Source organism: Sylvia atricapilla, chromosome 1, assembly GCF_009819655.1.
Source record: "Sylvia atricapilla isolate bSylAtr1 chromosome 1, bSylAtr1.pri, whole genome shotgun sequence".
NCBI classification, from domain to species: domain Eukaryota; kingdom Metazoa; phylum Chordata; class Aves; order Passeriformes; family Sylviidae; genus Sylvia; species Sylvia atricapilla.
The window spans coordinates 8,011,940-8,156,118 of NC_089140.1; the positions used below are offsets into that span (position 1 = coordinate 8,011,940).

Here is a 144,179-nt window from a genome sequence, read left to right on the forward strand (position 1 = left end):
AGCTTGAAAAGCCTTGCTACCTATGGAGAAATGCTAACGTCTTGGCTCCCTGTTGCTCCAGTCCCTGGCATCTGGGGGCCGTCTCAGTCACTGCTCAGCCTGCCGCCCCAAATCCTGCTGCTGGCAGAGGCAGCAGGGTGGGACCCCTCAAAACTGCTGCGCCTGCATCACCCACAGCTTTGTCAAGGGATTCAGGGAGAGGGATATGGCTGCGTCTGAAGTCACGGCGATCATCAGGGAGGACTTATTTCAATATGTTCTTGAAACTATCTGATGTCAAGTTATGTGTCTCAGGGGGACGCGAGTTCCGTGTAGTTTGTTGTGCCATCTGTTAAGAAAGGCAGCCACTCGTCTCTCCGCTCCGTGACCACAGATGGGGAGTTTTTCCCCCTGTGTGCATTACTGTCAATACATGCCAAAGCCTTCCTAGCTGGAGCCAGGTGGAATCACCACCACGACGAGCACGCCTGGGAAGAAGGGTGCTGCTGCACAGGCCTTCCCAAGAACCTTGGCTCACAGCGTGCAGACGAGCTGAACGAACACAGGTCCCCAAAACCCCTCTGACTTGCAGGACACTGAGCAAAAACCCCAGCAGCAGGGCTCAAGGAGGAGGTTGTGTGGCCCCATGCAACACGTGCAGCCTCAGTGCGGATTTGACCCTCCTGTTGGCTGGCTGTGGATGGTGCTTGCAACCGCAAATCTCAGAGACAGAAAAAAATCCAAAGCCTCAACTGTTGCCTCTGTGGAGCCTCTGCCTCAGCTCTCAGTGGAGACTTGGTGTGAGCTTACCTGAACACAGTGGCACTACTACCCCAGACTGCAAAGGAAACCTGCTCTGCTGACTGACCCACTGTGGGGAAAAAGCAAACACGGAATGAGCACCAGGTCCCCCAATGAACATAAGCAGCTATTGACCTCAGCACCAATAACACTCTTTTTTTCCAGGGGTGATTATCACACCTTTTAATATTGAGCTGACAGTTTTCCAGTGTAACAGGGTCCATTTCTGAGCCTTGGGCTGGAAGTTTTAAAGGGTGACTTTACACACAGGAGACTGCAACAGGAAATTTAATTGAAAATTGAAAGACTTATGGAAAGTAGATAGATGTTGGTTGGCAAGGAAGGTTTTACAGAAAGAGCCAGCCTGCTCAGATCACTCTTCACTTGTGACCCCTTTGGAACAGGTATAGAAACTGACATTATATTTATTTTCACTGGAAAGCAAATGTTTGTCCTGATTCCACAGCACTTTTCCCATCCTTGCTGCCACAAGGGTGGCAGCATCAGTGGCATTTCCCAGTGCAAGCAGCTCTGAGAAGACTCAAGTCAGTAGCAAAAGCAGCAAAGCATTTCCTTGCATATGAGGAAGCATTTCTGAGGTGGGCATGCCAGAAAGGCCTTCTGAAAATGAATCAAAAAGTGTCATTTTTTACACCAGTGTTAGAAACATCTTCCCCCCTTCATCCTCAGCAGCCAGAGGTGCTCAGCTCTTCTGCAAACCTGCTTTCACAGCTCAGACCTAGATGCTCCCTTGGGAGGCAGCATTTTGGGGTGCCAGCAGATGTTAGCATCTGTCACTTCTTATAAAAGCCAAGCAGGACTCAGTGAAAGCAGAACTCAACCAAACCTTCCACCTTGGCAAAGTCCCAAGGGCTCTTGCTGCTGACACCCACTCTGACCAGGCTCCATGCACCTGCAAAAGCAGCTGAGGTGGTCCCTGCTTCAGATGTGCCACACCAGGGATCAGGTGTGAACCCCAGGAATCATGAGGGATGTGGGGAGGGCCTGAGGTGCCACGGAGGCACCAAAGGAACAAGACTTCTCACAGTAGATTTTTCCAGACAGATGCAACTTTTGACTAATGCCCAGTTCATCTGTGCAGAGATTTTACCTTAGAAGTCTGAGTGTAGTTGAGGCTCCTTCTCACACAGCAGAAACAGGAATTAATTTACCAGGTGATGTAACTAAATTTAAAAGAAAAAAATGACACCACTTAAATAGAATATTCTGACTAGAGGAAAGGATAGCTTAATTTGCAGATCCCTTCTCTACCTCCTCCATTAATTTACTTCTACTACAAGTTCCTCCATGCCTATGAAAGAACCCTAAAGAACTCATAAAACTCTTTTCAAACAAACAGATAAGTTATGCACATATGTATTTGAGGCATGTGAATCTGTGTGTTTAAAGCAATTTCCAGAAGAGCTCTGCCTGCCATGAGCTCTCAGCAGGGTCTGCCTGCACACATTCATTCTGAGTGGCACATATTGCACCTGTATTTCTAATGGCATGACAAAGGGACAGCTGGCAGGGTCCCCTGCCCTGGGGATGCTTCAGCCATGGACCAAGCTCACCAGCATTTATGTGGGGACTCACAGTCAAAATTTTCTTCCAGGTCTCTTACAACTGGGAAGCTGCCAGTGCTACATCTGCTTTTAGATGCTGAGTTCTGTAACAAGTATTTGTACTCTAAAAAAGAAAGGCCAGGGAAGGAAAGATTAGGCAAAGCCCTTAAAACAAATGAAGTCTTTGTGTTTTAATATCTGCATTCACATCTCAGCCTCTGTCAAGCTTTTCCCACAGTGCTTTGGTGGGTGGGCAGGCCAGAGTCATGGCACCTTGGAGAGATCTGCTGGTTGAGGGAGCATGTCCTTAGACACCAGGAAGGGCAGAAACAACACAGACCTCCAAGAAGAGAAATACTTCCTCCTTTCTGCACCTGTATCATTCCCCAGATGGACACCCACTAGGGTTGCCAGATCTAAAATCTGAAAACACAAGGTGCAGCAGCCACAGCAGGTGGAGGAAGCTGTAAGGAACTATTTTTCCATCATGTCATTAAAAGAAAATACTGGAAGTGGAAAAGAAGATAGAATTAAAGTAGAGAAATAAAAAAGAGAATGGGAAGAATAAAAGCTGCAGACAGCCCAGGGTGGAAAGGAGAGGAATAGAAGCAACAGACAACAGGAAAAAAGGCCCCATCACTTTCAGTCCTAAAAACGAGTACATTTGGAGAAAAATAAGAGTGCTGCTTTTATAAAAATTTGAAAGCAAAGCCCAAACAAAAAACTCTAAATGGGTAAAAATGCTGGCCCTAATAAAAAACTCATGATCTCCTCAATTTTTTAGGCATATGACCAGCAACATGACAACTTTTATGCATCGATCCTTAGGAAACAGCTCTCCCTCCCGACCCCTGTCAAGGAGGACAAGGGATTAGCTCAGGCACTGAGGAGCTGACATAGTTAAACACTGCTGCTGGCAGATACAATCCAGTTTATAACTGAGGTTGTAAAAATACGCATGAAAGCAAATTCGTAAGAAAGAGGCTCTAATGAAGATGTATAGAAGGGCTGTAATGCCATGTAGCCTCTTGATAGCTAAGGCCCTGATCCTGCAAATTAAGCTAAGCGGCAAAGTTAATCAGATGCATAAGCATTTGCAACATCAGTGGTTTTTTTTCTTCCCCAAATGAGCTAAATTCAAAAAGCCTTGGTTTAAATTACATGAAGATATTAGCAACATCAGTTCTTTATTAGGAACAGTTTATTCATTCAGGGTGTACAGTATGGAGAAACACGCCTGGCATGGTTAGCGATGCGTGAACCTGAAGGGGAAGAAATCCCTTTGCATTCCCTTCACAGCCAAGTTGCACAACAATTCAGGCTGCTGTCTCAGCAGCCAAACGGGCATGTTTCCAAGCCTAAAAGTCAGCAATGAACCCAAGTGTTAAGGCAGTTTTGTTCTCCTTAAAGCTGACCAGATATCCTTGGAAAGCTCCCTTGGATCACCCTTCTTCCTCCCCATCTTCTTCCTGACAGTCTCTTTCTCTAAAGTATCACAACCATGATGTTCCACTCCAGATCAAGGGGTGAAAGCATCACATGGCATCAGAGTCAACAGCAAAACCTCTGGCTCATGGCAAAGCAATGGAAGTCCTGGTGATGATGGCAAAACTAAAGCAATACACTTAGGGTATGAAGAGAAGTAACACTCCAGGCCCTCCAGGTCTTCTACCTCAAAAGTAAGTGTAAAGCAAATATGTGTTTGCTAAGGTGACACTCAGGAGTCATCCTGTACTTGTCTTCATGGCAGGGAATGAAGCAAGGCAGTAAATCCTGCACACCTCAAACACATCACTGAAAACATCTCTTTTGTGTGATGCAGGACGTCTTGTTCAACAAGGGAGAAAAACTGTCAAGAAGCTGAACAGGCAAAAGAGAGGGAGAATCTTGCTCCATGAGCAGGGCATCTTCATGATCACAACATAACATGCTCAAGGCTGGGAGGCCAGGGGACCTTGCTGTCCCCTCAGCACGCCCATCAGCACCCTGGTAAGGCTTTCTGAGTTGATCAATGGAATGGTAACGGTGTCCCATCTCAGTAAATTTTTGGAGAGGATAACAAAGCCCACAACACGATGCTGTGAGGTGAGCAGGGATGACCTTCTCCACAGTCAAATGCAGGGAATGTTGGGATGGGATGTTTAAGCTAAACCTTAATATACAGCAATCCTGCCCTGTATAAAGGGTAAAACTCTGTAACACCTTTTAGAAAGGTGTTATAGGAGAAGGAAGAAATACAGCACCGTGGGAAAAGAAAAAGAGCAAGCAAACAAATGGCTTTTGATCTTCTCCAACACTTCTTAAGATCACTTTTATGCAAGTCTGTGCTGAATAGCCACAATGCATTTAGAAACCAAGAGTGCCTATATAAATTTCACTGTGCAAGACCTGAAATTTCAGGGAAGTCCCCCAAATTCAGCAGTCATTTGTAGTCATTCATGACTTAAATTTTGCAACAGGAGCAAGGGATCTAACTTTGTTTTTGAACCTCAGTCTTGTACTGAGAAGCAAGATAGCAATGACAAGAGAGAAACAGTTTTACTCACAAAAATACAATTTTTAGTTCTTCAGTCACAAATGTATGGAAAGCACTTTGAGTACATATAATTGTTCTTCCTTCCTTTTTCAGTCTTGGCTCTACTTATCTCTAGACAGTGGTCTTTCTTAGAGATGAATAATGTGTCAGATGGACTTCTGGTCTGAAATAGTACACAACTTACATGGTTGTAGGATTCCAGAATCTTTCAGGTTTGGAAGCATTGAAAAATAGAAAAGAAAAAGGAATGCAATCAGTTTTAAGTTTTGGTGGATGATGATGATGATGATGATGATGATGATGATTATTCTGGTTATTCATAATAACCAGGAAAGTATTAAGTAGTTACAGGGTGACAAGAAGAACAACAAAGGAAAAGAAAGAAATCCCCCAACCATTCATTTTATTTCCCACAAATCAAAAAGAGGGGAAATGAGTATTAAATTTATCTTAAGAGGTGAAAATAAATGCCAAAAATTATTAGCTAAAACAAAACGTTGCTTCATTTCAAATCTGCAAGAGAAAATTGGCTATTTTTAAAATGTATTAAATATGAATTAAATTAATTCCATTCATTCACGAGGTAACCTCTTCATTTCAGTTTAACCTCTCTACATCAGAGTGCCGGATGAAGGGGACATGGAGGGAAAAGAAGAGGGAGCTTCCTGGAGTGCTTTGTGCTGAGTCTATTTTGGGTTGCATAGCAGCTGGTGGGCAACTGTGGGCAGCATCCATGAGCTATAGCAACGCTTGCGGTGATGGCTGGCAGCTGTGCCAGCCCTTGGATCAGTCCCGAAGCCCAGAAAGGCAAAGACATCATGAAGCTGTTTTCCTCCCTTGTCTTGTGCTGAGCCTCCTGGGAGGCACGAGACAAAACCTGGCACTGACATCCTTCTTGATCTCTGTCAGCCTGAGCTTCCACGCCCAGACGCATCCAGCCCATATGCACTCACAGATTTGGAGCAATGTGTGTCAGAGAGCTCTTCTTACAGTCAGGACCACAACAAGCTCCACATGTACATCAGCTCTTGGAACAAATGCTGGAACAAGATCAAGCTGGAAGGCAGGACATTTAGGCCAACAAAGCCTGGCATTCAAACTTGGAAGTTTAATAGCAGCACTCCCTTAGCTTGCTGCAGAAGATCCTTTTTGCTAAATTTAGGCAGTTAATAGCATTGTTGACCTATTCTCTTTGCAGGATGCCTGGCATGGTGCAAAAGCACTTTCTGGGAAGAATCTATTCAACACAACTCCACAGCTGCTGTGCACAGTTAAGGATATACCATGAGCTGGTAGTTGTGCAGTCACTGACATTTGCTCTTGAGCTGATTTGTACTGTCAGTGTAAATATAAAGGTGAGCAGGTTCTGGGAGGTACAATGTAAAGTCAGCATTGTTGGTACCAGAGCAGGCAGCACTGGCCCATGACAGGCAGCAAATGTGCATTTCAGCACAGCTCCTGCTGGAAAGAGAGGAATGCAACCATCAGTCCCTGGCTTCTGGCTAACTAAACACAAAATACTTGTCAACACAAAAAACAACAAAATCAATCCTGTTCTTAAGCAACTGCCAAACCTGACATAGCCAAAACATCGAGCTTGTGAAAGATGCTGCAATTTCCCCCACAAATTTCTGCCAAAGAGAGCATTTGACCACAGATCTCCCCAGATTAACAAGGTCAGCATGTCCCATCAAAGAGCAGCCTCTTCTCTGCAGCTGCAGCCCAACACCTGTCAGCTTAATCAGCTGGATTTGAAACCTTCCCCACCATCTCCAGCTGGGAGCAGGCATCCCAACGAGTTCAGGCTGGACTCATTCAGAGCCCAAGGCTGACTGATAAATGTCCTTCCTTCCACTGAAGAGACATAGTACTTTGTGGTGTGTCACAGCTCTGCTCTAGGGGCTCTCTGCTAATGCCACCACCCTAGCAGGTGATAACAGTGGCCAGGAAAACCAGGGAGCCTCAGCAGCAGAGCTCCCTGCCATACCTGCCATGGAGCTCTGGCCAGGTAGTATCATGGGGGGCTGGAATTTGGGTTGCCATGGCAAAGCACCTGGGGGTGAAATGACCTCACTGGAGACTTAGTACAGGATTTCTGGATGATGTAGTAAAGCTGATTGTAATGCTAATTGTCTTACAGGACCTGAGCATCATTGCAGGATCTGTCCCCTCTCCTTCAGAATCCTGTAGATTCTCCTTGAATCCTGCTTTAAGTCATCAGCAAAAGTAGGATGTCACTAATTTCCAGTTGATTGTGTCACAGGAGTCTTGCACAAACACACGAAGAGCAGTGTTTTCTCCAGAGAGATCTAAAGCTAGGATCTGGGGGCTATTAGGAGGTTTGGGTGGCAGCTTGTGATGGCTTCAGCATTGGTTGCTGCAGTCACAGAATCACAGAATAGTCTGAATTGGAAATGACCCAGAAGGATCATCGAGTCCCACTCTTAAGCAAATGGCCCATACAGGGATCGAGTCTGTGACCTTGTTAGTTGCCATGCTCCAACCAAGGGAGAAAATCTTAATTTTGCTCAACTTTCTTATAAATTCTTATAATCCTTATAAATGCTCTCATAATAAGCATAGTCCTCTCACCTCATGGCAAAGGTGAATACCACTTCCAAAATAACCTTAAATGCAGCAGGTTGAATGTGGCTGAGCTGCCTGGAGCTTTTGCTGTACCTTATGCAACAGGACAACACTCTTGCTTCAGTCTTTTGATTGACACTGGAAGGTTGAAAACACAAAGAGGAAACTGACATTTCATTTTTTTCAGTCCTGCTTTGGAAAGACTGGAGATGAAGATTTCATCTCACCTACCTTTGCTTCCCATGAAAGCCAAATCAACGGATGCTCCCACAGCTGTTGTTCTGAAATCACACCACATGAAGAGTCAACAAGTGAAGAGCCACAAACCCAGTTCTGCTCTTGTCCCTGGGATTGCCCACGAGTGTGGAAAAGGGACACTTGCCTCCCAAGACCCAGCTGCCCCTGTTCTCCCTGGACAGCAGAATATGAAGTCATCAGTCTATACAGCAGGTGCTTCAGAGTATAGTATCCATACAACCTTCATATGGACATCTCTAGTCCTCCAGTGCCTCTCAATTCATTCACTTTTCTTGTTTTGAGAAAATGTGCAGTGAGAAAATGGTGGGGTTTATTGGGTTTTTCCTAAGAGGTAAAATTAAAGCTTGTTCCATATTGTTAAGATGATTTTTAATTGTCTGGGAGCTACTGAGAAGAAGTTTCATGGTATTTTGTAGCTTGAGCTTGAAAAGTGTTCCTGTCTTGAAATATTTTGTCTAAGCTTAGCTTCTTTGTCTAACTAGATCAGTAAACTAATGTGTGACCCAAACATAATGACTTCATTTTTAGATCAGTAAAAACTTCAAAGAAACATGTTCATGGCAGACTACAAAACTGTCCTAAAATATTCACCGAGATACTCTGCATCAGGAAGCATATACATATTCATTAGGAGTTTTTATTTATCTTCAAAACACTACAGTTCTGAAAAAACAAATCAAACAGAAGTGTAAAAAGCCTTTGTATTCAGCCAAGTCTACTTGGGAAATGATTAGTATTACTGCAGTTGTACTGAGTAGACATGGTTATTAATTAAGACATACTGGTTTGCTCTGGTGCACTCTATCCTCAGCAGAAGATCTGTCAAGTTATTGTGGTTTGTACAAAAGTTTTCTCCACATACCATTTCTCATGTTTTCTAAAATAAAAATAACTCAAGGTCTTTCATGCTTTCTCACGGCTCTATTCACTGAAAGCAACGTCAAAAATCCTACCCACCATAACCTTAATAGAGTCAATTTGAAATATATTTGCTACAATTTAAAAGTATCTTTCTGCTCTCTCAGTAAATAACCCCATAATTTGTTTTATGGGCCTCTGACTCTGGGAACAACTGCCAGCAGCCTGTGTTCTGTGGAACAACAATCTTCTGGAGATTTGTGTTTGATTCGCCACAGAAATGAAATCTAACCTCCTAAGAGGGGAACAATGACCCAATAGTCATATATGAGGCTGAGAATTAAGGCAGAGGAATTCAGTTTTGCCATAATATCAAACTTCTTGTGTGATCTTGGACAACATCCTGGTGAAGGTCTATGCTGCTCTGCCTGGGAAGCAGCATGACTGTGATGAATTGATGTATCTGGAGCTTCATGTCTGCTCCTGGGTCCTGAGCCAGGTCCAAACAAGCCATGCTGGTATCTCCACACTGATCTGCACTGTAACCCTGGGAGTATCTGTGGTCACAGACCCCAAAAGTCTAGAAAATGAGCTTTGATTCCTGTGACATTAGCTTCAGCAATTGCTGAGGTAGCTCATATGTCTCCATAGACCCTTAATTCTTCTGTAGCATTTTATTCTTAATTTTAAAATGGTAATGATAATGGTGAGTGGTGAGAGCCTGGCCACCCTCTTCTGAATGAGGATGATAACAAGAGTTCAGTGAGCTGAGTCATTCATCCTGAGGACCAGAGGCTGGCCTCTGATATCTTCTTTTTACGGCGACAGGTGTAGCCATTCTTGTAATAGAAGGACTCATTTGCTTTTCAAATAATGGTCCTGTGCTGAGTAGTGTGACCTGAGATTATGCTGACTGAATAAATGGCCTCTGAATATGTCACAATAACACAGTACTGATGTCTAACAGAAGGAAATCTGTATTTTCCCTAAACCAAACTGCAAAAAAATATAAGCAAATTTGATCCAGACTTCAATAAAAGACAGTGCACAAGATATTTCTTCTGTCTCTTGAGCTAATTTTGGCAGTAGCTGCTCAAAGTAGAACTGCACACTGATACCTAATCTTCCTCAAGTTCAGACCAAAGTGATGCTCTTATGAGATCTTTGTGTTTCTTTTTCCTACAGAGATTAGGATCTGTCTTCTCTTAGCTTTTGTGTCTCTACCTCAAAGAACTCACAGACTAAACATACAAAACAATAAAAACAATATATTGAAAACACATTAACGAGGATCATAAAGGAAGAGGGGCAGCTATTAGAAGTGAAATGGCCACTGTCACAGCACACCAACTCCACAGAAAGCAAGTTGCATGGTTTGTGTCCTACAGTAGGCACAGCCACTTGCACATTGCATGAAGGTGCTCTGAGATAAGCACAGCAACTCTTCCACCCCTCACACACTCAATACACAATCCAAGGCTGCAGACTGCACTGGCACGAGCCTCTTACTGCAACTCCTATTAACACCGGCCTTTCTTAAAAAGTATTCTACCTGGAAATTTCAGAGATAATACTTCATCTGAAAATACTATCAAATGCCTTTTGAAGGTGGTTTTTTTCATTCTTCCCTGAAAGCTGAGAATAACATTTCAGTCTCAATGGCAAATTTCAAAAGGTTAAATTGATATTCCTATCTTTTCTCTGACAAGTAGACATTACTGGATTCAGCCCAAATCCCTGTGTCCAGCAAACCCTGAATTATCATCAGCAACCTTACATGACTATCTATTGTTTAAGTTCTGACACGCTTAGCTGGAGATACATTTTCTTCTTTTTACAACTTTTATAGTTCCTCACTTTTTATTTTTCAACTCTCCTTACTCTACGAGTCCTTCAACTCTTTTTCCTTCATTCAGGTTCTCTGAAAGAGGAAGTGCCCTGCACTAGGAGGACATGCACAAAAGTGTTACACTTTCACCTTCTCTGAGTCTGCTTCTGAGCCTGGGGGTTCCCTCTGCAATACAGGTCATCTCTGAATGTGAGAGCCTTAGGGCAGATTGATGCTGTCAAATACTCCATGGAAAATCCTATGACTATTCCAATTAAGATGGGTAGTCTTCATACACTATCTAGCAGATGGAGTGAGATTTGATCTTTGAATTTACCAACAGGCTCTTGGCAAACATTAGGGGATTGCCTATGCTGAGGTATCATGAAACTCTTCTACTTCAGTGGATTTGGGGTCAGGCTGTAAAAGCAAAGCAACCATGTGGAGCCTACTACAGAGCTTCCTACAGTGAGCAGCTCGTTGGTTTCTGCAGGAGTCTTTCAGCTGAGATGTGGGTGATAAAGATTTGTACACACACACAAATCAGTGCTTTTAAATGATGAAAGCTTTTGAAATTCCTTTGGATGGTAATATTATGAAGAGTATACAACATGCACATGGAGGATGGAAAGGAAATAAAAGCAGAGGAAGGTGTCATGTCTTGAGGAAGGTCATGGAAAAGGCTGGTACTAAGACTCAACACAAAGCAGATGTTCTGGCTGTGGTTTTTGTTACAAGAAAAGACTGCCTCTCTTCTTATAGGGATCCCCACCATAATGCTGCAATAACTGCTGCAGGGATCCTGCAAACACAAGCAGCAGCCAGCCACCTTCTCCAGAACATAAACTTCGAGAAATTTTGGCAGGTATCAAATGATCTCTTCCACAGAACTCAGCACCAGCATACAGTTGTGGCACATGCAACATCACAGCATTGTATCAGCAACACCTGGCAATGCCCTTTGGAAAAAAACTCTGGCATTAGATAGCACATTCAGGTGCACACAACTTAAAAACCAGTAATAACAAAGGTAATAGCTATAGAGTCACCCCAATGGACTGGCCATTTCTATCAGAACTGTTTTACATGCTGGCAATGTTTTTCCTTCAATTCCTGTTTAAAGATTAAAGAATTTTATCTTCATTATTATCCCACATTATACAAGGTATTCTAATCACTGTGGGATGATGAATGTAATGTTAACAATATATAATTTACAAAACTTATGGCCATATTGACCAAAACAAGACCTGAGATTGCAACACAGTACTGTGGTTTTATTATACTGTAAGTACAGTTTCAAACATAATGGGATTTATTCATAGCATATTTACACCGCTGAAGTGAGCATAAATATGTAAATATCTAAGGCTTAAACTGGGAATTGCCTACTGCTGCTTTCAAGTCATGCTGCACTCTCTGCACTCTAAATACAGGCTGACAGCAGAACGGCAGAACTGTACTTCCAAGGAAAGTATTACAGAAGGATCAACCTTGCACATCATTACCTTACCCCTGACTTCTAATACAGAATGACAGTGGACACACAGTTGTAGCTTTCACACTACTTTAATGGAACAACTACAGAGAGAGAGCCAGAGAGCACACACTGCTGATTGGAGCAGCTCCTGCTGGAGTGTGATTTCAAGGAAGAAAAATCCCTTTTTATATGATACCACTCAAATGTACCAAGCAAAATAATTTCATGTTGACATACATGTAAATGAAGGGGTGTTGAATTTGTTCCCAGATTGTCAGGAAAGAAGGGGACAGCAGAAGTGCCTGCTTGCAACAGACAAAATCTTTTTCTGAGTGAAACAAACATGAAGTGTGTGCTGGGAAAGTTATTCTGCTGCAGTCTGTGGAGGCAGTTTCAAAGACTTGCAGGCATGAGAGGTTACACCAACGTGAAAGAAGTCCATGTGGTGTATATTTAAGTGAAGGGACCCTGTTTATAGCTTTCTCAGATGCAGAAAGCTCGATCAGTTTTCAAAGTCACAAATAAATAAGTAAAAGGACATAGCAGAATTGCTCATGGGGCAATTACTGGAAGGTAGCTGGAGCAACAGAGAAGAATACCAGCTTTGCAGCTGGAATTTCAGATCTAAGTAAATACCTGAGTGATAGTCTTCAGCCATGTACATATTTTAATTCACACCTTTCCATTCACTTACTGCCTCTGCGCCAGATAGTTTTTAAGAATGGGAATCGATAGCCCATAAAAGGTCAACAATGTCAACAATGGAAATGAAATCCCCTGGTTCCTGAACAAACAAGCTCAAAGCAGCACTATAAACTTCTGCTCACCGCTGAGGCAATTTGCCTCTCGTGTAACCTGGAGGGTATCTCTCATTATAATTGCTACTCGGTCCTGGCTTGAATTGCTCCAAGCTCTTCTAATACAATCTGATCCCTTCAGACTCTGCTTTACTGCCCTTGTTCAAGCATGAAGAATTCAAGCTGGAACAGGTGCAGAGCAGGATGATTAACAATCTGGGGAACAGGGGGTCTTTCACAAGCAGAGCTGCCAACGCTATCAATTTATGTGGTAGACAACTGCTTTGGGCAGTAACCTACTGGATTTCCAGTATGTGGCAGCTTAGGTTCTTGGATGCCTGGAAATTGAGGACAATTTCACAGAGCATACACAAAGCAACTTGAGGTGGAACGAACAGTGAGTCTGATATGTCCCTGGTCCCAGAAGGGGCACAGAGTCAATTGGTGGTTGTCACTTCTGGAGTGGCAAGGACAGATTGGTCCAAGGAGGGGTCTGTTCACATACCGCGGTAAAGGCTGACTGATGTCTGGGCTTACATGGGGATGGGAATGAAAAGCATCGGGAAGGAAGAAATGTCACTATGCTAAAAGATAGTATCAGCATGGAAGAAAAAACAGGTATGGACAAGCCAGGGATACAGTCATACTGTAAACTGGAAGATGCCAGGTAATTATGAGTGTATGGATGTTGCACCACAGCTTTTCTCTAAGGGAGCGGGAGGCAACAGCCCAGCTACTCCTGGATAGAGCTCCAGCCTTTATGAAACGATTCTATTAAAAAAGTGTCTGTAACATTAGGGATTAAATCAGCTAAATCCAAAGATCCTGTCCTGTTTTCAACCATGCAGTGGCCCTTATATGTGCCTTTCTCATAAAAAACATATGCTCCTCTCTCCTTTCTCTGGAATTTCCTTCATGTTTTTCTCTGCTGAGCATTAGCAGTAGTATTATTTTGTGTTTTCCAACGTGTTCATCTTATTCTAAGTGCCAGTTCTTCACATTAGCCTCAATTTCTTTATCTGTTTTCTGCTTTACATGTCTTTACATCATATGCAAAGGAGTAAAGAATTAGCCATCATTTAGTTTAGCTGACAACACAGTCATTAAAAGAACTGTCTTTAAATTATTCTTCCCTCATTTTTGTCTATCGCAATTTTTTCTAAACTTCACAATATAATCACAATTACAACTCTCTGAAATGGTCAATGAATGAATCTTTTTTATGGCCATGGGATCATAAAGTGACAGGAAAATGTCCTGGAAGTCAGAGGCTGAATTTCTACTTCACCTGAGAGCTGGCACATTGTGAATAAAATGACATAAAATTCTATTAATTTCACACAGTGAAGGCCACTGGTAACATTCCTCCCTACTAAACCTCCCTTACAAAAATCCATCTGAATCTTTAATACTAGGTCATGAAGGAAAAACAACCTAGAACTTCAAAAATAAGGTCTTTTCAATTAAAGATTTAAAAGCAGAAGGCACTTTATGTACCTTTTCCTTATCTTTCAGATAAAGACCTCTTGGGTAAGCTTGGTAAATCCTTATCTGCTAGATAAAGGGCCACTATGATGGGGCTTATCGCTTAATTAAATCCTAGTACTATGTACAATGAAGTCAATAATTTGTTATACAAGATAGCACTTCAACCTGTGCATTGGATAATGCATCTCTATTGGTTCCCTGCACCTCAGCCCACTGCAATGGGTCATGTTCCATAACCTGCTCCTGGGCTGCCAGGAATTCATTACAAAAAGGGTACCCAGCTTAATGTAGACAGGCTGTGATAAATAAATCTGTTGGATGAACTAGATAAATTAAAAGTTCCCAAATCAAACTGATTTGATACATAAGCCCTAATTCTATCATTCTCCCCTGTAAGGAATTTAGCCGAATGTAAAAAATTTGTGGATTTTGGACCAAATAAAATACTAGTTCTGCCAATGACTGTACTGGAAAAATAGTATAACGAAAGCTATTTGTTAGAAGGTGCTGCAAAACTTGTGGGCCAAATGTAGCTACTGAAAAAAACCATGATAAGGTCTAAATCCTGACCATCCTTGTGTTCCTTAAGGCTCACATCACTCATTGCATTTGAATCCACACATATCAGGATGAAAAGAGAAACTGATCAATAAAAGCTATAGCAACTATCACCACATATCATACTGGCAAGTTCTTCCTCAATGTAAACCCAGTTCAAATGATTCTGTTTTCTACACAAACATATTTGCATAAAGCAGTCTAATACCTGCAATGCTTCATTTCACTAATTGGCTTATTAGTAATGTGCTAGAGGGGTCTGTTCCTGAGTCTGTTTGGCAACAACACTTTTGTACATATGGAAAACCCATAAAATCAGGTGCACTGTATCTCTAAGTCTTTGAAAGACCCATTTTAGCCTAAACCCATTACCCATTAGGCCCAGCAAACATAGAAATGGCTTGGTTCTGTAATAGCGCACTGAAGCTCTCCAAGCCAGGAGTCTTTCCCTGGTAAATGTGGAAAATGTTTGACTCAAGGTCTGCTACCAGCATTAATCTTGCCCAGTACTATAGAAATAGAGACTCTATGGCTGGGATTTATTTCCCTTCACTTTGACCAAGAGAGGTCTCCCACAGCCAAGAACCACCATTCAGCCCATTTAATGTAAAGGAGTCAAGGAGGTTACACAACGAGCTTAGCTCTGACCTTTACACAATCAGAGGTAGAGAACATTTATCCTCCCCTTAGAAAGAAGCCCTGAGGAGCATCTGAGATGTACCAGTGCTACAAGGCAAGATGTCTGCCCATGAATTAAAATTCTCAGGTGCTCAGTAAGACAAAAGGTCCAGATGAGAACGTGGTTCATGCTGAAGATGATGAGAATTTTGGAGTGTGTTATCTTTACTAATTTATGCCAATCATGTGCTCAGACCTGCACTCTCAATGTTAAGCAGAGACAACTCTTGGCCACTGGGATAAACCATAAACTCACTCTAGATCATGCCACTCCAAATCACCCCCATTAGGATTATTCTGTAAATTTAGCATCTCCACACATTTACAGGGTTTATTGCTATCATATTCTGCTTTCATAAAGCTAAGGGTGCAAAAACTGCTTCCAGGAATCGCTGGTATTGACGCCAGGCTAAATATGCTCTAAGTTGCTCGAGCTGTGTGCAGGAGTTCCTGGATTTCACAGCTGGCTACTTCTAGCAAATTGTACTCCTTTCTGTGCATAGTCCCAGAGGATTTACCCATAAATGCATAGACCTAGTTCTTGCATGTCTGGCAAACTCTTCTTGTATGCTTGCCAAGTCATAAAGGGCAAGGAATCAACAGCTGATAATTTATGCCAGGAACCCACAATGATCCAAACTCACCCCTCGTGTAACTCTGGTAAAGACAGCAGAGTTCCAGGGGAGAAGTTGTTGGCTTAGCAAAGCAAATTTTCACTGACATTTGAGGAATACACAGTATCAATTAAAGCAGAGCTAATTATTGCTACTATTATTTGCATTGCAGTAGTTCCCAGAGGCCTTTAACCGGATTATAGCCTTCTGGCACCAGGAGTTCCTAGGAACATGAGCTCGTATCTGGAAGTTTGTACATAACTGCTGACATTTGGTACCTGCGCACAATGTTCAGTGGGGCTCCACAGGGCACCGTGCTCTGCTCCCAGGTATGGGTCACAGGAATCTGAGCCACAGGAGTTCCCTGTGATGCCCTGAGGTTTGCCTAGAGCCACCACATGTCCTTCTGCTCTTTTACAGCCTGGCTTGTGTCCAGAGAAAGCAAGCTCTTCCCAAAGCTCAGCATTTGGGCAAGGACAACAATGCTGTACATTGGCTCCTTGTCAGGAAGTCTTGGGAAACACTTCTAACCTTTATTTATTCTGATGTGTTTATCGTGGGATACCACTCCCTTTACCTAAGAATGGGGGATCTTAGACATTATCCACCACATTGAGTCATTCTTGAAAGGAAAGACTGCCTTACATTTGTCAACTTCACCCTGATTCACGTGCTGTCTCTGACACCAGCTGGGATCCTGGTGAAATGAAGCAAAGCTTAGTAAGATTTCCAGCACCCAGACTGAAAAAAAAAAGACAAAAAAAGGAGAGAAATAAACCACTGTAAAACATTTAACACTTGCTGTTTCTTGATTTCTTTACACTAGATTCTTAAAAAATATTGTAAACACTGGGGTCCAGAGCACTGAGTGCAGTTCTCTGTCCAGAACCCAAAGGAACCAAACCTCCCTGCAGCCAGCTGGAGCTGGTAAAAATTTATATATTTTACACTACAACAAGGTATGTGTTCTGTTGAGATTTTAATCTTTGGTGGCTGACCAGCTTTCTAAGGATTCCACATGTGACACATCAATAACACAGGTGGCACTTTGCTTGTTCAGGCCATTTCTCAACTCACAATTTCTCCTGTTCCCCACCTTTGCAGCTGCTTAAAGGGTCCCAGGGTCATATGTCTTTGAAGAAATTACAGTTGAAATAAGATGCATCAAGTTGATTGCAGACTACAGGGCAGATAAGCTACAACAAGGGGAGAAATACATAACAAGAATGCAGGAGGAAACATAAATAAAAATTACAGTGAAACCAAAATTACATAAACATGAGCATTGTCCACAGCTCTGAAACTACAGTCATGGGACTGTAACATACTCAGAAATGTTTCTGTTCAAAGTTTATCACCAATGTTGTTCATACATTTAGTTTTAATCCTCATATTGTTCTCTTTCCTTAAGTAAGATACTTATTAGTTTTTAAATCAGCAGTTTCCTAATCTGCCTCTGCCCTTGCAGGAAATTGGCTCAAAGGGAAAGCACCTTTCACTTGTGTCTCTCTTTCAAGAGGTATACTGCTGCCTCCTATGATTGCTGTCACTACCAAGAGGTCATAGATCAGGCCCAGTGACACCTACAAGAGAGCAAATTTGCTTTTGCACCCCTCGTTTGTACACTTTAAGTCCAGAATTTCCTGTCAGGTGTGACAGAACATTTGCTGCATCACAGGATGCTGCTGAAATAACCCAAGAAGTGTTTAGTGTCTGGTTTGGAGGTCCTCACCCAAAGACAGGTTTAATGTTGGATGGAAGACGGTGCCTCAGAGTGAGGTGTCACTGAGAGGCTAAGCACGAGCAGGTCATGAGCCAAACCCACGACTGGATCACCCATCTGGGCCAGCCATGCTGTGAAAACTCAGCCTACTTTTGCCAGACTAGAAAGCAAGCTCACAAAGTGCTTAAAAACTAAGTCAAAAGCATATTTTGCAAGCTCACAAAGAGGTAACTGTGGTAGAAAGTAACTCAAAAGCATATTTTGTCTCTGGAATTAGGAACCATTTGCTGTTGGTAACACTGTTCTAAACACCCTCATATTAATTCCAAATGTTTCGCGGAATTAAACTTGGAAGGTTGCTGTACTGGATTTCTGACTGATTTTTAACCATTCTAGAGTGCAAAAATAAATAACTATTTAAATATAAAAAAGATTTTTAAAAAGATTATGTCTCCTCCAGAAATAAGTTACAAATTATTTTGAAAACAAAATGTTAACATCCAAACCCACTGTAAATAAAACTGATAATGACTATTACTGTGGAAACAGGTTTACGTTAGAGAAGTTAGGACACAACAATTTTTACTGAAAGGTTTAAAAGAAGAAACATGAGGCAGGAAATGCAAAGTAACCTGCTTCAGTAATGCAGTGAGTGCAGAACCAGGATTACAGGATCTTGAGTTCTCTCCCTGTCATTTATTTAATCCCCTTGTAAGACAATCTGTTGCATTCCTGACTGCAACAGGATTTGCTTGGTAAAGATGCATAAGCAAATACATTATTTATGCAAAACTCCCAAAAGTATTTTTTAAACTGATTAGTTCACATGAAGTAATTTTTATCCATGGGTTCCAGAAGCTATATGCTAACTTACTGAAAAGACACGAGCACATTTGCATTTTACAGTACAAAGTAGGTAGTACAATGAAAAAGGTTTTTTGTTTTAATATAGAATCCAGAGCAAGTAGAGCTCCTGGAATTCGAAAATTCATAGAAAGTTCTGAGTGAAGTGGAGCAGAGTCACCATACCTGTCTCTGTCATTCTCATTTAGGTCTCTGTTGTACACTTGCTGAAGTTCAGACCCCTGGGAATGGCCACTCTTTTTTTGTATCAGAGCTCTGCAAAGTGGCTAAAGTGTTTGTACATTAGCAAAATAGTAGTTAAGTGTCTTGTTATTCCTCTTTAACATTAGACTGGTCTGTTAAGAAAATGGTAAATTGGTTTCTGTTTGGAATGTCAGTCAAAAAAAAATTGCTATTAAAATGAGCAAAGATACAGAGCATAAAATATCCATAAATGCACTCTTCTACATATCTGAATTCCACAAAGCTGTCCATTGTGAACACTGTTTATGTTTAACAATTTCCCAGCACCAAACAAAAGGGATACAGAGAATTTTGACAAGAGAGCTGCGAATTGTAACAGGCTGCAGCTGAGCCTGGCTGAGTCTTGCCCCACACAGCCTTTAAAGGGTCCAGGAAACTCCCTCCCTTGCCAGGAACCTCTTTCGTACTGCAAACCAGCTTCAGGAAAGAAATATCAATACCGAGATGCAATTGGTGAACTCCTGGTCCCCCACTGAACCCATCGTGGGTTTTTACCATTGGTACTTGTAGTTGTTCACTCATTGCCCCTATGTCAGGCAATCAGAGCTGGACTGATGGGGCACACATTAAATTATCAGCAAGCATCACCTACCGACAGCCTGCTTCCCAAATCACAGACAGAATTCAGCTGAGTTCGTAGGAATACATAAAGAATAAACCTCCAGGTGTATGCTTGTGAAGAAAAGCTGAAAAATGGGATCAAATGCAATGTAGAGACAAGTCTGCAGGGAGCACAGAACAAAGTGACATGAGAACTTCCCTATTCTCATAGCGAGGGTTTAATCAGATAATGCTGATAATTTAAATACTAACACTGTTAATTATTTCCATGAGGACTTGTTCACCTGGGAAAGTTTTGCCGTTTACTTGAACTAGTCTTGTTATAGTAGGCTCCATTAAACTGTTTTAGATGAGATTTGGTTTCCCTACAAGTAGTACAACCTAGAAGTTTGTTTTATATTCATGGCATAATTTTATGTTGCATTTAACCTGGCCTCTGCAGAAATCTGGGTTCACCTGTTAAAACTTGGAGAAGTCAGGAAGGAAACTCAAAAGGAAAACTTTTTGGTGATTGCTTTACCGTGGGATCAGTGATACAAAATACCTAACAGCCACACCGTGTCCTTTGAAAAGGAGAGGGGAGCAAGTAGCCAAGCAGCCAGGAGGGAAGTGCTTGAAGTGCCAGCAGGAGAGGATTCTCAGCTTACAGTGAACTAAACTGAGCATGCTGTAACACTGAACCCATAAAGGGAGAACTCGGGTGAGGTTTGTATGGGGAAGCAAGAACCACATGGTCTGAACTTCTTCAGGTCACTTTATACGTGGGTTAACTTCCCTGCACGCTAAGCCTCAAAAGATGGAGGACCACGTTTAACACACCCTGACCCATCCCCTTCATGCTGTATTTAATTAATGAGGGTTTTTTGTCACTTTAGAGACAGCTGAACTCGATGGTTCAAGCTGGACCTGTGACTCTTGAAGCCTCAATACAGCCCCACGTGTCCAAGTGTGGGACCATCCATTCAGGAAGGACACTGAGGTGCAGGAGAGGGTCCACAGGAAGGCAACGGAGCAGGTGAAGGACGGTCTGGAGCACAGACCTAACGAGGAGCGGCTGAGGGAGCTGCGGGTGTTCAGCCGGGAGGAGACTCAGGGGAGACCTTATCACTCTTTAAAAACCCCCTGACAAGCAGCTGTAGCCATCTCTAAAGCAAGCTGCGATAAGACAAGAAGAAATAGTCTTAAACTGCACCAGGGGAAGTTTAGGTCGGACAAAAAGCGCTGCCAGAGATTGAAATGGGCTTCCCAGGGGGGTGGAGTCCTCACTGCCCCTGGAAGCGTTTAAGGGAAGACTGGACATGGCACTCAGTGCCGTGCTGTAATTGGTATGCAGGGGTTCCGTCATGGGTTGGACTCGATGATCTCAGAGGTCTTTCCCAACCTAACCGATTCCGTGATTCAGCGCGAGCCGCGCATTTCAGAGGTGTTACGAGGAGTCACACACGTCCGCAAGAAACACCCACAGACCTCCGGCTGCGGGGGAGGGAGTCTGGCAGTTTCTCCAGGCCAGGGAAACCGGCACCGGCACCACCTCAGCCGCCCCCCTCGCAGCCGGGACGGCGAGCGCCGCCCGTGCCCCGCCCCGGCCGCCATTCCTCCCTCACGGCGCCCCCGCGCACGCGCCCCGCCGCCGCGCACGCGCGCCGCCCTCCCGCCCCGCGCACGCGCAGGGGGCGCCGGCGTGGCCAATCAGCGGCGCGCGCCGCCCGCCCGCCCCCGCCGCGGAGGAGGGACCGAGGTCCGCCGCCGTCCCAGGATGCAACGCGGCGGCGACAGCGGTGGCGGCCCGCCATGTTGTGCTAGTTTGTTGTTCTCCGGCGGCGGGAGCGGGGCCCGCCGGGCGCTGAATCCGAGCCCTTCCCGGCCCCTTGCCCGAGTTCTTCGCCGCGGCACCGGCACCCGCCGCTCCGGCGGGCGGCACCGCGGCGCTGCCGCGACCCGCCGCCGCCGCCTGGGCCGGGCGAAGAGCCATGGCTGCCGCGCTGGGAGGAGGCGCAGGTTGGTGCTCGGGGGCCGCGCCCGGGGGAGCGGGAGCGGGGCCGGCTCGGGGCGGCGCGGCCGGCGGGGTGCGGGGAGCCGCGGGCTCCTGCGGGGCCTCCCGGGGCGGAACCGCTGCCGCGGGCCGGGCTGCGAGCGGCGCGTCCCGCGTGGCCGGGGGCTGGGGGAGCAGCAGCTGCCCGGACACCGCGGTTCCCGGGAGCGCCGCTCCGGGTCCTGCGGCCGCCGTGGTGCGGCCATGGGAGGGGCTGTGGCCGCTCGGCCGGGGCAAGGCCCGCGGGGACGGCGGCCTCGCCGCGGGTGCGGAGGCCTTCGGGGGACGTGGGTGTGTTTTATTGAAAGACATTTACAAAATTGCAAGGTCATTTAGTTTGGAAAATATCTCTGAGACCGTCCAGTCTAACCCGTGACCGAGCACCACGGTATCAACTAAACCGTGGTACTAAACCAAGTGCCACGTCTAGTGTTTTCTTAAACACCCCTAGGGCTGGTGGGTATTTTTTCACGTAGTTTTTACAGGTACGGGTGTGTGGCTTGAGGAGCACGTCTCTAATCTGCGGTGTAGTTACAATTTGTTTCGTAGACTTGTCCAGAAGTAGAAGATCTCCCTTGAAAAGTGTGAAATGAAGTTAGTGCTTGACTCCAAGACTCTCAAGTGTTTGTTCCATTGTGCTTCTGCATGACTACGGACACCTCTACACGCGGCATTTTAATAGACAACTCAAAACCCTCTGTGCTTCTGGTGAAGCGAACCATAAAATGACAATACTTGTTTGGGTGATTAAAAGAAAGATTTTCAGGGGTCTCTCCGGAGTGTTCAGGAGAGGTACAATTAAGAGGATTATGTGTGTTTTTGTGCTTGCTTTCATTAGGAGTAGGAGTTTTTGATAAAGAATGATCAGAGTGGTCAGTTGACCCACTTGCCTTTGTCTGTACAAAAGTTTTGGGTGATTTAGTGTCTGTAAGTTGTTGTCAAGGAGGAGAGGGGTGGCTGGTTCAGTGCTCACTCAGCTCAAGGGTCTGACTGAGCTCCGTGGTTGGTTTGATGGGTAACCAGGCACATAAACATAATGACATTTTAATGGCAAATGTTGCTATACAGAAAGGTAAATGTTACAAAGAAATTCCCGAATTTAGGAGTTGAGTTTGGGAAGAGGGCTAGGAAGGACAGCACTACTGGTAGAACAGCAAATAGTTTAATACCTCGAGCATTGTTATAATAGTATTAAATATACTGCAGTATTGGAGTCACTTTTCAAAAATCTTTGTGTGAATTTCTGCGGTTCAGATCTGGGGATCCACTTGTGATGTGGAAGTAAGGTTGCCATTCATGTACTAGGTGAAAGTTTTTGTGGTTTTAGGAGGATAGTAATTTAAAGAAAGTGTCACTTTTGGAGCTTTTTGGTCCTTGTGTTTTAAACTGCTTCAGGTTGAAAGAATGTGCTTTCTTGTACAAGGACATGTGCTGCAGCAGACAACCTTCAACAAAGTGATAAAACTGCAATTTCAGGGCTGATTTTTGTTGTTGTTTGGAGTTCCATTTGTGTCCAAGGGTGAATTGGGATCCCTTTGTTCAGAGTGGGCAGAAGCAGTTGTTTGTTCAGCATTCACACTGTGCTCATCAGTAAATGGTTGCCACTTAAACAAGATCCCTGCCCCATACAGACAGTGTTTATTTAGTCTTGGGGATCACTGTGCAGCACTTGCTGAGTGGAGGAACCCACAGGTCACACACCTATGTTCATGTGACTACTCAGGGAAAATTCTTGGTTGAGGTTGTTAATTACACTTTTAAAGCCCAGTCAAGAAAGCCTAGAATTTACAGAAATGGAATATTCACCTGTTTTTGGAAGGGGACTGCCGTCTAAAGTCAGTGGTGGTAGCATGCAAAAGAAGTTCTGAACCAAGTGGTTTTGGTAATTTAAAGTTTTAACTGGAGAGACTAATGGTAAGGATTTAGGTTTTGAATTTTAAGAGTGAGGTAAAGACTTCAAAATACAGACATAATAACACCCCACTGTTTTCTAAAAAAAAAAAAAATGATTGGTAAAATAGTACAAAATAAGCATTGGAAATATAAATTAGTGTTAATTGGATGACATTGTAGCATAACAGCTGACAAACCTAGATAGTTTTGGCTTTGAGGATGCAGATTAAAGTTTAAGTCCTCTGTAAGGGTATGTTACAGGACTGAGAATGAAACAGCATATATGGACTCATTGATCATTTATAATCTTTAAAGCTTTGGGGAAATACTGATGTGATTCTTAAGAATAAAGCATTCACAAGTACTTTTGTGACCAGATGTGTTGGTGCAGCACAGCTTTCCAAGGATGAAGGTTAAGGCTCTTTTGGTGTTAGGTTTCACAAACCAGAAAGTTAGGAAGTGATTGTCTGTGAGGTATCTGGGAGTAATTCATCACAGTTGCATAATAGTTGGGAAATTCTTTAGCTAATCAGCCTGATTCAGCCTGCTTCTAATCCTAGAATGGCTGCATGTTTAAACAAGAAAGGTGGGTGTGTGAAATGATGAGGGACCTTGAGGGCTCGTAGTTGCTCATTGATAAGGCAACGGTTCCCAAACTTTGTTCCAGTTTTCCATATGAAAACAGAATAAGAGGAAACACTGAATATTGATTGACATAATCTTTAAGGTGAGTACAGAGAGGATGGAAGCTTTCTGTCACAAGGAGCCAGGCAGAGAAGACAAAGGAAAATGACTACAAATTGCACCAGGAGAGGCTTCACTTGCTACAGGAAAGACTCTTAACAGGGAGAATAATCGATCACTGGAAAAGTTTCCTCAGGGACATAATGGAACCTCTGTTACTGGAAACTTTCTGGGTATGTTTGGATAGGGGGCTAGATAAATTATCTCATGTACACTTTCTTTTTCATGGGAGACCAGGTGGTGTTGGAGGATCCCTTCAAACCTGGACTATTATGGGATTTAGTGATCAAATAAGGTAACGACCCTTTTGTACAGACACTGAAATTTTTCTTGCTATTTACTGCAGTCGTTGTGCAGTTAGATTTCAGTTTCATTTAGGGAGAGATACTTACAGGTTGGACAACAAACCATGTCCAAAACAAAGCGAGGAGCACCTTTTTGTTATCTGCCATACTGCAGTAAGAGAAAATTATTGTAAATTTTCTTCCTTTCCGATTGGTTTGCTTCTGATGAATGTCAGTGGCCTGGAAGACTTTGGGTGGAGATGTCCTTGGGTTGTGAGTCATGACGTGGGATGGGGTGGAGGAGCTGGAGAGGGTCCCATTGACAGGTGTCCCTTCCTGCTGGAAGTCCTGTTCCTGAGTGGCAGAATGGGTGTTCCTTTACCTCTGAGGCTGTCTCAGCTTCATTTCATTTGAGCATGTATGAGGTTTGCTGTTGCACTCTCAGCAGTGTGAGGACTTTAAAAGCCTCTTGCAAAGCAGTTGATAAAACGTGGGGAAAAGCTGATAGTGCTAACACAGCTTGTGTGGTACATTTTGTGTGTTGTGGGTCACTCTCCAAGGATGTAGTAGATACTGTCCAGTGTGACAAATTGAGTTGAACTTGTTGTGCTTTGAGCTATTCAGCAGTGGCATCCAGGGACTGGAAATAGATTCTGCATTTGTGCTTAGGTGGTGCACACACAAAAACTTCCAAGTCTTAAAGGCCTATAGAGTTTACAATTGATGGAATAATAGGCTCAGGGGTGTACTAAGAACCAGTGCCCTTGTGTTGCACTTAGTATTGTACTAAGAACAATGCTACCTCATTGTGCTTGAGACAGGGAGATGTCCTTTCAACACAGCAATTTTTAATCTCTCTGCTTTTTTGACCAGGTTTCAGTCTTCTGAATGTTTTCTTTTTTCAGGTAATGTGAAGTAAACATAGCCTTAGTATCAATTGGTTTTACAAAAGCCAAACTTCACTGTACTAAATACTAAACCTCAAACTTTAGGTCATGTAGAATTTGTTGTCCATAATTAAGGATTATGACTGTCACAGGCTTGACCAAAAATCTCCAGGTTAGTGATGTGATTTGTCCTGTGTTACGTTGTAGTGCAGCCTCAGTTTTAACTAGTTATAACTTTTGGTTGGTGCAAAAGATGCTGAAGAGTTTCTGGAGAATTGCAGTTTCTCATTAGTGTCCAAATCCATTTGGCAAATAAATCATGTGGATTTTATTTAAACTCTTGGCCTTCCTTTGCTGTTTAGCATTTGTAAAACAAGGACTATGGCACTTCTGGTTTTCCAAAGCAAATATATTTTCTAGTTCCATCAGACTTTGAAAGTATTTTGAAAAAAAATTTTTTTTATTATTTTTTTATTATGATTGGTGGTTTTAGGTTTAGATGTAGTTTATTAATCAAATAAAAAAGAAGAAAAAGCCCTATTTTTTCAAGCATTGGTTAGAGAATTTCAGTTACAGGCAGCATTTAGTTAGTTCTGACCTTGCATGTTGCTAGTGACTTGCTTTGCATCCAACCGCTAAAAAAGAAAGTTGTTTTTGAGGAGATAAAAAGAATTTCTCTCCTGTAGAATTTTTCTCTGCATTTTTTTATTAGGAAGCTAATCTCTGTCAATAGAAATAATTTGGAAACAAAACATGAAATACACTAATTGAGGAATGTGTTAGGTAATTGTTAGGTTGTTATAAATACTTAGTCACCAAGTACTTACCACTTCTATGAGTAATTGTTTACCAATAGCAAGGCTGCCTGGTGTCTGTCCCTGAACAGATTAACTAAACTGTTTGAGTCTGTGTATTTGTGCATGATGTGGTACTAAGACTGAATGTGGGTTTTGGGATGCTGTAGAAAGGTTTTTTTTGTAATAAGTGGGACTGGAGTCGTAGTAGGCTTCACGAAGTTTTGGGTTTACAGCACAGACTTGGATTTAGAAATTCCTGTTGACCTCATGAGTTTTTTCCTGCCAGATGCAGTCAGGATTTGTTACCAGAAGTTTTTGTTCAACTGGTGTTCATAGTACAGCTACGTTGCCAGCCTGTGCTACAGGCACAGACATTCCTCATGAAACCTGTTATTTTGGATTGCATAGCAAGAGGTACCAAATTCACTTCACTGTTCAGCTGTTTTTACATGGTGTACTCAGGTCCTGAAAATCAAGCTTTTACGATTCCTTTGTGGTTTGTAACCTTTAACAGTGAAATACGAATAAAAATGTTTTGTAGAAATATGCTGTTACATAAAAACAATCCTGTAAAATGTTTTTAATCTGGAGTCTTGCTCTTGAAATGCTGTCAAGTTGTCATGTTTAGTGTTTTGAATGGGATACAGCAAGATGGGCTTGTTATATTCAGTATTATTTGAGGAGTAAAGAAATGGTCTTTCTTCATGTGGTAAATGACTTTTTCCCCTCTAATTTTCTGTTCTTTTTTTTTTTTTTTTTTTTCCTTTACTAGTTCCCTCACCTATCATAGAATCATATTTGGTTTATTTTTATTTTGCCCCAAAGCAGCAAGGTTTAGTTACTTCATTGAAAGACCTGTTGCGTAAAGACTATGTAGGACTTCTTTCTTTATCCATTGAGCTGTAGGCTCATTGTGGCATCTCCATCTTGTTTTGGGTAAGGAGAAGTCTTCAGTGCATTTCAGGGCCTAAAACTACAATAATAAGCTTTGTCTTCATGGAAGTGTAATGCTGAAACAAACTAGAATTTTGAAGTGTTCAAGTTCGTGAGACAGCACCTGGTTAGTGTTCCAGAAGGCTTTCAGGTGCAGGTCTGGGAGGACAAAAAATGCAGTTATCAAATGTTCCCCCTTACTCCACAAGTCTTGGCCATGTCATTGCAGTAAAATACTCCATCGTAGCAACAGTTGCTATGTGTGAGTACCTTTTTAGGCTGTTAGTACCATTTTAAGATGCTAAGAGCTCTGCAGTGTTCTGCTGATTCACCTCCTACGCTTGTGAGACTTGACTGTGCAGCTTAAGACTTCCATTTCACACAGAAAAATTAGTGAGGATTTTATTGAAGGGGTGTCCACAGAGTTAGAAACTGCCATCAGCACTGCCAGAGAAGAGATGAGGCTTCTGTTTTGTGAGTTTCTGATGTGGATGATCTGTTCTCACTGAACAGGAGAAAAGATACCAGTTCTGGCCATATATCATGGCCATATATCATAAAACTATCATATAAGCTGTATGGAACAACTTGTATCACTGCTAGTGCAGCACCAAGGTAAATATAAATAAAATAGGAACCTTTCTTTTTGTGTGGGGCACAAGTATGTTTGTGTTTATTTGACTTTACAGCTGGCCAGAGCCTTGCACGGCAGACTGGTCTAACAATCAGCCAGCATTAGTTATTCTCTGCAGCATCGTGAAAGTTCCCTGCTACTTGGAGCACAGTGGTTTTCTTAGAGCCAGGTGGTGGATTGGATTGGTTTGGTTTTTCTCTCTATGACTGGCCTGTTCTGCTTCCTTATTCAGCTGATGTTTTTTGGTATTTCCCTATGGTATTTCTCCTTTGGTTTGCTCTGGGATATTTTCTTTTGTTTGTTTTACGTACTACTTTTGCCTGGGAATTAGAGGGGGCTTAGTGCCTTTAGAGATCACCCATCAGCATCTTCTGGTTGGTACCCAGCTGATGCACAAACATCATCTTAGTGAGCTTTGCCATGGGTGCCTGGAATAGAGAAGAGAGCCAGGGCCTCCTGTCCTCAGCAGCAGTTGCTGTTTAGGGCTGTAACCAGACTGCTGGAAGAAATACAGAACTTCTTCCTTGCCATAGACAATTTAATGCTTTAAAAGCTTATATTTGTGGATTCCCACCATCCTTTTTCACCTACTATGTTCCACACAGTAATACTGAGAATTAGTTTAAAAAGAATTAAACTTTGGCTGTCGCTCTCAGTGGTTGTGTACTCTGCTGATGCTGAGTGGTTTTATTTCTGTACAAGTTAATGTTTTACTGGCATTTAACCACCCGTGACACAAACATTGATTTAGACATTTCTCAAGGAGAAGCAGCTATAAATGTTACTGCCTAGACAGGTCAAAGAAAAATAAAAGTCTGTGTGGTTTCAGAAATGGGGGGAAAATGATGCTTCATGAGGTCTGTTAGGTGTCACATCACTTTGCAGGTGCAAGGCCTGAGTCCATTTCAGAGCTGCTGTCTCACAAATAAAGCTGGCACAGAATTTATTTGTAGATGTGTGACTGTTGTCACCTCCTTTTCTAAAGGAAAGCTGCAACCTGCTCTGGGCTCTGACAGTCCTTAATATCAAAATGGCATAATTTGTAATGCTCATTGTCAGTGTCAGCTGTCACAGACCAAATAAGCATAAAAAAGAAAAGCTGTCTCCTTCTGTCCTGAAGATCTTTATATCATGTGTGCTGAGATGGGGAGAGAAGAGATGAGAACGGGGTGGTGAATGTGGAGCAGTTCTTACAAGCTGTGGTCACTACAGGCAAATGGACCAGTCATTTTTGATGATTTTGTGTACTAGAGGGCAGTGGAGGAAAAGAACTTTGCTGGATGTAATTGACCTTTGAAATTTGGTAGAAGTTGCTCATAAATATGGAATAGAATGTGAGAAATTTGGAGGTTGGAAGAGCTGGAGGGTGGAGGTCTTGATGTTGGCTGAGGGGTGAGAGTTTAGATCCACACTAGAAATTTGCCAGGAACTTGGACCATCCTTTTCTATAGTTTCTTCATTAGCAGCAGTAACAGGCTGAAACATTTTTATGGCTGTGAAACTTCAATACCTGGATTGGAAAAGTCAGCTGTGGGTTGTATCAAAAAGTGTTTCATTGTGCTATGGAGAGAAGAAGGGTTTGGTGGGGCATTTTGTGTTGTCTGGATTTAAACCTGGCTGATGTGAAGGTCCATCTCTGGAGGGATTGTGTGCCAAGAGCTCAGATCTTCGAGTGCTCTTAGTTTAGAATATAAACTAATATTATATAGTACTCTAAATTGCTAGTGCTAAAGGGGTGCCTGGCATGAAAAAGTACATCTTGGTAGCAGGCATAGCCTAAAAAGATTTTACTGTCTTCCTGATGGTGGTTATTGTCTTTAGTTGTGTTAGGCAGTATGTGGACACTTACTGTTATTTGGGTTGCTACCAAACCAGGTGCTTACCTTAAAAAAGAATCTTTGGTGGTGGTTACATCAAGTCAGTGGATTACTGTAATCCTGCTGTAAGAACAGTGTCAGTGTGCACTTATTTGTGCCCTTAAAATGTCAGTGCACTAAGACAGTCACTGCAGCGTGGTTGTGTTTTTTTTTTTTTTTTTTTTTTTTTTTTTTTTTTTGTTTTTTTTTTTTTTGTTTTTTTTTTTTTGTTTTTTTCCCCAGAGACCACAGAATTACTTAATTTAGAGTTCAAGAGGAAGATGGGAAATACTTGTGTATTTGTTTGGCTTTCCTTTGTGAGTGAAATAGGAATTAGTATGGGAGGTTGCAATATGTAGATATTTGAGCAGAGAAATGTAAAACAAGTGTTTCTACGGTTTTAGCTCATATAAATCAGTTAAAATATAAAAGATTAATTAAAATATAGACATCTCTTGGTAGTAAAGGGAAGAGCCTGATCAAGGAGAATTATTTCTACCTACTGTTTCAAAATTAAGGAATTGCCACACTTGTCTCATGTTGCATCATCATTCACACTGAGCACTCTTTCTTTCATAGCTATTTATGATTGAAATTCCTGGTTTGAATGTTCTTAATATAGTGATGTTGCTAGATCTGGATTTTCTCTTTTTAATGTTTCTACCTTCTTTTAAATTTCCATCAGTCACTAACACTGATAGTTTGATAAGATGAAGTGAGAAATAAATAGGTTTGTCATTGCGTGTGGGAAATATTCACTTAAGGATGCTGGGCTGAATTTAAAGAGCTGAAGACAAGATTTGGTTTTGGAGGTTTATTAAAGAAAATGACCAAACAAAAAACCCAGTTGAATAAAACAGTTCCTTGGCAGTGTACTTGGTAAAAGACCTGAATGCAAATAGACTGAGGAGGGTGAGTGGATTTATGGTGTCTCTGTGATCCCAGTTCAGAGTGTCAAACTGCAACGACTGGATTGCTTGGCCTCCTGTGTTTTGCAGACCATTAAACTGCAGCAGGTTTCCCTCTCTGTTGAGCATAACTTTTAATTGCCCATTTGTTTGATTCTTAGCAGAGTTCTTGAAATGTGTGAAAAGAAAGTGAATCCAGATGTGCATTCTCTGTAGGGCTGTAGTCACAGAAGGGGAGAGTGGAGATTGTCTGAACAGAGCAAATGACCTTTGCATATTCTTGTAGAGAAATGGGAGTTTTTATATTTTTAAGTAGAAAAATAGTCATTTGCAAAAAAGCTATGAAAGAGGAAATGGTGGGCTAAACCAGGGTATTTGTTGAGAGAAATATGGAGCTGCAATTGTTTCTTAGAAGGAAAGTCCATGTTTAGGTACAGATTGAACTGCTTCAGTGACTTCTGGTGGTTTTACTGCCCCAGTTGAGGTGATTGATGGTCCTTCCACCTGACTTCTCTCTTTCTGTGTCACCTTGCTGGTGCTAACCTGCCCTGCCCTGATGTTTACTCCTGTTTTCAAAGTGCCTTTGCAGCCTCTGTGGATGAGCTTGTGGCCTCCAAGGCAAGCAGAGATTTGGCAGATGATGTTACCTTCACCTCCACTGTACCTCAGTTTCATGCATTTCTGGGCAGCTGCTGTTTCTGGGATGAGCTTCATTGGCAGAATTTGCCAGTGATTTAGCTCATGCTCTGTTTTCCTTGGAGTGATCCTGGTTGCAGGAGTGAGAAGAGGCAAAGCTGTGTAGTACATTCTGGGGTTTTTTATTGTTGAATCATGGAGATGTCAGTAGATAGTGGCTGAGCATACCCAGAAGTGTGCCCAGGTCGCCTAGAAGAACACCCTGGTTTGTGTGTGTGGCCAGCAGGGAAAGGCTGTGATCATCCCTTTTTACTCCATACTGGTGAAGCTTCACCTCAAATCCTGTGTTCAGTTTGGGCCCCTCACTACAAGGAAAACACTGAGGTGCAGGAGTGTGTCTGGAGAAGGGCAGGGAAGTTGGTGCAGAGTCTGGAGCACAAGTCTGGCAGGGAGCAGCTGGGGTGGTCAGCCTGGAGAAAAGGAGGTTCAGGGGAGGCCTTTTAGCTCCCTACAACCACCTGAGAGGAGGCTGTAGCCAGGTGGGTCTGTCTCTTCCCCCAGGTAACATGGGACAGGGTGAGAGGGAATGTCCTCAAGCTATGGCAAGGGACGTTTAGATTGTATGTTTGCAAGGATTGTAAAGCTTTGGAACAGGCTTCCCAGGGAAGTGAAGTCATCATCCCTGGAAGAGTTCCAAAAATGTGTGGATATGGCACTTGAGGACATGGTTTAATGGTGAACATGATGGTGGAACCAGGTTGATTGATGGACTTGGCAATCTTACAGGTCTTTTCCAACCATAATGATTCTATAATCCTATTGTTGGTATTCATCCGTTTTCTTCACGTTAATTGAAAAGTACAAAAAGATATTTTTGCATCTTCTGAACAACCTGCATACCCCCACACCCACCCAGAAAACTCTGTGTGGTTGCTTTGGCCTTTCATTTCAGTAAGAATTATTTAATGTAGTCACCTTTTTTTATTTACAGATGATGATTTTGATCAGTTTGATAAACCTGGTGCAGAAAGGTCTTGGAGAAGAAGAGCTGGAGATGATGACTGGGACAGGTAGGTAGAATTTTTTTCCTGTTTCAGTTTTTGTATGCTGAAGTGCATTGTTCTGTTTTCCCATTCTGGCATTCTGTACTCTGACATTTAGAGCAGTGCACATTTAGATTCTAATGAAGATGTTGGTTGTTTTGCATGTGTCAACCAGGGCTAGATTGTGCCAACCATGTATTTGCCTTGAGGAATATGGAGCATTGTTAAGAGATGCCATTTAAAATTGGATTAATACATAAATACAAAGTATTTGTGGTGTGTAATTTTGCAATTAATATTTTGGTTTTGCTTTTAAATATTTAGTAGACCTAGGTGGTTTAAATAGAATTTGCTAGTACTTGTATCTGCCCAACATAATTTTTAAAATCTTTTTTAAAGATTTAGAAGTGTGTGTGCTCTGGGTTATTTTGGGGGAGAATGCACGTTCTTTTACGAGACAGGAATCAAGCTGACAGCTAAACTGGCCTACTCTTTCTGGGAGAAAACTTCACTTATTTATGTTATTTTTTTATGATTTCTTTGTAGTAATAGTCTTGTCCAGACTTTGCCAGTGTTTTTCACTCTGAAAGGGAGAAAAAATATATCCCAAGTAAATTTCTGTCTTTTCTAATAATCACTCAAGTGATTGTAGTAAACACATTTTACTGTAAGTTGTTTTCCACTGAGCTGAGCCCTTGGAGTAAATCAATTGCTCTACATTTATTGTCATTCCAGAGGCATTAGTTTCCTCTTCCTTGGTATTCTGCTGGGTTAAGTGGGTCGTTTTCATTGCTGCATGAGGCGAGTTTGTGACTGAGGAATTTGGGCAGGAGCTCTGGTGTATTTGGGGTGTTCTGCTGTTTGCTGGTGGGCAGTGTCTGCTCTCTGTCAGGCCAGGGCAGCGTTTACAGAGGTGGATGCTGAAGTTCCAAGGAGCTGCTCTTGTTTGAGCGTGTAATTAAAATAACTTGCTCAGGCTGGGTCATTCCTGTGCTGCCTCCTGTCCCCAAGATTGGCTATTCAGAAACCTTAAAATCAGTGTTGCAGGCAGAATGTTTTGTATTAAAATATTTTCTGAACTTCTGGTCTTTATTTTATTAATGAGTGGGCATTTAGCTGCTGACTGGTCACAATTGGGTTTAGCTGCCCTATTTATCACTTGAGAAAATTGGCAAGAGTCCAGCAGCTGTTGCATCAGAGGTTGGAAGCTTTTACCCAGTGGTGAACTCCTTGGGCAAAGCTGGTTCTAATGGGGCTTGACAGTAGTTTTAGAGTATTTTCACCAAGCAGAGACTTCGAAGTAAACAAGGACTTAGTTTTAGGAAAGTGTTTTAATTTGTGTTTATTATTGGCTGTATTTAATTAAAGAGAGATGGTCAAAAATTCAGTAGTGAAATTATGAGGGCAGTGGTTTCAGGAGCAGAGCAGAACATCATAGTGTTTCATCTTGCTGATCATTCCAGAAATTTTGTTTTACAGCTGTATCTAATAAAATACTTTTGCATGTGTTGGGAGTATTTTTTTGTTAATATTACTCTCCTCAAATTGCAAAGCTATCTTTGTAAGTGTTGAGTTCTGTGGGTGTCTTGGCAATGACAAATGCTGTTCATGGGTATGTTGCCTACTGTAATTGCTTGGGGCTTTTACCTGCTGGCCTAATTCGTTGTAGGACATAGTTTCTTGAAGATGGAAAAAGGGCTGGATGAACACAGGAGGTTTCTGTGTTTGAATCCTTCATGTCTTGTTTTCATCCTTGGGTTGGGGGAGAGATGAATGAGTTCTGATAGTCACACATCTTCATCAACCATCAACTCCTACTGTGTTGTCACTTGACTGAGTCCCATCCCTCAGGCACTTAGATAATTTTGAATTTTCAGATCTCAGTCCTTTCTCAAATCCTGGAGGTGTTAACTGAGAGTCGGAAGGCCCCAGTTATTTGGGAGTACAAATGTAACGTTATTCTTGGAAAAATTTTCCCATTTTTTACAAGTTATTTTCCTGAAACATTTGTGTCCTTGCTACTGCTCAGGTTTAATGAGGCGTGCTTATGAAGCTGGAGACTTAAAAGGGCCAGTCTGACGTCTTTATCATGTTAATTTGTACTTTTATCTCATTAAGTAGCCCAAAGCTCAGGTTTGGGAAAACCCTGCATTTCTGGTGCTCTCCTTCTGACAGAGTGGATTTAGTAGCTGACTTTTTGCTGAAATTCACTTGTTCAGGCCCTTCTTTGAGATTACTTATTTCTCTATGACAGCTGAAAATTTTCCACTTTTTATTGTCTGCTATTTTTTTTTCTTATTTGAGAAAGCTAAATTTATTCAGTGAGAAAAATGTTGGGTATTAGGAGTTGAGGAAGGGGAGGAAAATATCTTTCTTGTGAGAGCAGCAAACCCCAAATCATCTTAACCCAAATTTTCCTAATATTGTGGATTCGGAAAGACTTCTCTGTCTTGATGATAGCAAGGCTGAGATGCTTTTGGAGCTAGTATAGATGTTTACTTTTATTCCAGTTAATTTGATGTGGATTTGTGTGATATCAAATTGCAACCATTCATTTTTATCTAGTTTTCTCAGCTAGCCTAAGATCTGTTAGTGTCTGTTCAGAGATTTTATGTTTGTTTTCTTTGTGATTCTTTTGTTTGTTTGCTTTGTTCCTTAACAGTCAGATTTAGTCCTTGTGGTCCCTCTTTTTTTCTGTAGACAACTTCAGATTTGGCTACTTTAAAGGAGTTTGAAATAGTTCCACTTCACAGTGCAGGTGTTTCCCTATTTTGTTTATTCTAAAAGTTACTCATGGTCATTTTTCTTCTAATTTATCAATGAAAATACTGAATGACATTGAATATTTTTGAAGGGTACCCTGTGAACTACTTTTTGCTTCTTCATCTTTATCCTAGTGTTAATTTTTTGGGCTGTCAAGCAATAGGCCAGAGTTTCTGAAAAATCTAGAATCTGTTTGCAGTTAACTTAGAGATCAAATGTTAATTTTTTTCTAAATAATCCCATCAAGGATACTTTTCAGTAATGTGGTAAATAGGCCTAGGTATGTTTAGGTAATTAATTTAATCTTTCACTTTCTTTTGCGTTTCTTTCCTTAATATGAACTTCTTGCTACCTGGACTTGGTTTTTACCTTTGAATGCTGCTGTAACAAATGCTCTTGCCATCTCTTGGAATTCTCTAGTGCAGTTTTATTAGAAGCTGTCAAAGGAGGACCATAGTGCTGGGAAATATTCTCTAACATTTTTGTGCATTTGTCACATTACTGGCAGTTGAAAAGATTAGTGATTTTTTTTTTTTTTTGTTTTTAAGAGACAAAATTGGAGTAGGAATTTCTTCTACAGCTATTTCTGTTACATAGTTTCCTGTCTCTGAAAGAAAAGGCTGAAATTCGAGTCAGTTTTCTCTTTGAAATGTGTGATATGTCTTATCTCCCAGTTTTTGTTTAATATTATGTTGAGTACAAAACAATTGCTATTTGTTAATGTTCAGTCATTCCTGGAACTATTTGGTATCAGTAACAGTAGGTAAATTCTGTATACTGATGATAATTTTCCATTTAAGGCTTATTTGATGTATCATTTGTTCTTTCCTAGCCCACAAGATTTTTACAACCCTCACTCCCCCTTCCCTACTGTGTTATCTCTATAGTAATTGGCTCTGAAAGAGATTGATCCATCTGCAAAACCAACTCATTTATGTTTTGGGATTGCCTCCCCGTTTTCAAGTGTTTGCATTGTAATCTTAAGGAACTCTTACACAAATTCCTTTTCAGTTCATATAGGCTATTCTCACATGGGATGATTGGATTTTTATTTGCTACCTAAGGCATGGTGGGGTTTGTTTTTCTTTGTTTTTTTTAAGGTGTGCAGGTAGAAATAATCTCAAAATAGAGCTCATATTTCAAATCACAGGCATCTCATTTTAGTATTGGTATCCATATTCTAATACATGCCTTTGTCAGTTACAAGTGTTTATTGTAGAAGGGGAATCTGGTCATCCTTGTCACTAGATAATTCTTTCACTGAAGGGAGAATGAAATTAAGCAGTTTCTCTAAAGTTTAGCTCACCTGGAATGTAGTTCCTGGTATTGAATTATATTTAAGGGGCTGTTACACTGATGGCAGAAATGTTGTAAACCAGTATTTCTGTGCTTCCTGAATTCTTGGGGCACAAATATAAAACTGATGAAGCATCCATTTGGTTTTGTCACCCTACAAATGTGTGTTTGATCTTACCATCAACTCGAGAAGGAAGGGGAAAAAGTATTTATGAAAGATCAAGGCCTAAGCCTGGCCTTTAGGAAAGATCCACCCTCCCAGCTCCTTGCTCCATGTGTCCCACATGGGGACCTGGAGACTGAGTCTTACCCACAGGACATGCCTGTCTCATGTCCTCCCTGGGGAGCTGGAAATCAGCAATTTGGACAAAAATTAGTTTGGACAGTGTGACCAAATGGTCTTGGAGTGAAGGTTCTAGAATGGCTTTGTTTTGGCTTGCTTAGGTTTCTCTGCTGTGTTTAGTCAAGGGGATAGGGAAAGGAGAGTATATAGAAATGAAGTGACTGTGCAATGGCAGATTTATTTAATATGTCTGATCTGTTGTTTCACTGAAAATACATATATTTTATTCCGTGGCAGTTTTTTAAGGCATATGCCCTGTAAAGTTTTTGAGGTTTTTTTGCGAAGTTCAGCTTCTAAAATTTGTTACTCTTTTACAGTGAACTTGATGATGACTTGCTTGGAGAGGATTTGCTAACTGGAAAAAAGGTAAGAGATATGCATTAAAGTGAATTGTTGCAGATACTAAAATGTGAATGTTGTTCAGCTTAGCCAGTTCAAGTGTTTGGTTTGATCTCATGTATTTTACAGTCACCTCCCCAAAGCCTGACAGCCACCTTAAATCTGCCTTACTGCCAGAGCATTCTGCACCCAGGGCCTTGTTTCCTTTTGTGAAATACCTCCAAGTGTGGCTTTTTAAAATAAAACTTAGAGACTTTTTTTTCCAACCCAGCTATGTCTTCTGAATGCTAATTAGCATGATGGAGAATTTAATCCAAATGCCAGTTTTCTGGCTATTGAAAATCACTTGTCAAACTACCAGCAGTATTTACCAGAGAGGAAATAAAAAGGCAGTCAGTGTTGTCTGTGAATGTTCACGCTGTGTGCACGATCTGCTGCCTCGCTGTCTGATGAGCATGCAGAGGGTTTCTCCTTTTAAAGTGAAGGGAAAAATGTGGGAGCATCTAAAACTGGGGAACATAAACAAGTTTTCCCCATGTCTATAGAGTCTTCTTGCTGGTACCTATTTCCAGGGTGGAACTCTGCGAAACGAGCTAAATGTATCTTTGGATTTGCCAGATATCAGGAGAAGACAGGACTTCTGTCAGAGAAATCATATTGACTGGTCACTTCTTTTTGTATTTTATCTTCTAATTGAACTAATTTTGAAAGTAGTTTCTGAAGTTTTAGTTGGAGATAAATAGGTTGTTAAGAAACTCAGCTCTATTAAGAGTTGAGTTTTATTTGTTGTAGGTTTTTATAATCATCCTCTAAATGTTAGAAGTTAGCTTCTTGGAATTACTATAGCATCTGTAAGCATTTCCTATATAAATAAGAAGTTCCTTATTCTCATGTGCTGGTTTAAAGAGAATAAAATTCCAGGATAATGATTTCAGATGTTTGTTACACAGTTACCAAAACCAGAAGCAGTTAACATAGAATGGAGGTGATAAAGCTATTTACTTATCTTTAAAAATTATATATGTGAATACTAACCAGTACTTGATTCCCCAGTGTATTATGGGCTTTTGTGCTTCTCTATTCTTCTTTTTAGTTTGCCATGTTAAAGGGCAGTATCTGTGGGTATGGACTCATGTGGTGGGGTAACAATAGATTTCTCAGAAAGTTTTCCCTGAGTTGTTTAGGCTAAATTTCCTTCTACTTAATCTCATCCCAGTACTTTTAGATAAATCTGTCTTTGTCTACTCTTTATCGCCCTATTAGTTTAGGGGCTGGAAATGTTGCTCAGCAGGACTGAAATTATCTCTCCCTAGTGGGTATTTATTAAAAGGAAAAAAGAAACAACTGAAAGTTGTTTAATTTGACAGACAAAATAGGAGGAGACACAATATTTTCTTCTGTTTTTTTCTTCACTTACAAACAAATCATGATTTTCCAGTTTTCTTTATCATACCCTTTCCTCCAGTCTCTTATCTCTTCTCTCTAGAATTTGCAGTTCATGCATTTTCTTGACTTGCCTAGTGCATCAAGGTCACAAAGCTGTGTACAAGAGCTAACCTTTCTTCCTTCCTGGTCTGTCTTAAGTGAATTGTCACCTTTAGCTGTATTTGAGATGGATCAGTGAAAAAGTGTTGATAGGCAAATTTGAGTTCTGGAAATTTCCATAGGATTGTCAAATGTCTATTTTAAGATTCGTGTTCTCGTGTTGTGTGTTTTTTCCTCATTGTATTAGGTAATTTCTTTGAAGATATGGTCTTAATTTGGGATGTATTGTTCATGAAGAATATTTAGCATTTAGTAATTAGTTAAATGTTTGTATCTTTTATGTTCCTGATGGACTTTTTTTTGAAACCTAGAATCAGTCAGACTTGTCAGATGAAGAGCTGAATGATGATCTTCTGCAAAGTGACAATGAAGAGGAACAAGAATTTCGGTATTTCTTTTTTTAAATCTTGTTTTGGATAACTGAAAGCTATGAATGACTCCTGTTACTGAGAAATAATGACTAGTAAACTAAAGTTATTGGTATATACTTAAAATAGTTTTGCTTTTTATCTAGCCAGCTACTTAATGATGTATATATCATGTACTCAGCAGCATTGTTAACATTTCAGTAAAATCAAAATTTTTATTTTGATCCAGTAGATTTAGTCAAATCTCTGAAAAGCTTGTAAGAAGAAATTGTGTCACCTGTTGTGCTGAGAGAATTAGTTATAAGCACATACAGAACTTTCTTTGCTGCTTCAGTATTTTGTTTTCTGTGGTAAGCTTCCTTCTCATGCCAAGGTGATTTTTTTGCCTTTTCTTTTATATACCATTTATATTACTTTTATGTATCCTCAGTACTCTTAGCATGCATACTTGTAATTCCTTAAGTCTGATAATTTAGCATAGTCCTAGTATGCTGTTAGGCCAGGAGACCAAACATCCTAAAGGCCTTGCACTAGGAGGTTGTAAAACCCTACACTATCTTGAGAAACCAAGGTCCTCTCTAGAACATAGCCTGTAAAGCAGAGATTTAGCCCATCCAGGGGGGAATTCCTCAGGGGGGGATTGGAGCATCCTTGTTAGATATGCTCCTTTGTAAGGTCTGTAAAATTGTATACTCAGTTTATCATGTCTGTGCATTTTGGCACATTACACCTTGGCAAAGTGGTGCACCATAAGGATCCTTATTAAATACCAAGGTGAGAACCCTTTGTCTCTTGAACGTGTCTGGCTTTTAATTTTTAGGACTAAGGGAAGGCACCACTCCTCTAATATAGTCCTTTTCTGTCATCTTTTTTTAAAAATCTGTCTTGCATCCTAAGACTCCAAGGAGGGGAATTTGTGGCTTAAATATTTGTGTACGATTACACAGCAGAAGATTTTCAACAGACTTAATAGACTGGAGCAGATTTTTCCATGCGAGTTTACTGAGGATCCTGTCCTGTGAATACCCTGTAGTAATACAGCTCCTCAGCTGAATTATGGGCTGTACAAGTCAAAATGAGTGTCTTCTTGTTTTTGCTTTTCAAGCTGGACTGAAGTAGGAGAGAGGATGCTTGTGATGCCAAAGTGATACAGTGCCATTGTTGTGTTTTACTGGCGTGTTTTTCCGTCTTTCCCTTATTGCATGCTGTGCAGGGCATGTCATCTGAAGAGATATGAATGTATGTGTACATGTATAACATACACGGGTGTATCTCCATCTGAGATCTCCTGTCTTTAGCTGTAATTAGGATAAGGACTCCTGTCTTTATGTTAGACTGATGAGGGTGTGATAAAATGCTCCACCATCAATCTCTTCATTGGCTGCCATTTTCCTCCCTGCAGGAGTGAGGGTTGGACTGTTCCCTTCAAGAAGGGGAATCCCAGTTATTGTTCTTGGCTGTTTTTTTGCTGTATGTGCTCCTTGAGACCCTTGGGTAGCAGGGATGGCTGTGTGACCAAACACAGTGATGATAAAGTATCTCAAATGTGATAATACTGCCCAGTGGAAACAGGTTTCTGTAGACAAATTGTGCATTTTTAGCAGTCCTATTGCCAGAGAGAGCTGTTCCCTTCCTTTATGTTTCCAGTCAACCTTATGCTTCTGTAGTTGGGAGGATAATGATAATCCTGCATAATGTCTTCACTTTTGTGTTAAATCTTCTCCCTCTTAAAGTGGCAAGTAGCTCAAAGCTGCCTGGATCTTGTTCCCCCTAACTTAGGAAAATGGAGAATAATAGGAATGTTATTAAAAAAATAATTATTTGTGTTCATTATACCTGGAGCTCTCAAATCAAGAACTAGTTTGCTGTTGATTAGTTGATTTTTTGTGTTGATGGCACTGGCTTTTGTAAACAGTAAACTGAGCTTTGCTTTGCCTGCCTGCAGATTATAAACTTGCCAGTTTTTGTATTGATTGGTTTTTTTCCAGTGTCTGTGCTATTTAAAAATGTCTTAATAATTTAAACTACAGTTTTTGACTATTTATTTTGTGTTAAGTAGAACATTAAATATTTCATAAAAATGCAAGTTTGAATTCAAGATAATAAAGAATGAACAATGTTAATGCATTTGGTAAAAAGTATTTTACTAATATATTCTGAAAGATGGGGAAAACAGATGCAGTTATAGTAATTTTGTGTAATTTTTTGTTGTTGTTAGTCTTGGAATTAAAATTGAATCTGGTCTGCTTTGGTTACCAAGCAGGACTTTTGCCAGTTTGACCTGCTAAACCATCTGGTTGGTTTGATTCCCCTGGTCAAACAGCCTGCAGCTGGTGATAAGCTGCATTTTAGTATGCATTATGAGAACATGGCATGGAGTCAAATAGTGTATGGGGTATAATTCTGTCCACCAACTTGGAGATTTTACGTTTGTTGGCTTTGTTTTGCTGAATCTTAGTGAGTAGTTGCCAGCTAGACTTCAGCCTCTGAATTTTCCCCCTGTCCCACAGCTCTCCAGGTGTCACAGTGAGCCTCAATGCCACCTCTGGCATCCTCACATCATACGAACTCTCCAAGTCCATCAACGATCCCTCACTGGAGCATGAGTCTGAGTATGACCAAGGGGAAGATGAAATTGGTTATGACAAATCTGAAGCACCTGAAGAATATGCCTCAGAGTATGCAGAGGAAGGACACTATGAAGGCAATGATCCTGAACTGACAGAAGACCAAATAGAATATGGGGAAGAGCCTGGAGAAGAAGATGAAGTGCTAGACCTTGAAATCAATGAACCCCTAGATGAATTTCCAGTGAGTTTCCTTCTATTGTATCTTCAAAGATAACATTGCTTCACGTGCATAGGGTTTTAGACTGATTTAAAATCTGTTTACCTCCCTAGGGAGGAGGGGAAATTAGACCTATTATCACTGTCTGCCAGTTTCTTTATCTAGGCTGTGACAAAGTTTGTGTTGACAGCTTGTTTGGCGGTAGGTAATGCTCCTTTGTCATGCTGGAAGGCAGTTGAGAATCATGACCTTGAGGATTGTATCCTTAAGGAAGAAAACAGCTTTGTGTGGTTGAGATACACTGCCAATTGTTAGAAGTACTTAATGCAAAAGCTTTTATCCAGGCTTTAGACAAGATCTGATAAAGTCCTTCGAAGGTGAAAAGATTATTGACCTGCTAAAGACATCTTTAAGGTGCTAATATCCCAAAGTGATTGATGTCCTGCTTGTTCATCCTTTTTGTAACTGAGAGCTGTCTAAACCTGAATAAAGAGATTGGAGGTTAGTTTAGAAAATGTCACCTGCATAATTCAATATAATTTAAGCAGCATATTAGAGAACATGCACTGGCTTTAATTGCTAATGAAATGATTTAATCTTAATTAAAACTGTATGTTACCAGTGAGGTATTTGAAAATAAAAGCAAACTTAAGCAAGGTTTGGCTTTTGTTTTATGTTCATAATTTTTCAGAATTGCACTCATATGTAAGCACTTGCAGGATGCTTTAAGAATGTTTATACTTGATGGAGTAAAATCTGATGTTAATGTATATGTGCTATAGATGGGTGTTTCCTGTAGGAAAGTCCTGCAGTGTTTGCTTTATGAATCTGTAATCAGTGGATGCAGAGGGATAGAAGTAGTTGGGGAAATTATTAAATGGGATCTTTATGATGGGATCTAATGGCAAGTATTAAATGGGATCGTTATGATGACATTGCTGGGATATGAATGGAAACTGGTTTGGTTTTGATAGTACTGAAATTATTGTCTAATTTTAATTGTAAGAGCCCTGCTAATTATGCTGTATGTGTGCCATATCACTTATATAGCTGACTGTTCTGAGAGATGCAGTACTTCCAGTCTGGAAGCTGCAGCAATGCAGTCAGACCCCACCTCTTCAGTTGGCCTTGTGTCTCTTCACCTTCCTGTTTACTGCTTTAGGATGAAGATTACATGCAATCATACAATGAGCAAGCAATGGAAGAACAAGGAGAGTATGCAGGTGATGAAGAGTTGGAAGAATCCCAGACAATGGCTAATGAATCAGAAGAGGTATGTCATGGATTTAATAGAAACTTAAAATAACTAGTTCTGTTACAATTTGATTTTGTAGAATTGTACATACTGCTGGGTAAGGATTGATGCAACTTTGCCAGTGTTGAATTATTATTATTATTATTAGTAGTAGTAGTAGTGTGTGTGTGTGTGTGTGTGTATAAAATGAATCGTGATAGCATCTATATTGTCAGATACATCAGACCTGCTTTCCCCCTTGGGATTAAAATCATAAGGGAGAGCCCAAAATGTGCATATTTAGTCTTGGATTCAACATGAGAGACTTCAGGGGCCTGTTTGGGTAGGAATGGCAGTAATACTGCACAGTCTGTTCAATCCCCAAGAGCTGTGGTGCTTCCCTCTACCAGATGGATCACTGGTGCTTGTTGGGATGTAGATACCATTCTCGGGTATCCCCCTTTGTGGAGGAGTGTAAGCATGGAACGTTTGGTATTTTAGGCAGGCAAAGGTGAGACTTTTTTGGAGGTTGTGTTGAGACTGTAATTCCGGTGAGATTTATCTTCTTTGATGAAAAAAATGGATGAGTTTCTTTCATTTGCAATAAGAAAGCTTATGCCAAAGTATGCATTCACTAATGCCTGGTAGTGATGCCTAAAGATTTCTTAGCTTTTTATGTATTTTTCATATATTTGTAGCCTTGTAGATTTACATATATATATATATATATATATATATATATATATTTGTGTAGCTTCTAGTATTTTTCCTCTCTCACAGTTTAACAAACCCTTCCTATACATACTTGAAATTCTGTTTAACCTTACTCTTAAGGAGAGAATTCCTGGCAAGGACATCTTATGTTCTACCAGAACCTGAGAGACAGAACAAGAAAATAGGGCAAAGAAACTCCTGGACCAGCTGACCCAGGGCTGGGTTACTGGGATAACTGTTGGATGTACTGGCTAGATATACTAATTAATTAACCTAACAAATTACAGAAATCATGTGTCATGTGTGTGCAATGCCGTATTTTGTGCACCTGCAATCTTTCATTAAAGAATTGCTTTTTTATCTTGCCATTTTACCTCTGCTGCAAGTTTTTCCTTTTGTTATTTGGCAAGAGTATCACTACTGTTTTTAATTCACAGCGAGTTTTTGATGTAAGATTTTTTTTTTTTTTTTTTGCTTTCCCCACCAGGAATCTGCTTTAATATTACTTTTATTCCAGTTGTTAATTAAATAGGATTGAATGGATTACCTGCTGAGAAGCGTAGTCAGAGTGTATTTCCTCTTTGGAGCTTTAACTCATCAGGAAATTAATTCCTCAAAGACACAGCAGCATTACTGTATGAAGTTCTGACAACTGGGTGTGCTGTGATGCTGCAGTTGTATCAACCCTATCTTGGTAAAACAACATTTTTTGCTGGGTGGGGATCTACATTGAAAGGGGCCACCTGCATTGTTCAGCCCTCATTGTTGCAAGCCTAACATCTTGCACCAAATACATGTTAATGTAGTTAATTTTCTACTTGCCAAGTGTTGAATCTCCTTGAACAATTTATTCCTTCACTGGACTGATGATTCCCATTTTTGCTTTGGGGTTTTGGAGGTGGACTGATGCGTTTGTGGTGTCTGCAGCCACAGTCTGGGATGATGGACACAGCACACATCATGTAAAATTCAGTACATAGCTGGGACTCAGTACCAAACTTACTGCTGTAAAAAAGCACAGCTTCATTTGGGGAGTATGAACTCTAGACTGAGAGTTCTCTAATAATCGCATTGTCTAAATTTCTCCAGTTCAGAATTAAATTTGTTTCATTCAAAAGGTACCAACAGCGTGAAATTTTAATTGATTTTATAAATGGGGCTTTTATGGAATTCCTTCTTCGTATAAGGTGAATGTTATGGACCATACCTTCAGTTTCTCTACCTCTGGTTTTATTCTGATGGTTAGTAGTAGGTTGTCACAGATTTATTTTTTTTTCCAAAACAGTACCATCTTTTTGTTCCTTTATTATTTTGTATGGATCTTACTTCCATTTGGCAGTAGGCTCACAGTTGCACTCTCCAAAGAATAGCACCATGAGAGAGAACCTTAGTAGAGTATTCACTTCTGTTCGTTGCATGGTTAGATGCCTGTCCCCAGCTCTGAAGAGTTCTGTTCTTTATTCAAGTGTTATATAACAGCACTTTTCCTTAAATCTAAGTGCTTGTAAACAGGGGTAAGGGTTGGTGTTCTCCTGCAGCACAGGAGTGGAGCTGTAATGGATGCAGTACAAAGAAAGAGCATTTCAACCAAGAGAAAAATAATTATTTTTCTCTTGGTTAAAATCTGGCATCTGAACAATAGAGAAGGATGTTGGGTGGTGTTTTATTTTAAGCAGTTACTGCATTAAAATCAACTAAAGCCTCTTACTATATCGAATGAAGAAATCTTTCAATAAACCAAGAGAAAAGCTGACTGGCTGGGGAATTGGAACATGATGGGAGGAAACAAGTGAATCAGGGAGGTGAGGTGAGAGAAGTGAGAAATGGGCAGATAAAGTTTATTTTTGAAGCAGTACTGAAAGTTGCAGAACTTGGATTTTAAATAAAAAACACTCTGTGTGGCTTATTTGAAAAATGTAGCAAAGCTTCAGAGAATGTTTTTGCCTTCCCAAGGCATAAAGCAAAACCCAACACCCAGAAGTTTTAGCAGCAAATAGGTGTGGTAGAGCAGCCACATGAGGTATCGTGTCCTAAATATTTTAGAGGAAAAATATCACTAATTACTTCTGTGAAATGTTCATAAAAATTAAACCTCATGAAATTTGAATTCTTAATGTCTTTGTTTTATATTGGAAGTAAACTGTGAAGCCAGTGATAGGGGATTTATTGTTGCATAATTTAAACCGTGTCTTGGGTTCTGCTGATGAGAAATGAAGGGTACTTTAATCAAGAAGGAATTTCATGAAGAAGTGCTGCTTACTGCTTTTCTTTTGATAGAATATAGGCTTGAAAAAAAGGGCCAGTGACTCTGTCTGAATTGTCCCATCTGATTTTAGCCAAAATTTCTGCACTTTAGTTCTGTTGTTCAAGTTTGAAAACAATACCTGCCAGCCTGGAGGAAAGTGGTTAAAAAAAGGCCAGTCAAAACAGCAAATTTTTAACCATATTGTAAGGCACTTAGGCTTATTTTTTTGGTTCCATTTTTCACCTGTGGAATCGAAGTGCCCTTGGAATAGGTATAATATCCTCTTACCTGCCCTGTTATTTCTTGATCCCCTGGGATTAAACAATTGCTGCTTCTTCAGTGTTAGCCTGTAGTAGATGCCTCCACTTCCCTTTTGATGGCTTGTTAGTAAAAATTCTTTGTTTAATCTTCAATTTAGTTGGTTTTGCACATTTTATGAGTCTCTGGCAGAAAGCTCTCCTGAGTGCTGTTTGGGAGGATCCCATGGCTGGGAGGATCATGCTGTCAGTGTTTCTGCAGCTTTCCTTGGGCTGTGTCTGGTGCCATTCCTGCAGCTGCCTGGGAGCTCTTTGGGGCAGGAGCACTCACTCCTCCTCTGTAGCAGATCATAACCCAACATGAGGAGCTCTGCCCGGTGGCTGGGATTTATGGCACAGTCTTTTAATGAGGATGGCAGGAACCCCTGACCTCCTGGCAGAAGGAAGGTTGTTCTGTTTCTATGTAAGGGTCAGGAAAGCTCTTCAGTAGCTTTGGGCAAGGTGTCCTAGTGGGAAATGTAATGAAATCCCTTTGAGGAGAGTTGCTGAGAAGCCTGAACTGGTGAGTCCAGTCCAGTGACCTGAAGTGGCCATTCAAAGACTGTTTATATATACACGCAGAGATACTCTTGATTAGCAAGTGTTGAAGCCAATCCTGTAAGTAGTAATATGTCTTAATTCTGTGTCTGCAGTTTTGTCTTACTGAAACATAGAATCCATTCATGCTGTAATGTTGGCAAAAGAGATCCATCTGTTAGCTGGAAAAGATCATTCAGGAGTCTTGCATTTTACAACTGCAGAAGAAACTGCAGGGGAAGAGTGTGTGCTCCTACCCTTTCCTTGGCTCTTTCAGCCAACCTTTCCTGGAGCTGTATGGAGAGAACATCATGTGGGTGTCTGTCCAACACGTTTGTGTCTCCATTGCATAAATCCCTCAATAATAAGTGTAATCAGACGTGGACATGGGGTCAGTTACCATTTTCCAGCACTGCCTTGCCTTGGTGCCTGATTTTTCATTGGCACCTTTGGGGTTTTTTTGGGGCTTTTTTATCTTTGATATTTAATGCTTGTATGGCTGTTGCTGGTTAATGGGTGGCATGAGCATTATGCTAATGGATAAAGTGAGTCAGACCAAGGCTTCAAAATTGGTGTGAGTGGATAAGAGTAGAATAGTGCTAGTCTAGAAAAGTTTGAGATTTTTTTTTTATTGTTCTGTAGGTAGCTGATTGTCTAAGAGTCTGTCAGAACTTGGGATGTTTTCTTTTTCGAATAGATTTCTTTTTCTAGAATGAATAATTGTCAAGATGCAACAGAGTTTCTCCAGGGTTGGGGGGGTTTTTTGTTTTTTTCTTTTGTGTCTGGGTTTTTTTTTTGCGGGGGGGAGGTTGTTATTTTTTGTTGTGTTTTGTTGTCGTTGTTGCTGGTTTAGGGTTTTTTTTGGTTGTTTGTTTGGGTGTTTTTTTTGGGGGGGGGGGTGTTTGTGTTTTTTTTTAATGGCATTTCATTAAAACATAGCAGAAGTTTTCAGGACAATGTAGGCTTCATTACCCTTTCTAGTCCTGATTCTGAAGTTGGAGCTACACATAGAACCTTGCACGATTAAATTTAGCACTCACAGATGAGATTGCATGACTGAGACCAGTCTTTGATTAATGAAAAACCAGAATTCCAACGTAGCTTTTAAGAGCCTTCGATATAGAGAGTGGATGTGTCTGTGATTTATGCTTTAGAGTAAAGCAGGAGGCTCAGTGTAGTGTAAGGGCGTCTTGCAAAACAGCTCCTCCAGTTCTGGCTTCCAAATCCTTGTCCTGAAAGGAAAGTTTCTGAAAAGAAGCAAAGAGGAAGTAAAATTATGGAGTTTGTGATATTTATAAAAACACAGATTTGATGGAGATATTGCTACTCCTTGCTCTTTTGGGAGTTCCTCTTTACAAAGTAAAATACCAATCCTGTCTTTCCCTTGGTGTTGTTTGTTTTCATTAAAACATGTTAGCATCTCTTTCCTTGCTAACATCTCTCCTCTGTTCCATGAGTATCAACTTGCCCTCAAAGGTGTTTTGATTATATGTTGATATGTTAATTAGACCAGTTGTGCTCAGTTTGGGTTTGCTTTTGTGGTTTGGATTTCTTTCCATCTTGAAGGGGTTTTTTTGTTTCTCCTGCTTTGCCTCCTGTTTTTCCCTGCTTTTTTTAAAAAATATGATAAAGTTGTTACACCAAAATATATATATATATTTGTAATATGAAAGCCTTAAAGCCTTTTGTAAAATTTGACTGTTCTCTTAGCTGTATCTTAAAGCAGTTTTGTGAGGTCAGGAAATGTAGCATTTAAAAGTTTGTCTGGAATGGATAAAACACAATATGGGATCAGTGGCCCATTAAAACTGTGGAAATAAGTATACAGATAATTTCTCCACCAGACCAAAGCTGGAGTAGCTTTGAGCTTTGTAAGGTTTGCTGTCTTTTAAAGCAGAAATTGTTTTGCCAGGTCATCCTGTCTCTGATCTTGCTTCACACATTTCTTTTTGGTTATGGACAAAGTTATGCTGCTGGATAGGGAAATTTTCAATCTCTCGCACAATTATGCCATTATGTGGTTTAATATCTGTCCACCTGACTGTCACACTTGCTGTGCCTTTCTCGTATAAATTTCTGCACTGATCTGGTTAATTAGAAGATTAAACCATTTTTGCATGTTAGATTTGGCTCATTTTTAATAACTGTCCTCAAGCAGCATAAAATTTATGATGTACTTAGTGGCTTTGCATAGAATTAAAATGCATAGAATTAAAATGCATGTGCATTTTAATGTAACAGGCTCTAAGAAATGAAAAAGTAGGCTTGTACAAGAAATAATCAAATACATAGTAACCAAAAATTTTTATGGAGATATTAGAACACTTCTAATTTTCTGCTGTAGAAATCCATTATAACTTGTGTAACATTCTGGATATTTTCATCAGGTCAGCATGGGAAAATTAATTTTTTTTTAGTTCCTATTTATTTGACTGAGAGGGATCCATTCTCATTTGGAACATTGTTTTATTTAAATAAATGTTCTCTGTTTTAGAGAGAACTGAAAAGTAAATTCCAGAAGCATTTGAGTAGTATCCAGAATACAAATGTAGTATTTTCATATTTATCCAATCCTTTTCTCATTCTCCCCATCAATTACTGAATTGAAACTGGGAAGTATTTGAGGTACTAAGTAAAGGAATAAATACCAAGAGGAATGGGATTGAGATGCAGGGGTATCTTTGTTGTTTGGTTGGAGTTTTTTAACAGCATGGTACTGACAGTTGTAAGAAGATGAAAAAAATTAGGATTTTGCTGTTCTTATTATTTGAATCTGGTGATAACCAAGATTTGCATCATAGTCAATTCAGTGATAAAATGTCAATCTGTGTGCAGAAGTACCTCCTAATCAGATGGAGGTTCTGACTGGAGCTTAAGTATTCCCTTAAATATTACAGCAAATTTATTTTCTAAATAGATTTTACTTTATTATTTATTATGTAGTACATAGATTTTTATTGCAAAAAAACCACCAAACTCTTAAATGTTCACTGAATTATACATGAACACAATGTATAATGCTAGCAAAATTTGTAGGAAGGGGCTTTTAAAGAAAGCTTTGATTTTGATACTGTTTACAAGAGATTTGGTTTTTTGAGGCTGCATATCCTCTGGTTTTTGTGCTTCAGGCAGCTATTGGGTCTCTGGAACTTCAAGAAGAAACAAAAGAAGAATCTGATGAGGAAGAGGATGATGATGAAGAGTCTGGACGATTACGTTTCAAAACTGAACGGAAAGAAGGAACCATCATCAGGCTCTCAGATGTGACAAGAGAAAGGAGAAACATTCCAGAAACTTTGGGTGAGGTTTTGTGGCAGTGGATTGTTTTGCAGAGCTGTAATGAATGACAGTAAAGGGCAAAGGGTGTTTTAGCTGAGGTGCATTCCAAATGTGTTTGCAGCCATAAAACCATATTTTTACAAACCACAGAGACCGTGTCTTGTTTGTGCAAAAGGTGCTGATGGCTTTACAAAACAGAGTATTTAAAAAACAAGAGTGCACTGGAATAAGTCAATTTTTGCACATAATTGCAAGGTAAATGACAATTGCATTTGTTTTCCTGTATTTATGGATTTATTCTTTAGTTTAATATAGAGAAAAGAGCCAATAAGGAAAAAGCCTGTAGTGGAGCTTGGCTGTTAAAGGAACAGTGATTTGGAGTTTTAAATGTAGTTCTGAGTGATCTGGGATATAGCTCTGAGATACAAGGAAAAGATGAGTGCAGATATGGATGATTCCTTATAAAGAGGTTTTCTCAAACTAATGTTTGGCAAAACCACAGTATTGCTGTTGTGAAATGGTTTCTGTTCATACTAGTTTCTCTTAATAATTTGTTGATAGAGACCAGAAAACTGACCATGTGGTAGAAGGTTAGACCACAAAAAAATCTGTTAGCATATAAATACCTTCTTCCTTTTAAGATTATAATGCAATTTTTTACAGCTGCTATAGTTTAAAACTGAAATTTCATTGCAGACCTACATCTCCTTACTCTAAAATATGAACATAGTTCAGAAAACACTCAAAGAGGAATTAACATTTCAGTTGAAGTTACAAACGTAATTTCCATCCTGTCACATTTTGGTGACCTTTTGTGACAGCTTGTCTCTATTGGAGGAGTGCATTCTTACTTACTGATTAAAGATGTCATTTGAAACCATTTTATTACCAGCAATAGTGAAATTAATCTTGACACTTAGAGACACTAGAAAAATAATTGCTGATTCACTGCATTAACTATGTGTGAGAACTGTACAGTCAAGATGAGACCAAGTGTGTGCTGATAAAATACAGTGTTCTCAATAACGTAGCTAAGATCTTTCCTAAACGTTTCTTCATCCAAGATAATGTAAAGAATCCTTTTTCAAAGTTCAGAAGAGGGATATTGTAGGACAGCTGTGCAGTTGATTTCCACCAATACCAAGTTTGTCACCTTTGATAAGAAACACGAATCTTCTTTTGGTGCCTGTAGGTGAAGTCTTCTCAGAGTGGGAATTGTCATAATTCTCTGGATGTAATTGCCTGTTAAGGAATGTGAAGAGGAAAAATGTCTTTGGTATTGCCAAACTAAAATATTCCCTCTGTATCTAATCAAAAATGCACAACCCAAACCCTCAGATTTCGCCAGAACCAATTGCAAAGGGCTAACAGAAGTCAGTTGGATGTGGCAGTACTTCTTATGCTCTGCTTAGTTGGTTTATGTTCACTGTGATGCCTCATGGCTGAGATTTCAGGCAGGGCTAGGAAATTAAAGTGCTTTAAATTTGTGCAGTTGCTCTGTGTCCAGAAGCACAGAGTATAATCAGTTTGCAGATCTGGATGATGAGGAGAAAAGAAATGGCAACATATTGCATATATATGTAAATGAATAAGTATTTGTAGTTGTACACGAGTTCTTAGCCAGGGAGGAGCTGTATTCATGTGAATGCCTGGCTGTGCTTTGGAAGAGCCCAGGAAGGGAAAGAGAATCTCTTCTTCCTCTTCTCATCACCTCTTTTCTATAGCAGTCTGAGGTTGCTTTCAGGGAAGCAGGGACTGCTTTTGTTGCCCCTCTCCTTGCAAAACCGCCTCCTGTGCCATCTCCTCTGCTTGTGTGTGGGACACAATGCTTTCAAATTCAATATGCAGCCCCTTTCATAATACAGTTGACTGTATTTTAATGTGTGGTGATGTGTAGCTACAGACAGCACTGGAGGGGCTCATGGCATCAGTCTTAACTTTTACAAGAAGGTTCTGAACCTGTACTTACGTGTTTAAGCCAATTCTTCACAGGTGGGACAGTTGCCCTCTGTGGCATCTTCTGGGGGAAGTATGCTTCATGTTGACGTTATCTTTGTATTTTTAAAATCCAGTAGTTATATTGTACTTCTGTGGTCATAGATGTAATATGAGTATGAATTTGTGTATGGTTTTGTTTGAGATATTTTTTTCCAAGGTTGGTGTTACATGTGTTCCCTACTCTGGCTGAAAAGCTGAGCATGTGGACTGTGCCTTTAAGGACATGGCCTTAAAAGTTTGAGAAAATTTGTGTAAAGTGAGGAGGAAAGCAATTTATGTATTTTAAAGAGAGTGATTCTGCATATCCAAGATTGACAGACTTTGCACAGGTGCTATCATTGCCTTCCCCAATCTTAATCAGCACGGTGCTCTTAAGTAATTTTTTTTTAATTAAAATAATTTTGCCCATTCTTTCTTCCAGAACTGTTTCTATTCAGTGTCCTTCAGTATGTGCTCAAGAGGCTGGGTCACTTGGCTGTAGTCTTGATTTTTAGGAAAAAAGCTCTGTTCCCAAGTTCATTAAAAATTGCTTTCCTCACAGGTGATTTCTAAGCTATTTAATAGGAATTTATTTTCCAGACTACAGCTTTGCTGAGTTCAGGATTGTAGTTTGGAAGATGGCAGAAAAATTGCCCTGCCTGTCCTGTTGCTGGGAAAACAAAACAACTGTCCAAGCAGCGGCATGCCCAGGAAGCCCTGCAGGACTTGGATCATTTCTAGATAAAGAAAACAGAGTTGCTATTTATCAACACAGTGGCTCTGTGTTCCCCCATGGATATATGGGAAGTAGTGGTGTGTCTTTCAGGCAGGTCAGGTCAAAGCCTACATGGGCCTTTTCGTGTTTGTGGGTGACTGACAAAACACCACTTGCTGCAGGTGGGAAAAGGAAGGAGACTTGAAATCAGAGCTCTGTTTTTCCCATCTAACCAGCTTTTTTGATCCCTGGCAGCCAAAGATGGCTATGGCAGTTGTTTTACTTGCCTCAAATGCTTTTGACTGCTTTGGGCAAGAGTACGTTTCTCTTAATTTTTTTTTTCCAGAAATGCACATTTGATACCTGAGACTTAAGGGACTGTGGCTCCTTCCCTCGTTCTAAGCATTCTGTAAGATTTTTCTGATAAAGCCTGATTGTCTTAGGCTCTGCTGTGCAGGTGCCTTGAGGGCAAAGGTGGCATTTTATGAGTATTTGTTAAAACTTTATGCCATTCAGTTGTGGTGTCAGAGTGGAGAGAAAAGGAGGTAGAGAAACTTATCACCATTGTGCAAAAATGAAATAGGAAACTCGGGCAGATCCTGGGCTTTTAGAAGTCTGTCATATTTGCTGTGTTCTTACAGGCCATCAGCAAGTTCAGAACTTTTAAAAATTGAAAAGCTCCTGCTTTGTAGAGGTGCTGAATACTTCTGAAAACTGGGACATGCAAATTTACAGTCTTTGCAGCTCAGTCATGCAGGTAGTTTTGTAGCCAAGTAAGAACAACTGCCCCAGAGGGAATGCTCAGTGCTCACCCTTTTCTGCCCTTCTGTCAATCCTCGACTTCAAAGACTAATAGAGATTACTTATGAAGATGTTCAAGATGGTGATTTAAGTAGCTTTGGCCTTTAGACTCACAAAAAATTGTAAGAGTTTTCTAATTGATTTAGTTATGTATTCTTGGGAGAGGGTATCTAGTGCTGTGGAGACACAGTAGTAATGTCTCCTGCCACATACTAATTACTTTAATTCTTATATTCAGATATTATGGCCACTGTGGGTAGTATTGACAAATAAATACCATATTAATTCAAAATATGCTTTTATTTGTCCAGGCTGTGTTTGGTTTTAGTAGTTTAATTTTGCCTTGTTAGAGGAAGAAATCAATAATAAGAGTAACAAAGGATCTGACTAAAAGATTCAGCTGCATGTTTGAGTTAGTTTATTAATACTCCTTGTGAGTGATTGAAACCTGATGAGTGGTTCTGCTTGTACTTTCATGGTGTCTTTCCTGAAGTCAGTTGTAGACCTTTTTTGTATTTCCAGGTGATTTCATTACCTGGGTCTGTTACTGCATCATTTCTTGCTTAATGTTGTCAGCATTGTCCAAGGTTTCAAGCAAATTTGTCATATTTGCTGAGTAGTACCACATGTTCTCTGGTGTTTACCTGTGATACATTGGGTGAGTGTTATCAGCAGCCATGTGTTTGACTTGAGCTGAGCACAGATGTTAATGTGTTCTCTCTTCAGTGGAATTTCCACTTGTGCAGTACAGCTGGTTCTTAAACCGCATAAAATAAAACAAAAATTAGGTAGTCATGTACTTCAGCAAGAGAATGTCCTTCCTTGGAACAGGCCTATATGCAGAAGTGTATGGTGCATAAAGTCTGTTTATATGGAAGATTCAACACATCCATTACTGTAAAGTTTACTGGAGATTCATTTCTTGCCAGATAAATGAGATGTTAAAGATGACAAAACTTTGAGAGGAGCTGCAACCTCCTTTTATAGCAGAGGGCAGACTCCAGTACCTTCTTCAAAAAGAAAACAACCAAATCTTTTTGTTGATGTTTGTTTCGTTTATCTGCTGCTTTTTGCCTGTGCAAAAGACACAAGTATCTGTGCTTTTTCCTTTTAAAGACGCCTTTAATGAAATGTTAACATGCCACCTAAAGGAGATCAAAGTGCTTGCAAATTTTACGTTAGTCACAGGGATTCTTCTGCAGTTCTGGCAGTGTTTTATTTGTCATTGTGTTTTCCACCTTTTCAGCACAAAGCTAAAATATTTTCCCCCATTTCTCTCTCCACAGAGCTTTCTGCAGAAGCCCAAGCAGCATTACGTGAATTTGAAGAGAGGGAGAGGCAGCTTAAGCAGGGCCGATACGGCTCCAGGAGAGGAGGGAGAAGAGGAGGCTCAGTTATGTGCCACGGAATGGGAGAACAAAGGAGAGACAATAATGACAGGGGAAGAATGAAGGATCACAGGCCTGCACTGCTGCCAAACCAGCCAGCAGCAATGGTACCTTTTAATCCTTAGTATTCTTTGAGCATCCTTGCAAGGAAGTTGTGGAGAAATGCATTTTAAATCATGAACCTTTGCAAAGGTGGAATATATATTCCAGTGTAGACCTTTTGCTCTTGAAGGGCACTCTTAGGCAGTATGGGCTCTGTGTGATGTGATGATTGTAAAGTTTGTGCTTAGTCCTGTTAATGGCTTCACCCTGAGCAATCTCAAGACCTCCAAATGAAAAGTGCGTTTTGACTGATAAGTCACAGTCAGACTTACCTGCTGGTTTGCAGGAGGATGGAGGAAAAACTGAATTTATCTGAATTTATCTACATGCAACATGGAAACATGTTCAGTTCACCATTGTTTTTAATAATGTGGTTTAAAAACCACAGTTCTGTAAAATACTTCTTGGGTCTGTCAAGGTAATATTTTTGCTGATACTTCTTCAAAAAATCTATTTGCATATAAGCTATGCTACTATGGAGGTAAATAAAACCCTAGGACAGAATCACCACATCACTACTAGATAAGTTATTATTTTGGGATTTCAAATGAAATTTTGTTTGTTACTACTTTCTTTGCTGTGCTTTGTATCACAATATAAAAGGCTTTACTTTTTCCTTTAAAAAACACTTATAAAACCCAAAATCAACTCCAGCAAGTGATCAAGAGATCAACACTTATTTTTGTTCACTGTCAAAAAATATACTGGAAGCTGAGATTGTAGAACAAAGTCTGTGTATGTCTTGCAGGACAAGGTCAGCTGTGTTAAGCAAAGGCGATTTTTTCCAACAGCAGTAAGTAGGTGCTGGTCACTGGCAGGAGTCAGTGGATATCTCAGTGCTTGAGAGCCCTGCAGTAGTATATTTCATGCTTTTTTAGCAGTGAAGGTTGAATTTTTTTTTTCCGTTTTGCTGCAGTCGTTGCAAGCTATTTTGATTTTAAATATAAATATTTTTGTGCTCGTCACAGTGTCTTCTGGTGCCTACTGTGTAGCTGCTTTGCTTCATGTACAGGGCTGCCAAAAGAAACAATGTCACACTTGTTGCTGAAAGGTTACCCCTTTGGGTCTCTTCTTGCACTTCTGTTTGGAAGTTACTGAACTAGGGCTGAGATCTCGTAGCTGTGACTTGAGAGGCAGAAGCATGTCTCTGAAAAGAGGCACAATACTTTTTTTTAGTTAACACTAATTTTTGCCGTTTGTTTTTGAGAGTTGGGCAGCAAGAGACTTTGTTCTGTGTTTGGAAAGACACAAAGATACTTTGAAAGATACCTTCAAATGAGTTTTTTCTTCAAGAAGTGTGGGTAGGTGTGCACTGATGTTGAGGAGTATTTGAATTTGTGCTGCACTGATACCTGAATTTGTATTTTGACTTTCATTGCTAACGTTAGGTCTTATCTCAGAGAGGCATATCTATACATGAGACAAAAGGTAGTAGTGGATTTGTTTTGATACTAGGACTCAGATTTCTAGTGATTTTCACATAAACCTTATTGCAGTTAATAACACTGACATACACAGGACCCTGACATATGAAATTAGATAGTTTCACTGTTAAAAATGAGGGAATGTGTCTGCATTTCCCGTGCTTCTTTGCTCTTTGCTGTCCTCTCCTTCATGTGAATGTTTTTGATTGCTTCTTTGCTTTGCTGTCCTCCCTTCATGTGAATGTTTTTGATTGCTCCTTTGCTTTACTGTGCTGATGGTTTTTAGTGGTTCCATTTGATTATAGGGAAGTTTCTCTGTTCATAATTGACCTTAATTGTTCTCCAGAGATGTCTTGGTTTTGTGCTCATTTATGTCAGGATATTTAAACTTTAAAGCCTAGTGACTCTGTTCTTTTGTCTGACTTTAGACTCACTCACAGAGGTTAATTCCAACACACCAGCAACCTGTTATGAGTCTGTTCCAGCAGCAACAGCAGCAGCAGCAACAACAACAACAGCAACAGCAGCAGCAACAACAGCAGCAGCAGCAACAGTTACAATCTCTGCTTCCTTTACAGCATCAGCATCATTCTTCTCCTCCTCCAGGGCTACATATGCCCCCTCAGATAGAAACACCCCGAATAATGATGACTCCCCCTCCAGTGACACCTCAGCAACCGAAGAACATTCACATAAACCCACATTTCAAGGGGACGGTAGTGACGCCTGTACAAGGTGAGCTTTTGAACACCTTCCCAGTCATGCAAGCATGACTCATCTCATTCTTTGCCAGAGATGGAACAATTTGTTTGTTTATCACTTCATGGAAATGTGCTTCAGGCTGCTGGCTTTTTTCTTGAAGCTTGAAACAAATGTTTTGCCTGAAGTAAGACATAATGTTGTTGGACTGTGGCCAACTGAACAAGCAAAGCGTTTTCAGCTTTTATCATGTTTGTTATTCTAATGTAAAGCCTGAGAAGAGCAGTAAAAATGGAAACTGAAAAGAGAATGCTTTTCAAAAAGCAATAAATGTCAGTTTTCAAAACTAGGGAAGTACTGCAATTTGTAATTTTTGCAGGACCATCTGCCTGTTTCAGTAGGAGGGGACTGAGACACTCCTCACAATGTAGTTGCTCTGTGAAAGATACCAGTTGCTGTCCTTACATGACAAGATGTATGCCCTCAATTCTTTCACAGAATCACATCTGTAATTGTTCTGGTTTGCCAATACACAAATATGTTTTTTCTCTTAAGTTAACACAAACATTTAGGCTGTGCTTCTTAGGGTAGCTCTCAGCAAAGCTTTTCATATTGTTGCTTATTTAGGAAGTATTTAATCCCAAAGAGGGTTAAAAAAAGAGAAACCTGCATAGCTCTGATTTCTGATTATGTTGGGACAAAACAGACTAAAGGAATATATAAATATTTATACATATTTACAATTAGGTTTTCTGTATTCCCCCCCCCCCCCCCCTTCATATCAGCAGAACTCCAAGCCTGTGCTCTCTTTGCTTCATTTATTTGACCAATGAAAACCAGGAATTTGGCAGTGTAGAATATTGCCAGTATATGGAGGTCTGGTGTGCTTCTCACAGATGGCTTTGTAGTAGCTGTGTCAGAGAGCTTATTTTGCTTTTCCCTGTGGTGCTTCCCATCGAATTATGCATCAGGACAGATTATCTGGAAACATTCCAAAAGACCCTTTATTCTTGGATTTGTGCCTTCTGTGCATTTTTCTAGCACTACCAAAGTTAAGTTGCTATTTAATGAGAAGCAAAAATTGCTTTTAGACTATTCTAGATGCCTTTTCTCTGTCCCTGTGAAACAGTGCCAGGTCTTTGCTATGTAGGTAAGCAAATGTGATGTTAATCCTGGGAATGACTACTGAGGGTTTGTGCTTTTGCCTAGTGTCAAAAGTATCCCAGTGTATTTTCTTTCTTCTGTCTGAGGAATTTTTTTTCACATTACTCGGCAGCTTCAGGCTCTTCTCAGCTTTACCATTACGTCTGTGGCGCTGTAGCTGTTGCAGCTCTCTTTGCTTGGTCTTGTTCATAGTCTGTTTTTCAGTCTTCATGCACATCCTCATTTCCAGAAAGTTGTGTACCTCCTGCAGGTTAGGAGATCTTCAGTACTGGATTTGTAAGGGAGAGGGTGTTCTTGGATTTTTGTAGATCTTACATCTGCTGACTTTATGTGCACGTTCATTTCTTGACTTGTAGAAGTGCAGGTATTCTCTTAGACTGAGCAGCCCTGGAGAATGAGTGATCAGTTGTTGAATGGTGTTAAAACCAGCATTTAGCAAGGACATTCTTTGCTCTGTGTATTGATGATAGCAGCTGCTTCACGTGAAATCCCTTTGTGTCATTCATTTTACTGAAAGACTCCTTGGCAAGACTACTGAAGTTTTCTGCTAATAGGTGTGCAGCATACTATTAAATACAATCTTTTAAGTCAATGTAGAAATTTATCTTCTTGAATAGAAAGCCCATATTGGAAGCTGAATCTCCTGCAGTGACTGAGAGTAGTGGCCATCTCACTCTTAATCTGTAGCAGTACAGTTATGTTACGTGAAAGTAAACTCTTGCACAAGGAAAATATGGTGGAAATCAGGAGCTTTCTGTAGATAAATGAACATAATTTTAACATCATCAGTGGTATTTGCATATTAAGATGAATTTTAAAACAGTCACTACAGGCAAATGGTAGGTAGAAATTTCACTGTAGGGAGGGAGTGCTGTTCCAAACTTTTTCTTTAAAAAAATCTTCTTTAGTCTCTCTACTTGAAGCCCCCGTAGGCAGAAACTGGTGGTTGACAACAAAAGGATGTGTTTCACTTACAGCATCATTTCTTTCAGGTTAATGGGGAGGATGAAAGATTGACTTTGTGTTCTTGATGATGTCCTGCCCCTTCTTGGCTGAACATATTTCCAGATACATGAGGGGCTTTACACATGGAGGATACAGTCAGATAGGTGCAAAGTTTATTGGGATTCTGTTGTTGAAAATGTGATGCCTGGAAGCTAAAAATGCCATGTCTGGAAGTGCATGATATGCATACTTAGGTTCTGGTAATTTTAATGGTGTGCTGTCATGTTTTAGCGTAGACTGGCATTTTTTCCTCTCTAATTTTATGGCAGGATAAAGCTCACACACTTCTAATTGTCAGCACCAGGGACACTTTTCCTAACTGCAGATCATAGAAATACACTTTTTAAACATCGTTTTGGTTTGAGTGAGACTTGAAATGCATCCACTATATCAGTATTTTCTAAAATAGACTCAAACCTCCTGTAAATTGTTACAAAATCTTCGTGTGCATAAAATACCATGGATAAGAGCTCTAGGAGACAGCTGCTTCAGCCTGAAAAGGGGTAGAAGCACTGTTGAAGAATCCTATCATTGGCTTATTCTTTTGATGTTTCAAAGGAAAATCTCTTCACAGTAGCCACCATCTCCCTGCCCAGCCTTGAATCCTGATTTGAAAAAATAGTTACTTTCAAGTCAGTTTTGTTTCAAATGAATTGGTGCTATTTTGAGTCTTTGAAGTTTCATAAATGATCAGGGACTTGGTCTATCAAACCCCTAAAAAATGAGCCTCTGTGGATACCTGCTGCAGGTATTGTGCAGTTGGTGTTCAGCTGTGCCTCCTGTGGCATTCGAATCCCGTATCATTTGTCACTTAGTTTTATCTTTTCTTTGTGTCCTATTCTGCAAATTAGTTTTGAGTTGTAGGTAGGAGTTTTTGCTGAATGTGTGTCTGAACTTGAGTGTGATGAATTTATTAGTGCTGGAAGAGCACCCCTAGATGTGCTATGAAGTACTGATGGAATCTGTGATAATAGATGTTGCATTTTTCCCCTTAAATGTTTATGCCACAAGTAACTATTTCAGGGGTACTGTGGCACTGCCAAAATCGACATGAACTAATGAGCAGTTTATGGCAGTTCAGTATGCCATTTACCTTTTGAAAACTGTTTGGTGTCTTGGGAAAAATCACATTGTAATTCTCCTGAATAAGCAGTGTGGGAATTGCTTCCTGATCTTTTCAACTGTAGTGTTGGAATTTATAGCAAGAAGCAATTTAATCTTCTTAAAATAGTGTCTTACAACATGCTGTGTATTATTTTTGAAACATACTTTTCACACCTACGGAATATTTGACATCAAGAAAATGAGGGCTTGAGACTTCTTTGCTGCTTAAGCAAGTGTCCAAGGATTGAAAGGGCACAGAGTTTGAACTACTATCTTTCATGAGTATTAAAGTAATTTGTTTAAAATATATAAATATATGAATTTATGTTACTGCTGCAGGCAGGATACTGAAATAGACTCTAGTGCTCTTTTCAGTTGACATTTCTCTACGTTTCCCACCTTATGCTATTTTTCTCAGTGCCTCTGATCTCTAATACCTGAACTATTTTAGGAGTAGGTCTATCAAGAGCATCCTATCCATTTTTTTCCGTGTGGCCGTGGCTGTTTGATACCGACAGATGTTCATTAGGAGCCAGGATGAAACTTTTCCAGTCATTTTCTCCTGTAATGTGATACAAAGCTTGCACACAGTGCTCCTGTGCTGAAAGGCTGCTGCAATTAGTTTACCCCATCAGGCTCTGAACCAGCAAACCACAAGTACTTAACGAAAGTGGACAGAAGCCAGACACAGACATGAAATGAAAAAAAACCTACTAATGCATTACTTCTTGTGCCTTGGTTACCAAGGGAAAAGGGATTTTTGAGGCATCTTAGCAAACTTCTGTGTTGGAAATGCTCCCAACTTTTCTCTCAGACAAGCAGCATTTCTTAATATCTTTCCTGCTCTGAAGTGTAACACAGTAGCTGTCTGCAAAGTCAGTGTTTAACCCTGCCTGGAATATGTTTCCCTATCACTTTCAGAAGTGCTAAAAACAAACTGGAGAGGAATCTTATTAAAAGCTTTTAGTAAATGAGCAAACACATTGTGTGGTTTGAAGTGCTTTATTTAACTTCTCTAGGCCTTTTATTTAACATGGAAATGTTTGTATTTTTAACCACTTACACAACTGTGAGAGGAAATAAAAAATACTCTGGAAAATGGGAAAGCTGTCATTACATTTTGTATTGAGATTTGAATATAGGTTCAGTTCCCAGAGTGATCCAGCTGTAGCACTTTGTGCATTTTACCATAACATGAAGTGAATGTTTTGGGAAATAGCTTTTTATAACTAGCATTTCAAAGTGCAGTTGTAAGGACAAATCATCCATGTTAATCCCCCTGAATACTAGTTTTGGAGGTTTTCAGGAAAAGGTCTCCTAATTCTTCTTGGTGTCTCTATGCAGTCATGGTCTTTCATCTGAGATCAGCAGTTCTGTGATCACAGTTGCTCACACCACTGTGGTGGCAAGGCCAGACTAAGTAGTTTTTGTGTGCTGTAAATTGCAGCTGCCTGCCTCATTTTACCCTCACGAGCAGTGATTTTCACCAGTTAGTGTGTCTCATGTCCCTGCTTCTTGTGGCAGCTTGGTGGTGAGATTGGGAGATGCCTAGCAAATGTTGAGTGGCGTGAAGTTGAGAAGGCAAATTAATCATGTATTTGAAACATGAAATTATTGTTAGTGTCTCTGTCAGCTTTGTCTAAAAGATGTCTTTGGCTGAATAACTATTCTAGTTTGCCTTCCTCCAGCAAGGAGCAATTTAATTCTGGAAAATGCAGAACTAAATTATGTAAATTAACTAGGAGAATCCTAATTGCCCTGTTGCATGTTGCAGGGGAGGGAACGGTTGCTCAAAGTTAATTGTAGGAACTGTGACATGTGAGGGTAAAAGTAGCAGATTTTAATCAGGGCTTTTTGTTGCAATTGCTTTTGGAAATAACTACAACTGTTAGGTGAAACAAATGGTGTTAAAAGGTGCTTCTTGTTTCAGTGCCCTTGCTGCCAGTTCCTGCCCAGCCAAGACCTGCTGTAGGACCCCAGAGATTTCCTGTGAGTAGCAGCTGTTTCTTCTTCTCTGATATGGATAAGCATACATTTACAAGGAAATATTAATATAGCAAATAAAAGCTGTTCTAGTGAAATATAATTTTAAGGATTTGTAAATATTGACAATACACTCTGCAGTTGAAAATGTTTGTTAAAAGCTTAAGGTCAATGGATTTTTGAGAGTAGAATTAATTCTGTTTAACTGTAAAATTGTTGAACCAGTCTCTCCAGTGGGAAAGGCATGAATGCATCTTGTCTTAAGGAATATGGGCTTCATTTTATTACTCGACTCTTTCTGTATAAATAGAATCCTTATTTTATTTGATATAATAAAAGGCTATTTGAAATAATCCTTAAGCTTAAAAAGCAGTAATATGTATTTATTGTAAAATGCAGCAATCATTTCTATCATTATTAGAGGTATTTCAACACCCTTAAGTTTTTTATATAAAAAATAGAACTGGCATTGCATGACCTTGCTTTATGTTTCTAATTTTGAAAACAAACAAGACACTTAGCTGCTCCATTAGGCTAATGTCACTTCATAATTTTTTATTTCTCTGAATGGAAAGAGTGCATGCTTCTAGAACTTTTCTCATAATTCCAGTTTTGTTATACTAAATTCTGGTTTAAATGGTCATCAGAGTATCAAAATAAGCAAAATACCTAGGTTGCAATAATACCTGAAGTATTTTCAAGTAAAAACTTGTATATTATGCTTTCCAAATATATAAAACACACAAAAATATCATTTGTTGATGTGTGCAGTGTTAAAGGAGGAAAATAGATGTCTGAACATCTGTGTAGTATCACACAGTAAATTGCTGGCATAGAGATCAGATGTGCTGGAAGAAAGCCGATTTCAGAAACCTGCTGTGACTTTTGATTGCCCAGTGCAGACCTGGTTGTTTTTAATGCAGAATATTTTTCATACAGGACATGTAGCTGAGGAATTTTGATGTCTGTATTTTGTAGGAAAATAGTCTTTACGTTGCTGCATTTCTTCTGTGAAGTCTTAAAAAATTAAACTGTAAACTCACAGTTTCATTAAGTAAATTAATGTCATATTTTATCTTCAATAAATTATTTTTGAGCTTTTTTAAATTAAATTTTGTGGTTTTCAGAGGAAATATTTTTTTTCAACTTTAAAATTTTAATATTATAGGGAGACCTTATTTACATTTTGAAAGTAGTTTTAATTGTTATTTTTTATGAGAACAAGTGTTTTGCATTTGTTTTCCTTTGATATTAAGTTGATTTACCAGTAAACACAACTTGGGATGGAAAAGAAATTGGAGGATAAGGAATACCTCTAAAGGCATTGTAATTGGCATCTTTGAAGTGTTTACGTCAGTGTAAAAAAAACTGGATGCATTTTTTTTTTTTTTTTTTAATTGAGAGTGAAATTAGATTTTAATTCTGTTCACTTTCAGGGTTGCAAGTTGAGAAATATGGCAAACATAACTAATCTACATGCAGCAGGTTTTAGACGGGAATAAAGTAAATGGAACATTTTTTGGTAGGATTCTTCCTTCTTTAGCCTGCAGGAAAAACTTGACTGCTTGCTGCTTTTTATTTCTATAAGCAATGCACCAGTAAAGAGTCAGTATAATTAAATTTTAGTAAGGAGAAGGAGGGCTGACTTAACTAGGAGGATCTGGCACTGTCATTTGGTTGACCTGACTGGCTTTTTCCTACTTCAGCAGTAACATGCTGCATGACCCTGAGAAAGTTGCTTCATCTTTCCATGGCTCACTGAGTTATGAAGTGGACTTCCCTTATGAAGTACTTTATAAATTTTGCATAGGTTATCAGTCATATTAGGATTAGGAATTAAGTGTCACTGTGTACATATCTCATGTTTGTTTTATTAAATGTAGTATGTTAGCTCTTGAGCTGAAGACAAATTTACTTTCTGACTAACGTTTTATCTTGCAGAACTACCTTTTTTGCTGTTACTTGTCAGATGCCTTTGTGCTATTATAATTCACTTGTTTATGTATAAATGTTGACTTAAAGCAATGCAGCAATGGTTAGACGATTTTGACAAGCCATTTGAAAAAGATCAAAGACTTACTCCACACTACACACAGTTCATTCAGCCTTTTCTTCATTGTATAAAGAATCTCTGGATATATAATAACTTGAATTCACTCTTGTTGTTATGATTGCATAATCAAAGGATAATAGTTAACTGATTTTTCTGATTACTTTGTTTCTAAAGGATAGTGGGGTTAGAATTAAATATTTGCAGTCTGCTTTCCCCTGAACTTTGAACTGGATGGTTTCTTTTGATTGATCGTGGCAGAGGTGGAAACGTGAAAGTAATTAAAATCTTGCAAGAAGAGACCAGAAGTGGGCAGTGCCATAACTGAAGGAAAAATTTGTCTCTCAGTTTCTTTCTTACCTAGGACAGAAACCTCTCAGTGCAGAGAGCCTGTGTGCTGCAAATATGGGAAGAACTTCAATCAGTGCTAATCAATTGCCAGTCCTAAATCTATTGGAAACCAGGTGTTGTTAATTTAGGACTGATGAAATGACTTGTAACCATGTAATGGTTAATTCTTACAACCTTCTGCAGAAGGATGTAATTGAGAGTTGAACAAAGTTGTAATGAGCGTGTTAACATATGGTGTGAGACCTAAATTATAGGAGATAATGTAGTGCTATGTCAGGCTGGTGTTGATCAGGACTGAACCTGCTTAGAGTGGGGGTTGATTAAATTCCCTCAACCTCGAATCTCAATTTTAGTATTTCAGGGTAGAGTTCATTGTTCAGTTATTTCCTTCTTGAAACTTAACTCCTGCAATGTTTAGAGCAGGAGCACTGGAAAAGATGCAAGGGAATGTGTTGCCTACATGGAGTTATTTTAACCCTTACAGTAATCTTGAATCAAGTAATCAGGTCTTACCTCTTACTCTCTAAGCATTTGAGGTGACTTGGTGTGAATGGTGTTTGGGAACTACATGCAATTGATAAGGACCCAATAAATGATGGGTCTGAGGTGTGTCACAACTGAGAAACACTGTGAACTTGTGGGATCTGGGAGTTAAGGATGTGAATTCTGTTTGTCTGAATTGTACAGTGCTCGTGACAGTAGTTCATACTAATCCAGTCTTCAAGCATGGTTTGAATTAACCTGGGTCCTGTACAAGTGCCAAGTGCATGTTTTCTTTAAACAGTTTAAAGAATAGATTAAATAACCTCTTTGGTAGAGTCCTTCTGGAGGTCTGGCTTTATCATTTGCCATTGCTTTGGTGGCTAAGGGGCCTTTTCCAGAGTTCTTGTCCTGGTGCCACAGTTGGTGTTTCACAAACAATGGTCTGCTTTGGGGCCTGATCCATTTAAAGGAAGGTCACAGAAGACTTCATTCACAGACTGCTCATATGGGGTTTCTTGGGGTTTCTGGCCAATTTACTGGTTCTTGTGGATGCTCCAGTGCAGGGAAAGGCACTAGAGGGTTTTACTTCACACAAGAGGGACCAGTGTGATTCCTGTCCTTCATCCAGTGTTTGTTATTTGGGCTAATTTCTCTTTCAGTTCCTGTGTTCTATGAAGAAAGATGGGGTAAAACGGGAAGAGGAGATTAAATAGAAAATGGAAGAGGCATTTCTAGACACTTTGTGTTATGTAAAGGCTGCTGCTAGCTGACTATTACAGAGCCCAGAGCATTAGTGAGTGTGAACTGGCAGTTAAAGGGATTGAGAACTCTGGACCATCAGCTTATCTGAGCCCACCAGCACATTCCATGTCTGAAGTACTTCAGTGTTTGCCTCACGAAAAATTTATAGAAGCTTTTGGCTTCAAACATCATTTATTTAACTTAATGAACACCAAAGTTATACTACTAAATGAGACACATGTGCAGTATTTTATGGACATACAGAAGTGAAAGAAGTGTTGTCATACCCACTTTGGGATGGAACGTGGCAGAGGAAGGTGTCAGTGTTCTTCAGCCAGAAATTGTGAGGTATCCTTAACATCCAGATTTGTGGCTGGACTGTGGGGCATCTGGGGAGAAGAGGAAGCTGGGGAGAATCTGCTTTACACTTGCTAAAGGCAGAAAAGAGGGATTCCTCAGGTCTGAGGCCATTCCCCCTGTGTTCCTGGCCTGGATCCTCCTCTGAAGCTGCTGTAGAGAGAGTAGAACCTGTTAATGGAGCTCTGTGCCTTTGGCCAGGAAAAGTTTCAGGAAGCTGGGATAAATTCTCATTTAGCTGTTGTCCTTAAGCTGTCACCTTGGGTGTGGTGTGAGCTGGGCATGTGCCTAGGCCACAGACACGTTTGGTCAACTTGAGTTGCAGAGCTGAAGTTGGGAACTGTCTAAAGTGGCACCAAGCACAAGATGAAGTGGCACCAGTATCTACCTGACTAATTTATGACAGCAAGGCTTTGCTGTTTTTTAATGCACAAAGCTTTTCTCTTTTGCTACGACACCTTTAGTGCACTGGGTGGGTGTCTTTCAGTTTTCTATTGGATTCATGTCTGAAGAAGCTGAATGGTAAGACATAAATTATAATTTATTTAGTGTTTTTAAGACTTTAATAGGATGACTTATCCTCAGGCCCTTGTGAATAGCCTATGTTGTATGTCTTTTTTATTCCTGGGGGTTTTGACATGATTTGTTTTTTGAACTTAGAACTAACTTTTAAAATAATCTTTATCTCAAAGAATACTTTTTTTTTCCTTAAACAGCAAAAACCTGAGTGAACTTTCTTCATGTTCTCACATTCATTGTGCTTCCACTTGATCTCCAGCACATCAGGTGGTGTCTCAAATGGATGCTGTGAAAGGCAGTTGATCAGTTTTGATTCAGTTTTTCCACCATTTCTAGAAACAGTAGTTTGATTTCTGAGCATTCAAGTGTTGTTTGTTTTCCAGACATTGTTTTTAAACACTTCTATATGATTTATTCTGTGAGGTTTTTAAACAATTGAGCAGTCATTGCTCAAAACAGAAGTTGCTGTCCTTCATGGTCAATTGCTTGAAACATTTCTTTTTAAAAAGCAGTATATTAGTGCTACACAAATTAATTATGAAAGGTACATTAGAATACAGCTTGCTTATTTTTTCCCATGTCCTTGGACTGACGTGGATCACCCCACCATCATTTGATCAAATGTGAATTGGCTTAATGCTATTAACAGTGGGTCTGGGTCTGTGGCTGCACCACCTCTTGCAGGATGCAGAGGCAGAAATTTGCAATGCTTTTGAAAGCAAAACTCCTTGCAAAAGTGTTTTCTGTGTGTTGTGGGAAATGCAAATAGGAAGGAATTTTTCCCCATTGTTTCAAATTCAATCATGACTTGCTACATGTGAGTAAGAGTTTTCTAGCAGTCGTTACTCATGTGGGCTCATATTCTGCAATACTCATAGTAAGGACAAATTATAAACAGTCCTGCAGCTGACCACAGGCAGTCATTTTAAACTGATATTTAGTAACCTGTACGTGTTCCCAGTCCTACATATGTAGGAGACAAACTGTTAATGGAAATAAAAAGCTACTTGTGAAAATAAATCTCTTACTTCCTCACAATTATTTTGCTTTAGCTATGGCTTCACTATAATGAGTAACAGTAAATGAAATTTTCCCTGTATAGCTGTGTAGTAGTGGCAGATCACAGGTAGTGTAGAAAGCATTTTGTTTTCATTTAACAGAATACATGGTATCAGGTGGTGTTGATTGACATTTCTTGGATACTGCTTTACACAGCATTTCATGCAAATCATGTTTGAATGAGACTGCTGCATCAAATTACATTTCTTTCAGATTATAGCCCTTGCAGATGTGAGACAGAGCTTGTTCAGCAGCTAGCAAAAGGCTTTGCTTTTTAACAGGTACTGTTTTCACAACTTGACTGCAAAGCTCTGTAATTACAGCACTTAAGATAGTGAAGGAATGATGGGCACTTTCTCTTATCAGATCTATAAGTAGTAGCAAGCAAATGCAGCATGAGATCGCTCCAGCTGTCAAGTATTGTCAGGCTGCCATAGAGGGAATGCAGTTTAAAATGCAGGTGACATAATACCCAACATCCTCCATTTGCTAGTGGGCTTCTGATTAATCACGATTACCATACATTATCATACCATCAAATTTAATCATATCAGTGAATTCCCATCTGCAGGAGGAGCAGCAGCAGCTAAACATGATGGTAACAGCTATTAAATAAGAGAGAAATAGCTGGTTTCTAAATGCAGTAACCCTTTAACTTGTCATGTTGGCTCCAGTGTGCACGTGCTCTGTAGACAGTAAAATGGAGCAGAAAACTTGTGCATTTATATTATAGTTACTGTCATTTATCTTTTTGTTAGGTGACTGCTGTTCAGCACAGCCAAAGAAAACCAGTATTGTAGGGTTTTTTCCCCCCTGTGTTAATGATGGTGGATTTTCTTTAATCTCAGCTTTAGTACCTGCTAAACACAGAATCACAGAATGGCTGAGGTTGACAGGGACCTCTGGAGGTCACCTGCTCCATCCTCTGCTCAGCAAGGGCCACCTGAAGCCAATTGCACAGTACCATGTGTGGATGGCTTTGGAACATCTCCAAGGATGGTGCAAGGGCTCAAGCACCCTCCCAGTAAAAAAGTTGTTGTTTATCTAGATATATAGGTTGTACTTCTGGTTTTGTGTATTTCTGTGAACAAAATGTGAAGCTTTTAGAAAAAAGATTGTAAGGAAAGCACAGATTTTTATCAATTCAAAGAGGGGGAAAGTATTATGCATATGCTATTTTGTCATTAATTAAGCACTGGTGAAGAGTTACTTTGCAGAAATCAAGACTTGTAAAGAAATCCAATTAAAATATACAGTCTGCTGAGTACAATACAGTAAGAATAATCTAGGGCTTAAACACTGAATAGAGAACTAAAATGTGTCTATTATTATACTAGAGAGTATTAGATAGTATAGTTATCTTAAGCTATTTCACTGAGATGACAAAATGTCCTTTTAAAAGATTACTTAGGACATTTGTGTCATCACAATATGAAAATGAGTAAGTCTATAAACTGGTATTTGCTCATCTTCTGTGCCTTCAGTTCTTGCTAATTCTTTAGAATGTGAAAATGCTTCATTTTATTATAAAGCAGTAAATCACTACTGTTACAATAAACTAAGGCAATTCAGAGAGATATTATGGGTTGACTGTAAGATATACAAAAATGATTAAAATGTTGAGACTTTCTTACCCAATGCATGAATAGTACCTGCAGGCATATTGGGAACTTAAAGTTCTCACATCAGTGTATTTGTAAGGTCAGAGATGTGCAGAACACCTCAAAAATGTGTTTTCCTAACAGAACTAAAAATCATCAATCCAGTAATTAGATTACTAAATAATCAGGTCCTTTTCAAAGTCTGGGTTAGCAGCAGTTCTTATTTAAATAAGTTGTAACTGCAGCTTCAAGCTTGGAATGTAATGTAGAAGTCTTGAGTCTGATATTCTTGATCCAGTTTACTTGTAGCCTCAAGTTGTTTTTAATTGTTAGTGACTTGCAGGCCACCAAGATACATGTAAACACCATGATGGTATTCCCATGGAATAGTTTCTGCAAAGTCCAAGGGAAAGATCTTGTCTCATTAGTTCCAGCAGCAGGAGGGGTTCTTCATTTTTTTATACATCCATAAAACTGTTAGCTTTCAGCACAAAAACCATGCAGAAGGATTTTACTGTCTTTTACTAAATGATTATGAAATCCTTGTCTTTCAAGGGAGAGTTTGTCGTTCTAGATGACATTAATGTCTCCTACACTCTTTCCCCAATTGGTTTGTATTGTACCTAATCTTAAAAGTTTGAGGGCACCAAACACCCTGCTCCTACAGAAGATTGCAAACTTCAGTGAAACTGAATCTTCCAGACGAATTAGTTTAAAAATTTAGTGTTAAGGAAATTCTTCAGGTTTGTGGTTTGAGAAGTTTGGGTTTACTCTTCATTCAGTCTGTGCAAGTTGCAGCAGCTTGTCTGTCACATTATTTCTCAGTGTGGCCTGTCTCTGCTGGAGACACTCTTTTCTTCATCCATACAAAATAGATGGATGGGAGTGTGGGTTTTTGCACATCGGCACTTTAAATTAGGAATTTAAATCTAGAGTTGGGATCTAGTTACCAGTACATTTTCTATGTCTGTATTTCATTAAGGACTTCCTGAAGTAGAAGTTCTCCTGTGGAGAAATGGTTGCTTATGGGGCTTCTGTGCTTTGTTGGTTCTCTTAGAAACACACTGAAGTTGGGAATGTTTCAGTCTGCATTTGCAACATGAAGCTGTTCCTGCTGGATGTATTGCAGGGATGCCCTAAAACTTGCTGAAAAGGGACACTATTAGTATACAATAGTTCAATTTTTAGCTTTAGTCTTCTGAAAAGTTAGGGATTGTCAGTCTGCTGGGAATACCCATCTCTGTATTGCCTGTGTTACTTATTTTAACTATTTGATCGTGAGTTGGCTTAAATAACAGGGCATTCCAGGCCTTTATTTCCTTGCTTGTACTGGTTTACCATGTTGGCTTAATTCTGAGACCCTAAAAAGTGAAATAGGACATTGATGATTTCTCTAACAGATGACAGGCCTAAGCCTCTTTCTTATCTTGTGGAATTGTGTAGTGTGAAAGAGGAGCTTGTCCAAGTTGTGTGGTACATTTTAATATTAAAAATTGCTTCCAGCTGAGTTGAAAATATCAACCCATTCTCTGTGACTCAGTCTGCCTGTAGTGCCAGGATCTGTGCAGACCACAACCAGTGCTTGGCTATCTCACTATATGTTTTCCCCTCAGAAAATATATTCCAGAAATGTTGAAAAGACTCATATATGGGTAACATAAAACTGCTGTCTGGACTTTTATGGGCACTCTGAACTTTTTTGTGTATGATTGGCATTAATTCAAGGTGTGCCTTTTATATTAGGTGTTCTTATCCTAAGTCCTTTGAGAAAACCATGGTGTGTGCTAGGTTTTAGTTCACCTTGATGGACTTCCATGATTGTCATAAATGTCAGAGGAGCAATACTGAAGCATTGAAACTGTATTTTAAAAGTATAAAAAATTAATTTTATAATAAAAGATTTCCATGAGTCATTCCTTTCTGTATGCTGTGCAAACTAAAATAAAATACAGTGAAACTTGAAGACCCATGTTTTGTGCAAGATATGGATACATACTTCTACTTGTAAATTTTTGAACTGTATCCAAGATACATGAGCAGGGTTTCCTACACAAGAGGATGTCAGTTCCTTGCACAGAAGGTAGGCAGTTTAGGAAAGCTTTTCGAAAAGTCTGAGGGCTACTGAAATAAGAGGATTAATATCATGTGACAGATTGCTATAGTTTTAATTGTCATAGGTTATAGTGGTCATTATTCTTTGCATTTAAACCATATAAGAAGAATTAACTGAGTTGCCCTGCTTAACTGTCAATGGGGTTCTCCTAGCTCTTTGCATTTTAAGTGAGATTAATAAATGAAAACATGTTGTACAGGCAGGGTGTATTTTATTGAAAAATTCATGAAGTTTCAATGACATTGTTAAGGTATTTAATTAGTCTCATGAAAAAAGTGGAGTGACCCTTTTAGAGAAGCTGATAAATCATATAATAGCTGTTAGATCCTCTTTATTCCTTCCTTTATAAGATTAACTTTGTGCTAAGCAATTTATGCTAAGTTTTCCCTTTTATTGGTAACCAAAGTTATCTGTGCTTCATGAATAGATTATTGGAGATAACATCATGTAATTAACAAGAGATGCAGAAAAGTAAAAGTACAATTTGTGTAAGAATTGTATGAGAGAAAATGTTAATTTCTTAACTAGGAAGGATATTTAAAGGGATAAAAGGAAGGCAAAATAGTGCAGTTCTTTGAAAGGATTAAAGTAACCTTATCTCATGTTCTTTCAGAAGGTGGGATTGCATGAGTGTGTGAAAGTCATGTTCAATGAGCTATTCACAACTCTAATGAATTGTAGACACAAGTTTGCATTGCCTTTTTTTTTTTTCCAAAAGTGATTGATAAGATGTAGGTTTTGCCTTAGCTAAACTGAATAATTGAAATTAGTAAAAGGGGAAATTGTACAACCTGAAGTTATTCAGAGTTGTATAAAAATGTCAGTCTGAAGTGCAGTAAATTATGGTGTGTGTGGGAGGAAGAGTGGGTACATATTTTGGTAAGAGTAAACATCACAAATTCAAAGATTTAAGACAAAATACCTGTCAGTAGCACTTCACTGTGGTGTTATCTTCTCCTTTGAAGTATTTCTGAATTGTCTGTGATTGCATTCTCTTAAGAAATCTACACAGAATCCTATTTCCAGTGTAATTTCCTTCTAGACCTCAGGTCTTGTATTCTTACACACCTCCTTTTTTTCTTCTTGAATTTTCAAAATAAAATTGCACAAGGATAAGTTAAATTACAGACTTCAGAGCTTTCCTTAAAAACAGGAAAAGATACAGATGTCTGCTGGGTCGTTCTTATGGACATTTGGTGGCTGTCACGGTAACTAACCATTTCTGTATGAATGTGAACCAACCTTGTGGGATCTCTCTGGGAAAGCACATAATTTTTAGTCCTTTCCCTCAGCGTTAGAGTTGACCCCAGTGTTGGACTGAACTATAGAACCTTGGGGCCATGGCTGATCATATTAATTTGTAATTTTCTTTTGTTAGTTTGGAACCTATTAGCTTGAAAGTAAGTGTTCTTAACACTGAGTAAGGAAGTTTCCTGAAAGATTCAATATTGGTGAAGTAATAGTTAAAATGTTTTTTACAGGGACTCTTAGCTGATGTGTGTACTGAATAGTTGGGTGTAATTTGAAACTATCCGGATAGCAAAACCATGAAAAATGAGAGTAACTACTGTGCATATAAAGATTTATTATGCATCTATGTTACAGTATGCTTATTTTATCAAAAATAGACCATTATGAAACCTGGCTTTTGCACCTGCTCTTCATTAATTTTTTGAAGTTAAATAGCTCTGAGTGGTCTTTTCTACCAAATACCACAGGGCATTTGGGGGTTATTAGCAACGAATACTTGCTGAATGTGGAGTTTAACATTAATGGTAAAATAATCCACTACTAAAATTGTAGTTTAACTACTGTTAAGCATGAAGAAAACCCCCTCCCAAAAAAAAACAAGCCCACCCTTAACCACTTAAAGCAATGGAGAGCTGTCATATTTGTACTGGGTTTAGGACAATTAGAATTTGACATAAGTAAAAGTTGAAGGGGTAGTAATGTTGTGTTCTTATTGAATTGAAAAAAAAGGTAATGTCATTTGAGAATAATAGCAAAGACCTCATAATTTAGAAAAATACCCATCATAATTTACATATTTTCTTTTTTTAAAAAGAAGTTCATGTGTGTCTGGAAGTAGTTGAATGTTAGAGTTTTAGTTTCACATGTAGTGTGTGATACAAATCAGTCACGATTGAATTCCTATTGGAATTATGCTGGAAGCTTTTTCAGAAGAAAAATCTCAGCAATGTGGGATATGAAAATATAAGCTTCCTGCTCCCTGTTTTACTGTTATATAGGGCAGAAATTTTTATCTTTAGGGATATAGAAGCAAAGCTGGTTTAGGAAAGAAGTGGAGGTCAGTCTGTCATGACTGTAAAAAGGAAAAGAATCAAGCTATTTTTTTTTTTTTAAGCAAACATTGGTAATTCGTTTTTCAGCAAATAACAAATGTCTTTGCAATTAATTTTGCATGATTGGCCTTTGGTTATCAGCCAAGAAATGTGATCAGTCATAATTTAGTAGTTTTTCAAAATGTCATATACATAAAGTTAAAATCTGCTCAGCAATCAAATAAGTAGGTATTTGTTAGTGAATCTGGAATCTTGAAAAGTGGGAAAAGCACCAGTGTTCTTAACTGCTAGGGATGGGAAAAAGAGAGGACGATAGGAAGAGTTCCAAACTTCAGATATTTCCTTCTTACTCTTTCTTGGACTGTTGTAAGAGTTATTTTGACCCAAACTTGTGTCGTGGCTTGTACTTATATGACATATAGTACTAATTAGAGTAAAAAATTCTTAATCTCTCTTAGTGAGTATTTGTTGGGATTTTTGACACTGGCTTTTGGATAACAATTGGATACCTGTTACTTTGTGTTAAATCAGTGCAGATATTTAGAGGACATTAAATGTTTTGGTTCTTCAGATGGAGGGTACCTTTGGTACAAAAGATCACAGCGAGCTTGAAATCAGCATTGCTACTATTTTTAACAGTAAAATGTCCTGCTGGTTATTGGTTCATGTGTTTTTCTGTAAATAAACTATAATGCCATTTTCTTTTTTAGAAGTGTGAGCTTTCTTGGACCGAATATGACCTTGTATTACTCAGTTCTAAAACTTACCTAAATCTTACTTCATAAAGGTTTGTTTATGATAGGAAATATAAAGGTGCTCTCAGTGAATGTAATACTTACAGACTTTGGTGGCATAAACCAAAATGTTGTGCTGGTTGCTGGCCTCATTTTGGATCCTTCTGGTTGAAATTTTCCAAATACTTTCATTCCAGGACTGAAGCGGTAGAAAAATACTCTTGTGCCCAAGTGAGTTATTTAGAAATGTTTTGTTATAACTGTTTCCAAGGAAGAAAATTGAGTTTGGCTGCACTGAGGATATTTCAGTTCATAAGGGGTGTGTGAAATTCAACAGGACTTTCCATGCATTTGCAATTCAGGGCTGCCTTAGGAGGAGATAAATCTGGGCATAATAATGAGGGTACAGGTTGGCAGGAGAGGGAGGGCTGCTGCAAAGGTTTGTTTAAAATAAACATACTGAGTTTTTTTCAACCTGTGCCTGCTGCTTCCCTGGCAGGAAAGAGAGAGGAGATGGCCTGGTATAAGGTACAGGCAATGAAATCAGGGGCTGAGCAGGACAAGTAGGAGCTCTTGACCAGCTGCCACAACACAAGACTCCCAGCTTGGAGTCTGGAAGCTGGATCCATGCTGGGATTAGGGACCAGTGGGCAGAGCAAAAGATGCGATGGGGCTGAGAGAACTTATCTGAAGGGGTGAAAACAAAAAGGCAAATTGGACAAGGAATTAATATTGAGGAAGAGGCTTGAGACCAGGTTACAAATGTGGTTGAGAAGCAGAGATGGCTGCTTATTTTGTAGCCTAAGCCTGCTGCCTTTCAGCCTAGCACTAAAACTGAAGTTTGGGAGTAAGGAGAGAGACTGATAAGGATCTATTACCTCAACCAGGGCAGAGTACATGGAGTTTGGAAGAAGCAGGTAGAGGAGACTGTGATCACTGCACTGCCATTTGGTGCTTGGAACCAAGCCCAGACAGATCATTGCTGCTGCCAGTTCTTCAGCTCGGGTGGCAGATACGTGATACTTAAGATTTATTAGCCCAGGTTTCAGTAAGTTTCCACATAATTTGTTTTTTGCTGGCTATTTTACAAATGACTAAGATAAGTGTAGGCGTATGTCTAGGGAAAACAGCAGGAATTTGAGAGCTTCTGAGTCAGGCTCTCTGAAAATGGGGAAAAAAGGTTGTCAAGACCGTGTTCTGTCCCGAGATGCAAGATGTGCATGTGACTACGTGCTGTAAATCAGATGTAAGATTAAAACCATCTTGTGTGCAACTGCCCTGTTGAACTGGTTTCTCCCTGTTGCAATGACCTTATGCATTGTCCACTGGTAAACTAATGACTAAATAGCTAAAAGTGAGATGGTTTGCTGGGTGCCTCCCTCAAGGATGTGCAGCATGTGGAAGGGTTGTGTATTCCCTGGGATTGCTGTAAGAGCAGTACTTTAGGAGTAGGCTTTTATCACCAAGGCTTCCGAGATGAGGGAATGTATCTAACCTTAGTTTGAAAGTAGCTCTGGCAGCTCCTGTGTGCAGTGATGCTGGAGGTTTGTTTTGGGAGCAAAGGGTCAGGATCCTCAAGGTTTGTGTTCAGTTGGTCTTTTGGCAGGTGGCCAGCGCTGTCCTGCTCAACACGAGGGAAGGGCAATGCAGTTGAATTTCCGTGTTCAGCTAAACCTGAAAAGGTTTTTATGGAACAAAAAAAATGTCACTTTTTTCCATCCTGAACAGCTCCAGCAGCTGTTGTTTGCAGGCAGACTGAAATTCAAAGGCAGTAGTCAGTTCCAGGGTGGCAGGAATATTTTGTAACTGTTCATTTGCAGAAGTGTAGAGCTCCTCCTACAAACAGTGTGTATGTTTTGAGGACTGTCATGCTTGAGTGTAATTTAATGTGTTTTCACTAAATGAAATACCCACAGGAGTCTGGCTGACTGGGAGAACTGGCAAGGGGATATAGACCCTTTAATCTTTAGGAATGATAATATATTTACAGTTGATGGCTGTATGATGACATAAAAAAAGTAGTCGCAGTCTTGGTCCCCCAAATAAGAGGTCTTAGTATCTCACATATCCCCATTCAGGTGTTTCAGGAAGGCTACAGATTTAATAATAGATCTCATCCTTGCTGCCTCTCATCTACTTACTTGGGCTTTGCCAATCCCAGTTGTACTGTGGGTAGAAGGCTGTAAAGTAGCTCTGTCTTGTGCTGCTTTGATAGTGAATATGCTCCAGGGCCATTGTTACTGTGTGAGAAATTCTTATCCTAAAATTCCAGTCTTCGTGCAGTACAAGTGTGATAGGGTGAGACTTGTGCATACCCTTGGTGAGGGGAACTCAAGAGATAAAAGATAAGCTACTGCAGCTTAGTTGTTTGGCCCTTTCCTGATGATGATACTTCAGTCTAGCAGGGAGTTTTTTGGTCTGGAATCTGTTTTGAAAAGCTTGTCTTCAGCAATACAAGTTTTAAACTTCAAGGTGAGCATCACATGTAGACCGAACAGATCTCACCATTAATTCCAGAATCTTCATAAAGAGGAAAGCAAAGATGTTCACAGATTGTTTTCATTACTTAACTTGATTTACTCAGATAATAAGGAAACAGTTGAGAATATAATTTATGTGAAGCGCTCTCTATATCAGAGGTTGTCAATGTGTTTTGTCAACTTTGGATATAAAAGAAAAAAATTCTAGTGTGAATTACTCAATTAAATGTGTCTTCTGCAGAGTTCTGCTTTTGTATTAACATAGTGCTTCCTGCAGTATGCAAAGGCATTAAAAAAAAATTCCAGTGCTTTACTGGAGGAAAGAAAATGTTGTACTCTTTCTTACATTGCTTCAGATGCTAAACGATGAATAGTCAGAAATATTACTCTCCTTAATTCTTTTAGAAAGAGTATTTCTTTAATTTTCTGGATGCCATAAATTGTTCTTCCCTCCCTTTTTTTTAAAGTAAAGCTGCTCCCTTCTGTAGCTTACATTGTGCCAAATTGATGATGAAGAATAGTACGGTTTATGAAGATAAATGTCAGGAATGTCTCCTAAAGTAGACATTCAGATTTTTTTGGATTAATGGGAAAGAAGGTCAATAATTGCATGGATTTCAGTAAGCTTGAGATGAAATGGCATTCCTGTGGTGCTAGTGATTATTAAAACATTGTGAATTCATTTCAAGATACTGTACTAGGGTTTAATATATCTTCCATTGTGAAGGAATGACTCAGTAAGGGCTGTCAATTTGTACAGGTGATAGGAGATAATTCATACAGCAATTGTATTTTTAAGAGAAAAAAGTTACAGCAGACAATACATAAATTTCTGTATGGCAGCCTTAATTTTACTTCTGCCTTATTAAATAGGGCCCTCCAGACTTCCAGCAGCATACGCCTGGACCAGTTCCTACCAACTTCTCCCAAGCCCCGAGGCTGCCAATCCAGGACCAGTGGAGAGGGCCACCCCCACCACCTCCACCACTCCCTCCTCCTCCTCCTCAGGACAGAGATCCTTTCTTCATAGCAGGTGAGCATTTCCAATCCCCTTAACAACACCCACCTCCTGTAAAGTGACTCTGCACTGTGGCTGTGTATCCCACAACGTGAAGTGTTCAGAAGAACGTGAAGGCTGGAAGATTCCGTCTGATGTAGCCAGGCTGGTACATGCCAGAAATTCTGGTTGTCTAGTGTATTTTTACTTCTTTTGATGTGGATTTTTACTTTTTTTTTATATGTCCTCACCTGTAATTGCCATGAATCCTCATATTTATATAGACACAAAAATAATTAGCATCTAAGTGATTGTTGCAATGAAGTTGTTGCTCTTTGTGATATTTTGGATAACAAGTACTCTCCACATACTTGGATTTTTTCTTGTAACTCCTTAAGCTGCCCAGACTGTGTGTGTAGTGTAAGAAATTTGTTAAGATTAGATAAAATTCTGCAGCCTAGCAATCAAAAGAAAGGGTAAGTGCATGTTTATACTTATACCATATATATGTTTTATATATATATATATATATTAAAAAAATACAGTGTATAATATAATACACATGTACAATATGTAAAAATATGCTAAATACCTTGTCAGTGAATGGTGTCAATGCTTTGAATTCATCTGTGGTTTAAACTATAATCACTGGAATCCTTCATTGATTTTATTAAAGTAGAGTTTCCAAAAGGTATTGCTGATTTCAGCAAAGTACCAGTTGTGCTGGTCTTTCAAGGATCAATTCCTTTTATACACAAGTGACAGCAATGAAGAGAAACATAACCTCGAGGAGTAGCTCTTATAATTAAAACATCCCATACAGTTTTGCAAATTTCAAGTTACTTTCTGAAACAGACTAGAGCTTTATATTTCCGAAATGTGTTTGGGTCCCAGGGACGTTGTCATTTAATCAATTCTCTCATTCCCACAGATCCCAGGTTCCCGGGTCATCCCTTGTTCGAGCAGCGAAGCCCCCCACCGCCGCCGCCTCCCCCGCTTCTTAACAGCGCCCATCCCGTTCCTACGCAGAGCCCGATGCCGTTCAGCCCGCCCGGGCCCGCCTTTAACCAGCAGGGACAGCAGCCGGTGTACCCCCGGGACCGGCCCGTGCGGCCCAGCATGCAGCCCCAGGGCCCGGTGGGCATCCTGCACTTCAACCAGCCGGGCTCTGCCACCCCGCGGCCCTTCATCCCCCCGCGGCAGCAGTTCCTGCAGGCGCCGGGACAGCCCTTCCTGTCCCCGCACACACAGCCCGGCATGCAGGTACGGGGCCATTGGCACTGCAGGTCCGAGGGCATGGCCCTGTAGTGCCATTACTGCTGTACCTGGAGGGCGATGGATCTTCTCCCCGCTCGGTGCCGGGGGGGATGAGGGGATCCCGCTCGGTGCCGGGGGATGGGGTGTCCCCGCTCGGTGCCGGGGGGATGGGGTGTCCCCGCTCGGTGCCGGGGGGATGGGGTGTCCCCGCTCGGTGCCGGGGGATGGGGTGTCCCCGCTCGGTGCCGGGGGGATGGGGTGTCCCCGCTCGGTGCCGGGGGATGGGGTGTCCCCGCTCGGTGCCGGGGGATGGGGTGTCCCCGCTCGGTGCCGGGGGGATGGGGTGTCCCCGCTCGGTGCCGGGGGGATGGGGTGTCCCCGCTCGGTGCCGGGGGGATGGGGTGTCCCCGCTCGGTGCCGGGGGGATGGGGTGTCCCCGCTCGGTGCCGGGGGATGGGGTGTCCCCGCTCGGTGCCGGGGGATGGGGTGTCCCCGCTCGGTGCCGGGGGGATGGGGTGTCCCCGCTCGGTGCCGGGGATGGTCCCCGCTCGGTGCCGGGGGGATGGGGTGTCCCCGCTCGGTGCCGGGGGGATGGGGTGTCCCCGCTCGGTGCCGGGGGGATGGGGTGTCCCCGCTCGGTGCCGGGGATGGTCCCCGCTCGGTGCCGGGGGGATGGGGTGTCCCCGCTCGGTGCCGGGGGGATGGGGTGTCCCCGCTCGGTGCCGGGGGATGGGGTGTCCCCGCTCGGTACGGGGGGTATGGGGTGTCCCCGCTCGGTGCCGGGGGGATGGGGTGTCCCCGCTCGGTGCCGGGGGATGGGGTGTCCCCGCTCGGTGCCGGGGGGATGGGGTGTCCCCGCTCGGTACGGGGGGCATGGGGTGTCCCCGCTCGGTGCCGGGGGGATGGGGTGTCCCCGCTCGGTGCCGGGGGGATGGGGTGTCCCCGCTCGGTGCCGGGGGGATGGGGTGTCCCCGCTCGGTGCCGGGGGGATGGGGTGTCCCCGCTCGGTGCCGGGGGGATGGGGTGTCCCCGCTCGGTGCCGGGGCAGCGCGGGGCGGCAGCGCCCTCTGCCGGCAGCGGCCGCCGCCCGGGCGCGGAGCGCGGCAGCAGCAGCGGGGCAGCGCTTTGGGGATGCGCAGGGGGCCGGGATAAACATCATTAGAAAACGGTGTAGAGGACAGGAACCCTTGAATCCGCCTTTTTTTTTACTTCAGCTGTTGTAAATCTGTGTTGCCTTGCACAGATTTAAGTGTAGAACGACCTTACACTGCTTCTGTTGGTCTGTTTGCTCCTCTGTAGGGCTTTAGTTTAACCTGGTTCATAGCTGCTTACAGTTCTAAGGACTTGGGAAGCTGGAGCTGTTTTTCAGGAGTTTATTGCCTTGAAACTAAATTTTTTTTTCTTCATGTGAAGGGTCCAATGCATCCTCCATTACAGCCTCAACCACAACCTCAGCCTCAGCAACATCATCACCAGCAGCAACAGCAGCACCACCACCAGCAGCAGCAGCAGCATCACCATCTCCAAGGGCCTCCACAGCCCTTGATGCCCATGAACCAGCCACAGTTCAGGCCTCACATGCAAGCCACACAGCAACAGCCAAATAACAGCAGGATGCAGTGTCAGCCACGACAGGGTCCAATGAAGCCAAGGCATGTAAGTACTGCATACGTCAGTGTCCTGCATGAGTAGCAGGCATGTAAGCACAAGTTTCAAAACTCACCAGTGTGGGTTTTCAGTTCTGTTTCTTCCCTTCCTGCTCTTTCCCCTACAGTTACCATTTCCTGCTCATTTTCTGCCTTGACAACTTTAAAATCTGTATTGAAAAATATCACATTTTCTCTTCCAGTCTTCAGTGTTCTTTTTAATTTGGGTCCAACAGGAGATGTTGCAGTTGGCCAAGAACTAGCAATAAAGGGGGTTTGAAAGATAGGCTTGCTTTATAAGGCTTTACAACTGCTGGTAGTCTGTGATTGTGTGGGAACCCAGTTCTGTGACATTGTTGTTTTGAAGGTCTCTGTACCACTGCTGACCAGTTTTCTGGTTCAGATAATGCCTCTCCTGCCTCGTGAGTTTCCTCCAATGCAGCATATTCTGCTGCTTGGTAGGTGGGTAGCACAACAGCCTGGAGCAGTGCTCAAGACAATGTAACTATAGTGTAGCATAATTGCTTTGATTAGGAAAGGAAATCACACAGTGAATCCAATTTCTGAGAATGGTGTTAAACAAGTGAGATTACGCTTTGCTTTTAATTCAAAAAAGAAAGGTTATTAAAATGTTCTCATTCCTGTTTTTTTTTTTTTTTTCTGACATTAAAAATATTGTGTCTCTTCACAAAGCTTGTTTTCCCAAACTGAACTAAATCAGGAAAAGTGAAACCAAAACCACTTCAGCCTGGTTTATGGTGAGGATCAGCAGTTTTTTCCCTCCCTGCTTTTCAGAGTACCCCATCACAGAATATTGTCAAGCGTTCCAATCAGCAGCTCCAGTCGACAGCTCCCAGGAACAGCAACTTGCGCGAGCTGCCCATTGCGCCGTCCCACGCCATGGAGATGAGCAACAACCGGAGAAACTCCACCCCAGCCGCTCAGGTCAAACCCATCACCAGCACCGTGTCTGCCACCAAGTCTGTCACTGGTGGTGGGAACTCCCAGGGAAGGCCTGAGATGAAAGCTAAAGCAATCACTCCAGTGGGCCAGGCAAAGTCAGAAGGAAAATCTGAACCAGAGGTAAGGGATTTTTTTTTTGTTGTTGTTTAAACGAAAGACCAAAAGCCTAACAACAAGAACAAAGGTCCTGCCTTTAAAAGACTTTTTCAGTCTGGTTGATGAACTGAAAGCGCACTTAATGTATTATTCACCAAATATTTTTTGGTGCCACTAGAGGCCTCCCTTCTGAATTGCACTTTTCTCTTTTATTGCAACAGCAGAAATAGTCTCCATTGACATAAAAGGTCTGGAAGGTTGGCAGGGCAATGGTGAAGTTGGTTTGCAGGAAGAGGAGTCATTTCTACTAGGAAAAGGCAGAATTGAAATAAAGGTGATCAGTGATACGAGTCTCTGAAATACTCATTTTGCCCGTTTTTATCTTTGAGGAATTAAAATTAATTTTCAGGTGATCATATGTTTTTTAAGTCTGAAAGCCCCTTCACTGTCGTTTTGTATGATGCTGTATGGCTCAAAGGAAAAAGAAGGCTGTTTGGAGAGATGTCTTTTTCGTGCTGTTTTCCTTTAAGCTGTTCAGTCTCTGCTAGGCCTTCAGCATTCATGCAGGAGGTCACAGTTGTGCTGTCCATGGAGCTTCTTGCTCTTGCAAAAGAAGATCTCTTTTTTACAAAACCTTTTCATGTAAGGGAAAAGAGGAGATGCTTTTAAGTTTTCCATTTTGCAGAAGGTGATGCTATTTGCTCTGCTGGTACTCTGCACAATTGAAAAAATCAGATGCCAGTGTTTTCAGCTCCACTGGATCACGTCATATGAACAAATGACCGTTTCTCTGCACAGATCTCCTGGAAGCTAAAGGAGACTCTCCATGAGCCCTGTTACTTTGAGAGAGTGGTTGAGATTGGATTGATGGTGCTCTTTATCCTGAGCATGATGGCTAAATGCACCCTGTGTGCTTTGTCAGGCTATTCCGTGAAGAACTGAAAATCTTCATAGTTAACCATGAATCTTGTCTCAAGGACCAGGTTTTCTTCAGCAACTCTTGAAAGCTTTAATTGTGATAATGCTATCTTCCTTTTAAGCTGCTCATGATTAGCTTTTCATCTTGTTCTTGAATTAGGGATGGTCATAACTAATTTCTACAAATGAGGCACAAAAGAAACTCAAAGCTTATCAGTGTTTGACCTCCTGTGCACTTGCTTTTCAATGGTGATGAAAAAAAAAATCCTTTTTTTTTTAGCTTTTAATTTTCACCTTTTTTGGAAAAATTATGTAAGTAATCTCTTTCCCCTCAATTCAGTCTTTTGGAGTAATCTCAGTCACAGAAAATGTAGTGCTTCGTAGAGGATCCTTGCCATTAGTAAGGTAAGTCTTGAAAAATCTCAGGCCTCCCCATCTAAAACATCTTCAAGTTATTCTGTAGTGTAGTCGTATGAAAATTAAGGCATTAGTTAGTTCTGAAGTATCTCTGGCAGTATTTAGAAAATGATAAGTATATTTTAAAATTTATTTTAATTCAATGAATTAGAAAACTAAACAGATAAACAACCCCAAAGCAGTCATCTTTTTGTCTCCATTTTTCATTTTAAACATGCCCTAGCCTGTTGTTATAAAACCAACTATGCTTACCTGTGTGAATTCTTGGTGTCCTACAGATAAAGCTTTCTTTTTATTTCTCTGTCAAAACTGTCATTGAAAAAATTCTGATACCTGTTTCATGCAAGTGTTTTTTCAAAGCAGGATAAAAAAACCAGTTGTTGGAAAAAAATGAAGTCTCCTGGTCAAGTCCTTATAGATATATTTGGCAAGCATTAGGAGAGTGACTGTGTGCACACAGAACCTTCTCCTTCCAAAGCACACCTGGGAGAGAGCCCTGGTGTAGTAGCAGTTGTCCCATTTCTGCTGTGCCACTGCAGTGGTCTTGTTCACTGCTGCTGCTTCTTGTCACTCTTACAGATGGGGATGCTGCACTAAAATGTTCATTGACAAGCATTTAATCATATTCTTCACTGTTTTTGTAGTGTAGGTTATTACATATCTCTCCTTAGGCAGATTGTAATGCTTTTCAGTCTTTTTGTGTGTGTTTTTCTTGTAATTAGCTGACTTCATCTTGTTCTTTTGCTTTTTGAAGATGAGAAAGAGTTAAGTTCTGTCACCTTTTCTAGCGTGTGGCACATAACTGAATTGGGCAGGTTATTTTGCAAGTGTCTTCAACTGGAAAATTAAGACTTTTCTTTGCATCTTTCTTTCAGAGTCAGTGACTGTATTTATGAGTGGCCTATCATTTAGGAAGCACCAAAAAAATAGCAGTATTTGCTGTTAGAGGTTTTGCTCACCCTAAATATAGATATTTGAAAGGTTTGCAATGTGAGTGACTAGGAGATTAAAAACTGTATATTAATGAATGCTTGTGTTCCTGTTCCTGTGAGGCTGCAAAATACTGACCTTTTTGAATAGCTTTTACTCCCCAGGATTTAAATTGTATATCCTCAGTCTGAAACATCATTTTGTCATGGAAATAGGAGAGTCTGGATGATGTGGGCCTAATTCTGCTCCTGTTGAAGTCAGCTTAGGATAAGAGGAATTAAGGCAGTATTAAGCATTTTTGAGTTTAAAAAAGAAGGAGAATGGAGAAAGGTGATGTGTATTTAGGAGAAATGGATATTGGAGCTCAGAACAGGAAGGAAATTAGTAGAGCACTGCGTAGCCATCGGTGTACTGATATTAGTACTTATGTTTGGGATAATGTCCTTGATGTACTTCATATTCCATTCTTCCAAATCCAGTAAATTGTGAATTTAAGTTCTTTGCATCTTACATTGCTGTCATTTCTAACAAGGCTTGCAATATGGAAAAGAGCTGCTGCATGAAATTACTAGATCAAATGTATCTGAATATTTTCATCTCTTTGGAAATTAACTACCTGAAAAATTGTAAATTCTAAACTAGAATTTCCTCCAGTTTAAATAACTTGTCTTCCAAACTTTTGTAGTGGTGCCTCTTGTCTTGTGCTTAGATGAGTCTTATCACAGTTTTTGTTTCCATTTGGAAATTAGCAAGAGGGCTGTGTGCTGCTTGGAGTAACTTGTAACCTTGTTCTTGGCTCTCTTCCTGCTTGTCCAAGATGGACAGCACCTGTTTTTGGGGTGTCTCATACCTTCCTCGGGTTCAGGAGCTGATGTTATCAGCAATGTAAAATGTACACTGTGTATATGTAGGTACCCTTTAATTCAGATTTTTTGTGGGTTTGCATACAAGGAGCCACATGATGCAATTTGGATCTGGCTGTACCTTTGCAAACACTTGGCATGAATTTTAGACAAATTATTCTAGCCTCTTATGTTTTAATGTTACAGCTTAAAAAAAATAAAGACAAACCTGCTGAATAGATTTGTGTTTCTGCCACTGATCAAACCATTTTGATTGCCCTGTTCTTGGACCCATTTTACTGAGACACAGAAGTGATCCTGGTTGCATGATTCCTTTTTGGTTTCTTGGGAGCCAGCCAGAACATTAACAGTGTCTGGTTCTTATGACTCAGCATTTAGTTCTCTTAATTGGCAATTTAATAGATAATCCTGCAGACCTCTGAAAAGGTGTGGGTTTGTTTATTTCTTTTTAATTCACTGCATGAGAAGCAAGTTACTGGTACTAGGACTTAAATTTCAGTAGGAAGTTTAATCCCTTGATTTAGAGTGTGTCCTTGCTGTCTTTTCCTAAGTCAACAGTGCCATTCTAGGTTCCTCAGAAGAAGGACGTGGGACTGCTGCTCCTCTTGCTGGTGCTCTTCAGCTAGATTCAGGAAAGCAGTAATGTTTTCTTTTGGTGCTTTCTGTCAGAACTGCCTTGGACCTGAATGCAGAAGAAAACCTACAGCCAAGGCTCAGTCTTCCTTCAGACCTCAGTGAAATGCATTATGTTAAAGCTGTTCAAAAGTGGATGAAAATTCCCACTTAAAAAGAAAACAAACTCAAAACCTGGTAGAAAAAGGCCGTCCCCACAAAACCAAGTGCCTGTCTGGCCTTTTGTACTCTGCAGCCTCCTGTAAAAAGGGGAGCATTATACATTTGCAATGTATCATTTCCTCATGTTGAGGAGTTTTCTGCCTAAATATGTGAAGCTTGATAGTTTGTCTAGGGAAAATGCTTAACCATATTTTTTCTGCTTTTTCACCTACTGATAATGTTGCTTTCCAGACACAGGATGTGAAAATCATAATGGTTTGAACTTTGAAGGGCGTGTACTTTCTCCCACTTGATTCTGTAGACAAAATGCTTTCTTGCCTTGCCTTTTTCTTCTTTTCCTTGGCAGTGCTGTTCTTTGTTGGAGAAATCTATCCTGGGCTTACTAAACTAATGGGGTGGAAATCATTAGCAGTAGGCATTGTGTCCTGTATTCGTCTTGACCCTGTCTTGCCTGTTCCGTATGCTGAATGTCCTTATTGCATACTATAGGTCATTTATATGTACTATACATCACATACATACCCCTACTCTCTAGAGTGGTGTATATAAGGTGCTCTTAAACCTGAGGAGAAGGGGATTTAACTTCCCTATTTTCATCCTGATAAAGGGTTTGCTATCCTCAGTCTGTACTGTTAGACCATTGTACAAATAAATTGAGCTAAACCTGACTTCTAATGGAGATATTTTGTTAATCATCACAGGGCCTTTCAATTATCTTCCTCTAGCTGCCAGGGTGTTTTGTTTAGAATTTAACAGTAGTAGTAACTTGCTTTTGAAGGATTTAAGTCTTCCTTCAGCCTGTTAACATACTAGTCTGCAGTTGTCATATAAACTCAGGGCTCTTGATGTTTGATTTTAACCTTTAAGAAGGGATTGACTTTGTAGGATCATTACTAATTTCCTGAGTAAAGTTCCAGAAAGGAGGGGTTTGGATTATATTTGCATTCAAGTTGCCTAAAAATTCTACTAAGCGTTCTCCAAGCTGCATTTGTGTTGGTAATAGAGTTTGTCAGTCATCTTTCTGTGTTTAATTCTGGCATAGTTGGAATCAGTGTATCTCTCTAAGGGCTGTTGCAGGGATGTATTAGTCAGAGTCCCCTGGGATGTTCATTCCTTGTCTGCTGGCAGGACTCGTTTGAGTGTGCTGCAAAGCACACATCTCTGTGCTGCTCTGTGTAACCTTTGAGTTGGTGTTCTGAACCTGCCATGTCGTGATCTACGTTTCCCAAGGCCTTCAGAACTTGTTAGGTGATAAAATGAGCAGGCAAATCCCTCATAATAAAGGGCACCAGTAGAAGTGATGATCTTATGAAGACTATTGCTACAATTGAACAGAATGGAAAAAAATTTATAGGGCTACCTCCAAAAGTAACTTGGTATTGGCTTATGGCATCAAGCTTGTTTAGGTAATTTGTAGAATATTATGATCTAAACCAAAGCAGATGAATAAACTAATTCAGTAAGTTAAGTGAAATAAGTTTTCCTTCTGAATAGTTGTAGTGATTGTGATACTTACTTTCTCTGAAAATTATGGAAAATTTTAATAATTGCATCAGGATCTGCATAGCAGCACCTGCTCCTAGCTGGAGCTTATGTGTTTTCTTATCCTTTGCAAACTATTCTTAAGGGTCTTAATTTTTCCCTGTATTTCATAAGGGTCATACTCTATTCTTTTTTGCTACAATTCAGCATCTCCAGTTGTTAATGCAAGATGAAATATTTGGGTTTCCTCCTGTAGAAGTATGTTTCTGTACCATCTATCAACACAGACCTCTAATTTAGTCGTCACGGTGATTATTAATCGCCACAATGATGTTCCACAAAATATGGAAAAAGATAAGAACTTCTAGGTAGATGTAGCATTCTTACATAAAGAACTCTGTTAGACTTCATCCCTGAACTACATACAGCCCATACTTAAAAAATGAATACAAATTGTAAAGGTGCAATTTGGTTAGTCTTCTTTAGCCATGGTTTAGGCCTCTAATTAGATTGCTAATTAGATGCTTGTAATTGGACTTAATTTGAGACAATGAGCTGGTTTTTGGTAACTGTGAGAAAAAGCCCTGTGAATGACCTTCTCAGGGAAGAAGCAACTACAGCTGAAGGAAACAGACATTTGGGAATTGTGCATCTGGGTGCTGTGAGTGCAAATCTGTCTCTGCTGGGCTTTTACATCCGTGAACCAACATTATGGCTGAATCTATTCTGCTGGGTTTTTTCTTTGGTTGGGGAGGATTCTAGGGTGCACTAGGATTAAAAGCACTTGAATATTAAAGAAAAACCTTCAAGTCACACATTTGGGTCATGTGAAGTGGCAGTTGTGTCAAGAACGGTTTGCACCCAGTTATTGCAAGGTACATAAAGGTTCATCACAGATTCCCAGTTTTTGAGAAGTATTTTACTACTCTTTATACATTAATTTACCAGCATGCAAAGTATCATTACCTGGAGAGGCTGTTGTTAGTGATGAATACATCTTGAGTAGAATGTTGTTACCATTTGTAAGCATTCTCTGCAAGTCTAGCTTAATATTTCAAATGGTTAAAAAGAGAGAAATAATAAAAAAGTGTGCTTCTTAATTCTGAAAAATAAATGTGATTTTAATGCAAGAGCCATTTGATTTCTTTTGCAGGATCATGAGAATATGCATTTCTTTGACTCTTGTCCATTTTTATACGGCTTTTCATAAGAACCTGTTCTGCCAGAGTTGAAGAATCTTTAGAAAGGTTATTTGATGGTGTGTAGTATGTTCAGAGGGGCCCAGGGCTGGAATATTAAAGGCATTCTCTATATACCATTAATATTCCAGCGCTGCATTTGGCAACATTTTGATTCTGAGGAGAGTGCATGAGTTCAAGGTCAGAGAGATTGACTTGTGCTGTTCATTATAACCAATTATTGTGTGACAAATGAGTTTGAGATCAGGCTTAAAATTCTGTGAGAAAAATCAATAGTTCTAATCAGGGCCTTTCAGGTCATTTACCACCCTACCTTTTGTTACTTTGTCAGAAAAGAGCAAGATAAAACCTGTGTGACAGTGGGTTGCCTCTGTATTGTTACCTTCTATTTGAGACATATTTTGATATCTTGAATTATATTAATAGTTTAATTGGTTTTGAAAACTTTTAAATTAGTTCCAATTTGTAAAACTTTTTTTATTATTTTTTTTTAGTATTCTGATCAGATTTCTCAAGTGGTATTAAGGCTTTTCTGTCTAGGAAGTAGTATATCCAAGTCCTAAACCAGATTTGAGCTGTTTATTTGTAATGAATAGCAAATAAACCTTAGCAGCAGATACACTCCACTAATAGCCTTGCTTTGGTATCAGGGAAAATTAAAAAAGCTCTTCAGAGTTACAGCTTTACGACATCTGAAACAATATCATGTTGTTTTGACCAAGCTGGGCATCTGTTTAGAATTTTATAAATTCATTGGTTTTTTTCCTTTGTAGTATCCAGACGAAGACGAAGAGACTCGGTTGTATCGTTTGAAGATAGAAGAGCAGAAGCGCCTGAGAGAGGAGATCCTGAAGCAGAAGGAGCTGAGACGGCAGCAGCAGGCTGGGGCCAGGAAGAGAGAGTTGCTGGAGAGACTTGCACAGCAGCAGCAGCAGCAGCCTTGCTCCCAGCAGTCCTACGTGCAGCACGAGGAGGACTCCTCCGAGTTCCCCGCCAATGGCAGCCCCTACATACCCCACTCGGGCTTGCAGACCCGGCACAACGTGAAAAACAGACTCCTGGTTAGAAAGCAAGACCCGGTAGTTGCAAACATCCACCCCAAACCCTCCGATTTCCCGCAGGGCGCAGGGGACGGGCAGTACCAAGGACAGCAGCTGAAGCCAGTGAAGCAGCTGAGGCAGACTAGAACAGTTCCTGCCAGTCAGCCTCAGACGCCGCAGAAAGTGTTGCAGAGCAAACCTGCTGCGGCGGCGCTGCCCACGCCACCGGCGGCTCGAGTGGCCTCCGTCCCCGCCAGGCCCCAGGAGCAGAAGCCAGGGGTGAAAAGGACTGTCATGCAGCGGACAAACAGTGCTAGTGATGGGCCCCATGTCGGCAGCAAAGTCAGGGTGATTAAGTTGTCAGGAGGGGTAAGTTTACAAGGCTCATCTCATCTGTGTGTCTCCTCGTGGTTTGTTTCTGTGTGTTTGACTCTGTGTAATCCCGAAATAAAACATGGGCCTGAGCTGGTGAGGGAAGTAACAGGTTTAGTGTACCTAATAGTCTATATATTATATTTTCAGAACTGTAATTTATTAGCAGTTATTAAACAATTAGTGTTTCCTGTAATGCTTTACTGCTAGGCAGTTACCAATGAAATAATTTTGAAATACTCCTTCAAGTTGTTACTTGGAGTCTGAAACCTGAAAGACCTCTCAACTGAACTCCTTTTCCAGAAGGCTGATAGGTCTGATAATTGTTCAGAGAAGAGAATTTAGGTGACTCTATTTTAGTTAAGGTTTGGTTAAAAATGGCCTGCTTATTTGGTAAGTGAGGCCACCTAATTTAGTTGTGTGCAGATGTTGGTATTAGTATGATTTCTACTCAGGGGAAGATGGTTTTTATTTTCTTGGGAAGCATGTTATGAAACTAATTTAAGCACTATGTTGGAGAGGGGTGTTTTCTGTTAGAGGCTGGGTTTAAAACGTTACCATTTCACGTCTGCATCTAAATGAGATTTCCTTATCTCTTGATGAGGGGTCTTTTATCTGCAGTGTGTCCCTTGAGCACTGGTGTGGAGGACTCACAATGATGGTCTTGAGGACAGTGTGCCTATTTAAAATTCGAGGGTTTGGTGAGAAAGTCTCTTGACCAAATTTCTTTTGTCTTAATGAAAAGACAAGTTAATTTGTTAGGGCTCTAAAGAAACTAAGATGAAGGAACACAGAGATCATGTTGTCAGTGTTTGAAGTCTGTCCTTGGGTTTATGCTGAGGAGGAAAGAATGATGTGATGTAGCAGCACATTGGAGGTGTTTTTCTGGAAGAATGCTTTTAAATTATTTGAAGAATTTTATAGGGAAAACAAATCAGTGTGTAACAGGGACTGAACAAGACCTTGGAGGCTAGGCTTTACTCTGTAGAAATGGGAAGTTGAAATGCCAAAGTCTTAACTACTTTTTATTAATGTTTTTCTACAGCTCATAAAACTTAATTACACTCAGAACTGTGAATTGCATAATGACTGTATGGTCTTTCCAAATATTAACATACAGGGCATTATTGACTACATAGACATCCTACACTTCAGGTTGTTGTCAGTTTTGATTCCTCAGACATGGTAACTTAAGTACAGAAGAATAAAGTGCAGGAGGCTGAAAGGAATTAATTCTGTTGAGCTAAAAATATTTTTATATAAGTATGTCTGCAGGAATCCCAGTGGCCTGCAAGAGGTACGACAGGTTTGTGATTCATGCACAATTGAATAAAGCAGTCATGCACAACTTCTTTTATTATGTGGTAAAACAAAACAATGCCAGTCACAACTGTATACAGCTCCTTGTAACAAATAATTATCAGTGCCCACAGCAGCATTCACAATGAAATAATTTTTATCACAGTGCTCTATTTCAGAAGACCATGAATGATTTGTTTCAGAAAAGTCTCATGGTAAGCAAGAGCAATTAGCTTAATTAAATGCATGTGTAGTTCCTCTTTCATTGTGTAAGAAGCAGATCTACTTTGTCCTCCGTAACTTTCAGATACTGGGGTTTCAGCAAGGTGAAGCAGGCTCTTTCCATGTAGCCTTTGTCACTGTTTTCATGTTGCTGTGGACTTTTTAAGTTTCCTTCCAGCTGTGGGAGAGTGAAAGCAAGCATTGCAATTAGCTGTTAACACTGATCAAGATAGTCGATTAATTTTTAAACAGTTAGTGGCAAGCTGAATCTGTGACTTTATTTCTTTGATGATACAAGGAAAAAAAATAAATGTTGAGCAGTGGGGTAGACAGTCTTCTAGTCCATTTTTGACAGGATTTGAAAAAAGAGTTAAAAGGTGCTTGGACTCCAAATACTATCACAATTGGAGATCATACTTAGTTTCCACTGCTTTAGTCCTGCCACATGCTTTATTTATTCTCACAACTTTTGCCTGAGCCCTAAATATGAAGCAAAAGCCAAATCTCATTTTCCCTAACCATTCTCCTTAGCATGTAACAGTGCTTCCTTTTACTCCTTGTCTTTGGCAAAGAGATGCTGGTATCTCTTACCTGTATGCACTGGCTCCATCCTGCAGCTAAGCATCCCAGCCCTTGCTCTCTGTCTAATTCCTTGTACTCTTTTCCTTTCTTGGACTCTTGTGTAGAGATGTTTTGAATACATTTGTACAAATGAAGTGGCTCATGATTAGACAGAATGCAGGTTCCATTTTGAAGCCCACTGTGTTCAAGTAAAGACCTGGCAAGTCTCTGCTGTTGAAGCAGTGCACAGCACTGTTGGGGAGCTCTCAGCTGCAGGAGCTGCTCGAGCCCAGGGCTGTACTAACTCTATCTAGACCAAGCTGGCCCAAACTAGAGACTGTTATTAATTCAGTAGGGCTGTCTGTAGAACCAGAGTTCAGTGGTTTGGTGGTGCTAATGGTGTTTGTTGTGTAACAGTTAAGCAGTGTGGTGTGTTGGTGAGAACTGTGGAGTACACATACTGTCAGAAGAGAATGGCTTCTTTTCCTGAGGCTAGTGTTTTTACCAGGCTGAGCTTTTGTCTGTTTGTGTTGCTGGGCACAGCAGTGCTACTGAAGATCTCTGACCTGCAGGATGAAATATCCCTTGGGTCCTTAAAAGATGAGATGATCTTTCATCTGTTCCCACAATATTCTTTTGTGAGAAGACTTTACTTCTGGAATTTTAAGAATTACCGTGTAAATTCCAACAATATTTTAACTTGTTCAGTTTTTCTGATGCATAAGATGCCTTAATATATGACTTCTTCAGGAAAATGAAAGTAGAAAATGATTCAGCATATCCAGTATGTCAGACTAAGTCTATATATCAAGGTGACATGTTAGGTACTCTTAATAATGATTTTGTCTGTCGATGCTATTTTTATTATTATTTTTTAAATAAATCCCACCCTTCACTTTTCTCCCAATACTGATTTGCCCATCCCTTTCTAATGTACTTACAATTTATGCAGGAATGGCAGTAAAGTGAATAGTTTTCCATTTGAATTACTCCTTTAAATGTTATGTTCCTGGAAAATGATAGTGTTTAGTACATGGACTTGGAATTTTTTTGTTGCTGGTTTGGTTTTGGATTGGGGTTTTTTGGAGGAGGGGTTTTTGGGGATTTTAGTGGGGGTTTCTTGTTGCCATTTATTTATTTATTTGTTTATTATTATTATTTTGTTCTTGGTTGTATTTTTTTCTAAGGAGAACCAGATATCTTTTGATGGATCTAATATGCTTTGGTTTTGTGGCATTTCCTCAGAGCTGTCCTTTTCAGATACAAAAGCTCAGTGTATTCACTGAGTATTCATACTTGTAAGTTTTACTAATAAAGCATCTGAGACTTGCCAGGATTGCTAAGGAGCCTGAGGGAATCCTAAAGTTACTTGTAAGTATAAAGTCAATGAGAGTGTAGGAAAGAAACACCCTGATAAATTACTTTAAAATGTGATCATAAAATTATAGAAAATAAGAGTGAAAAGACTGTTGAACTAATTTGTCTTGAAGGAGGGGGGATGTACTCTGTAGTATTCCTGACACATTTGTTCAGCCTTTTTCTGAGATCTCATGATGGCAGATTTCCAAGCTCATCTATTCTAGTATCAAATGTGTATATTTAGGAGAATTTTCTTGGTGATGAAATCACGTTTTCTTGCTGTAATTTTCATTTTCTGACTATTTATATTATACTTGAAGCAAGACAGGGAAGAATTTCTCTCTCTTTGTGCCTGTCTCTCTTTTTAAAGATATCTTAACTGTTTCTGAGCTCTAATATCTTCCATTCTCTCTTGATGAGTCATGTTTTCTAACACCTTGGCTGTTTGTGGTGCTCTTTGGGCTCTCTGTCATCACTCTGTCTGCTAAGACTTCTAGTACCAAATGCAATTGAATCCCTTAAGTCAATATATTCAGAGTTGTTTCAGTCCTGGAAGAACAGGTTTGTACCAGCTATAATCTTAGATATCTTAAGATCATATGAAATACATGCTGAAAATGTTTTCTGTTTAGGTGGAGGTTCTTTGGTAAATTACAATATCTTAAAATCTCTGTATCATTGTCATCTTATGTTGTTGTTGGATGATTTCTCTCTTAGCCAGAAAATGTCCTGCCATGCTCAGAGAGCTGTGTGTCTGTCCCAAAGGCCTGAAAATGCTGATTCTTATGCTGCAACAAGAATACACCAATCTTTGTCTCTGGAAGGCTGCACAATGAGGGTTTTTTCATAAATACATATATAGATAAAAATACATAAAAATCTTGGTGTTCCCTGTTGCATTACAAGCAGTATCTTAGGAGTAATCCTAATTCCTGAAAACTTGAAATGCTTCGTATGAAAAGCTTGAAAAAAGAGTTGGCAAGTTCTTGTGTTGGAAAACCCTGTCACAAAAAAAGTCCTTGGATTGCAAAAACAAGATGGAAATGGAAGATGGACAACTGCGTTTGTATTTCAAGCAACTGGGAATTGAGATGAATATGGAATTCTGAATATTGGAAAAAAGATACTGATTGAGATTATTCTGGTTTGATAATGTAATCTTATCAACCAACTTTGCTTAATGTTTGTACTTGTTTTTGCTTGCATGTATATATTCAAGTTTAATTAAAAATATTTGACTTGAAAGCTCTTTAGTGCCTTTCATCTAAATATTTTAGGAATTGCCGACGCTAAGAATTGTGCTGTTTGCGTGGGAATTTGATGGGGGAGCCCTTTCCCCAGCCCTTGACAAAGAAACTCTTGCCCTGTATGGTCCTATAACTTTTTAAGAAATGGGAGGATGGCTTTGGTGTTTGTTTGTATCCCACTGTTTGAAGGAGGCATGGATAGTGCCCACCTAGGCTGAGGGAGCTGCAGGAGCCGTATCTGAATGCCCAGGGACCATGGCAAAATGGGCAAGACCTCTGAAGCAGCATTAAGGTAAATGCTGTTGAAACAGGACTCTGCCTGACAGAACCTGCAAGATTTTGCTCTGGAAATATTTCACAAATGGACATTAATTTCTTAATTGTAAGAAACTGTTGAGGAGGCCACAAAGTTGGTTAAGGGGACTGGAGCACCTCCCCTCTGAAGCCAGGCTGAGAAAGTTGGGGCCGTTCTGCCTGGAGAAGGCTCCAAGGAACCTTTCTATAGAACCTTTCTACAGGGGCTACAAGAGAGCTGAAGAGGGACTTTTTACAAGGAGATGGAATGACAGGACAAGGGGAATGTCTTCACACTGAAGAAGGGTAGATTTATACTGGATATTAGGAAGAAATTTTTTTTCCTGTGAGCATGGTGAGGAACCAGAACAGGGTGTCCAGAGAAACTGTGGATGCCCCATCCTGAAGTGTTGAAGGCTGGATTGGATGGGGCTTTGAGCAGCCTGGGATAGTGGAAGGTGTCCATGCCCATGGTAGGAACATTTGAAAATGAGGAATAAACGGTGTCCTTCCAGACCTCCAGTGAGAAGGTCCCTATAGAGACAGACTATTTCATGCATTGGGCTCAGGAGGTGGGCTGTGCTGTACTCTTTAGGGCATATTTGATTACTGGGAAAAGGAGATAAAGGGGCATGTGTGGGCACACTTAGCAAGTGAGAATTAAGGTGACAGCCAAACCAGACTCAAATAATACGTTTTATGGGTTTCTTATAAAATGCATGAAAGTGGGAAGAGAGATTTACCTAAATTGAATCTGACTTTGCTATGGATAACTTGGATCTAAAGTGCAGTAAAGTATTTTCTGTTGCAGACTGGAGAACAGGTTTCTCCTTTTCCTCAGGAGACTTTTAAATTGTGTGTTGAAGAAGAGTGCAGCTTGCTCCTGAACACCCAGAAAGCAGAACGTTTGTTGCTTGTCACTCTTAAGTCTCAAAGGAGAGTTTCTCTGCCGTTGTGAATGTTACAGTGCAGAATTCATATCTGTAGGATGTTGGTGTTACAGAGTATTTCAGAGCCCAGTTTCCTGATAAAGACAGCTGTGACACCACTAAAGTGCTTTACAAAGAGAAAGCATCAGATTTCATATGAAAATGCAGTCTCTCAACTTGGGAGGCAAGCTTGCAGAGTTGTACAGTTTAATATCTTGAGAAGTCACATCTCTGTTGAAAACAGAACAGGCCTTTAGTGCAGAGGTTTGGCTTTTGAGTTGGGAGTGTTTCGGGTGGGAGGGAATGGGGGTTGTCTTTATTAAGACTTTGTGGGAGCTTCAGGAAAGGACACGAGAGATTTATTTGACTTGCCAGTAGCTTAAAGCTTCAAGGAACATGAACTAGAAAGGCCAGACACGGCACAAGAAGGGGAGTTGTAGTTGTGCAGGTTTCTGATACCCAATGCTGGCTTTCTGTGCCATGGCTGGTGTCCAGCTGGGAAGTGCTCCTCCAGGAGCTTTGGGCCATCACAAGTTTTGTATCACTGATACTTCCCAAGAGGCTCTTGGTCTTTCTCTGCATCTCCAGTCTTTGCTAAAATTCCCTGTACCAAAACCTCTCAGACTGGCAGCCGAAAAGAAACCAGAAAACTTGGCTTAAAACTTTGTCTATCTGTGTTATGTGTCTTGCAGAGGACACATAAAAATGAAGGTGTTTCTGAGAGTATTAGGCATGTTTATTCCAGAATCTTGATTTTGCTGTAGGTTTGACATACAGTTTTTATTATTTTTTTCATAATGAGCAGGTGGGTGATTTAACTAAAAACCGTGTAGTTGTGATTTAACATTGATTCAGTGAGATTCAAGTTGTGCTTTTGTCACTCCCAGTGAAACTTCATGCACCATGGGTATGGCTGGTACTCTCCTTGGCCAGTCCTTCTCCATGCCTGAGTTCTCCTTTCAGGCAGATGAGGAGATACTTCAGTTAAGAATTGTGTTAGTACATGGGATTAAATGGAATTAGCTGCTTTTTCTGCAAGACATTTTCTTCTTGCTGTTCTGACTTTTCATATACTATTAGGTACAGAAGATAATCATCATGTCATGGCTCACTGAAGCTGTGTAGCAGTGTCTTTTTATCACAGGAAGGGAACTATTTCTGTATTTTATTTATTCATTGCTTAGTCTGGGTGCTTTTGCTTGGGTTAAGTTTGGCCTAAAATTTTTTGGCTGGGAAAAATAACCCCTGAGTGACTGACTAGCATGAGAAGTGACTCTTTTCTCTGGTGTGAACCTGGGAATGATCTGGCTCTTTCATCATCTTTCACTTTTGTAGTCTGATGTAGCTTATTGCTGTGTGTATTCTGAGTCAAAACTAGCCCATTAATATGTCTTAAACCAGTTGTTAATGATGAGTTGTCTATTGATAGCGTGTCATTTTCTAGCCTGGTGGGAGAGCAGCTTTCTTAACTACTGCTATTCTTAAAAAAAAAACCAAAACCAACCTTTTAAAGGTCCTAGAAGGCCTGGAAGAAAAGGAAAGGGTCTCCAGGTGTTTCTCATTGGCATTTGACAGATTGAAAACAGATCGTCAAGTGTTCAGAAACAGCCTTGGTCATGTCACTCGGTTGTGGGATATTTGGCAAGTGATTAGGCTTCCTATTCCCAGGTCCCCAGTCTGTCAGCCAGCTGTATCAAAGTGGCAAAGCATTTGGAGCACCAAAGTGAAGTAACTCATTATTAGGGGGTTGCTTTTTAATAACATATTCCTGATAATTGTAGTGAAAAAATACTTGTGTTTATTAGATGAAAGTCACTGTTCTATGTGGTTGTTGCTTTACATTTCTTTCTCTTTGTTATGTGGGGATCACAGCTGTCTTGGTAGATGTCTGTCTGTTTTACTACAGTCACTTGCAGTATCAGTAAAATACAAGTTCACCTATGAAAACCTCTATAGCTCATGAACGAATAGTCATTTATTTTGTCCTGGAAGTAAAGATGAATTTAATAACCAAAAGGATATTTTCCTCCCCCAAGTACTGTGATACTTTCAAGGTGCTAATTTCTAGAAATATTGACTTAAACTGGTAACAGATGAGGGGTTTCTCCTTTCTTACAAGAAATCAATCACAGTACAATTTTGGACTGAGATTTCCCTAGAAGATTTAAGTCTTCATCGTGCTACATATAGAATTTGAGTTATAATGCATCTCAGAAGAGCTGACAACATTTTGCTTCCCCCATGTTATTTCTACACAAATCAACCGGAGTTTATTTATTCCCTTTAAGTGCCTTATCCGGCATGCGCATCCCTTTGCCATTGGACAGTTTTGAATTAGCTTCACAAAGATTACATGGATAGACACAGCATTGTGGTGCTTAATAGAAACCTGTGCAGTGAGGTCTGTGGGCTGCAAGATCACTAACAGTGCCAATGACAGTGAAGTATGGCCTTATCGAAAGGAGAATTCATAAGAGGCTGCCCTGGGACACTGCACCACTGTCCTTCTGTGTATCCTGACAATGTTATCTGTCCTCTCAGTACGGAGTATCAAATGTCTGTCACGAGTACAGAAATTAATTTAATGTCACCTGAAGACATGCAATTAATCTTTTAGAGGTTTTCATAATACCTTTACAGAAAGAGTTGCCAGTTTGGCGGATTTGGATTTTGGGGTTTAGCAGAAGATAAGGAAAATTAATTTTTCATCAGGGTTAATACAAGCTAGCAGGGCCACAAAGGCTGAGAAAAATGGTTTGGGAATTTGTCAAGTGTTGTCACTCTAGAATAATGCTGCTTAACGTCTGATAGGTGTAATCAAGAGTTGAGATTTCTATAGAGGGGGATTAATCAATTTGCTCACTACAGAATGCAAGTTGGTGATACCATTCCTTCATGGGGTTTAAGAATGAAAATAAGATTTGATCTGTCAAATTGCAAGCAGCTCTGACAGTATCAATAGGCATTTTTATCAGTACATTTTAAGGCATTTGTTATAAATAAATTTGTCCTGCTAATGTTGGTGACAAATAAACTTCATCTTCATCATAAAACTGTCATCATGATTATGACAGAGGGCTCCAGCTTGCTAAATTCAAGCAGTCCTTCATAAAATTCTGCTTTTAGAATTTGTGATCTCATATTTGACAGAATTCTTTCTACGCTGCTCAAATCACAACACTGACTATATATAGATCTGTATAGTGAGAGGCTGATGAAAAACAGCCTTGATAGGTATCAGTGAATTGGTTCTAAAAGTCATGGCCATTGAATGGCATCAGTTCTTTTTGTTAGTCTAGTTTCGGGTTAAACTGCAGATTCTTCCAGAGCAGAGGTTTGAAAAACGTTCACCATGTAAATCAAATCCTTTTACCTCAGTCTTTTGAGCTTTGTTTATATACGTGCAGTATTTGAAATTAACTTGCTTTGGCACTGCTCACAATCTTTCAGTACTTGAATTGGAAAGATATTTTTTATACTTACCCCTGAGCAGAACTCCTGAAACTTAAAAAAGGCATTTTCATTACTCCAGCATTAATAGAATAATAGAAAAGTTTCTTTTTAGAGAACTCTTTGCTGGTTAGATCTTAGGAAGGCAGACCCTTTGTAAAACTTGGAAATCTGGAGCTCGAAACTCATGATGATTTAGAAATGATGGAGTAGACAATAAGAGGAAAACATTCTTCCTTCATTGATTTGCAGACAAAAAACAGAAAATCATTTTCTGCACAGAACTTCGGAGGAAATTCGAAGTATAAAATCAGAGCTTATATCAGTCAGTTCCTGGTCTCAGTGGTCAACTAAGGCATTCTCCTCAGGGTCAGCATTTTGTACATCAGTTTATGTGAGACAAGCCAGGATGATGAATAGATGCATCTCTGAAAAATTCAGTGCAGGCCTGTACATTGTAAAATACTCTAGGAAAGAAAATGTATTTTGACATGAGAAGGCTTAAAATTTTAATACCTCCTTCTGTTGCTGCTTATTTAAATCTGGGGAGGGCAGTGATGTAAGCTGATGAAAAGTAACAATACAGAAATTGTTATTTTTATTTAGGAAAAGTGAAAGTTCATATAAGATGAGCTAGACCTGAGACATTTTTAGTAGAAGAGATGTTAGCAGTTTAGCTTCTGTGATTTTGATGTCATTTGGGGTAGCTGCTGCAGTACAGTTTCAGTGGACTTACCTGCTTGCCTGTAATTTGCTGTGTGTTTTGGTGTCAGTTCATTGTACAGCTCATGAGGGAATATCAGGAATCAGCATATGTGTACAGTCATCTTAACAATTACGTCCTTTCCTCCAAAATATCAGTGTTCTCTTAGGAGCATGTGACCTGTCAATAACGTTCTGAGATTTTAAGTCCAGAAGTTAAAGAGCTCCCTTCAGGTGTTTTGCTTGACTTGGTTCTTCATTGTTGTACCTGGAAAAAGCCATTTGCTGTTGTCTTGCATAGGAGTTTAAAGAATGATGGTGGTGATGAGAGTAACTTGCCACTACATGGTACTACATTGTTCACTTTGGCTTGGACAGTGTTTGTCCTTTCACTGTTGTGTTTTTAACCAGTGAAAAAGGAATTGCTGCTAAAATGTGTCTTCTGTGTTGTTTTGCTTGTTGGCACATGTCACTTAGCAGTCACTTTTGCTTTTATTAAGAAAACCACCAGGTTTTAGTTTCAGTTGAAGCCAGACTGCCTGGAACAGGAACTGATGTCTTGCTGACTTGCTCAGCTCTGTTGGGCCTGGAGCACTGTGTTGCTGAATCACAGACCTCTCTTGAGAAGCAGTGCTGCAGTTTTGTCTCGACTTCTCCTCTTTGAGTCATCTCAAAACCAGTAAATGTTCAGAGCAATAATGTCAAAGTAGGGGTTGATCCTGTTGCATTTGCTTTCTTTATTTTTGCAGGGACAAGTAAAGCTTGTTCCATCCCCTTTCTGTATGGTTTTGTGTAGGTTTTCTTATTTCTGAAATGGATCAATTCATTAAAAAGTCCAGAGCTTTCCACCTTTTCAGACTCCTGCAGAAGCATCATGGTAGCAGCAAAGACCAATGGTAGCATTTGAGACCCCAGCAGGAAGCAAACCCCATCAGATTTTTCATCAGTGCAAACCAGTGTTGTGTACTAATGCCTTTGACTCTGTAACAGTTCTGTGTTCAGTTTATACAGTTTTATTTGGTGATAATTGAGCTTGGTAGTTAAATATTTGGTGGTTGTTGGCCATCCTAGAGTTTTATGTGGAATGATTGTTTGCTTTTGAAGTTTCAGTAATGAGCATGTTGGATGTGTTTTGTACCTGAGGGCTTTGCTCTCAGAAGCTCTTCCGAAGTGCTGGGATAATTTTTTGGTTTGGAAAGAAATGGTTGCAAATATTTATGGTTCTCACAGCAGGCATTTAGCAGAGATTAAGTTTTAACTCCCAGTTATTGCATTTAAATTCCTCCTAGATTTTTTTTTTGTTCCTTTTAGTTCCATCGTCTTCCAGCTGCTGTAGGGTTGAATAAAAGAAATTATCTGATCAAGGCATAGAGCTTATGGTGATGCTGATATCAGAACTAATAGTAAAACGAGGAGGATTTAATGCTGGTAAGGTTTTGTGCATGTGAGGTTTTCAGGAGTGCTCTTGCTTTTGTATTTTGAATACAAATTGAAGAGAAACTGAAGGGAAAGCTTTATAATTTCTCACTAATTGCTGCTCTCAAAGCTTTATAAACAAAACTTCCCATGAAGACTTGATACCATTCAGTTCAGCAGAGAAAAAAAAACCTGTTTGTGCTTAGAGGTGGAAAAGACAGATGCAGATTTCTGTTGCTTTCTCATTTTGGACACTGGACAAATGCCATGAAGAGCTTTAGGATTTTCCCTGTGACATTGTGCTTTTGAGTTTAGTGCTAGGTGGGTTAAAGCTCATTTGTCTGTGATTGAAGTACTTGAGTTCTGGAGAACTTAGAGGTGTAAATTGAACTATTGAACTTGCAAATATGAGACTGGTCTACATACCACAGACTATTTCTTATCAAATCTTAGCTGAGCCTTAGTAACCAGTCCTCACTAGGTGTTTCTTTTGCTTTTCTTTAATGTAGAGAGGTACTGATTTGTATTCTTAATGAAAATAATCTTGCTATTAGACCATCAGTCTGTTCCTTCTGCACTCCTGTGTTTTGTCTCCTTATCCACAAGAAATGTGCCAGTTAGCATGAAACCCTCTGGTTTGTGATGTGTTACAGATGCAAAAGGAGTTTTAGCTTGTGAATATTTAAGGGAAGGGGAAAAGAGAACCCTGTGTAAATAAAAGTGCTTTCATAATATTTTACTTTTTCCCTTAGACATGCCTCTTGTTTGAGAGCTGTTGTGGGGTCAGCAGAGGTTGGTTATGGCGTTAGCCAAAGCCTTCCCCCTGCAGATAAAATGTTCACTGGTACTGAGGTCTAAAGTTGAAGTCCTGTCAAGGATAGATACTGCTGTTGAAACCATGCAATAATACAGTGCATGTCATAGATGCAGAAGTACCTGATATGTCAGAGTCTGCTTGTTCTTGCTCCATGGAATTTTCAGTGATTGATCTAATCTGGCCAGGCAGACACAAATTCAAGAATTATCTGTTTGTAGAAAACAACAACTTTTTGGGTAGAGGCAGTAAAAGGGAATAATTTCTCTCAGTGCTTTAAGCTCATGGTTTTACTGTTCCTGATTGCACCAAGAGATGTAATGGCAAGAGTTATCTTGGATGAGAGAGACACTGAGATGTTGCTTCACTGTGTTTATGATCACTGTGTTTGTGATTACAAATGTATATAATAAGAGCTTTGTAAGGCAAACAAAAAAACACCTTGAGAAACTGTTCCAAGTACAGACGGTGTCCGAGGAAGGGGATTGCTTCAAAAGCTGCTGGTATAGAAGTTGGCAGAATCAGTATTCAAAATAAATACCACTTTTTAACTAAAGAGAGGTTGGAGGTTTAAAGATGAACAGAGCATTTGCCTGATTCTCCCAACCTCCACAGTTCTTTGCTCCTCCTTCTGCAGTGTGTATGTCTCTCTTTATATTAAAAAAAGAAAGTAGTGAAAAAATGACACACACCGTAGTTCACATGTAACCCAGAAGGAAGAATGATTTGGAAACAGAAGTGAAAACATCTTACTGCTTTGTATATGAAAAGACATGATTGACCATTGTAATTATAATAAAGCCTGAACAAAGTAAGCTGTTCTTCAGAGAGCAGGGATTTATTTTAGGCTGAAGTGCAATTTCCAGGCTGAGCCTTTGCACGCGCCTGCCACAGCCACCAGTTTGCTTTAGCAGGCAAAGCTCTGGTCACTCTGTGAATGAGCTGGAATGTGGCAGGAGTCTGCTCATGGTGAGGGTGTGCAGTGCCTGGACACTGAGCTGCTGTTGTGTTGTTGATTTCAGCAGGGGGGAGAGGATGCTGGCTTTTTTCACCCAGAGGGCCAACTCCAGCGACCTCAACAACCCCCGGAGCCGAAACAGCAGCCAGTGCGGAAGGTCACATTGACAAAGGGAATGCAGCAGCACCAACAGCAGCAGCAGGCACAGATCCATTCACCAGCTCCTCAAGGAGTCAAAAACATCCAGGGAATCCATCAGCCTAAAAAGGTGATTCTTAGATGCATATTGCTGCTAGAAGTTTTCACTGTCTAGCTGTGTCGCTCTGTTAATAACCAGCATTCTGTTTGTCAATTGCTAGCGCAGGGCTGCATGACCCAGGAGATGCATAATTGCATATGCAGCTTTTAATCTAGGGAGATTGTTTGTACCCAGCACAGACTGGCAATGCCTGCAGGTTGCTTCATCTGCTGACATTCTGGCCAGCTCAGCACTCCCTGGGGAAGTGCATGTGTCCCAAGACAGTTACTGGAGGAGATGGTAACTAATGTGCTTTCTGGCTTTAAAACCAAGTGGTTTTTTTTAAGTTGTGCTTAAGATTTTATTTTGGCTGTTTCCTGCATATGTAGGAACACACAGTAACTGTTTCAGGATGCCCTTTGCTGGATCCTCAAAGTTGGTATCACTCAAAACAGTTGGTGATCTTGTAACTTGATTTTTGCACTGATCATGTGCTGGTAGGAGGCAGGGAAAGGTCAGGGTGGCAGCAGTGTGTGCCTTCTCTGCATTTGCAAGCTGGCACACTCCTTGAAAGTAGCTGGCATTTTGGTTTTTAAGTTAGTTCTTGGTTTTGAACTGTTGGTCATAATCTTCCTGCTTCATATAAGGGTAAAGTTTTGTTGCTGATATTGAAGAGTATGAAAACTTACTACCCATCATAATCTTTTCAAGTAAGGATCAAGAAACTCTGTTGAATGTTGACTCAGTGTTAAGTGTTGACTCTGTTTAATGTTTGTTACTCTGTTTTATTGTTATTTTTCCACTTTCTGACTGTTCAGCATTTAATTTGCAAATATTAAATTTCCCACTCCAGAGTACAAGGGAGAGGAACTTTGAAAAAAGTTATTTTATTTAGCCCTATGCAGATAAAACTCCATTCTGGTAACAGACCAAGAGCTGGTAGCAGTAGAGTTTGAAGGTGCTTGAAGCACTTTGCTTCATTAAATTTACTATGTAATTAAATTTACATTAAATTTAACTATGGATTAAGAATAGAAAAAGAAGAGGGATCACCTGTTGGGTTTTTTTGTCCAGACTCAAAATGTGGGAGCTGAACACATGCTGCTGATGTGATCAGTGTTGAAAACTAGGTTACGTATTTTTGTCTGAGATCCTCCACTGCTTGATTGATCAATCTGTGCTAGAGCTGAGGCTTCTAGGATGAATGCAGTACATATAACTCAATATATAACTTCATCCTGCTAAAAGAGGTTTGTAAAAGCAGTGGATGAATGTTAATAAGTGGCCTTTCAAATTGACAAACAGCAACAAGCTGTTCTAAATCAACGTGTACTTTAATCAAGTCTTCAAGCAAATAGCCAACTTTTATATCCTCTGTCAAGTGCAGCAAGCAGAGTCAGTGGGTAAGTAAATCAAAATACTGTTACTTTTGTTGTTGGCAGGTCATTATGCATGGCAGAGGCAGAGGAGTAGCAGGCCAGATGGGCCGAGGACGCTTGATGCCAAATAAACAGAACCTGCGAGTGGTGGAGTGCAAACCTCAGCCCTGTATTGTGTCAGTTGAAGGGCTTTCTTCATCAACTACTGATGTCCAACTGAAAAACCTGCTGATGTCAGTGGGACCCATTCAGGTAGGTCAACCTTGGTTTATCATTTTTGTGCCAAAAGGCTTTCATCCCGGAAAGCTCAATTAATTCCCTGACACTAAATACAATGCGTGTTTATTGGTAATTTATGTTTGAAGGCACCCCCACCCACACAAGCTACACCTGGTAGCAAAGACAAGCACGTGATGATATTGCAGCACAGGAGGCACGGTAGGATTTTGCTAACCATCACATTCCTGCTGCAAAATTCTCCTTCATTTTCCCAGTTCTGTCTCTCACCAGAGTTGCAGTGCTCTCTCTGTTATTTTCTTAGGCAGTACAAGCCTGTCCGTTCTGTGAGGTTGTTAAAGCCAAATGGTTGTATCAAGGCAAATGTATTTTGGGTGCTGTCCTTGTTTATTGTTGACTTGCACCTACTCTCCTTTTTGATATTTCCCTTTTCCTGTCACTGCAGTCCTGGGTACAAGCACTTATGACCCTATAGAGATTTTGTACTGTGTAGCATCCTCTACTTTTTCAGATGAAAACAGAGTCTTCTTTGGAGGATTTTATCGATCCTTAATTTTTTAGAAAGTTGTCTTCAGTAGGGGCCTGTGAGCAAGGTTATGACATGCACACACTGGTGTATCTGCTGTGCAGCTTCTGTTCACAAGCTGCCTCCTGGAACTGATGTGTCAGTTAAATGACTTGAGGAAAGCAGGAGGTTTTCAAAGCAGTGAAAGGCTTAGGAGGCCCTGTCTGACTTATTGTTACTGCATTTAAAAATATCAGTCAGTGAATAATGAAAAATACAGGTGAGAATTTTTTTTCCTTTTGACACGAGCAACATTTTCAGACAAATGCAATGCATGAATTGGAGGTGTTCTGTAAGACTTCTTTATTACTGGGATCATCTCTCTGTTGCAAAACACATTGCTCCCTGAAGATGAGCACTCTGCCTCGCTTGTTCCTAATTTAGTAAATGGAATAATGCTGAATAATTTACGTCATCAATTCAGAGAGGTTTAATTTGTTTGGGAAAGCAAAAGTACCCTCTCAAAATACTTTGTGCCTTCGTGTTCTGTAGTACTCTAGGAAATTATTCATACAGTTCCAAAGCACATTTATTCAGTGTTTACTTGCTAAATCTTGCATGAGAATATTAGAAGGAGATTAATAGAAACCCTGCAAAAAGATCTGACAATTGAGAGAAGTTATAGAGAATGTGCTAAAAAATTTATTCAGTACTTGCTGTTTCATAGCAGACTCCAAACCTCGGTCGCTCAGTTCAATGTCACAGGCCAATTTAGAAGGATGTACTTACAGCAGAAAAAACAGTGACTGATTTTCTAGTGGGATTTGATGCGTATCTGTGCTCTCCAGAACTTGTATTCTTGCAGCAGCATCAACTCTACCTTTGGAGATTATGCTTTCTGAATCATCATTTTCACCTTGCAAGAAATCTAGAAGTAGTACTTAAACAAGATGCTTGAATTTACCTAATGATGCAGAATGTTCTTGTGCTAATTCAGCACTTGAATTTCAAATCTGACTTGTAGAAGGCTAGAAATTTCCTGACTTTTTTGAGACTTAATGATGTTTCATAAGTATGAATGGTGAGATATGCTGGAAAAAAGTGATGCTTTTGAAGGAAGAATATGAGACTGGTTCCACCATCTGTAATACTTAGCTTTTTGATTTTGTTTTTTTAATGTTACCATGAGAAGTAGCACCAGGGAAGTTTTAATGCACCAAATGAGGAAGATGCAGCAACAATTTTAAGTGACTTGGAGGACAAGAATGGAAGACAGAATGTCTGAAAATCTACATTGTTGCCGTCCACAGCAATTAGTTTTATACAGGTGGTGCTAGATTTCAAAGAGGTCAACATCCTGAAATACAAAACTGGATTTTCTCCTGGCTGTAAATTAATGTTTTAACTGTTGTTTACGCTCAGTGCTGTACAAAATCCCCTGCAGCTGGGAGGGTGAGGAGGCTCTGATAGCAAAGGGATATGCAATTATTTCCTTTTTCTTCCTTTAATACGTGTTTCAAGTAAAGGATTTTGCAGCAGGCTGTGCTGGAGTGAGCTGCTGAAGAGAGCCCAGTGGTGGCTGGAAGGGCTCTTTCCGTGCAGCCTTTGGGGGTTCCTGTGTGAGGACAGTGTGTGTGAGGCAGGGACCAGAGCAAACACATCTTGGGGTAGTGCAGAGCTCTGGTCTTCTAAGGTGAAGTGTTGCAGCTTGATGGACTGAAATAGGAGGGATTTGGGGAGATGGCAGTTGTGAGAAAATAGTAAGGTGTGAATTTCTAGCTGCTTTTTTTGAAATTAGGCAAGATGCCCAGGTTTTTAGCTATTGTCTGATTTTGAGCTGAAGAAATACTAAGAGGAGGGAAGCTGTAGAATATCTTGTCTTCAGCTGTTGACTGTATTCACCAGAATTTTCCTTAAGGAATTGAACTCTTCTGAGATCAAGATTATTCATTTTATTTGTCTCCAGGGGAAATAAGTGTGTTGAACTCGTGTTTTGTTTTTTTGGGTTTTTTTTTTTTCTTTTTTTTTTTTTTTTTTTTTTTTTTTTTTTTTTTTTTTTTAGTTGTAAAGGAAGTTTAAATCTGAATCAAAACTTAGGGAGTTTTCAGTTTCCTTCATGCCTGGATAGTGTCTTGAAATGACAGCTGTCCAAATCCCTGGTTAAAGGTAAGGGTTCACAAACTGTGGGACATACACCTCTGATGTCAAACAAACACCTTGCTTCAAAGCACTGTGCAAACACAGCTCAGAAATCTGAGTGTCTCATGGATCGATTTCTGCTGCAGTCAGGATGTGGATGTGGGAGTGGCTGCACTGAGGCAGAGCTCAGAGAGAGGAGGAAGAAATACTTCCAAGGATCTCCTTGCTCTTTGACAAGAAAAATGGGTCATGAGCACTTGTCCCACCTGGTAAAAGACCTCTGCTTAATCTTCATCTTCCATGCTGGGGCATCTGTAAAGCAGCTGATCCCACACCAGCTCTGGTTTCCAGATATCCTGAATTTGTTACAGTGTGGTCATCCTGTGTGTCTTTCCTCAGAAAGTGAATCTTTGCTGGCATAACAATTTTAATTAAATTGTGGAAAAAGTCTATAATCTATCATGGAGTGAACAGGGAGGAAGAGATTACTTTGCTTTTCTGGGTCCAAAAAGGCTTGGGGTTTTTATTTTTAGCTTTTTCTTGTCATTCTCGAGGTACAAATATCTTGCACAAACCTTGGGAAGGGAAGTTAAAAACTTTCCCTCAGTTTATGATGTTCAGTGCTCCAAGCTTTGCCATCAGCATTCATTGAGTGTCCTGTGAGTCATGGTTTGGGAATAACTGGGCATGCATAAGAGAGGATGGGGCAAACTTAGAGCTGAAGTTGGAAATCTAGCATTTTTCCCTTCCCATACCCTAGAAATGGAGAAAATTATCTTTTCCCGTAGATAACTTTTGAAATACCCTCTGTTGCCTAATCACTGGAAACTCTTTAGTTCTCATCCCTGCTTCACTAAAGATGCTCTGTTACTACCATGGAGGGGGGGAAGATTTTCAGGACTCTGAATATAAGAAAATCTTTGGAGCCCTAGAAGCATCCCCTTTGTTATAGCTGCCTTTTACAGCTCAAACATGATGGAGTTAGCAGGAATGTTTCCTTCCAGCATACACTTTGCTGTCATACTCTTTTTTTGGAGAGCATAAGCTTCAGAAGCAAATGATGTACCTGCAGTAAAATCTCATTGCTGATTCTAAAATAATTACATGTTATAAATAAAATTATGGATTCCAAAGTGTTGGAAAATACAGAAGATTTCTGAGCACATCGCCAAACTAAAGCCTCCTGAGGATGGTGGTGGAGCAGTGACATTCAATGCACATCCATCCAGAACCACTTGATAAAGTAGATTACTAATAAGTTGCAAAGGTCATGAGAAACAGCACTCATTTGATTGGTTTTTTGTTTTGTGCTCTTGAATCTAGGTTTAATGTTTATACTGTCTAAAGACAGTTGTGTTCAGCTAGTTATTGTCAGATTCTGATTGAGGTTTTTTAGGATGGTGGCAGGTAGAGTGAACCGTTTTCTAGATCTCCAGATAATTGGAGTACTGCAGGAATTGTTCTATGGAAGTATTCCATCATCATCGTCTTTAATCATGTTATCTTACATCAAATAGATGCAAACATAAAACATCAGTGCGAACTCTCAGTATTTGTGAAGATTTAAGATCATAAATTCTGATTCTTAAAAGAAAGAGGAAAAAGGAATGTTACACTGTTGTGTATCAGGTGATGAGAATGTTGGGATTGTAGGTGTACTTGGATTAGTTCTACAAATAAGGGTTTTACTCCGCTAACGCTGTCATTTCTGGTGTGGGAAAGGAAAAACAATTCCAACACTGATGTGCCTGGCTTTGCTTTTTTGGGATGACAGTGCTACCTAGTGCTCAGCTGGTGTAAAGGCAGCCACAGCAGCCCCTGCCCTGACTGCATTCCAGAGTGCTGGATTTATCCTGACTTCACAGAGGCTGGAAATGCCGTGGGTGCACACCCCCAGAACATGGGGGTTCCTGCAGGTCTGGAGGGAGTTTTCTCCTCTGGCATAAGGTGCTCAGGCTGACGTGGGAACCATGAGGTCTTTGTACTCATGAAAACATTTTCAGCTGTTGCAGAGCTGTGGGAGAAGATCTGGCCAGTCCTGCTCCACCCTTGGGGCTGGGGGAAGAGAAGAGCATCACGAGCCTGTCAGATTTAGCCGTGCTGTAGAGCTGTGTGTGAGCAACAGATGCCCAGCTCAGGGACAGAACAGCCTTTCCCCTCATGACACCTTGCATATGGAAAAAGAAAGCTGAGTACTTTTAAAGGCAGATAGTAGGAAGTCAAAGGTGGCAGAAAAGCAGGAAGGAGGATCAGAAGGTGGAAGAGATCAATTGCAACAGCTGAAGGTGAAATAAACACATTCTGTCCCTCTGCCTGCTGGTGGCTGGGATGTGTCACTGCCAGGAAAGATGCTTCAGGTGTCAGGAGACTGTGAGGACAATAAAAACATGTCTGCATTTATTGATGGGAGGGAAGAAAAAAAATAGAATCTCATCTTTCGTTCAGAAAGTGCCTGCTGTGCTGCTATTTGACTTGTTGCAGAGCAACTTGGATCACACACTAGAGATGATGTTGGGAAGTTTACTTTCTTTTTGCACAGACCTGGTTTTTAGCAGCTTTATATGAACTGCCACTCCTAATCCCAAACCCACTGGTGAACTGAACATGTGCTCTGCTGTGCAGTCCGTTTACTTCAGTGGGAGAAATTAAGTAAAGGAGGAAACTTTCATTTCCCATGTGTCTCCTATAGTTGCAACGAGTGCTTGCTCCAGTCTCATTCTTACCTGCTTGGTTTCCATCTCCCAGTGCTCTGTTATCTCCCTTTTAACTTACTCTCTGTGTAGCCTCTGAGAGTTTTGGTGTCAAAGGTGTTTGCATTCTGCAAACAGTCTCTTGCTTTGTGTTTGAGGATGTCCTGCTGTTTGTCTCACTCTTGGTTTTGAGTGAAGCTTTATTAGAGATTAATGTGCTGATATGATCCTAGTGGCTATTTCAATATTGTACAAGTAAGTGCGAGTTTAATTACAGAGCTTGAATAGAGGAGGAATTTGAGGGCAGTGTAGATCTTCAGGCCGAAGGAAATATCTTCAGAGGGAATGGTCCTTTTATGATATTTATGCTTTAGTCACTGGTAGTAGTTCAGTTGCAGAAAAAGCCAGGGCTGCTGATTATTTTTTAAGTCATTGAGGTAAGCAGTATGTTTTAAAACAGCTTCTAAGTAAACTCAGTCAAAAGTATGATTATGAAATACTGTGTTTCTTGAATTTTCCATTCACTCAAAGATCTTGCCCTAGCAGTTCCTATGCAGAAAAAGGAGACAGTCAAGATCAGTATGAGCTCTGTGCTTCCTAAATCCTTCCATGTAAAATACTCTTCCTCACTCTAAATGAGCTTTTTATTTTTAATGCTAGAAGTATGTCAGAATGTAATCTCTGTTCTCCAGGGTCACACAGGAACATGCTCAAAATACCTGTGACCTCAGGCTGCTATCAGGAAGTGCTGCATGGTAGATCTGTACAGCCAAATCTGTGAAGTAACCAGTCATTTGAAATCCCTTGGAAGTTATTGTGTGTATTGTCAATCCTTTCCACCTGAGTGGATCCTGGAAGAGGTTTTCATCCTCTGGTGAACATCTGACTGGGTCAACTTAAAGAGAAATGTGAATGAAGTTGTTTTCTCAGAGCTGTGACGTTTGGGAGGATTGTGATATTTCAGTTTATGGGCTCAGGGTAGGAGATTCTGATGTTGCACAGTGTGGTAAAAGGGAAGTTTCCTGTGGAAGAGTGAGGGCCCTCCCGTGAAATGAGAAGTCAAGAGATACTCACTAGAACCAGCTGGTCTCCAGAGGCAGTGCTGCATCCTTCTCTGCCTCCCACCACTGGCCTTTCAACATCTGTAAGTCACAGAATGATATCAAACTGAGGTATCATGCTTTGGGAAACAGAACCATGTGTTTTGTCGTTACAATGAAGATCACAAAACCAAGGATTGCTGTAGGAGTATTTGTTCCTTGAAAATGAGAGAGCAGCTGTCATTTGTCCTGTGTGGTGCTCCTTGCTGCTTTGTGATCCTCCCTCAGATCGAAGACCAACACACTGAATTACTTCTTGAGAAATGTGTATTGGATTTGCATGGTCACATTTTTGTAGTGCTGGGGCTACAGGGGTGGCTTCTGTGAGAAGCTGCCTGAGGGGTTCCCCTGTGTCTGCTAGAGCCAATGCCAACCAACTCCAGGATGGACCCACCACTGGCCTAGGCTGAGCCCATCAGCCGTGGTGTTTGTGCCTCTGGGATAATGTGTTTTCAAAAGGAGACAGGGGCTATTGAATGTTATCACTGGGGGAAAAAAAAAAAAGCTGCCAAAATTTTCAAAAAGGATGAAAAAGTTTAAGTTAAACTAGCAAGGTAACATGATTAAGAGTTGCAAAATGAATGCATTTTTGGATGTATTTTCCTAGGTTGTGTGTTTGGAATCAACAAAAGCAGAAGGTGGTGCAGTAAATCTTTCGAGATAATTCATTGAATGTGTTGAGCTAATAAAATACCACAGGGTACACAAGAAATGTTTTCTTCTGATGATAGCTGTTAACATCCTCCAAATGTAGGATCAGCACTAAACTGCAAATCACCCCAAATTCAAAAAGAGGAAATAATCAGTAGGATGAGTATGCAGTGATTTTACTTCAGGTTTCTGCTGAAGTGCAACTCCTAATTTCTATGCCCAGCCAATAGCCTGTCTGCTCAGGATGGGATAGCAGCAGATCAGGACCTACACCTATGGTAAATGTGTTGTGTGCCTTATAATTAATGTTCTTAGAACATAAAACTCAGGGCTTAAGTAGTTAAGTGAGTAAGAAGGCATAGTCCCAAAATCAACATAAATAAATCTTTGTTAGCTGGGTGCATGATGTTCACACTTGCAAGTCCTGGTAGATGAGGATTTGTTTGAAAATGCAGCAAAGATGGTGGAATTTCAGCCTGTGGTCACATCTTCAGGGTGACTTAGCTTGGTAATTGTCTCTTGTTAAAACAAAACCAGAAGGTGGGGGTTTTTATCTATACCCAAAGAAGGTGTATATACCTCTTATACCTTAACAAACATAAAGTGATTATGCATCAATTTTGCTGACATAGTCTGAGCGCAGCAGAGGCTGAGAATTTGAATTAAACCCATTAAAATTATTTTTTTCAGACAATTTCCCACTGGAACAGTATTGTTTGTGTAGAATTAGTTTATTCTTTGTTTTGCAGTCCTTAATTCTCAGTCTTAAGTCTAGGCAAGTATAACTGCAGCAGTTGAGAAGATGCTGCCTTACCCCAGGCTGGGTGATGGGTTATGTTTAGGCAGTTCAGTAAAGGATCAGATGAGTTGGTTTTTTGTTTCCATAGTTGTATTGACCAGTGAAATTAAATCTAGTAAAGATGCTTTTCAGTAAACTTACCCAAGAACTGATGCCCTGTTGCCAAAGCATTTGAGTATTAAAATGCATTTAGTGTTTTGATTGCCTTTTTTTTTCCCTTTGGAAAATAAAGCAGTAATACTGTATAAGAACACAATACCCAAACTAGTCAGTCAATAAACTTATTAATTCATAAGAAAGTATAAATAAGTTATCTATAATAATATTTAGATGCTTTGCCTAATTTTGTTAATAAGTCTGTGCTACACCAGAATGTCTTCCTTTAGTCAATTTTTTACATGCTAATTACTGAGAAACTTGTTAATAATTCATCATCATGCTTGTATAAACTGCAAAATCAAATTTTGCTTTCATGCCTCTCAAGAATATTAATGCAATAATAGTTCAGTTCTTGTGGGAAAAGTCACCAAACACAGCTCCTCTTCTTCAGTTGATCCCAACAGGGGTCTGAAGCATAAAGCATTGGGAGAATCTGCTGTGGTAGTTGAGTGAGACCTGACTTTGTGGGGAGGATCAGTTGGCAGCAAGAGAGCTGGTGGATCTGGAGAGGGGAGGGAAGCAGTTGACAGCAGGACATGCAGGGTGCAGCTGGAAGGAAGCATCCCTGGGTTCTTGTACAGCTCCTCTTGTTGAACTCTTCACTGAAATATTCATCCTTCTGGTGATTCAAACAGGTTTTTCTCCTATTAAAAAGGGTTGACTTCTTGAAAGGAACAGATTTTTGTTTGTTGGTTTTTAGTTGTAATTCAGAGTTATTTTTGTTGTCAACCCTTAGTTTGTTCTTTCCAAATCTTATTTAAGGGCTATGTTTAATTTTTAGTCTTTAAAGTATAGGCCTCAGTGATGGGACTGACTTAGTTCGTGGTTTTTTCTTTTTTAACAAGAGAAGTGGTGTCAAAAAATGTGTTTTAGGATCTAGTTCTATAAATCATAAAAAAATGAGATCAGTAAGGGAGGAGAACACAAACTTCAGCATCTCTGTCACATTCCTGCAGATAAACCTGCAGGTGAATTGAGCTTTATCCAGGGTCTTTGCTGCTTTCTGCAGTGTGACTGCATTCTTGTTGGTAAAATGTGCTTAACTGTGTTCTTGGCACAGCATTCTGATTTAAAAAGAAATAAAAATCATACACTGAGTGGGTTTTTTTTAAAGCTAAATCCTATTTCTACCAGCTCAGAAATGGAGAAGTTGCAGTGACTTAGCTATACCTTTTCATCACAGCAGCTTTCCAAAAACTATAAAATGCAAATTAACATGCTGATGCTTATCAGATTTGCTGAATTCTTTAACTTTTTCTCAGCCCTCACTTTGAAATCACAGGCTGGTGGAAATACTAAACATCTGTGATTTTCCTGGAGAGAGGAAAGTTTCCTGTCAGTTACAAAAAGGAGCAAAATTAATTGCTTCAAAATCACAGATAGGTAAGTTATAGAAAGTGGCAAAGCTGAATTGTCAGGCTTACAGACAAAGAAATATGACTTATCAGGTGCCATGGCTCTTGTTAAATACACATCTTACCAAGAGAGTTTTATGTGTTCAAAAAAGATAGAAATAGACAACTTTAATAGCAAATTTCATCAAGGCATTTGACATCTTGCTTAAAATGCACCATTAGACTGAATGAACAGGGAACAGTTTAGTGCAATTAAAAATTCTTTCACTAAGAGATACCAAAGTATGTCACCCTCAAAATGCATTGAGTGAGGTTGTATGTTCTTTGCCAAGGAATCATTCCTTTCTCTAAAGATGTGTGGTTGTTTTTTAACAGTCTAGATGGTGATACAGAATTTTTGAAGGTAAAGTTTAAAATCCTGAAGACTGACCATCAGAGGGCTGGAATCCAAGTGTGGGAGATGCAACTGAGTTCCAGGCAAAATGGAGGAGAAAGAATTATGTTCATATTTATCCATCAGGAGGTCATAATCTAGAAAAGTTTTAAGGTGTCCATAAACATGCATTTGTCTGTGTGTTTATATATGTATATGTATCTCTAAATCTCAGTATAAAACTATATTGGCTTTATGTAGAAACTTAAGAGAAAAGTAGAATGTTAATAATTCTTTATTCTGCATCCAAAGCCGTAAGAACAACTGGAAGCTGAGTCGGAACAGTTCTGTCTTTAATGTGCTGCAGCATAGGCTATTAAACATCCAGAACTTTCTGTGAGATGCTGGAAGCACTGTGGAACTGTGAAATTCTGATTGAAGCCTTCAGATCTGTTTTAACCTCATTACTCTGAAATCTCTGGCCTGTGTTCACAGGCAGCAGGATTTCAGGATCATATTTCCATCCTGAGTATTCTGTGATGCTGAATACTTGCTGGATGTTCTCACTGATTGTTGGGTATGTAGTTTTTAATAAGTAAGGCTTCATCTTCTTGAATTTCACAAATGTCTTTTGGTAAATTATTCTATTATAACTGAAGGGCTAACTCAAAGCATAAACTTTAATCTTCATAAATGTGATAACACCTCTTTACCAAAGCCACAGGACTGCTCTCTGGGGTCAGCCTGACCTGGACTTCCTGCTGCAAGCTGGGAATAAGGACATGAGTTCTCCAGAGCCCTGGCTGAGGTGTGCTGTGGTTTTGGAGAGCTCAGTGCTGTGCAGGGGATTTGTCATAGTTAAAGCACTGTGAACTGCTGCTCTCATGGTATGGGAGGCACATACCAGGTGGACTTGTCTGGAAAGATGTGTGTTGTATGGAGGACTTGGATGTGGTGACCTAACCCATCTCAGTGGGCTTTTGTGGTGCTGTCTGTCAAAAGCTGGCCACTTGTTCTATAAAAACAGTGTGAGGATATGCAGTTGAGAGAACTTAGCACTTTTTTCTGTTTCTGTACTGTTGAACCCATGGAAATCCCTGATCCCTTAATGCACATCAGGTAGTTGACTCCAGGTGCTTGTGTGGGCCATGAGCTCTGACCAGTTGAATGCTTCTTCCTTGGTGGGAGTTTGGCTGTGGGGTTTGGCTCATCTGCGTGGATTGAATTGAAGAGTTGTCACCATTGTTTAACAAATGATAGTCTGAGTTTTCCAGGTGGTACAGTTGCACCAACTCAAACACCGTCAGCTTGGGACCCTGACTGCAGTCTCAGAAGTCTCTTTCCAGTCTATTCTTTTATTGGACGCAAATAAGAGAACAGAAATACGTTTCTGTGTAAAGAAATACAGCGAAATTTCAGTCAATTTCATGCAAAATAAGGGGCTATATTGTGAAGTGGATCTTGAAGTTATCTTCTTAAAAATAAGTTTTGGCTTTTGGCTTTTTGTCTCTGCAGAGTTTACAGATGCTTCCTCAACAACGGAAAGCCATAGCAAAATTCAAGGAGCCAGCACATGCTTTAGCATTTCAACAGAAATTCCACAGGTAAATAATTAAGCATTGCTGTCGCCAAGGTTCCTTCCCTCCTTTCAGAAGATAAAATCAGTCTCCTCTGGCTCAATGTTCCTTTAATCCAATCGAGCATCTGTTGATTAGTGACCTTCATAGAAGCTCCATGCCAGGATCAGTCTGAGCGCCACATTTAACTTTCTTTTAACTTTTTAACAGGCACATGATAGATCTGTCCCACATCAACGTGGCGCTGATTGTGGAGTGATGTCTGCTGAGAGAAGCCCCTGCACCGACCTCAGTGTTCTGTGGAGCTACAGACTCACAGTGGAAAACCCATCGGGTTGGGAACCCTGTCAGCTCAGTCTGTAACTGCTCTGTTAAACTACAGGAAGCACCAAGGTGACCTCCAGGAGAGGTGAATTTGAGAGGATCTGCAAAGGTGGAATTTCTGTTCGGTTTCTTCACATGCTGTTGTAACCACATGGAATTATAGATTTTTTTTTTTTCCCAAAATGCTTTTGATGCATGTAGACATTGTTCTTCAGGATCCTACTGTGTGACCACAGTGACTTGAGAGAGAATGGTTACAGCAAAAGATTTGAAAAACTTTCTTCATAGCAAAGAATATTTGATAATGGTTGCTCTTATCTTCAATGCAAGGTATTTGAATGAAAACTCATTTTTCTAAACAAATTAGCTGCATTGTATACCTGAGAGCACAGAAGGTATTCTTGAGTAGATTTGAACATGGTCTGCTTTGCTGAATAGCAGTTTGCTGAGAAGTTTTGGAGGTGACACTGGAAAACTGTAGTTTTGATCTTTGTAAATAAGTCTGTCTTTGCATTTTTCTATTCCAACATAGACTTCCATCTTCTCTTTCCAACTCCACTTATTCCATAAAACCCTGTGTAGGAGGAATAACACTGCTGTATTTTCCTTTGGTTTTTAAAAACAAGGATCTTTGCCCTTCAGTAGCATTGTGGGGTAGTGAACTCCAAGTTGTAATTAGGTTGTTTTAAATAACTCTGCCAGTTGCAAGGAAAAAGAAATATTTGGTGGGTCACTTCAAAAATGTTATGCAGGAAGAGTGGTGCATTCCTGATAGTTCTTTTGGGCTAGTGTTTCATGGTTGCCTCATGCTTTATTTTGTTCAGGTTTTCCTCTTTGAGATTTATTTTGTGATTATTGCTGAACCGTAAGAAACCCGTCACTGAAAGGACTTGTTTTGATGTGGTGTTCCTGATACATAAAGGACTGTGAGGACATTGTGAATCTCCTGGTGAACATGTCAGTTACCAAAAATGCCATGCAGACATTAAGGAGCTTATATTTTATTCAAAGTAAAATTTGTAATACTTCCTTTTGGTTAGAACCATCCAGATGGGGTTGCCAAAGGAACAATTTTTTCAGTTATTTCTGAATAAACTTATTAAAATGTCATCTTTATATTGGATTCCAGTTTTTATGAACATTTCCTTAGTTTTTAGACCATGATGTTTTGCTTCATGCTTTATTTTAGGAATACTCTTAAGCACTCCACCTACTTTTTTGAAGGGGGGACTTACAGAAATGTAGGTTTGTTGCCTGAAAGACTGCAGAGGAGCACTAGGTATGAAATTAAAGAGCTGCAAATGGGGTCCAAAATAGGCATGCCAAGCTGGAAGGGATGAGTTAAGCAAATTTATAGTACCTTTTTTAAATAGTATCTTTTTTTTTTTTTTTTTTTAGTGGGGGGGGGGTGTGATTTAATGGCACAGATACCTAATTGGCTTTCTTCCACTTCGGTCCTTATTTTCAATAAGTAAAAGTTACAAAAAACAATGAGGGAATAAGTGCTGTCAAAAGACTTCTAGGTAGACCTACTCTATGTTCATTGAAATTATATAGAATAACATGATGCTTAGGAAATACTCTTTAAATCCATTTGAAACTTAGTGACAAGACACAGTAACAGAATGAGAATCTTTTCATGGAAGTGAGGTGGACACCCACCTGTGTAATTGGGGCATAATGTTGAATAACAGGCACAACTGCTGTACATGAAGTGCTGTTAATGCTTCAGGGTAGGGCCAAGCCCAGGGCAGAGCATGAGCTGCAGGCAGGAAGTTGCCCAACGCCAAAGACCTGCAAAGTGATCAGCACCAGGCAGTTTAACTCCTTACACCATCAGCTCTGGGATTTCTACTCTGCCTCCTCAGGTTATGCTACTTTTATTCTTAAAAATTAACTGCTTGTCTTTAAAAACAAGGCATTAAACAGTTGCTCATCCCACTGTTAGGGAGCAGGACAAGGAGACATCTCAGAGTGGAGTTACAGTAGTGCATGTCTGGGAATCTGGGATAGATACAAACAGCAGACAGGCCAGCAGCTGAGTTCAGCAGTAGGAACATCTGCAGTTGATCAGCTGTCCTGTCAGAAGCAAACATTATTGGGGTTAGAGGGTTTCTTGGAGCCCAAGAATATGGGTTTGATTCAAAAGTCAAAGAAGTTTGTAGAAACGCTCCTGCTTTGGGTTTTGAATCCATCCCAAAGAGCCTGAGGTTCAGCCAGCTTAAGTTTTAAAAATTTTTATTCAGTTGGGTTTTTAATTTTTTTTTTTTTTTTGAGACACATGTGTGGCTTTGGAATAAAGGCATGACATGGCCTCATATCTATTTAAATGAAGGAGTGATGTGAGCAATGCCTGTTCAGTGAGTAGATGCATCCTCTCTAACAGCAGTTGCAGGAGATTATTGCTTGTGCATAGGGTATGGGTGGATTGCTGGGGGTTAATTCAGCTGCTTACTGCAGTACCTGGGTACCTTCCTCCATGTAAGCATACCATATGTATGTATGTCTATATTTGTTTTATTATACACATACATACATACATACTCACACCCTGTGTTGTCACCATCTCTCTCTAATATCCTGAAAAACCTCAGTAGCAAAAGTAGCAATTAGGTGAGGCATTTTTTAAAACCTTTGTGTTCTCTTCTCAAATCCTTACTTAAAAGTGGATCTCTTGGCATTGATCAGTTTGGATGATACAGCTCCTTTAGATCCAACTGTTGTCTCCTCCCAAAAAACCCCAAAGGACGTAGAGCTAAAGCTAGACGGACGTGTTCTTGATGTGTTCTCTTCCAGCACAGAGTTAAATCTGAGCATTTTAAGTTAACTTTCTTGGAAGATCTGTTGCAACCATTATCTTGTTCTTTCTTTGTAGTGAATTCACAGTACAATGCAAAATGGGAAAAAAAAGAGAAGACATATAATGTAGTATGTAAATATTGACCTTTTAAAATTAAAATGCTACTCAAAGCGCTTACAGTCAACCACATCTTAGCTATTTGTTAGTTTTTTGTGTTGTCTTACCTAAATTTAAATGGATATGGTTCCATAAATGTTGATGTGTTTTTGTGTATATCTTCAAATTTTTATAAAGATGCTAGTAAGTCAATACATATATCCTGATCTGTGTATTATTTGTTCAGTTTTTATTAGCATAATTTTATAATTATTTATATAGGCAACTCCAATAGGTGGTTATATGAAGTCAGCTTTTTTTTTTTTCCCCAATTATTTCATTTCCATCTTGTATCACTTTATAGCTATTCATATTTGCCTTGACTAAAACATTGAATTACCCGTATGATCTGTCGTATTTTGGTAGAATGTTCTACTTTTTTTTTTTCTTTTTTTAATTAAAAAAAACCCTAAAACTACTCTGTCCTTTAACTTCTGAGGGGAAATACAGTGCACTGTCAGACCAAGGCACGGGATCTCTGGGTTTGTTCCGTTGTGCTGTTTGAAGGTAGAAATCAGGTCTGTGGTGTAATACTGTCCTCAAAAGTTGGGGCTGTTTTGGTTTCGCAGTTTTGGTTTCGCACCTGGGCCAGGTTGGTGGCACCTTGGTGCATCACAGTGTTATCAGTGCCACACCAGCCCTGTGGTGTCCTGCTGGGGATGCTCAGCGTCCTTGCTGCAGGCAGGGGAACGAGGACAGGTCTGTAGCATTTCCATAGCCAGAGGGATGCTGTCCTCAGCCCACACATATCCCCAGTGGGACCTCGGGAAGGAGGAGTGGATACAAGCACCCCCTCTGTATGGTATCCTTGGATATCTAGTTTATCCCCCCGGTTTAAATCTGAAGGTTTGCTTCAGGTTGCCAAATTTCTGTAAAGAATTCCTTCTTTATTTGGCCTTTAAAATGCCAAGCAGACCGAGCATGTTAATTCACTTATGTTAGATTTCCACTACAAGGACAGAGATGAGAGTAAAAGTGAAGGTTATTTCAGAATAACCTTGGACATCCTCATAGTTGTTTTGTTGGTTTTTTTTGGTTTTTTGTTTGGTTTTATTTTTTTTTAATGTCAGCTGCTGGGGATAAGACCTTTTTACTTGGTGCTAAATTTTTTGTCTTTTTTTAAGCACGATTTTTATCTGTGTAGCTTGAAATGATGCAGTTTCCCTGGAAGCTGCTGCAGGCACTTGCTGCTGTTTGCACTCAGTAACTGTGTGTCTGTATGTGTGTGTGGGTGTGTCACCCTTGTACCTGGGGTGACAGGGGTGGGAGGCTCTGGGGTTTCTTCTTTTGAGGGGTTTTTTTGCCTGGTTTATTTTTATTTTTTTTTTATTTTTTTTTTTGCCTGGGTTTTTTGGGTGGGTTTTTTTTTGTCTACCTGGGAGATAACCTGGATTTGTCCTCTGGCATAGTATTGTGATGTTCCTGTCCTTTGTGTAGTACTGTGTCTGTGATACGAGTCGTGGTACTCAAAGGTAGAAATCTGGCTTCACCTGTTCACTGTCAAAAAGGCATTTTTTGTTCAGAGAGACATAAACCTTTTTTTTTTTTAAATGCATTTTTTTTCTGCTTTTGTTTTCACTTCTTTTTTTAACATGGTAGATGAGAAATTAAATGTAAAGAAAACAAATCCTGAACAGATTGTAGAAAGTTAGCTGTATTATAAAGGTCATTTAGGGTAACATCGAGCTTTTGTTTCAATGTTACCTTAAATCATGCCTTGTCCTCTAATTAATTCATAAATATAATACTTGAGAGTATTTTATCTTAAATTAGTATCAAATCCTAAGGATTTTCTGTAAGGTTTTTTTGTAACCTGATTTTTATGGAGATAACTTACTGTCCACATGAGCACAGGGGCTTGTGTACAAAACCAGATTCATATTGGATCCTTGCGTATGCCAACTTCTGGTATAATATGGTTGGGAAGGATCATTTTGTTCTTTATAATGCTGCTTTTGGCAGGGTTGGGTTTTTTCATTTCAAACAAACAAACTCCCTTTTCTACCTCTCTGCTTATTTTGGTGGAAAGTGTGGTCCTTATTGCGCTAAAGAAAACCTTGAAGGAGAAGTTAATCTCACGGGGTCTTTTAGGTGTCTGTGTTGCTCTCTGCTTTCTTGGTTGGATGCACTGATTTTTCTAACTAACTGGAAATGGGCTTTACAGATACACTTTTTCAACAGGTTACACTGCTTTTATTTTATGTAACAGCACTTGTGCTTAGTGGTTTTTACCATCTAAACTTCAAACAGGATTGCAGATTACAAATACTTTTGTAAAAGAACCCGTGTACAGTTAAATGTAGCTGTATTGCAATGTTGTGTGTAGTCACTTGGAAGATCACAGTTTCAAACACTGCTGTATTGATGTTGTGTTTGTTCAGGATTTTCTTTGTGCGCATCTAATGGATTTTTAATATGCATGGTATTTTTTTTTCCCTAGTGTCTGTCAGGCTGAATTTGGAACCTTACAGTTTTATTTTTGTTTTGAGAATAACAAAACCATTTGTTTGCAGGTTTTCTTTTTCAGATGATGAAACTTCTTTCAGCAGTTTAACTTCTAATTAATAGACATTTTCACTTACAGATCCAGCAGAGACCAGATGCTAACACTTATTTATTTATTCACAGCTGATCTTCTGTACCATTGCATATAATTTTATTTATAAAGGAGCCTTTGGATTAAGTCAGCTTTTTTCCTTCCTGTGGTACCCTTTGCCTCTCTGCTATGCTTTTTCTCATGTCCATCTCATTCGCCCCCATTTTTCCATTTCCACAAGGGTATTTGCCTCCTTGTTATGTTCCTGTTCTTTTCATTTCCTTTTCACTCTCTGGTTTTTGTTGTTGTTGTTGTTTTTTTTTTTTTCTGAGTGCATTGCATTCAATATTTTGCTGTTTTCCAGCTCTTTTGAGGGTACTTGAACTCTAGTTGTCCTTCCCTGACATCCCACCATGCCATACCTTTCTTTGCAGACTCTGGTGCCTGAAGCTGAGGTTGCTTTGATACAGGTGTGACCCCTTGGGCCTTGCTGCCCGTCCCAGAGCACTGGAGAGGCGTCTTAACACTTAACACTTTTGCTTTGCAGTTTCACCCGTGCTGGGGAATGTAGACATTTCCTTTAGATGCTTGAGCATTTAGCCAGGCTAAACAGGATTAACAACTATTTTATCCTTTTCACTTTTTCAGGAGCTCTGATCTTGAATTCAGTGATAGTAATAGCACTTTTTGTTATTGCCACGTAGAAATACCAACACTGTCGACACGATCCTACCTCCTATTACTATTACTGAATGTGATCCTTCCTAACCTGTAAAGTCCTAAGCAGTGTATATACATATATATACATATATATCTCTATTTGGGTGTTCTGAGAATCATTTCAAATGTACTGCTTTAATCTGGATTGCAGAGTTTGTTCATTAGCAGTTCAGGATATAAATTCAGCAGCCGACTGTATCATACTGACTGCACTGGGAGTGCATCTGCCTCATGTTTTCCACAGCATCATCTGCACAAGGTGTGCACTGCTGATTGCTTGAGTGTAATACTGGACTATACCAAATCCTCCACGTGCATAGGAGATCTTTGTCATACCTACTTAAGTGAATGTAAAAATGGAAATACAAAGATGGTCTCATGTACAAGTTTTTTTTTACATGTAATTCCATGTTTGAAATGTGAACATGTAAATATATTTATTGTACCTAAAGTATGTCAATAAAAATTATATTTATCATTTCCTGTGTTGTTGCTTGATGTACAACTTCAAACTTGTCAAAAAGGGCTTCACACACTGGATTATTTTACCATTTTTATTATGGTGTAATTGCTAGGTTTACTTTTACATCAGCAGCATAGCACAGGGTTCTTCCCCAGCTGTGCAAAGGTGCCTCAGATGGAAAGAAAAGTGGCTGAGGGTAAAAGGAACTTGTGTTTGTGTGGCTGGTTCAAAAAGTCTGGAAGCTAAGAGGGGATCTCTTTTTAAAGAGATAAAATACACAAGGAGGAAAGCTTGTGGGTGTTAAAGCTTTCCAGGTACTTCTTGGCCATAGTGACATGTCTAATAAAAGATCTCTTAATTCATGACATAAAGAGCAGCTCTTGGCAAGCTCAGTCTGGTCACCATCAGTTATTTTCTGAACACAATTATATCAGCATAAATGGAGGCTAATTCCACTGGCCTGTGTTAGATCAAGAAAAGAGGTCAGAATCAGCTGTCCTGCACTTCGAAGGGTTTTTTTTAGTAGTTTGTTAACATTATTCACAAAGCTAAAGGTAAAAATCCTGCCAATCACTGGAAATGGCACCTGTGATCCACGTACACATTTCCAGGGAAGCATTGCTAGCTTGTAGTCACATCATCACTGGGGTAGATCTCAGAGAATCTTGTTACGTGGGGCAGGCTGGTGACACCCCAAGCTGTTTGTTCTGCTGATAGCCTGGTGGAGGACACACAGCAACCAGCAAAGTGATCTTAGAAGGCTCATCAGGGTTAAAAAAAATGCCTCTGATTCCATGATTTAAATAGGGAGCCACAGAAGAAGAGCCAGCTTTGTGATCAAAGTTCCAACTTAGTTTTCAGCCTGTGATTTTGTCGTGTGTTAACAGTAGGAGCACACTGTAAATATCCAGCTGCAGCATCACTCTTCCACATCTCGTCCTCCAGAGAAGGGTCCAAACCAAGTAAACCTCACCAAAATCCCTCAAAACCCAAACTCAGTGAGTCCTATCTCCTCACCTCCTTGTACCACCTTTCCCTGCCCCTGTCAGCCTGTAGTCTTGGGGCAGGAATTTGTGTTTTAGTGAAGTTGAAGCATTACTGAGCATTGACTCCAGTCCTGCCCTAAACTGGATGGATTGACCACTGCACAGCACAGGGGAAGAACAACTCCCTTCTCAAGAGGATAAGTGAGGATTGGGCATAAAAGTCTGTTGGTCTTTAGAAGTTAAAATGTCCTGCTGATGAACTTGTAATTTGGTAAGATTGCAGGATTCTTGCAGGGACGTGCTTTGAGAGCTGGAATGCTGACAACCAGGGAGAGAGGTAAAATCAATGTGACTAAAAAATAATTATGGAGGAGATGGAAAGGGAGTGACCAAAGGAGGTGCAAACAAACCTTTAAAAACAAATCTTGAGTTGCTGAGTGGTGTGCTTCAAAAATTGGTCTTGATTGACCTTAATTATTTTGTAATGATTTGTGCAGGAAGAGCTGGAGTATGCTCATCAAGCACGTTGGCAGATAGATGAGGGAGGGCTTGAATGAGGAGGAGGATCAGAGTATCTTAGAGGAATTGGATGAACGAGAGAATCAGAATAATAGAGGTGAGATTAAATTTAATCTTGCAAAGTGCAAGGCTATGCACTCTGGTATTAATAAATAAGGATTTTTGCTGTAAGAGTGAGTGGGAAAAGAGAAGAGCAGTGAATTAATTGCAGAGATCTGATCTGTAGATGGGGTGATCTATGAGGAAGAAGACTACTGCCTTTTTAGGCCCTTCCAGAATTGAGTTATTAGCACGTGTATGTGTGATACGAAGATTTAGTGCTGAACTTCAAAAATTGCAACCCAATCAACCACCTCCCTGCTGCCCTGAGTAGAAACACCCTGTGAATATTTATTTTGGAAAGCTTTTTTAAATGGTTCATCCATCAAAGATTTCCTCTGCTTTTGCTCTACACATTCAGCCTTTCAAAGAGCAGGGCTTAAGCTACAGAAAACATCCTTAGCTGGGTTCAATGAGAATTGACTGGTCACACGGTGCCACTGCTCCTTGGTTTCAGATGTCAATTCTGGTAACTGCTGAATATACATTAAATATTTTCACCCATCCGTGCTGCTCTGAAAAGATCCCAGGGGAATGTGTGCCTTCAACTGGTGAAAAATTAAAGATGCTGACCAGGAGAATTGTTCTGTGGAGATGCTGTTGGCATTGGGGATGCTGTGGGGAGAACTTGGGAGTTAAGCATTTCTATTTCTTCAGAATCTACTGTATGCCACTGATTATTACCTATTCAACAATATTTTCATTAATTTACTGATGAGAAGATTCTCCTTTCTTGAGGAGGATTTTAAGACAGCACGAGGATGGACTGAATAGCCCCACAGCCTTTTCCAATCCTGTTTTCTAGGGTCTCAAATAAATTAGGCTGTGCCTTCTGTGATGCTCCTGTACAGCAGCACCGAGTCTTCACTTGCAGCAAAGCCAGTAAGAACAGAGAGAGGGGGTTTGGGAGACTCCTACATTTATCAGTGGATTGAGTCATGTCCCTTCCACAGCCTTCGTTAACATGGATCCTACTGCAGGACTTGGGAAATGGGGAAATAGCTAAAAAGATTAAAAAAAAAAAAAAAAAAAAAAGAAAGTGGAAGGCAGCTCTTTCATTTGTTTTGATAAGACTCAAAAGGTAATTGGGGTTTGGGATGCCTGGCTGCTCTTATATTCTTTGTCACTTTTTCTAATTTGCTTGTTTAAAAATAAAATAATTGCTATTATTATTAACATTGTTGAAACTGGCACTTCTGCAAACAGTAACTGGGTGCAAAATATGAGTCATGGGGACTGGATAAGTTTGAGAACCCTGACATTGTAAATATGTCCTTTTCTATTTCTAGCCTGGACCTTTGTGTGGCAATACCAGTCCTGGAAGCCAAATCCCAATTAACTGATGAGAAGATAATTTCTCTGTATATTCTCCATCTTAAATAGTGCCACAAAAGGGACTCTGCCAACTGAAGCCCACAGTTCCTACTGCTTTAAACCTTTCAGACAGTTGAAAGGTGCTGGATTATTGCAAAGGGGTTGTGTTCATTAGCTTGAGTGAGGAAAATTCAAGGATTGCATCGAAACAGGGGAGATGTGGTTGTTTCCAAGTCTTCCCTGTGCTGCTGTTAATCAGCCCTATCCAGAGGGAGGATGCACACTGCTTTTAATGGGGGCGAGGGGCAGGAGGAATGTAATCATCCCTCATCAGCGAGACCCTCAATCACTGCACTTGAAACAGCTGGGGGTACATAACCTCATCTTCATTTGAAAATTTTAGTACCTTTTCTCTTAGCCGCCTCCATTTTATGCCTTTTTTTTTTTTTTCCCTCATAAATTTTTATGATTTTTTTTTTTTAAAGAAGAATTTATGGGCAAAATGGCAAGCGACCGTGTGAAATGTGGAAGAGCTAAAAGGCCATCAGGGTGGTAAATGAGGCTAAATGGTTCTGTGCCACCAGCTGCGTGGAGTTCAGTGATTGAGTTTAAGTGACAAGAAATAATTACCCCCTCTCAGGGAGGTGAAATGGGTCCTCACACTGTGAATGCTGCTGATGAAGGGGCTGGCCCGGAGCAGGCAGGATCCTTTCTACACTTTTTATGCCGCATCTTGGCGGCTTGAACCCCGTGCCAACATCCTGCGCTGAGGTTTTCTCGCACAGGGAGATGTCCTTCAGTGACTCAGCACATCCCTCCTGCTCCTGGGAGGTTCAAAACCCTGACACAGCATCCTGCTCTGATCCTGCAGAGCCAAGATATTCCCTGCAGTATTGATTAAATCTGACAAGTGTCTCTCAGCCTGTTTTATTTCAAAGCAAGAGCCCGCTTGTTTCTTATTGCAAAGATGTGCATTAGGGTCTAAAAGCACCTGGCTTTTTTCTTCTTGTCCAATCAATTGCAAGGAACAAATATGAGGAGTGCATTTGTTGGCAAGCTGGTGAGAGGGAGGGGAAAGGAAAGGAAAGGAAAGGAAAGGAAAGGAAAGGAAAGGAAAGGAAAGGAAAGGAAAGGAAAGGAAAGGAAAGGAAAGGAAAGGAAAGGAAAGGAAAGGAAAGGAAAGGAAAGGAAAGGAAAGGAAAGGAAAGGAAAGGAAAGGAAAGGAAAGGAAAGGAAAGGAAAGGAAAGGAAAGGAAAGGAAAGGAAAGGAAAGGAAAGGAAAGGAAAGGAAAGGAAAGGAAAGGAAAGGACTTGCATTGCTCCAGTTTTAAACCTGCATCCTCACAGATCATGCTGGAGCCTTTTAAACAACCCCTCAAATCAAACCCTAAGTATTTTCAATATGCAAGAAACATGAAGTCAAACACAAAAGCATAATGGCAATGGCTTGAATTCCTCTATATTTCCCTGGCTTTATTAGCTCTGTCACTGATTTGATGGCAATGTGAACACTTCGGATACACTGAAAATGATGTATCTGAAATCTAATTAATTGTTACTGTGCAGGAGCACATCCAGGGTCATGCTGTGTGCTGCCTGAGGGAAAACAGGTTCCGTCTCAGGGCAGCTCAGGAGGGTGGGAGGAGGCTCTGTCCCCATCACTGCCGTCACTCACCTGGTTTCTGTAGGAGGTGGTGGCTGTGCTCACCAGATGGCTGCCGTGGGGCAAACAGGGCTTGGAGCCTCAGCAGTGAGGGAGCAGCTCACTGAGGTTCTGCATCAACCTCGTTTCATCACTCCTCTTTTCTGTGGCTGTTCCTGGTGAGATGCTGCATTTTGAGGTGAGGATTTTACCTGGGAAATGTCCCAGGTCCTGTGGGTTGTAACAGGCTGGTTTGTGCACGGTGTTTGGCCTCCTCCTGCTAAGAGGTGCTGCCTTCTTGACTCTTCCCCTTTGGTTTGGCCTCGGCAGGAGATGGGGTGGGCACACAGGGAAGTGTGTAAGAGATTGCTGAGCCCCAGAGGCAGCATCCTCTGAGCATCTCGTACCTGGCAGCTGCTGCCTCCTCTCTTTCCCCCTCCTCTCATGGCACTTCAATGAAGCAGGTGATTTACTGAGCACGGAAGTACTTGTCTTATCAAAATAGTATCAATAAATGCTCCACAAAAAGCCTAAAAATACCCTAAAAGAACCTAAAAATCCCAGACAAAACCAGCCAACCCATTAGATGAAATGACCCAGCCAGGAAAAGCCTGTGTCTTCCCACCCACCATCAGTTCCTCACAAGCTCCTGGTCACCAGCAGCTCTCCAGCTTTGTGTGTCTGCTAAAACATGAACACTGAGGACAGGACTTTCCCCATGTGAGCCCACAGGGACAGAGCCTGACGTTTGTATCATTCCTTAAATGCCTTTCAGCAGTACTCAGCATAATCTTCTCCATAATTTCTCCAGGAACTGATGTTGAACTAAGGGTCTGTAGTTCCCTGGGTTTTCCCTCACACCAATCTTTCTGTAGATTGGAGTAACATTGAGTAGCTCCCATCAGCAGGGACATCCCCAGAATTCCAGGACTTTTGGTAGGTGAAGGGTCCCACCAGCTCCTTCAGAACTCCAGGATGAGTCCTGTCACGTCCCAAGCACTGGGAGCACTCAGTGTCCATGGCTGGTCCTTACCATGGAGGAGACAAACCAGACTCTGGATCTGCATCTCCTGGGCTTGGCAGGAGGGTGAGGGAGACCTCAGGTGAAGGTGATGCTCACCACAAGGATCAGGAGGAGACCTAAAGGAAGGTGGAGAGGCCTCACAGGCCACGGGGTCAAGGTGTCGAAGACAAGAATTTTTGAAACATCAAAAAACATCAAAGCAAATGAAAAAATTGCTGGCACATTCTAATCAAATCTCCTGGGTTATATTTAAAAGTGCAGAGTGGCAACACGATGGATGGGAGTCTTCTCCATGAAGGTGATGTTTATTTACAAGATATCTGGGATTGCTCCCTGAGTGGAGGTGTGAAGTCACCCCTGACAAGATACATGAAAGCCAAATGTCACAAACATCCTCAGATTTTTTTTTTTTTTTTTAGGTTTTCTTATGTTGATGAGTGAATCTTGGGGAGGATGTGCCAGTGTGCGAGACAGTGAACCACTGTTGCCAGCTCTGTGATATTTTTGGCCCTGGTTGCAAGAACTCGTACTGGGCATGAAGGTACAAGGGCTTTTCTTCTCTCTCAGCCTCACAAAATTAAGTCTGGTACACGTCCTTCAACCACATCTTTGCCCATCCCCAGGCCAGCAATCCATGATGCAATTCCCTGAGAAATTCTTCTCCCAGGACCTCCCACTCCCCTCCCCAACCCTCCAGCCAAACTGTGCTGCCCCTTCTAGCACAGCCACTGGGATTGGGGAGCCTTGTCCCTCCTCAGAAGGGAACCCTCCATCCTCCATCCTGGAAGAGCCTGTGCCCGTCTCTAATCCTTTTTAAGGGTTTGAGATCCATTTGTAGTGTTTGTCTTCCCCTTCCTCCTCCTGTCTCTACAGTGAGATTTGATGATGGAGGGACGTGGAGCAATGGGGTGGGCACAAGCCGTGCTGGGCCACCAGGGAGGAGGGATGCTGAACGAGGTGTGGGCTGTGCTGGAGTTTTGGCTGCTCATGCCAAGCCCAGAAGTGCCAGGAGAGGTGCCTGGTGTGCTGTGGGGTGTGCAGTGGGTGGATGAGCTGCCCAGATGGGCACTGCCAACCTTCCCAGGGGAGCAGAGGGTAGGGAGAGCAAGATCGTGCTTCCCACAGGAATATGGTCCTTGTGCCATGATTTGAAACACCCTAGGGAAACACAAAAAAAAAAAAAACCAACAAAAAAACCAAAACAAAAACAACAACAACCAAAAAAAAAAAAAAAAAAAACAAAAAAAAAAAAAAAAAACAAAAAAAAAAAAGAAACCCAAACCAAACAACAAAAAAACACCAAAAAACCAACCAACCAACCAAAAACCCACACAAAAACAAAACACCCTACCCTTATTGCAGTTTTATATCAGAACTGTTTACACCAAACGTCCCAGAATATTCTCAGGGAACCAGTTTTAACATGTGACTTTTGGAAAGGGCGTGAAAAAAAATCTTACCTTAAACTGAGCCAGAGACATAACCAGACTGAAACACATTTACAGGAACTAATTACCAGTGTTTTGGGTAGGGTTTTTTCCTTTTTTTTTCCCTCCTGGCATCCCCAACAGTCTTTAGGCAGAAGCATGATGAACAGCCAATGAAGCAGGCAGCTCTGGAAACGCAGCCTGCTGCAGTCTGGGAAGGGCATTCCTTGCAGGACACAAACCCTGCCACACTCCTGTTCCATGGCAGCTTTCCTCCTGGTGGTAAATCACAGTGTCATAGAACCACAGAATAGCTTAGCTTGGAAAAGACCCCTGAGATGCCAAGTCCAGGTGTTAGCCCAGCATTGCCAAGCCCACCACTAAAACAGGTCCCCAGGGGCCACATTTACATGTCTTAGATAAACCTCCAGGGATGGGGACTCCACCACTGCCACGGGCAGTGTTCCAGTGCTTGACAACCTTCTCTGTGAAGCAATTCTTTCTTAAAATCCAATATAAATCTCCCTGATGGAACTGGAGGCCACTTCCCCTTGTCCCCTGGGAGGAGACTGACTCCCACCTGGCTGTGCCCTCCATTCAGGTGGTTGTAGAGAGTGGTAAGGTCTCTAGTGAGCCTTCTATCCTCCAGATTCAGGAGATCAGGTAGAAGACAATAGTTTAACTCAAGTTTGTTGCTCAGTTGCAGCATTTGAGGGATGCCAGAGCCTGGGTTCTGTGTGGAAGAACAGAAGATTAATGCAGGGAGAGGTGGGAGGAACAAAAGGACACTGCTGCCACTGAAACTCCTTTACCTGCTGTCAGAGGCCAGGAAAAACCAAAACACAACACCAGTCCACTGAGACTGTTTCTTCTTCTTACTTCACAGAACCAAAAATTACCAGGTCCTTGTGCTGTGTGAGACATTTTAGGACCAGTGTTGTCACTTGGTGCTGAGCAAAGTCCTGACTGTCATACTGACCTGGAAAAGCGGATTTGGGTCATAGAAGGAAAGAGGGGCAACCCCTGCAATGTGGTCTCCATACTGCTGACTGCTTCCTAAATGAGCTTCATTATACACGTAATTAAAGGAAGAGAGCTGAATGCTACTTAGCCATGTTTTAGGGGTATTAATTTCAAGATTAAGGGCACCTGGAGATTAAATGAATTAACTCACAACTGAATCAGGTTAATTGTCGGTTTCTTTACCTGGAATGCAGCTGAAAATGGGAAGGGTTTAGTCCAGTAATAACGGTGGATATATTGAAGAGCACGTTCTTGAACCAAAGGAAGCAGAGAAATAGAGAATTGGGCACTACTCTGTACAAGGAAAAAGCTGGGTGGCAGTGTGGGCAAGTTTGGCCAGGCAGGAGTCCCTCCATCACACTGGGAAGAACCTGGGCTCTGGCTCTGAGCTGTGCAGGCTGTTTGTCCATGCAGGAACCACCCAAAATTGGATCCTACATCAGGGGCTGCCCGGTGCACCTTTCTGTGATGGGGTGTTGCTCCTGGACAGGAGCAGAGCTGGCCTGAGACTGGCCCCAGCAGCCCACCCTGCCTGAGGTCACAGCTGCACTTCCTACCCACATCACACCAGCCCTGACTGCAGTCACCAAAAATAACATCAGCCATAAGTGAACCTTCCCAGGCTCCTGACCTGGACATCCCATCCAGATGTGCACATCTGTCCTGGAGCTCTCTCCTGCCAAACCCCTGTCCTCTGGGTTGGACATGCCTGATTTACCAGAGCTTGGGCTGGGATGGGTATCTTCAGTGTGACCCTGACTTCTGCTCATCTCCTGACGGCTGCTCCAACACCCACAGCTCAGGCTGGTCAGCCCAGAAAATCTCTCCTGACATATAAGTGCAAGCTAAACACTGCTTTAAATAACAAGTAATTAGCTGTAGAGGTATGTGTGAAACCTGTTGAAATTCCTGGAGAGATGTGATGTGTTGCTGAATGTTTGTTTTTCTATGGGTGCTGTGAGTGACCAGAGTAAATGTACATAAAGGATGAGAAACCTTCCAGCAGAGGTTCTGTCTCTAAGCGTCCCTCCTTCAGAGTACACAACAACCCCCTGACTTTCTTCCTATAGTTCCATCATCATCAGACTCACTAGATGGCTAAGCAAAAAAAATTCAGTTTCAAAGCCCCTTCTTTCCTGTGCCTATGTACTTCTTCACAAAGCTTTCCCCCCAACTCTGGTGGGAATGCCTCACCTGACACCCCTTAGCACCATGTTGGATTTCTGCACAGGCATGCTACATTCCTGATGGTTACATGGGTGTGGTTAATGCCTGTAGGACTCTGTTTTCCCTTCTTGCCTCCGTTTCTAACAGGAATAACTGTTTTTACTCACATGGAGCCCCTCTGATTATCATTTTCTTATAATTTCTATTATTTGGTCAAGGTTGTCTCATGCTTCTTGGTGAGTATTTTTGTCACATTTATTGACCACATCAGCTTTCCTCTTGTCACCCACCATTACACACTCTTAAATTTCTGCCAGGGCATTAGAGTAGATTGGTGAAACAATCAAAGTGTTGGGAAATCCGTTTGTCTCTTCCTTCCATTTTCATGGTGAACTCTTCACAGCCCCTCACTGCCAAGCCTTCAGCTTGCCCATCAGCCCTGCCTGTTTCCACCCTCTCGGGCTGAGGGAGCACATACTAATGTGACATCATTGCAAATTCACCTTAGATCAATTGTTCTCTCTAAAAATAAAATAGAATTGCTGACTTTAGCAAAGAACTGTTCTACATTAACTGACCCAGTCTGGTGCTATAAACCCCATTCTCTCAATCTTTGATCCTTTTTTTCTTCTAAAACCTGCTCTGTTTTTTGTGCCATACCAGGGTCAAGACATTTGGCTTGTGCTTGCTCAGACACTCTCCTCCCTACCACAAATTGGAGTTTCTACTTTGACAGTTGCCCTGCCAGCACAGGTGATTTGATGGACCTGTGCAGCATCATCCTCTCTGGATGTGTCATCCCAAATGCTGGTTCCTGTTTGCCCTTGGGTGGAGAGCAGGAAGGCTTCTGCTTAAGGGTTCAAAGGGTCAAATTGAATTTCTGTGGTGGATCCAGTAATTTTCCATATGTATCCATGAGCTGTTTCTCTCTTCCTCCCATGTCCAGTACCAGCATTCACCTGGAAACCACAGCAAGGTGCTTTTCAAGCTGTACTTCAGTTATCTTTGACTCGCTCCTCCCAGCAGGGTCAATGAAGCTATTCCTGCACAGCTCCATCTTCACCTGGACCTTTCAACAACCTTTAGGTTATTCCAACTCAAAGTTGAGCTACAAAACCTGGTTTATAGTAATTTTCCTTGTGACCCTCCAAAGAGATTGGCTCCTTTGCTGCTCAGAGGCTTGCCAGCTGCTCTCCAGGAGTGAGGTCTGCCTGCAGTTATGTGTCACATTCTGCCTTGTGCAAGGGTGCCTGAAGAGGACTGGAAATGAATTTTCAACACTTAATAAGTGTCACAAAACTGGCTAAACCACAGACACAGCCCAGGAAGATACAGGGAGAAGAGCTATTAGTCTCAACACCTCCAAAAGGCTTCACCATGCTTTCAGGCATTGTCCTTTCCATTAGTGTTAGGTTTTGTTGGTAAACACTTTTTTTTTGCTTTTGGACCCAAAATGTGTCTGGCAGCTTGTGCAGCCCCAGCAGGACCAGAAAACCTCGAGTTGTTATAATATATTGACTCACTCCCCTCTGGCATGAGGGAAGTGTGGAGGTTGGCTCCATTTGGAAAGCCCTGCAGGAGATGTTGGGGAGGAGCTGAAGGGACTCCTCAGCCCCAGTGTTTGCCCCTCCTCTCTCTTCTTCTTCCTTTGACATTTCTAAATTCACTCTTGGGTACCAAGGCAGAAAACCCAGGTCTCCACAGATGGTTGTGAGGAATCTGCCAGGAGCATCTTGTGCACCACTGATTTCTCCAGGCTCTTTGGGCAGTCTCTGTTCCTCACCCCACCATTGCTTCCAGTCCCGATGAATCCAGCAAGATATTTTCTAAGGAACAGATTGTCAAACTTCTTCCCTTAGGAAAACTTTCCTTCAGATAGCAGTGAACATTTTACAAAATATTTAATTTTCTATGTTTCTCCTTCTTCAAGCAAGAGTCCATGAAAGACTGGGTGACACACACTCTCATGGACAGGCTGAGCTGGTACCCAGCTGCCTGGTTTACACTTTTCTATGACTTCCAGCACCAAAGAATTGAAGTGTTCCACTCTGCTACTTTTGAATCATCTCCTGATCCCAATTTCAACGGTGCAAACTTTACCATGGCATAAATACAAGAGCAAGTTTTATTTTAATTTCCTTATTTCATTTTTTTCAACATTTCAGGTTCACACATTTAACATTTTTGCTGCAGACAATGAAGGCCAGAAGATAACTTGAAAAAACCCAACACAATCTGGAATTGACGTGCAAACACATGCTCACAGAGTCAAATTTAAAAATGCCTCTGAGGATATTCAAAACAAACAAAATAAAAATTTAGTTGAAAATATTCTAAATGATCAACCTATTATCCCGTGTTGTTATGTGAGAAGTTCTGTCATCAAGACAATATTTCAGCAGCTTTAGACAGATGAGATTGCTAAAGGGGATTTCTAATTTGTATTTGTTTTTAATTTGGGGTTTGGATCACAGCAGCAGCAACAATTTGTTTTGTTTTGTATTTATGGCTGCACATGTTTAAAATGGTAAATCTGCGCTGACCTATTAGACCACAAAGTGAAACTAGCTTCTGTATTCTCATTCCTTAGCTGGAAAAATAAACCCACAGCATGCATGTGTAAAATAAATTATATTTTTACAGCTTTCAGGATTGGTAACCAAAGGCTGTGCAAGTATTTGGATTATCACAGTCTTGGCTTTAAAAACAGGAAATGGTTCTTTACCAGAAAGTGACTCTTTCAAGACAAAATGCATTTTTCTAGCTGCTGCCTTTCATTAAAATGATATAATTTAATCCAAAACGAGAATGAAATTTATAAGGAGCTTAATAAAATGTGCATGTTTCTTTGTGAAAGAAATCAACTGAAGCACAGAAGGATTCTAGTTTGGTTTAACACCAATAAAGATACCTCAGCCTAAAAGATAATTCAGAGTTAGCACCAGATCATCCACTGCTGAGCCCCCTGCTTTTTCTTACCCTCCTGTTTCTTTGGGTTTGCTGTTCACAACAAATAAAAACGTTTCCCCTCAGTCTCTAAGCCTCAAAAGCAAACAGAGATTGAGTCATATTTGACTTCACACAGAAATGTGGATGGGACCTGTTGCTTGGCCCCAGTCACAGCTCTGTAGAAGGTTTACCCAAGGCAGAGCAGAGCCTGGGCTGGGACTCTCTGGTGGCTGGATTCATTACTGGAAGACAAATAGGTTTTCTCTGGCTGATTTCTAGACCTGGACAAACACATGCATCATTTTACTCCTTCAAGTTTCTTCATGCCTCAGGATGGAGGAGGCTGAATTCAGAAGATGCTCCTGAGCACTGGCAGGTGAAATCATATATTGCCCAGGTCCTACCCGGGCATTTTGGGAGTAGAGAGGAGAGGTTATTAGGAATACAGCCTGGTTTTGCACTGTGGGCAGCCCAGAGGGGCAGGAGGGTCCCCAGCATCCCTGACAGGGCTGGTGGGGCAGGCACAGGGTCAGGCTGAGACAGAGAGTCTGGCAAGGCCCATTGCAAAACTCTTGATTTCCATGTGAAATCCTTCTGAAATATGTCTTGGGAATGTCCCAAATAACACTGGCTGGTGGGAGTGGAAGATGCTGACAAATCCAGGGGGAAAAAAAAGGATCTTTATTGCAAGTGGCCTGGCACTGACCACAACAAGAGAGCTCGTTCCATTGCAGTGGCTGTAGCACAGCCTCTGTGAAAATCACAGGGAATGCAAAATCAGCCCTGGAAATGACCCAAAGAGCAATTTGCTCTCAGCATGGTCATCGTGGAGAGCTGACAGCAGGGAGAGAGAGCAAGACAGAAGCAATGTGCTTGTCCTTCTTCCTGCAGATGTCAAACCTCATGGTCTTTAATGGATGTAGAGAAAGGGCAGGAAAGAATCAGGGGCCAGAGATTAATTCTTTGAAACATGAACCAAACCAAAGCAGCTGGGTGGATTTTCTTCTGGTAGGAACAGGATCCTGCTTTTCACCCAGCTCTGATTCAGAGATGGACACATCTAACCTATGAAAGACTTGTTTGTTAAATATCTACATTGTGAGTCCCAACAGAGCTCAGAATCTCCTGAGCATTTCCTTCGTGCCCATCCCAATTTCCTGTTCCAGAGGAATCAATGATTTTTTCTGCCTTCCCCAGCCCTGAAATATCCCTGGGGAATACTGGGACAGAGCACACAGCCATCTTGCTGCTGACAGATCTTCTCCTGCATTGCCTCTGAATGATGACATCCCATTTCTAACCCTCTTTGGTATTGATTTTCATGGTAAACCGACATAATTTGGCTGATACACAATTTTCATTTCCCCCACCGCTGATGAATTGTAACATCCTCTCTCTCTCTATGCTCTTTAAAAAAAAAAAATCTTAATGGTCTGGGAGAGGAAAGGTGACCTTGTAGAGGTGATAATCTCTCTGGTTGAACCTGGGGATGGCTTACCCCACAGCAACACTGCACACTCCCCACACAACTGGTAATAATTTTGTGATCAGCCTGTGACTGTTCCAAAAAAATAGGAACAAATGAGTTAAATCACAAATCTAGTGCACTTCCTATCCTGTCTATTCCCGAAGAACAGCACGTCAGCAGTGCCAGAAGACACATGGATGATAAGTTACTAATAAATTCATTGTGTTGCTGATTTTTAACAGACTGATAAAAACACTCTTTTTAACAGTGCACAGCTTGCATGAGAAGAAACGGTAGAGTTTGGTCAAATATTCTACACTCGAATTGTAAGAATTGCTATTGTAAAGGCTGTTAATTGCCGTAATTTTGCATTAATCGGGTATTGATTGCGTTTTTACCAGCTGAGAGAGCAGCACACATCTCCTCTCACCCCTGAGCTCAGTGCAGGCTGAGCTGCACGGTTAACAGGGAATCACTAGAGGTCACTTTGATTCCACCTAATGCAACAAAGCCTGAACGCTCTGGGGTTTTGTTTCTGCCTTTTTTGTTGTTGTTTTCGTGAGACACTTTTTAAAAGCAAACTCTTTTTGCACATGTGGATAGGACTTGTTAATAGAAGCTCCATTAATAGAAGCTCCTTGGGCTGAATTTTATTCTGGTGTAAAGAGTGACACTTTGAAGAAGTTTATAAAGCTGTGCCTATATTCATCAAGAGGAAATTTGGCCATGAGTTTCTATTTTAATATGAAACATCTTCTACTGGATTTGATATTCCTGATAGCAGATGCCATTATTTAACTTTCAATAAATAGCTCTGTCCTGTCAGGATCCATATAAATAGGGAAAAAATGGGTTCAATGCATAATCTAAAAGAAGAAATTCCAATTCTTCTGCATTTTCAGTTGCACAATAATGAGAAATAACATTTAGGTGTATTTCATTCCTTGCTTCAGTTGATAAACAAAGTGTAGACATTCCTTGATAAGAGAAAAACACATCCCTAAAAAGAAATACCTTGTGATAAGGCAAAACACTTCCCTGATGCAAAAAGCAGCTCCAAAGTGAGTCCAAACTTGGCCTTTTTATACATTTGTAAAGCAATTTGGTCCCTCCCTGGGGACCTATAGGATGAAATCCGACTTTTCTTTCATTCTGGACATTTGGGACACTTTGGTCCTCCCCTGCAAGCTTCTTTTGTCACAGGTTCACAAGGCCCTGAGCCCCAGGTGAGGAACCCACAGCACATCTCCCTCAGGAATGGCATCACTGCTGTCCAGATGTCTCATGCTGAGTCCCTGATGGGGCAGGGGCTGCACAGAGACATCCCCCTGCCCTGAAGAGCAGCAGCATCCTGCCTGTTTCTCAGTGCAGGTGTTTTAACCCTGTATTGGGACAGAATAAACACTTTGCATGCCCAGAACCTTGGTGGAGCTCAGGTCCTTCTTGCTGCACGAAGGTCAGCTTTGGCTTCAACCAGCAGATGCCACAAAGCTACACCTTTTCTTCTGCCCCTGGTACTGTTCAGCACCTGCTGGAAGGCACCAGAGCACCTGAGGCATCTGCATCTCCCCATGCACTGGTGGGTACCAGCTGCATCCCTTCCATGGTGGCACCACGCTGCTCAGCACTGACAAAAGCAAGACCCTGGAGCTGATTTGCAATGAAAACGTTTCAGAGGGGCTTGCCCCATATCCTGTGCTCAGTGCAGGGCTTGTTTGTGCTTGGGAGCCAAGGACAACACCCGGGATGCTCCCTGTCACAGGGCACTTGCTGCCTGTTAACAAACCTTTTCACACCCACTAAAGGCAGACCAGAGTGATTCCCTGGTGTGTCCATGAGTGACTCCCTGGTGTCTCCATGAGTGATTCCCTGGTGTGTCCATGAGTGATTCCCTGTTATGTCCATGAGCGGCTCAGGAGCAGAGAGTGGAAGAGTTGTGGCTGTTCTGTGTCTGTTGCCCAGGACAGCTCCTGTGTCAGTGCTGAGTCACTCAGACCCAGCTGTGCTGTGCCCAGACCCAGGTACTGGGGACTTCTCCTCTACTTTCCATGAGCTGCCCAAAAGCTGAGCTTTGGAAGGTGGAAGGTTCGCAAGATCCCCAAAAGTCCCAAGCAAGAAGTCTATTTTGGGTGAGTGTCAGGGAACTTCCATCCTTGCCTTGGGGAGCAGATGGTCTTGGTCTCCTGTTATCTCTTCTGGAAACACATCACTTCTTCCCTTCCACATTTCACACGTTAGGGAAATTTCTTTCCAGGGACAGCTCTCCATGGTGCTCCCTCAGCCCCCCACAGCTTTTTACCCCCAGAGCAGTGCATGTCCCGCTCTAGATCACATTAAGCAGTATGATGAGCACCCCTCCCATGAGCATCTATCTTCTCCCTTCCTTCCCCCAGGGGAAAATTGAGTGGGAATAGTTTTAATTAACTACACTGTATGTGCACAGTGTTTATACCTATGCAGGCAAGGCTGAACAAGTGTGCCTTGCTCTTGGAAAGAGAGGCACAGAGGTTTGTGGCCTCTCTGAAGTTCTAATCCCACAGTGGAGAACCAGCTCCAGAGAAAGCTCTGGGTTTGGACTACACTGAGCTTACCCCAGCACAGAACAGAGAGTGGTGGGTGTCTGGGCCCAGAGCTTGGTCACTCTGCAGAGCAAAGGAAAGTCCGTGTGCAGCCCACACCAGCACCACTGGATGAGACAAAGATGCTCCAGATGTAGCCTGGGACCTCATGGGGAGCCTCTGCAGAAGGCTGACATGACATTTTAGGCAGGATGCAGAAGTAAAGTTAAGACAGCTACATCCAGACATATTTGCAGCTGCCTCTGTGAGCTCTGGGTGTCTCAGCTCACTCGTTATCCATAGAGATCTTGTCCAGCCAGACTCCAGCCAGCAGGGATCTCCTCTCTGTGGAGGCACATGGAGACACAATCAGAAGCCAAAATAAATTCTTAGCCTTGATCTGGCTAAAGCCTTGTGGGTCCTCCTTGTGATGTATGTGAGTAATGCAGAGTTTAACGTTATGCAAAAAAACCAGCTGTCCTCTTTTCCAAAGGTGTTTAGAATGCACTTAAAAATCCAGAGGGAAACATGCTTATTTTATATATAAGGATGCCTAATACTGGCGGCTGTGAGACATCTAGGAATTAAATTAATTTTTTACCAATGTATAAATTAAGAAGGCTTTCAAGTAGTCCGACTATCTGTCAGTAAAGGTCTTGGATAATGTCTGAATTTCACCATGTGCCCACAGAGGAGGTCCCTCAGAGTGGCATATGGGCAGTAGGTGATATCTGATTCTTTGTGTTTGTCATCATGTTCACCCCATAGACTCTGGAAAAGTGTCCTCAGAGATGTTTTTCTGCCCATCTCTGGTAAAGCCAGGGAGACAACAAGCTACTTGCTCAGAGCTAGAACAACCTCCATCAAAGGGGCAAGGACAAACCTGATTCACTCAAAGCCCAGCATTGTAGTGGCAACTGGATTGTCTGTAATAAGGATTTTTTTTTTTTTTTACTGTGTTCTCCTTCCTATAGCTATTTATAATTTCAGTTCATAACCAGTGGTTAATGTTTTCAAAGTAGTCAAGCATGTGGTCACCCACACAGAAGATGTGACATTCTGCTGTGCTGCCTAAGAAGTGTTGCCCATGATATCCAGGATATTTCTGCAAGGATCAGTGGGGAGCTGTTGGCAGAGGGCAGGAAAGGTGCCCTGCTGCCTTGGGAAGAAGATCTTGCTGAGTCTACTACACTCTGCAAGGCTCTGGGCCAGTTTGCAAAGCTGTTACCTTCTCCTGAAGATGCCCCGTGTTGAATTTTCATGGATTTCTTTTTTTTTTTAACTGAATTTAACCCTCCTTTTCAAAGTGCAGCTGAAAGTTACTAAATACATGGGTTAAAACATTGCAGTCAGGATCCAAGACTGGTATTTCGTGCCTCCTCCTGTGCTGTTGAGCAGTGACAAAGTTCCTGGTGACTTAAGTGGGAGAGAGGCTGTGTCCTGGGAGACAAAACTTAATTGAGTGCAATACCACAGGGCACGTAAAGTAGGACAACACAGTCTGACCTCATTTTGCCCATACATAACCCTGCTGACATCAGTGGGAGCTGCACATATGCAGTCAGGAGGTGATATGTGCCCACTCTTGGCTGCTCTAGGAAATTCTTGCTTGCCTGATAAATTCTATTATTTAATGGTGCAATATGAGAGCGATGGATACACCAGGTAAAGCTGAGCAAACACAGCTCAGCTCCCTGCTTGTTTGAAGTTGTGGAAAGTCTTCTTTTGACGCTGGTGGTTGTTGGATTGAGCCCACAGTACACAGTGATTCATAATCATTTTCCTCAATGAAAGCAACCAGGTTGGTTTGTTGTTATTTGTGGGATCACATACTTATTATTTGCAAATATTTGAGTGGCAGTTGGACTTTCTGATGCCTGTGAACCCCGGAGCTTCCATTGGTGTTAGCACAAAATGGTTATTCACACAAATACTGTGCCAGAACAGACTTGTCTGATACTGTACATTTATTACACTCCTGTTTCCAGAAAAGCTTTGCTGAGTAGAAAGGGCATCATTTGGCAAAGCTAACAAAGCTTACAGCACGCCAGTAACTATTCCAAGAGAATTGTTCATGAGCAATCCTGCGACTAATATTTATTTGCATTCATCACTGTCTAATAATTAAAACCAGTTCTTACTGCTGTAGAAAACAGGATGGGGCTGACTTACAAGAAGAGGTGAGCTGGGTGAGTGAGGTTTCAGCTCTCTGCTCAGGGCAGGCTGCAGGAGCAGCAGCAGAGCTTGGCAGAGCTCTGAATGTCCCAGATTCTGAGTCTGGGATTTCTTAAAACTAATCTTGTTTTAACTCTTTGGTCTCCTTCCTCCCAGAATAAAGGCAAGGAGAATATAAAGGATGATTTAAGGAGAATATAAAGGATGATTTTTGATAGATGGGACACAAGGCTTCTGTATTTAGCAAAACTGTTAGCTTATTTAGCAATACAAGTTACTCAGAGGGATGGAGCCCCGCCACCCTTGCAGACATGTGGGACCTGACAGAGGGTGGCCTCCAGCAGCTTGTTCTAAGCAGGCCCAGTATGGGCTAAGATGAGACCTGGGACCAACAGAGGCTGTTTACAGGCTAAACTGCTCAAAAAAAAGCCCATCAAATGCTTTAATGCTCCAAACTAGCCAAAGCCTGATCTGTATCCTGCTTGCAAATAAGCTTCCTCCCCGCAGTGAAAGCCTACGACAGGTCTGTGACAGTGTCTGTCTGTCCCGAGACCAAAAGGAAGTTGCTGTAATTGCACACAGATGTATCATCCACTCCCTTGCAGACAATGCCATCAAAAGTCTCAGAACTTGGAAGGACAGAGCACTCCCAAGCATGGTTTCCCTGTGAGCACATCCCCTTTCCAAGGGAGCCATCCCGGTGTCCCAGAGGTCTGGTCCAGGCAAGCTTTGCCCCAGAGATGGGCTGAGGAAGAATCAGTCCCTGTGCCATTCCCAGAGTCCCAGTGAGCTGGGCAGAGCTGCATGAAGCACACGGTGTTCTCAGAGCATCTCTGCTCCCCTGTCCATGCCCAACCCCTCCTGCCCTTGGGCAGTAGCCAGATGTGAGTTTGGTGGCCACGGAACCCTCCGCGGTCACGCCACACAGAGCATCCCTTGTCACCTCTCCTCCTCAGTAATACAAACGGACATTTGTTCACACCAAACTGAGCAAATCTAATATTTATTTCACATTTAGGTCACAGGACATCAAAACAAATATTTTTGCCCCAAACAGATTTCCTGACCTTGTGGTTTCACTCTTGATTTGCAGTAATATTTGTCCAAAGAGATGTCTTGGTCTCACTTAAAAATTAAAGGAAAAGAAGCTATATAGGGTCCTGCACTTGGCTTTAAGGTGCACAACTGCCTGTGCACCCAAATCATCTCTGGATGCTGCTCTTGATTTCACTGGAACCAGAACAATATCATTAAACTCATATTTCCTGGATTTGTTCACTTCTTTTCATCCCTGAAAACCAAAATTATTTAAATATGTAAGCCTAAACACCCCAAATGCAAAGCATTAAAAATTATATGTAACAATCTTGGCACAAACAGTGGCTGTGGGGCTCCTATCAAATCTGAGACAATCCCATTGCTTGTAAAAATGCATTTTTTAAAGATTTTTTTTTCCCCTTTCAGCCCACTTAGGCCAAGGATCACATTAACACTGCTCCTTTGAAAGCTCTGAAGGGCTCTGTACATGGAAAATTGACCTTTTTTTCAGTCAAGTTTGAACTAGTTTTAAGGCAGAAACTGCTGAAGAGAGAATTTCAAAAGCTTAAGAAATCTAGTGGTCCCTTATGGCTTGCAGTAATGAGTAAGATAAAATGCTCTTTCTGGTTTCCTTCCCCCTGTAATTGAAATAGATTCTGTACTGGGGCTGCAAAACTGCTGCCCAATTATCGCCCAACCGGGCTGATTTACATCTCCTGCTCAGCCTCGGCATGGTGTGAAATGCTCAGGAGGGCCAGTGTAAACATATTTATATCCTGGTGGGATGTGCTGAGCTCCTAATATCAGGACAATAATATTATATATCTATACATCTACAAGCATTTATCTGTCTAAAGATCCAGCTAGGCAAACTTTCCCATGTGAGGGCACAAAGAGCTGCTGGCTGAGGCACAGCACAGATACCTGGCTGGGAAACATCTGGTTTACCCCAGTGCTTGCCTCAGATTTTTGTTGCACTGTGGATGTGATTCTCTTTAACTGGAGCATCCAAGCTTCCCTTTGGAGGGTTTACCCGGTGTCTGAGCACCAGGGCACTGCTTGAACTATTGGTCAAGTAAACACAAATTAGTCCCAGTCTCATTAGGGTCATTTCTCACATTGGCTTGGGGTGGGGGAGGTGGAGAGGACAGGCAGCTGGTGGGCTGCCCTTCAGGGCACCTCTGCCTCCCCACAGAACCCTTCCAAATGAGTTGGCTTCTCAGAGCCACGCAATATTTCACAGGTAAATGACAGACTGTCTACGTGGCTGTAGGTGGGAGGAGAAGGAGGCTGTGGCCACCACGTGAGGCCACACTGGCACAATTCCTGGTGTGTTTGAAGAGTCCAGTACCAAATCCCACAGGATCCCCGCTCTGCCTTTCAATGTCATCAGGGTAAGA

General features: G+C 40.8%; 1 protein-coding gene across 7 annotated transcripts; it reads left to right on the forward strand.

The window, feature by feature from the left end:
- Window positions 1–21,163: 21,163 nt before the first annotated feature.
- RBM33 (RNA binding motif protein 33) lies at window positions 21,164–119,830 on the forward strand. Of its 7 annotated transcripts, none has more exons than XM_066314402.1 (19): window positions 21,165–21,415; window positions 32,013–32,091; window positions 36,784–36,832; window positions 38,662–38,738; window positions 41,229–41,529; window positions 42,668–42,778; window positions 49,660–49,831; window positions 54,590–54,798; window positions 56,646–56,952; window positions 62,120–62,178; window positions 77,837–77,996; window positions 78,892–79,223; window positions 80,631–80,873; window positions 81,659–81,946; window positions 89,300–89,935; window positions 103,254–103,457; window positions 104,870–105,058; window positions 116,330–116,418; window positions 116,602–119,830. In XM_066314402.1, exons 1-19 carry the CDS (start codon window positions 21,388–21,390, stop codon window positions 116,648–116,650), a joined length of 3,582 nt encoding a protein of 1,193 aa, XP_066170499.1. In that variant the 5' UTR covers window positions 21,165–21,387; the 3' UTR covers window positions 116,651–119,830. The 7 variants fall into 7 exon arrangements, with proteins under 7 accessions (XP_066170538.1, XP_066170499.1, XP_066170505.1 ...); XM_066314408.1 differs by having other exon boundaries at window positions 103,257–103,457; XM_066314415.1 differs by having other exon boundaries at window positions 21,166–21,415; window positions 56,796–56,952.
- Window positions 119,831–144,179: the final 24,349 nt, after the last annotated feature.

Bases quoted from the DNA above. Each gene is read 5' to 3' on its own strand.
- RBM33 (XM_066314402.1), top strand. From the start codon at position 21,388: ATGGCTGCCGCGCTGGGAGGAGGCGCAG. The intron at 62,179-77,836 runs GTGAGTAGCAGC...CTTATTAAATAG, and splicing joins TAGGACCCCAGAGATTTCCT to GGCCCTCCAGACTTCCAGCA. The intron at 89,936-103,253 runs GTAAGTTTACAA...TGTTGATTTCAG, and splicing joins TGATTAAGTTGTCAGGAGGG to CAGGGGGGAGAGGATGCTGG.